The 115900-nt window shown below is 48.9% G+C and overlaps 2 protein-coding genes across 2 annotated transcripts; one reads left to right on the plus strand and one right to left on the minus strand.

Moving 5' to 3' along the window:
* The first annotated feature begins 20750 nt into the window (after window positions 1-20750).
* Window positions 20751-26881, plus strand: TMEM37 (transmembrane protein 37). The gene is made up of 2 exons (XM_028101302.2): window positions 20751-20863; window positions 26019-26881. Exons 1-2 carry the CDS (start codon window positions 20843-20845, stop codon window positions 26589-26591), a joined length of 594 nt encoding a protein of 197 aa, XP_027957103.1. The 5' UTR covers window positions 20751-20842; the 3' UTR covers window positions 26592-26881.
* Window positions 26882-29098: 2217 nt separating this feature from the next.
* SCTR (secretin receptor) lies at window positions 29099-98208 on the minus strand. Its single transcript, XM_028101278.2, has 13 exons — window positions 98188-98208; window positions 82746-82866; window positions 62916-63023; window positions 56572-56675; window positions 49734-49831; window positions 48653-48785; window positions 46475-46628; window positions 39785-39845; window positions 38442-38511; window positions 35298-35389; window positions 33728-33854; window positions 29450-29491; window positions 29099-29269 (listed from the first exon to the last, which is right to left on the minus strand). The coding sequence occupies exons 1-13, from the start codon at window positions 98206-98208 to the stop codon at window positions 29099-29101; spliced, it is 1302 nt and encodes a 433-aa protein (XP_027957079.1).
* Between the last annotated feature and the right edge of the window lie 17692 nt (window positions 98209-115900).

The raw sequence follows: 115900 nt of genomic DNA on the forward strand, positions 1-115900 counted from the left end.
ACCACCTACCTCTGTGCACCAACACAGTAGCTTTTTGATCGGTCCTTTGGGGTTTTTATGGAGGCTTCATTACATAGGCATGATTGATTAAATCATTGGCTATTGGCAACTGGTTCAATCTCCAGCCCCTCTCCCCTCCCCCAAGGCGGGGGCTGGGAGGTGGAACTGAATGTTCCAACCCTCCAATCACATAGCTGGTTCTCTGGACAACCAGCCCCCAACCTTAGGTGCATCCAAAATTCACTTACTAATCTAACAAAGGACACCTTTATTACTCTCATCACTTAGGAAATTCCAAGAGTGTTAGGAGGAGCCTGTGTTAGAGTGTTAGGAGTGTTAGAATTTGCCTGGCACATTCTGTGCCAGAATGGACCAAAGATCAAATATATATTTCTTACACATTTTATATCATATTTAAATCCATCATAACAGACTTCTTGAGATTCTGAGAGGGCTCTGATTTGCAAAAGAGATCAAGATTGGACGTTCTTGAGTTACTCAAATCTTGCCAGCTCCTTAAAACCTGCCAAACTCCTGCAGTTTTCTCCTAGGCTGGAGGTTCTTTTAACATATTTCTGGGGTTTGAAGGAATGTTCAGGAAGCTATTTCAAGCCAGGGGCTGCAGCCACCAGAGCCTCAGAGAAGATTCCTTGAAGATGGTTGTAGAGAGCAAGATGGAATCACTCACGTCAAAGAGTGAGTCATGTCAAGCAGTGATGTAAGCAGCTAAGGGCGTTGTAGTTAAGACCAGTTATCAGCAAAATCAGCACAGGTTGGCAGCACCCTCAACTGATAAGTAGGAAAACTTAGAAAGCCTGGAAGAACCAAGAGCTGGTAATCACCACAACCAGGAGAAGTCTGCAAAGGCCCAAGACTGATTGAATTCCTTTAAAAAGAGAGCATTTTGGCAGCCACCTGTTGGACTCTCCAGACGCTGACCTGTGTCCTATGATGCATTTGAAAGGCAGCTGTCCCAGAGGCTGTGCCCCATGACCTCTGAGCAGAACAGAGCTCCTCCACCCCGCCACGAGCGCTGAGCCAGACTGTACCAGATTCGAGCCTCACCTCCCCTGCACCGCACTCATGGACTCCCTGCACGTTTGGGTCGTTAACTTCTTACCCCTTATCATGTCTTGCTTGTCATGTGACTTTATCTTGTGCTTGCTTTGTGTGACCTGTATGAAGCCAACTTAAAATGGGTAGTGAAATGTCATTGACTTTGGAATCCTGGATCTGCTTTACAATTACGTTAACCTTGCTTTATGACTGGATAAAGCTGACCTTGTGGAAAGACACAGCCCTTGTGTGCGCCTTTGCAGCATGCTGGTGACAGTGGACAGTGGTACAGATGCCATGGTGTGGGTGACTGGGGGTGGAATACACCTGGAAAGACAGACAGACTCTTCCAAGAATCCTAAAGCAGATTCATTCACCCCAGAAGGGCTCATGGAGCACACTGCCAAGTAACTGGTCCCAAAATGTTCCTTCGACAGAACAGAACCCTGGCTTTGACAAACATTTGGTACAATGTGTTTTATTTATTTATTTATTTTTAAGATTTTATTTATTTATTTGAAAGAGACAGAGATAGAGAAAGAGAGCAGGAGCGGGGAGGAGGGAGAAGCAGGCTCCCCACGGAGCAGGGAACCCGATGTGGGGCTCTATCGCAGGTCCCTGGGGTCATGACCTGAGCTGAAGGCAGACGCCTACCTGACTGAGCCACCCAGGTGCCCCCGGTACAATGTTTTGACGGGAAAGTTCTTACCCAGGAACAGTGGGTGATTAGTTTCTGTCCCAAATCAGAGCACTGACATGGTGTCTGAGCATAGTACGCAAAGGAACTGATCTTTTTCCCCTGGAGTTCCACCCCATTTGGGCAATCCCATGGTGGCTGGAGTGCCAGGGACAAACATTCAGGAATAACCAGTGGCTGAGGCACGCCTGAACACTACCGAGATTTCCTCAAATCGGATCAATTGTAGTAAGATATACATGACATGAAATTTACCATCTTAGCCATGTTTAAGTATACAGTTCAGTGTAAGTATTTTCCCAGCACTGTGCAACCGTTACCACCATGCATCTCTGGCACTTTTTCATCTTGCAAAACTATACACATTAAACTCTGACTCCCCATTTTGTCTCCCCCACCAGCCCCTGGCAACCATAATTCCACTCTTTGATTCTAGGAATTTTACTATTTTAGATACCTCATATAAGTGGAATCACACAGTATTTGTCTTTCTATGACAAACTTATTTCATGTAGCATAATGTCCTTGAGTTTCATCCATGTTGCAATGTGTGTCAGAATGTCCTTCCTTTTAAAGGCTGAATAATATTCCATTGTATGTATACACCACATTGTGTTTAGCCATTCCTCTACTGATGGACACTTGGGCTGCTTCCACCTTTTCATGATTGTCAATAATGCTCCCGTGAACATGGGTGTGCAGATATCTCTTTGAGGCCCTGCTTTCAATTGTTTGGGGTGCATACCCAGAAGCGGGATCTCTGGATCATATGGTAATTCTATTTTTAAGTGTTTGAAGAGCCACCATACTGATTTCTATAATGGCTGCACCATTTTACATTCTCAGTAACAACGCACGAGGATTGCAATTTCTCCACATCCTCACCAACACTTGTTACTTTCTGCATTTTTGATAGCAGCCATCCTAATGGGTGTGAGATCCAGAGGAACAGCTTGTACTTGTGTCTCCCTTGCGTAAGTTACTCAGATCAGTAATGCCATCCAGCCGCCTGCATAAAATCTATCTGTATTTGGGACCTGAACCGAGTATGGAAATAAAGGCTAATGCTGAGAGGAGCCATTAAGTGGAGACTCCAGGAGCCACACATATCTCAGAACATTCCAGCACGGACCAAGTGTGATCCCGTGGTGGACACTGCCTATTACCCACCTGATACCCATGCCCCCTTTCCTTCTTACCATAGGACAACACTTTTGTATGGAAAAGCGATGTTGAAAACTACAAATTCCAGTCTCATTCACACCTAGAAATAGCCAGTTCTGGCTAAGGAAAAGCCAAGGTTGTTAGATGAGGCATCTGGGAAAATCCTTTGAGAGGGGGCTGGCACATGCCTTTTGCTCTTAGCTTGGCCCCTTCTTTCTGCCTAGAATGGAAACTCCATGTTGAAGGTGGAGCAGTTACTATGGGCCCACAAAGAGATAAGCTTGAGACCAAAACACACTTGATAAAGATGGCCAAGCAGGAAGATGGAGTTTGGGCCCCCAGTGGCAAATGGAGCTGCTGTATCAAACTTGGATATCCCAACACCAGGTTTTTGATGTGTGAGAAAAAATTAGTTTTCTGATTATTGAAGAAGAAGAAGAAGAAGAAAAGAAGAAGAAGAAGAAGAAGAAGAAGAAGAAGAAGAAGAAGAAGAAGAAGAAGAAGAAGGAGAAGAAAAGAAAAGAAAAGAAAAGAAAAGAAAAGAAAAGAAAAGAAAAGAAAGAAGAAAGAAAGAAAGAAAGAAAGAAAGGAAGGAAGGAAGGAAGGAAGGAAGGAAGGAAGGAAGGAAGGAAGGAAGGAAGGAAGGAAGAAAGAAAAGAAGGAAGGAAGAAAGGAAGAAAAAAAGAGAAAGGAAAGGAAAAAAAAAACACCACACCATATTTCTATTTTCCATTGTAGAAATTGCTGTTGGGCCCACCAATGGGAGGTTCCATTTTGGTCTTGCCCTGATGTGTCTTGCCCTAACAATCCTTGTTCCAAACCTTCTGGAGAATAGTAGGAGAAAAAAAAAAGAAGGTTAACAATAGATGGCTTTGCAGAAATTCAGCAGCTTATCATTGACTCAACCTCTGCAGTAAAAGAAAATTTTTAAAATTTTTTTATTATGTTATGTTAATCACCACACATTACATCATTAGTTTTTGATGTAGTGTTCCATGATTCATTATTTGCGTATAACACCCAGTGTTCCATGCAGGACGTGCCCTCCTTAATAGCCATCACCAGGCTAACCCATCCTTCCACCCCCCTCCCCTCTAGAACCCTCAGTTTGTTTTTCAGAGTCCATCATCTCTTATGGTTCATCTCCCACTCCAATTTCCCCCCCTTCATTCTTCCCCTCCTGCTATCTTCTTCTTCTTTTTTTTTTAACACATAATGTATTATTTGTTTCAGAGGTACAGGTCTGTGATTCAACAGTCTTGCACAATTCACAGCGCTCACCATAGCACATACCCTCCCCAATGTCTATCACCCAGCCACCCCTTCCCTCCCACCCCCCACCACTCCAGCAACCCTCAGTTTGTTTCCTGAGATTAAGAATTCCTCCTATCAGTGAGGTCCTATGATACATGTCTTTCTCTGATTGACTTACTTCGCTCAACATAACACCCTCCAGTTCTATCCATGTCGTTGCAAATGGCAAGATTTCATTCCTTTTGATGGCTGCATGATATTCCATTGTGTATATATACTACATTTTCTTTATCCATTCATCTGTCGATGGACAAAAGATAATTTATTTTTAAGGAGAAAGAAAGAATGAAAGAAAGAGAAAGAGAGAGAAAAAAATAGAGAGAGAAAGAGAAAGAAAGAAAGAAAGAAAGAAAGAAAGAAAGAAAGAAAGAAAGAAAAAGAAAGAAAGAGAGAAAGAGAGAAAGAAAGAGAGAAAGAAAGAAAGAAAGAGAGAAAGAAAGAAAGAAAGAAAGAAAGAAAGAAAGACCTTTTCCTGTAGAAGAGCTTTGCCACTATCCCTAGAATGCAGACATGAAGTGGACCTTAATTAAAATCTGCACTCTTGCTTGGCCTTTCTGCATCTGGAACGCCAGCTCTGAGGGCAAGGAAAGCCAAATCTTTGCCTTTGTGGGACACCCTGCCTCTGTGGGTTCCCGTGTCACTGCAGCCAGCAGCTGTATGGACATGAAGAGGGGAGAGGTGCTCCTGCCGTAGGGCCCTCAGCCCCATCACTGTGTAAACTGAGGCTTCCTTTGAGGCCCTCCCAATTTAAACACACAGGACCAGAACCACTGGAAGCAAGGAAAGTATCTTCCCCAGCTCAGGAGAGCGTGAGAGAAATTGGCATCTTCATTGAGGGGTGCACAAAAGGACACACATAAGAAATGTTTGAAAAACACAAATTCAGTGAATGCTAACAAGTAGTGTGCTCACTGACCGAGGGTACTCCCAGGAACACGTGGCCAGTTGGTTCAGCCATACCCCAGGGAAGTGTGAAGATGGGAAACCCTCCAAGCAACGCCCAACTTCCTCCTTCAGGGCCTTTACCTCCACTGGTTTTAATTCCCACAGCAAAGGCTGCATTCCATTAAGGAACCAGCCCTGTCTGAGTCTAGGAACTCCTATGAGGCTCCTATTCCATCCCCAGTGGGTTTCTCTGTGCATTGGCCTTACAGCGGTGGGCAGGCTTCCTTATGTGGGAGGAGGGTCAAGCCCACAGGGAGCCCAGGGTCTCAGCTCCTCCCAGGGAGACTGCAGGACTGTCCTGTTTGGGTTATGTGCCCACCCATCAGGCACATTGCTGTCACTACCTTGGGTGACAGGCCCACTGCCCTTGGCAAGAGGCATGGGATTCTGTGATTGTGGCTTTATTGGAATGCAGAGACATGGACAGTGGGAGAGAGCCAATCTCCCCCCAGAGAACTGTAACCAGGAGGGTGTGTGTGTGTGTGTGTGTGTGTGTGTGTGTGTGTGTGTGTGTGTGTATGGGAGGCAGTTGGGTGCCCGACTTTGGTAGGGGAATGAAACACTGATCCTTTGACTGTAATCTCAGGCAGAGGCCAGCAGAGGGAGGTGTTGTGATTTTCTGGAATTTGTGGGGTCCTCTGCCCAGAGACAAGGCTTGGGAAGCCCAATCTACGCCTAGCTGGGACGATTCTGTTGGTGGTATTAGGGAGGAAACATTTTCATCTACCCTTCAAGGTTCTAGTGATCCAAGAATTAAACTGACAGATTAACAAGAGAAAATCAGATATAATTATGGACATGTGGGGAGTCCGCATAAACACAAGATTCCAAAGACAGGCAGAATGAGGAATACATGTCGTCCTGAACTAAGGAGAAGTGGGGAGGGGTCTGGGACTTCAAAGAAAAGGAGGACGATTCACAGGAAGATGAAAAAGAGCAAAAGTTTGGTAAACCGATGTTTGCTGGGCCCCCTCAGGAACAATGAGACATAGAGAGGAATTGTAACAAACAGACTGCTGAATTCCTCCCGGTCCACCATCCACAGTGCATACCATACTGTGGTTCTCTATGGTGATAGCCCCCTTCCTGGAACAGGTCCTCTACCTACGTACTTCTAGGCAGTTAAGGGGAGGGCCAAATTTCTTCCTAAGTCTTTTGTGCCTTGATCATTTTCAGCTCGAAATAATTTTCTTTTTTAAGATTTTTATTTACTTCTTTGAGAGAGAGAGAGCACAGAGGGAGGGTGAGAGGGAGAAGCAGACTCCCCGCTGAGCAGAGAGCCCGATGCGGGGCTCCATCGCATGACCCTGAGATCATGACCTGAGCCAAAGGCAGATGCTTAACCCACTGAGCCACCCAGGCGCCCCAGCTCAAAATAATTTGTAAGCAAAGTGGTACATCTTGGGGTGACTTGTTCTGAACCCCTACAGTGGTGACCTGGAGTAAGTGGCAGAACAGCCCAGCCTGGGCCCCCCCACACACCCCCACCCCACCCAGGGGGCTGTAGGGTGGGCAGACCGAGAGCCACAGACCCACAGGCCTCCCGCCTGGTCCACTTCCCAGTGACATTTTGCCCAGAGAGAGACATTTCCTTGTTCTCTGCTCGCCATCTTGGCAGCCAGGCATTCTGGAAAAGCTCCAGAAAATACCATGGTAGGCTTAGGAGACTCTTTAAATAAGCGCTCTTTTTGAGCACCCAGGATGTGAGCAGTGAGTCCGGGTTGTGAGTGTCATGCTGAGGTTCAGAGTAATGACCTTGCAGAGAGGCCTGGATTTAAACCCCTAAAATGCCATTACCGTCTCTGTGTGCCTGGGTCTGTTGCTTTACCTCTCTGAGTGAGAGGTAAGAATAAATACCTTTTTTTTTCTCGTGAGAGGAGGAATAAATCAAACAACACATTCTAGCATGCTTGGCATGGTACCTAGGACATAAGCGCTCAGCAAATATTACTATATTATCAGGCCTCTAATACAAACCACACATTAATACCTTATTTATTTGACTGCACATAAATCAGTCTTCCAAATATTTGCAGCTGGCTCCATCAGGCACCAGTGCTTTTTTTTTTTTAAAGATTTTATTTCTTTATTTGACAGAGAGAGAGACCACAAGCAGGGGGAGTGGCAGGCAGAGGGAGAGAGAGAAGCAAGCTCCCCACAGAGCAAGGGAAGCCCAAATGTGGGCCTCGATCCCAGAATTCTAGGATCATGACCTGAGCCAAAAGCAGTCGCTTAACCAACTGAGCCACCCAGGGGCCCAGGCACCAATGCCTTTAGGTCCCTTGTGGGCTCCCTGTCCTCTTAAGCAATGTTTCACATTGACCTTAGAACATAGGAACGCCAAGCAGTGTAAGAAGTGAATTCAGGGGGCGCCTGGGTGGCTCAGTCGTTAAGCGTCTGCCTTCGGCTCAGGTCATGATCCCAGGGTCCTGGGATCGAGCCCCGCATCGGGCTCCATCCCAGGGTCCTGGGATCGAGCCCCGCATCGGGCTCCCTGCTCGGCGGGAAGCCTGCTTCTCCCTCTCCCACTCCCCCTGCTTGTGTTCCCTCTCTCGCTGTGTCTCTCTCTGTCAAATAAATAAATAAAATCTTTAAAAAAAAAAAAAGAGAAGTGAATTCAGTAATGAACTTAGCAGGGACTCTGACTGTTGGGGAACTTTTGGAGGGCTGATTTCCCAGTTCTCACTTGTGTTTGAGATATGGGACTCTGCCAAGGAAATGGATAAGCAAGGACTCTTGTCTCTCTCGAGAGATGTGCAAACAGATGTAGCTATATGGATCCACACCGTACATATGTACACACACGTGGTCTCCGACTTACAACATTTACCGAAATGAAGAACCAACACCCACCCTGCCCTTCTGAACCCACATTGTTCTGTAAGCAGTGGTAAGCAGACACACAAGCAAAACTCTAAGGTCAGAATGTTATAGGATTTTTTTCTCCGTGGCTGCCTGTGGTTCTTGGTCACGCCACTTCAAGGAATGAAGAGGTAGACCAGACAGAGTGGTGGTGGGCAGCAAAACAAGGTTTATCGAGCGATAGCAAAGTGATAGTGCAAAGCTCCCAAGGAGGGAGGGCCCCCGAGAGGGTTGTGCCCGAGTTTCTAAGTCTAGGGGTTTTTAGGGGCTTGTTGGCAGGCTGTTTTAGTCTGATTAACCCTCCCTGTGCCCATCATCCAATCAGGTTTTTGTCACATGGAAAGGGTGGAGGGCTTCTTCCAGGGTGATGTAAAATCCTTTTTTAAGGGTGGTTTCCTGTTGTGGGTGCCTGGGTGGCTCAGATGGTTAAGTGTCTGCCTTCAGCTCAGGTCCTGATCTCTAGTTCCTGGGATCGAGCCCCATGTTGGGCTCCCCACGCAGTGGGGAGTCTGCTTCTCCCTCTGCCTCTCTCCCCTGCTCATGCTATCTCTCTTTCTCTCTCTCTCAAATGAATTAAAAAAAAAAAAATCTTGGAAATAAAAGGGTGGTTTCCTCTTAGGGCGGGGGAGAGGGCGGTCCTTGTTCCTGCCTGCCTGCCTTCCAGTTATCCTTCATCAAAAACATCTTCTATGAACCCAGAAGAGAAGAAAGTAGGCGAGAAACTACGGAAAGCAGAAAGCCCTTAGGACAGAGATTTTCGATCTCAACTGCATTTTAAGATCATGTGGGGAGCCTTAAGAAAGAATGTCCATGCCTGGCCCCACAGAGACACCGAGTTGATTGGTCTGGGGTGGGGACTGACCTTGGTGTCTTTTTAAAACTTCCCCAGGTGATCCTAATATGCAGGTAGGGTTGACAATCCTGCTTTAAGGTCTAGCGTCAGCCTAAAAACGCTCTGTAGTTCCACTTTTCTACAGGGCCTGGTAGTGTCCATATTAGGGGTCTGTCTCCATAAACCAGTATCTGCATGTTAGAAGTTTACTTCCTTGAGGGGCGCCTGGGTGGCTCAGACGGTTAAGCGTCTGCCTTCAGCTCAGGTCATGATCCCAGGGTCCTGGGATCGAGTCCCGCATCGGGATCCCTGCTCCTTGGGAGCCTGCTTCTCCCTCAGCCTCTCTCTCTCTCGCTCGCTCGCTCTCTGTCTGTCTCTCATGAATAAATAAATAAAATCTTTAAAAAAAAAAGAAGTTTACTTCCTCGAGGGAAGTAAATTGGCCATTTACCACTTAATGCTAATTAGTTCCTGACACCCAGTTGAGTTCCAGGTCAATGAAGGAAGGAAGCTGGGGAAAGGGGAAGTAGAGAATGTTGGGGAGGGAACCTTGGCAGGGTGTGCCCCAGCCACAACTCTAGAGTCTAGGACAATATTTTTAACTGGCCAGCCCAGACCATTACATCTAAATTTCCATCTGTTGAGCAGCCATAGTTGGGGACCACTGATTTAGGGGGAGAAAGTCACCAGGAAGCAGACTGGTAATGAAAGAAGATATTGTTGGAAAATAAAAAGTTTTCCCCTACCCTCTTAAGTCGAGTGATGGGGCCTGTGAATTACAGAGATAAATGACCGCTTAGCAAGAGCAAAGACAAGAGTTTAATCAGGTACAAACAGGAGTACGCGCACACAAAACATGACTGAAAGAGGTAGTTGGAATTTGGTGCTTCTGTGCCACTAAGTAGAGAAGGGAGGGGGGAAGAAGGTACTCTTGGAAAAAACAAATGACTTCTTAAGAGGGGAAGTAGGAGAGAAAGGGCACTTATGGGAAAACAAAGGACTTTTGGGAAAGATAAACAGGCTCTTAGGAGAGCAGATGGGAGATGTGATATTGTGACAATGTCTGTTTAGGTGGGATGCTGATCTTTCTCTAGTGATAAGAGTCCAATCCTCCCTTGTTGCTCCCGGGGAGGGGATTTATGACGATTAGGTTAGAAGGGTAGCAGAAGATGCCACCCCATAATAGGCCACTTTGTCATAAGGATTATTTTGAGCTGAAGGCAACGAAGAAAAAGCAGAGACAAGACAAGTTCACCGCCGTCCCCTGTTCCCCTAAAAGCAGAACATACATTTACAAAGGTGTCTGTCCTCCCCTCTCTACTGGGAGGGGTAAAACTGCATCACGGGGGTCAACCGTAGACCCTTATCAGCCCAGACATGGCCCCAGAGGAAGCTACCTTACAAGCTTACTGACTAGCCTTTACCTTCCCCTAATCTCCCCCATGGGTTTGCCTCTCCACAATTCACTGCTCTGGAAACTCAGCCTTTTTCCTTTGTCTCGTCATTTTTGATTTCACTTGTATGTGGAATCTAAAAAGAAAAAAAAAAATGAACAAACAAAAATAGACTCAAATACAGAGAACAAACTGGCGGCTGAGGGAGGGGAAATGAATGGACTAGGTAAAGGGGATTAAGAGGTACCGGGGCGCCTGGGTGGCTCAGTTGGTTAAGCGACTGCCTTCGGCTCAGGTCATGATCCTGGAGTCCCGGGATCGAGTCCCACATCGGTCTCCCTGCTCGGCAGGGAGTCTGCTTCTCCCTCTGACCCTCTTCCCTCTCATGCTCTCTATCTCTCATTCTCTCTCTCTCTCAAATAAATAAATAAAATCTTAAAAAAAAAAAAAAGAGGTACCAACTTCCAGTTGTGAGACCAATAAATCGTGAAGATGAAAAGCACAGCTTAGGGGATAGATGAAGTCAATGCTATTGTTTGTATGGTGACAGATGGTGGCTACACTTATCGTGGTGAGCACTGAGCAGGGCCCGGAACTGTTGAATCTCTAGGTTGTACATCCGAAACTAATCTAACATTATCTGCCAGTTATACTTCAATAATAAATAAAAATCACAAAATAAAATAAAAATGTATTGTTCTTTCATTAAAATGCTGCATAGCCAAGTTCTAACCTACCCCTTTGAGTTACTAATCACTGAGTGCCCCCCCCCAGTGTATGTGGGTGATGCTCATGCTAACAAACCTCTATTTGTTTTTCCTTTGTTTATCTGTCTTTTGTCAGTCCAATTGACAGGGCCCCAGACAATGAACCAAAGGTGGGTAGAGGGAAAACACTTTTTCCTTCCCTTCAAATTCTTTCGAGGCTGGGCTAAAAGCCCAGCAGATCAGAAAAACACCCAAACAAACAGAACAACCTATTCTCAAACAACTTCAGCTCCAAAGGGTTTTGATGTCCGAGTGGTGAATTCTGGATCACTTCAATATGAAACCCTTAACCTCTCTGAGACCTGGGCCTGTGTTCTGGGAAAATGATAGAAAATTTCTTCTTCTCGTCCTGTACCCCAGTTCTCCAAGATGGCAGCCCTGGGGCCATAAAAGAGCTCTAGTGGGCCAGGCCTGTTCACCGTGCCACCACGGATTAACCAGCTTCTAGGAGAGACACACCCAAGTCAAAGCAGGAAACTGTCCTGCCCCCCCCCACCCCCCAAAAGCTTGGAAAACACAAGGGGAGAGAGTTTGGAACATACTACCTCCATGGTTAGGAAAACCTTTTTATACCTATAAGTAAATACGTAAATGTGTAATATACACCTTAGGAAGTTGGAGTTTGGGGGCCTTCTCAGTCCCTACCATGTACTTGTCACCCCGCCACCCCCACAGAGCACATCAGCAGGTCTTCAGACTGATAAAAGTTGAGAACAGCGGTTCTTTGATGGGGTCAGTAGTTTAGCCCAGGGGTCACCAATCATCAGGGGAGGCAGAACTGGAAGAGCCTTTTGCAATGAATGTCTAGGAGTCCCCACGCAAACGTGTACTTTTCTCAATCAAGAAACTATCATGTAGGACTCTGAAAATTTTTTGGAGTAATAAAAATGCCCTGGTTTATACCCATCGAAATAGCAAATTTTAACAAAGGGGATAAAATCAGATGTCAACGAGGATGTGGGGAGATCGGGCTGACACAGCTGCTGGCGCTGGTATGCACCCAGGACTCATTCTGGGGAGCGACAGGCACATTGAGCAAATTCAAGTACATACCTGGGCTTCGTGCCCCGGCATCTTGAGAACAGGTCACGCGCATTTGCTAAGTTATTTGAGAACATTCAGTTCTGCCAGAAAAATGGGAAGGATGAAACTCAGAAGGTGTTGAGTATAGAGCAATAGGACATAACAAACAAACCAAAAGATGGTACTATGAATATAGACGGAGAGGGGTTGAAGCTGCGGAGGATGCTAGCTATTCCCGGTATGTTACATTTCCCCAGGGGCACAGACTGTTTATAAACCTAGATATACACAAAGCACACAAGGCACCTGATTCTCACGATCTTGATGGGGCTTCCCACCGGTGACCCATTCTGCCCCAGGGGTCCTCTCCCAGAGAAAGCCCAGGGCTGTTTGTCAGACTCTTGGTGAGTTACAGCTGGGTCAGGCCCACGATTCTTTTGACTCCAATAGAGCAAGGGTATGTGTTAGTTAGCCCCAGGGCACCTTCCGTCCACTGGGCCCCTTGCTCAAACCTCTAAACTCTAGCCAGTATAATTCACCTTCAGTAGAAAAGGCTAATGTCAGGGAGAGAGAGAGAGAGAGAGGGAGAGATAAGACAAATGAGCATTGCCTACTCAGGATCCAGATAGTACATGCCTTCCAGCCTTCTCACACCCTGTCCTAGGTAGGTTAACGCACTCCATCTCTTCCTGTCTTCTCTCTGTGTGCTTTCAGTTGATTTAATACTCCCTGTGATGCGGGCATCCTAATTTGGTCTGTGAACCTTTCTATTTGGTGATCTTTGGCTCAACATGCTTGGTAGTGTACTTGGAGGTTTACATGGCATAAAGGTAATTCCCCACACAACAGAACATGAATCAGGATATTCATCAGTGTGGCCGGCAGGGGGCGGGGCTCTGAAGTGACCTGCTCATCGAGGAGATCAATGCAATGCCGTGGAGGGGCAGGATTCTGCGCTCCGTATTCTCCTCAGCCAGGAGCGTTAGGAGCTTTTTTTACTGAGACCCACAGTAAGAAATACTCTTCCCATTGTAATTCATAACTGTCTGTCTGCCTATTTTGAAAAAAAAAATTCACGAAGCAAAATTTCTCCTAATTTTGTCTGAGGCACTCTGACATCCTCGGTTAGGTTCTATTCGTTTCTTATAAATGCTGGTTATGCCTCCACCAAATTGTTTCCAGTAGCCGCTATTGGAACCTAACCTACCATTTGGAAAACACTGAATTAGATCTATATTAACATGGATGGTCTTCAATCAAGCTGCTGGGTGAAAAAAAAAAAAAAGGAAACAGGGGCCCCTGGGTGGCTCAGTCAGTTAAGCGTCTGCCTTCGGCTCAGGTCATGATCTCAGGGTCCTGGGATTGAGTCCCGCATCGGGCTCCCTGCCCGGTGGGGAGTCTGCTTCTCTCTCTCCCTCTGCTGCTTGCCCTGCTTGTGCACTCTCTCTCTCTCTCTCTCTCTCTCTCTCTCAAATAAATAAATAAATAAAATCTTAAAAAGAAAAGAAATAGGAAACAGAACAAGATTTTTTTTTAAGATTTTATTTATTTATTTGACAGAGAGAGAGACAGCGAGAGAGGGAACACAAGCAGGCGAAGTGGGAGAGGGAGAAGCAGGCTTCCCGCTGAGCATGGAGCCCGATGCGGGGCTCGATCCCAGGACCCCGAGATCATGACCTGAGCCAAAGGCAGATGCTTAACAACTGAGCCACCCAGGCACCCAAAACAGAACAAGATTTATAGCCCAATGCCACTTAGGAAAGCCAAAAGCACGCATCTGTGCGCACGCACATGCACACAGATCCGCACGTAGTTAAGGATACATAGCAAACACATTAAAGGGGGTGGCAATAGGGAAATGAACAAAAAGAAGGTAAATGCCAAATGGATCTTGAGTGCAAGGATTATGCCACTGTACCATGCTTGGAGCAGAATGGTTGACTGTGCCCCTCAGCCGGGGTCTGACAAAACAGAACTGGGGTGGGAGTAGGTCTCTTGCCGGAAAAGTTGGAGAATCACATAAATCTCCAGAAATACATAAATTTAGAATTCTTTTTTTTAAAGATTTTATTTATTTATTTGAGAGAGAGAGAATGAGAGACAGAGAGCATGAGAGGTAAGAGGGTCAGAGGGAGAAGTAGACCCCCCGCTGAGCAGGGAGCCCGATGTGGGACTTGATCCCGAGACTCCAGGATCATGACCTGAGTCGAAGGCAGTCGCTCAACCAACTGAGCCACCCAGGCGCCCTAAATTTAGAATTCTTGAAATGCATTAATAAAATCAGTTTATAAGGGTCAGAGACAAAATATCATCCAGGGCACACTTGGAAGTGAGGAAGAAGGGCCCTTCACCATCGACAAGGAGATGCCCTCTGAAAAGGAGGCGATGGGCTTGGAAGCTTGCATAGAGGAGAATCAGAGGCATGATTGGTCAGTATATATACCCTGCCTTGCTCCCATCCCTTCCTTACCCACAGCCTCTGCTGCCCAGGAGGCCATATCTTATATCCTGTGACCCTGTCCCCAGCCCTTGGTCACAGCTTTTCTGGACTGGATTAACCCCTAGCCCCAGAGTAACCAGCACTAGGCTGTCAGGTTCCCTTTAAACTAAGCAGCTTGGCTCTCCTGGACTAAGGGGATTCTGTCTCCAGATCCTGGGCACAAACGAGAGAGATCACTGCCATAAGAGTGAGAACCGCTGCAGGACGGTCATGAATTTGGGCAGGAGAGACTGGGGTGGGTCTCAGGCAGGCCAGAGTTACAGGGAAACAAACCCAGGGCCACGCAAGAGAAGGCAGTGGTGGGGGGGGGTAGAAATATGTAAACACTGAAAACACGGCTGGGCTACTTTATGAGCACAACGCAGAGCTGGGCTTACACACTGAAATCTTACGAGGAGGGCCAGGCAGGCAACACACGGGAGTGGACAGAACCCGGGGTAAGATCGGTGGGGCCTGCAGAGCACCGTCTGTCCAAAGAACATCCTCCCAAAGTGGCCATCATTCCCACGTGAGAGAAGGACCCTCAGGGTTCCAAGGTAGTACATTTTCTAGAAAAGCCAGAAATCAAGGATTTAGTAGAAAGCCTCCCAATTTTTGAACTGACATTTTTTGCTTTTAATTAGGAAACACTGCGGATGAAACGTGTCCACAGGAGGATGGTGAGCAGCCAGTCCACAGAGGCTATTGCACCTCTCCTGGGGACACGATCTTCCCCTTGTGAATTCCCTAGAGATTGCTGTCTCCCTTATCACTCCTCCCAGATCCTTTGACCCAGCCAGTTTTTCTTGTAAACATCGAATCTAATAACCTGGGTGGAGGGGCATTTCCTGGGCTTCCCCAGAGCTTAGGCAAAGCCCTGTCTAAACCATTTAATTCCCCCTTGTCATCAGTCTGTGCTCACCAACCATTCCTGCGGCCTAATCTTGATTTCTGGGCACTTTGATCTCAGTGGGGTGCCCTGATTAGGGCAGAACCCCACACTTTTCTCAGGGCTGGGCTGGCAGGCTGCTCTATACAACCTCTGAGTGTACTTGGTTAGTAGGGGACCGTCCCCAAGACACCGGCTGTCTCAGAGTATGCCGACAAGTCCAGTGTCCGGGTCTGAAAAGAAGGTGCTAGAAGCGTCCCCAGCACAGGTATGAAGTCTGCCTGGAAATCTTTGAGTCCCGGTGCCCTGGAGGCCTCCCATCTCAAGGAAGGACTTGCTTTAGAAAGCAGAGAACCCATGGAAAGGTCGCCATCAGAAGTCCCATCGACATCACTCCCTACCACCTTCAAAACGCATGTGCATCTGTGTGTGTGTGTGTGTGTGTGTGTGTGTGTGTGTGTGTGTGTGTGTGTGGTTCCTGCTTGATTCACTCAGGGCTCCGACCGCAGCCAGGTCTCCCCACCAACCCCCAGCAGAAGATGGTGCCTCGGGACTTGCTAAAGCTGCAGAGTTAACGTTACACCTGCGGCCTGCCTGGAAGGAAGGAGAGACAGAGGCGAGCCCCTTGGCCCCCAGCCGCACTAGAATGCGGTAAACAAGGTCTGTGTGTCGCAACTGTGGCGCCTGCGATGGGGAGGTCAGAATGCGGGGCTGGAGTGCAGAGCCGAGGAGGCAAAGGGCAGGAGGTGGCCTGGTGTGGAGGGAGCTGGGAGAAGAGGAAGACCCAGTGGGTGAAGGCAGGACAGTGGGGAGGCGGCGCGGAGGGGAGAGGGGAGAGGCGGTGGGTGGTGCTGTTCTGTCTCCAAGGCCAGAAAGCAGGCAAGAGTTGGAGAGGTCCGAAGTACAAGCTGAGGTGCATGCAGGCAGGGTTAGTCATCAGCTTTCAAGCTGCCCTGTGAACCGTGGTGCTCCTGGAAGCCTCCCTTAGTGCCTTCGAGTCTCTGGAGTGTCTGCCTGTCTTGTGCCTTAGATCAGGAGCCCCTGCCCCCCAACCCCAACCCCTCAAGGGAGAAAACTCCAGGGCAGGGCTCTCCCTCCGCAGGCTGAAGCTCCCTAACAGCAGGGCTGGAGCCCCTTCTCCCATCTAAGCGTCCCTGGGGTTGGGGACACTGGATGGTCCAGACCACAGAATGTCAGGCACTTGTATGCCAAGCAGTCTGCAGGGCACTTCACGACAGTTGCCTCATGTGACACTCATGACACCAGGAGGGGTAGTTTCCCCATCTGACATCAAAGAGAGGCTTCCAGAAGGGAAGTAATGGGCCCAGAAGCATGTGAAGCCTGGTCCATCGCTCTGCACTCTGCGAGCTTTACTGAGGGTCCCTATTTTTAGGACTGGGCATGCAGCAGTGAGAGACAGTCCCAGCCCTCAGGGGGCTTCTGGTATTTTAGAGGGGAAGACAGAAAATCCAAGAAGCAAATAGAAGCTGAGCTAATGATGAAGAGCAGACAAAGGTCATAGAGAGGGGCAAGCGTGTTGGCGAGGCTGCTGCTCAGGCTGGGAAGTCAAGGGAGGCCCCAGCCCAGCCCAGCAGACACCCCTGCCCAGCAGACACCCTAGAAGTAGGGAAGTGGGAGGGCCTCCCGCACAGAGGGAACAGTGAGCACGGAAGCCCTGAGACCAGCTGGAGCTTCCTGCCCTGGGCCCGAGTGGCAAGCAGGCAAGGGGAGCTGGACCTGAGCACAGAGGGGTGGGCAGGGAATCAGATAACTCCAGCCTCATGGGCTTTGGGGAAAGGGGATGGGAAGCTGCAAGAGGGAATAGAGGAGGCGGGAGTGGAAGGAGGGAGGCCAGGTAGGAGGCTAGTCCACAGGCATCAGGCTCAGAGATGACCGGGCCTATGGTAGGGAGGATGGATTGGACCCAAGGTGTGAGGGATTAGAGAGATGGAGAATGTGGCCCGAACTGGGGAGGCCAGGGAGGGAGCAGAAAAAAAAAAAGGGGGGGGGAAGCAGAATTTGACCCTAAAACCCAAGCATTTTACCACTGACAGAGACTTTGTCTTTTTGTTCCCTGGGTGGGTACATGGTAGGTATTCAATCAACATATTGGTGTATTCAGTGAATATTTACTGAGCACCCACTATATGCCTGGCTCTGTCCTAGGCACCAGGGATATACCAGTGAGCACGGCACAGTCCTTGGCCCCTTGGAGCTTACACTATAGAGAGAGAGGGGACAGGCGCGTGCGTGCATGCGTGCTTGTGGGTGCATGTGTGTGACTGGTGACTAGAGGGGGCTAGTTTTAGATGTGGTGGTCATGGTAAGCTTCCCTGAGCAGGTGATCTCTAAGCCCAGACCTCAAAAGAGTGAGGTGGGGGGGCACCTGGGTGGCTCAGTCGGTTAAGAATCTGCCTTCAGCTCAGGTCATGATCCCAGGGTCCTGGTATCCAGCCCCAGGTCAAGCTCTCTGCTCAGCGGGAGTCTGCTTCTCCCTCTGCCTGCCACTCTCCCTGCTTGTAATCTCTCTCTATGTCAAATAAATAAATAAATAAAATCTTAAAAAAAAAAAAAAAGAAAAGAATGAGGTGGGGAGCCTTACATGTGAGTATCTTGAGGAAGTACATTTCAGACAGAAAGCAACAAGTACAAAGGCCCAGAGGTTTGGGGGAGTGCTTGTTGACCAATCAGTAGATCTTTACTTGTTGATTCATTAATCAGTACCTGTGTCTCTGCCTTGGAAGACTCTGAGAACAATGCCTGCGTCTTTTCCACCAAAAGAGTGGTCAGAAGGGCAGAATGGAAGCCAATTCCTTCCTTTCTTTATGCCATCCCTCTTTTCCCAGCACGGGCCAGGCCTAAAAGCAGGGAAGTGGGATGGACGGGTATCGAAGCTGTCACATGGTCTGGAGGAAAGGCAGAGAAAGTTAAGGACTAGGGCGGGTTCTGTGCTGTCCCAGAGGCGATCACTCACCCCCATGCTATTTCTGCTTTTAATTCCTGGGGGTCCCACCCCATCACCTCACCCCTCGCCTCTGGCCCTGCCATGGCCCCCATGGCATGGGGAACCCCTGGCCCCTCCAGATGGTCATCCTGGAGAGTTATTTGCCTCTCTCACCATCTCCAGGGATTAAGGGTACACCAAGGGGATGCTGTGCGCCCACTCGGCTCCAAGCCCTGGGCACCAAGGAGTTACCTAAGAAACTCTGGGATTCTAGAATGCAAAGGACCAGACCAGGTGACCAGCTCCCAGACTTTGACGCCTGGTTCTCAGCACAAACTCCACGCAGACTCCTGGGTGTGCCTGGGCCTTCCTATGACGGTAAAATGACCGTCACTTCCTCCTTATGATTTCTAAGCCATTTCTGCTTCTTCAGCAGTCTGGCTGACAAGACATGTTCTAAATTCCACTGATTCAAGACTTTCTATTCTTACCAGGGAAGCATAACAGGCAATGGATCCCCAAACATGCCTGACCACACATGGAATCTTAGAAGGCATGTGAAAGCACACGGTGGGGACGGATCAGCCAACCTGACAGTTCTTCCGGATTTCGAGTCCAGGCACTCCCCTCTGGGTCATGTGAAATTCTTCAGGCCCCAGAAACCCCAGAAAGGCGCTCCCACAGAGCATCCTAGGGCTCTGGAAAGGGAACCCCAACAGGGCCAGGTCCTCTTTTCCTGTGTGAAACCCCCCCTCTAGAGCCCTGGCTTCTGGGAGCCGTAAGTGGGGGAGAAGGCAAGTGAGAGCTATGAAGGGAAGGCCTCCAGCAGAGAGGGGCCGACCTGGCTGGGCCTGGCCAGCTGCCCTTCGCCTTAGCTCAGTGGTTCTCCAAGCGGGGCTCCCAGACCAGGAGCGGCCACAGTCCCCTGCTGGAAACGCACGCACACACACACACACACAGTGGGGCCTTGCCCTCCACCTACTCCATCAGAAATTCAGGGGTGGGGCCCAGCAATCGCTGTTTTGATAAGTCCCCCTAGGTGATTTTGGTGCAGCACGGTGGAAAGGGGTGAAACCCAGACTGGCATGGGCAGTTAAGCCCAGGCCTGGCTTTCCACTGAACTTCAGTATGCGAGGCTGAGTGAGGCCCTCTTGTGCCTACGCCCAAGGACTGGGTGAAAGGATTTTAAAAAGTCTCTCTGCCAGTGATGGGAGTCAGATGAACATCTAACAGGGAGATGCAGACTACCTACTGTAACTCTCCCCCTATCGTGCACGGCTCTTGGAAAAGAGAGAAGTGCCCTGGTTTTGTTGTCGTTGTTGTTTTTGTGTTTGGTTTTGTTTCATTCTTAGCATCTGGAAATTCTCTGGTCCAGGAGAAGTGTGGTTATTTGGAATGTCCTTGGGTAAAGTCACAGGGAAGCTGCCTGCCTGCCTAATTGAGCCAAATAATTTAATTGATCCCACTTAGTTATGGAGAAAGAGGATCTTGCTTTATTTTAAGCAGACGTCCCCCTCCTAATCCACACGCACTTCCCTACAGCCCAGGAGGGAAAGGGGGGTCTTAGCTGGAATCTGTTGCCCTTGGACCCTCTCCCCACTCCCACTCCTTTTTGGTTGGGACTTTATGGGCTGCCTCCTCTGGAACTCAGGCCCCATCAAAAGTCAAGGGAGAGTTATCAAGAAAAAAAAAAGTCAAGGAAGAACAATGACTTTTGTTTTGTCCTGTTTGCCTTTTCAGTGGTCCCTGAGGCCAGGAAGGGAGCGGGTTTGTACATCCCCCTTTGGGGGAGAGAAAACGATGCAAGGATTGCCCCAGAAAGTTCCACTCCGTTCATACTTACTAGGGGCCTCGCAAGGCCCCGACCTTTCACAGATATTATTTATTGACCCTGGCTCAGAGACGTTAAACAAGCAACCCAAGGCCACACAGCGGGTGAGGAAGACAGCAGAGGCTGGGAGCGTGCCTCGTCTCTCTGGACTTTACTGCCTCCTCCGGACAAGCTGGGACTGGAACTGACTCCTCTGGCGCCGGCCTGGCCCTCCCTTGAGGAATAAGCCCCAGGAGAAGTCGTTCCCCCAGGTTCGGCAGCAAGGAAGTTAACTCCCGGCGCCGAAGTCAGCCGGATCAGCGCTCCCGCGAGTGCCGGATCCTCCTCCCTCAGACCGTGGGGGACCCTTGCCGGCTCAGGCCTGGTCCGCGCCCCCGCTGTCTCGAGCCCCCCCTCCCCGCCCCTGCCCGGGGGCTCCTCCAGGCCGCCAGCGCTGACTCAGCGTAAACCGAGCCGCGAAGGGCGGCGGGGCCAGACGCGCCCGCCCCGGGGCTCCAGTGCTGCGCTTTGATTGCCCCGTCCCTCTCCCCCGCCCTCCAGCCGCCCTGCTCCGCCCCCGGGGAGAGGGCCCGGCCGGGAGCAGGCGCCCGCAGCCGAGCTGCCGGAGGGCTAGAGGAGGAGCGCGCGGCCGAGTCCGGGCGCAGCATGACTGCCATCGCCGTGCAGGTAACCCCGGGGACCCGGCGGGGCGCTGAGCCCGCTGCCCCCGAGCGGCCCGGGGTTTCTGCCCCACCGGAGGGCGGGAGGGGACTTTGAGCGGAGCACCAGATCCAGCCGCGGGGGGACGGGGGTGCCGGGAGTGCCCCGTGTGCCCGCCCTCTGTTGCAAGCTTGCGGGGTTCGGAGGAAGGTGGGCCGGAAGCAACTTGGGGGCGCCCCCCCACCCCAGTGCTGCTTCTGCGCGCGGTCTCCTTGCGGCCCTGCAAGCACCCGTGGCTCCCAAGCTTCTTGGGTGGATTTGTCTGCTTTTCTCTGGGGGGTCACCAGTAACCGTGATTAGGCTCACCAGAGGGGCGCCTCCTTTTTAAAAAGGAGAGGCGCGTCTGGGGTGGAGGGATGGACACAGTCCGCTTGCAAAGTGAGGCATGTCTTATGTAACGTGAGGATGCGTCTCCGGGGAAAGCCAGAACTTTCTTGGGCAGGGGCTAGAAAGACCATCTCCTAGACGCGTCTCGGGTGCTGGGGCGGGGACGCCCTCGCTGGGGCGCGCGGATACTTACTAGAGAAGGCTGTAGCGAGAGGGGGGATCCGCATCCCCAAAGGTTTGATTTCTCAGACTGGAGAAAGATGTTTTTATTGGCTGAGAACCTACCCCGTTCCTGCCCCCTCCCTTCGGGCGCGCTGCTGTCCGAAGGCAACTGGGTGGCGGGACCGCTAGCTACCCTGCGAGCGAGCTTCTCCACGGAGGCATCTCAGCAGCTCGCCTCGTCCCGACTGGCCCGACCGTCCTAACGATTACAGAGGCTCGTTGACTTTGCATGCAAGTGCCCAAACCCCCGCACCCCAACACTGACTCTGGTAGATGCTGTTCCGCCCAGTTTATAGACAAAATAACTGAGGCTCAGAGGTGAAGTAGCCAGCCCACGGCAGCCGGCTAAGTGACATAATCGAGATTCAAAGCAGGACTTCTTGGCTCCGAATCCTACTTGCCCTTTCTGCTTTTTACTAACCTTACCCGCCGGGCACCCCCCAAACCCCATCTAGCCAGGACACAGCCGCTTGGGGGAGGAGGGGCGGGTTGCAGCGAGTCCCTCCTTTTTGTTCTGGATCAGCACCTTGAGTCTTGAGGAGGGAGCGTCCGGGACAGGTCCTGGGAACAGGGGGACCCACCGTGAGAAGGGTGGGACAGGGTGTGGTTTTCCCCTCCGGAAGCCCCGCGGTCCAGCTGCGGAGAGAGACTTGTAAACAAGGATTTAGAAGACGTGTGGGGAAGTGAGTGCTAAATTAAGAGGTGCAAAATCGGCAGGCTGGATTAACGGGGCGGGGGCGTTGTGTGCTGGCCCCGGGGCGGGGGTGCAGAAGACTGGTGGCAGGTGAGGGTCCTCGTTAGCGTCGGGGGAGGCGGGGGAGGGCCGTGGGGCGCGCGTGGGCGAGAGGAGCTCAACCCCAGGCTCTGCCGCGAGGGTGGGGCGCGGCTGCGGGGTGGGTGCTGTCCCTGTCCGACAATCGTCGCTGCTGTTCAGGAGCCCCTTAAAGCCGTGCCAGGGGCTGTTCTAAGATCTTGTGATAACTCCTTCCAGCTCCACCCACAACCACCGGGAGGAAGATGCTGTATTTTCCTTCGTAGGCGAGAAAACCCAGAGAAAAGGGATGCATGCGTGCCAGAGGACAGACAGCAAAAAGCAGGCTGGCTGGGGTCGTGCAGGCCAACTCTTCAGGAAGCTGGCCAAGAAATTTCTGGTTAATCATGATGGGGGCCTGACTTGGGCCTGCCCAGAGTGGGCAGAGTCTGTAGGCATGCATGGGGTGGGAGGTAATGTTGGGGATATGAGGACTGAATTGTGAGCAGACCCTCTGGGGTTGAGGGGAGCCGGGGGGCGGGGGTGGTCCTGGGGTATAGAGGAAAAGAAGACCTTGGCAGTGGACTCAGTGGCCCAGGAGTGTCGAGTGACCCCGTCCTGGAGATCATAGAAATCATTCAGGTTTAGAGGTGGGAAAGAGAAACACATTTTTTTGCGGAGGAAAAGAGATTACAGTGCCTTGGCCAAGGTCCCACTGCTGGAGGCGGCCAGGGCAGGGGCAGGACTAGACAGCCTTCATTCCTTCTTGTCCATTGGCCCTCCGCTGACCACCCTGCGGCGGGCTGCCCTCCAGGAGAAGCTTTCAGGCCCTGGGTCACTGGAAGTCAGCACAGGTGCAGGCAGCTTGAGTGTGGGGCAGGGTGGTTAGGAATGAAGACTCCAATATGCATTCATCTTGTTGCTCATATTGTCAGCAGCCCCCAAGCACCTTTATGGACGTGATCTCATTTAATCTTTGGGAGTTTTCTTGGTGATCAGAGAGTTTCCACGAAGCCCTGCGTTGAGGGGGGAGGGGAAAGAAATGAACTGATGTGAGCTGTCTTCTCTTTGATCCCAGTGTGGTGTCTGAAGGGCTGGAGACTAAAGTCCAGTCTGTGCCCAAGGCAGGTGGGGCCGAGCGGGGGACGGGACGTACCTGTTCTCTAGGTCCTGGGTCCTGGGTTTCGTGACTTGACTGGGGCCTTGCATCTGGGGCTCTCCCGGCCTAGGACCTTACCAACCAACTTCTGGGGGCCTCGTAACCTGGCCAGGTAACTTCATGGCACCTGCTGTCCTGCAGGGGTCGCCAACTCCATCTTGTAGATGAGAAACCCAGGGCCAAAGAGGTTCAGAAGCCACCCAAGGACAAACACCTTTAATGGTTTGTAGAAGCAGAGGTTTCAAGATTTCCTTAGTCTGTTTCTTAGCAGGAAAGCCTTTTTTTGATTTGTTTTTTGGTTTTTTTCTCTGGTGGAATCCAAGACAGACTCCTAGGCCACCAGTGTCTCTAGCAGGTAGGAAGGACCTGTTGTGGTTGAAGTGGGGAAGCGTCCTAGCTGGCCAGCTCAGGGTCCCCTACCCCCCCACCCCCCGCTTCAGCACCTGGAAGCCGCTGAGGAGGCAGGGGGTCACAGTTTGAGAAACCACAGCTGACTCCACTGGGGTGTTCTTTATAACGCCCCAGGCTACCTTTGGGGATGTGAGTTGGGGCCCTGACCCCGCCTCAGGCATCCCTCTGCACTCTACTCCTTTTCCTCGTCAGTCATACTGAGCCCCTAACACGAAGTCCCCGAACTTGGAAGGCCCCCGTAGGTATGTATTGGCTGGATGCATCCCATGCCCTGCACATTATACAATTGTCCCGGCAGCTGTAACAGGCTTTACTGTGATTTAGGTGAGTGACCTTGGGGAAGTCATCTGACCTCTGCGTGACATAGTTTCCCTCTTTATACACCCCTGCTGGAGCTCCCTACTCTTATGAACCTCACAGGTTTGAGGAAAATAGGGCCCTGCTTAGGCAGAAGCGCTGAAAGCAAACCGGGTCCTTATTCACGTAGCCCTCGGGCTGAAATTTATCAGTAGCCTCTGCTCAGGTGGGCAGGTTAGCAGCCAGCCTGATGTTCCTGCTGGGGCTCTGACCACAGGAGTCTCCCAGGAGCATGGCTTTGCTTTCTGTCCCTGAGAGGTGTTACCACCGACTTGCCTCTGGAAGGCTCCATTTGCACATGGTATAGGGTGCACCCCGTAGTAGTCCTTGTTCGGTTTCCCCTGTGGTGACAGACGCGCATGAGTTGCCTGCTTTGCTTGCCTCCCAAACTGGGGTGTAACCTGGGCTGCTTCCGTACACACTGTAAAGGGGGTAATTTATGACTGGGTAGGAGACTCATTGAGAGGGAGCTTCCGATAGCAGTGACAGTGGTGACACAATGACCATTCATTCATCCCACGGCTCTGCTCAAGCAGTCACTGAATGCCCAGGTCAAGCTCTGTACCATGCACCAGGGATGCAGCAGTGCCTAACTGGGAGGCCCTGCCCTCTTGGAGAGCACAGCATCTGCATGCAATAGGCAATATATAAGTTCAAGTCAAAAGGGAATGGATAACTGGTGGTCAGAACAGTGAAGAAAACAGGGCGCCTGACTGGAGGAGGCCTGGTTTGGATGGGGTTGGGGAGGCAAGAAAGATCTCTGAGGAAGGGACATTTCCACGGAGACATGAGGAATGGAAAAAAGGAGGTAGCCTGAAGAAGAACCTTTTAGGTGGAGGGGCCAGTAGGTCTGAGGAAGAAAGTTCTAAGCTTGTCCTTGGGTTTGGAAAGAGGGCTGCTGTGTTTGAGCAAGGGGGCCAGGAAGAGTGTGCTTGGGGGTGAAGTGGGAGAGGGAGGCAGGACAGAAGGTAAAGGGCTTGGCAGTGGTAAGGAGTTTGACTCTTTGAAGTATTTTTCTTTTGTTGCTTTCTGGTTGGGGATGGAACCCATGCCTGGGTGGTGTCCTGGCCCAGTTTGCGAGAAGAGAGGGGCGGGTGCACCCTTCAGGGCTGAAACCAGAGGCTGAAGGAGAGCCTCAGGGGCCTCTCCATGCGCAAAAGCTGCTAGACAGACATATTGATTGGCAAACTCTGGGTGGGGTTCAGGTTCAGACTGAACAAGACCGAAGGGCAAAGTGCAAACATCATTTGCAGTACCGAGGAAAACAAGGTAATAACATATGGAGTCTGGGACGTGCAGAACCAGCTGGGTGGAGATCAGGGTAAAACTGAAGTGTACTGGGAAGTCCTGGGAGAAGGGGAATGTAGCCTTGTATTAGCATGCTAATTGAAAAAAAAAAAAAAAAGAATACTCATAATCCGGTGCCCAGATTCTTGCTTTGTGTACAAAGAAACCCAGGGGGTACTGCAAGTTCAAGGTCACACTAGCCTGGCCTGACAAGTTTTCTGAATTCAGAACTGACAAGGATCTACCAACCTGCTGGTCAATAGAATTTGGATTTCTTATTCGTGAAGATCATTAAAGAAAGAAAGGTCAGGGAACTTTTCATTGCCTGGTGAATAGTTGGATAATCGGTGCTTCTAGGTCTTGAATGGAGGACAGGGAGCAGGTGGAATGGGGGAAAGGCTCCCCAAGGGGGTGGGTCTGTGCTGAAAGGTAAGGAGGGAGTTGGGAAGGAAGCTACTTGCAAAGGTGGGCATTCTGGGCCTCGAAGGAGACTACAGCAGAAAAAATAAGGCTTTGGGAAGCTGGGAGCATGGACAAGGGTTTTCCCTAAAAAGGTTGGAGGGGTGGAGCAGGGCCCTCCCTGACATGCCCTCCGTGGTGTCTTCCAGGCCCAGAGGCTGCTGGCCCAGAGGAGGCCCCAGCGGCCCTTCTTGGAATCCTTCATCCGGGCCCTCATCATTGTGTGTGCTGCCCTGGCCTTGGTCCTCTCCTCCATCTCCATCTGTGATGGCCACTGGCTGCTGGCTGAGGACCGCCTCTTCGGGCTCTGGCACTTCTGCACTTCGTCCAACCAGACAGGGACACACTGTCTCAGAGACCTGAGTCAGGCCCATGTGCCTGGGCTGGCCGTGGGCATGGTCCTGGCCCGCAGTGTGGGCGCCTTGGCCGTGGTGGCCGCCATTTTGGGCCTAGAGCTCCTCATGGTGTCCCAGGTGTGTGAGGACCTCCACTCACGGCGCAAGTGGGCCATGGGTTCTGTCGTCCTCCTCATTTCCTTCGTCCTCTCCTCCGGGGGGCTCCTGAGTTTCGTGATCCTCCTCTGGAACCACGTCACGTTCACTGGCTTCACCCTGATGTTCTGGTGCGAGTTCACGGCCTCCTTCCTCTTCTTTCTGAATGCCATCAGTGGCCTTCACATCAACAGCATCACCCATCCCTGGGGCCAACCAAGGAAATTGTAGGCCCCCCTCCCAAATCCGAGGACATCAGTTTCTACGAGAAAGTGTGGTCAAGATGGGACGTTTCCAACACGTGACCTCTGGTGGGGGGCGGGAAGGGTGGGGCAATGACCTTGAAACTGCTGCCTCTCAGCCAGTAACCTTTGGGTGGTTGGCCAGATTCAGCCCAGCGGCCTTTGCAGCTGGCCTGCGGGGCCAGAGGCGAGGAGGGTGCTTCAGTGCCACCAGCTTAGCCCAGTTATTAGGATGTTGATTTTAGGAGAAGTAACACGTTTTAAAACCCTTTTCTTGAATCCTTCTTTTAAAAATCCTTTCTTGAATCCTTCCAGGATGGGAATAGATTTGGAAGCAGAGTGTGTAACGGTGTCTGGGCTGGCTGCACAGCTAAGTGCAGCTCCCAGTTGTTTTATTGACTCTGTGCCAGGATAGGGGCTCTGGGGCCCCTGGGGTCTCCTGGGATTGCCCAGAGTGGATCATTCCTCCAGCAAAGCATATCCAGTCAGTGCCTCGGACTTTTCTTCCGCCAGCTCAAAGGGCCTTTATGGGCACATTTCCCTGCTATAGCTTCAGTCATGCTAGGGAGGCAGAATTCAGGATTCCCTCGATTTCTTCCACATGCTAGGTTTTCAAAACATTTGACTCGATTTGAACCCTGCCCTTTGGTGTGTGTTGGGGGGGTGGTACATAATTCTTGAATAACTGCAACTTCCTGCAGCCGGCTGTCCTGTCTGGGAATCCTGCCTGAACCCTTCCAGCAAGCTTCTCAGGACAGCCCTCCAGCCGAATACACAGTCCTCCCGAGGCGAGCGTGTGTGTGCGCGCGCACGTCTGGCTTTGATAAGGGTCAAGACGGCCTCGGGTACCACTTTTGATTCTAGAGCACATTTCCAAAGAGTGCATATCTGGACCTGCGGAACTCCAGGGGGGTCAAGGGGCCTTGCCAGGCCTTGAGTAATGATTAACAGCCATCCTGGGGATGAGTGCAGGTGAAGGGGACCAGGAACCAGTGGAGATTTCCATCCTTGCCAGCAGATGTGCATTTCTGGGGAACCAGTTGCCCCCTTCCCAGTGTCTTTTCTGCCCCAGAGCTGGGGGATTTGCCCTCAAGCCATTTCATTCCACACTAACCCCTTCCCTCTCCACCGGCTCCACTCTAGCTGCTTCTGGTGTGGGTTTTTGGTCTCTGCCCCGCCCTGGTCACCGCAGGCTCCCCTTTCTGGGCTGGGCTGGGTGCTTCTCTCTCTCTCTCGTGGGTTTTTAAAAAACTTGGACTCCAAAATGTATATGGAGTCCATGGAGATCACTGAAGAAAGTGTCATGGGCCAACCTGTTTTTCAGAGAACAGAGCTCATCAACCAGACGGGCTGGGTTCTCAGCCCTGGGAAATAGGCACCTGACCTTTCATTCCAGGAGCCATTCACCTGGCACAAAGGGGTGTGACCTTGTCTCTGCAGTGGGGAGGTGCAGAGGTGGGAAGCCAGGGCCCAGAGGGGGGCAGCACTTGTCCAGGGTCACCCACCAGCAAGATGCCTTCTCTATGTTGTGGCTTCTGTCCAGAATGCTTCCCCCCACCACCGAAAACACTGGTAGGCTTCGTTTTATAAAAGGGTTTAAATGTTCAGTTCACTTTAATCCTCACATGGCTGGTGGTGAGGGAGTGCTTACGGTCAAGGGAACTGAGATCCAGAGAATAAAGGGGAGACAGGCCCCTGTCCGGTGCCCAGGAGTGAAGAAACAGATGCAGCCTTAGAGCATGGGGATTTGAAACCAAAAGCTTTGGACTGAACTCATGCCCCTTCTTGCAGAGTATCTTGGGCAAGTCGCGGCACCTTGGTGAACCTGTTTCTCTTTTCTGTCCCACGGAATCTATGCCCCATTCCCAGCTGCTGTGCCCCCAGGGCTGTAGATAACTGCAAGCAGGAGGAACAGAGGGGTGCCTTGTGCCACGCTAGGGTTACTAAGGAAGCTGGGGGTCTTGGGGTTCTCTTGGCCTCACTGACTTGGTCAGATGAATGCAGTCGTCTTGAAGCTGTAGGGTCAGATCTGCCGGGCAGGTGAGTTGTAGTGAGGCATAGGGAGGGTCCACCCACGGCCAAGGGTCTCCATTTCTCCTGTTTCAGGGGCTTCAAACTTAACCCTGGAAACTCCAGGAAGGGGTAGGGAAGTGAGAGGGAGCGGTCCTCCTTCACCTTATGTCTCGAGGGCCAAAACGAGTGGGTAGTTATAGACCAAACCCATCCCAGCTGCCATTTACTTCCCTGTCCTCTTCTGGAGCCCCTGACCCAGGCCCTCTTCCTGCCCCATGGTCCCCCCATTATTTTCAGTTCTGAGGAACCTCTCACCAGAGCCCCCTCCCCATCCCAAGGCTCAGAGGAGGGGGGGTTGTTGGTCACAGGAGGAAGCAGATGATGTCTGCTGAGAAGACGGGTCCGGGGCTGTCCCGCAGCAGTGTCTGGCCTTCTCATGACCCGTCTCGGTGTCTGTCCCATGGGTGGCCCTGCTCCAGACTCTCAGATGACACTGGCCCTGCAGGTGGCCCCGCTCTGCTCCGAGGTGCTGGCCTTGGTGCTGTGGGCAAGACCGCTTGTGCCGTTGCTGAAGGAGGAGCTGAGGGCCACGGGGCGCAGTAGGGACTCACGGAGGTGCCACTGCCGCCACTTCTTCTGAACCTCCAGCTGCACCTGGCCCAGAGACCAGTCGTCAGCCGGGCAGACGGGCACCTGGTGCCCGCAGGCCCGTTCACTCGCCCGGGACCTCGGCATGCGCCCTGCTTCTGCTGCCCAGGGGTCCTGCCTCCCCCTCTCCCTCAGGCCACTCAGTGGCTAGGGAGCTCCTCCATCGGGGCAGCCAAGAACACTCACCTCCCCATTGAGGAAGCAGTAGAGGACCGCCACCACCAGGCCCTGCAGAGGGGCAGAGCAGTAAGGGGTCAGTGCAGGTGCTCCGGCACCCGGCCTCCTTCCTCCAACCTCCTCCCCATGTCCTTAATTGCCAGCCCCAGGCTCACTTCTCCCCAGGAAGTGCTCCAGAGCCTTCCCACACCTCTCACCCCTGGGGAGGGTGGTGGTGGGGGGGGACTGGGGCTACCTCTTCTGGGGTCCCCACAGTGCCCCCTGGCTGTGCCAGCATCATCTGGCACAGACTCAGCTCCTTGGGGCAGGGCTAGGGTCCAGCGTGGGGCATTACACACATGGGATTTCAGAGTAGAAGCTGCTAACTTGGGCCAGTGGGGATGGGGCAAGTCCCCTGAATTAGTAAGGTGGGCCATCTGGGAGAAGCAGGGAGTGGCAGCCCCTGATGTGCACCTGTCCCTCAGGTAGGGGGTGGGGCCAGCCCCTGGGAGACCCTGTGCCCTGTGTGGGTGGGCTCATTTTCAAGATAAGCTGGAAATGGCGATGTTCTAACATGGGCAACCATTCAAACTGAAACACGAACGTGTGAGCGTGAGGTCCGCACAAAGCCAGAGTGTAGGTCCTGGCCAGCAAGCAGTGGGGTGTGACTTCCTGCTTATATCACCTTGGCTAGGGGCTGTGAGGCTATATACACATTGTGTTCCCTGGTGGGGTGGGGGTTGGTGCCTGTGAGGACCCTCCTTCCCTAGTATCTGGAGCTCCTGTTTTCCCAGGGGTGCCTCCCCCTGCCCCCCAATCCTGGCATGGAGCTTTGCCAGGGCAGGGACTCCAGTCTCGAGATGTAGGATTTGAGGCCCAGAGGCCTGCTTGGGACCATAAGCTACGGGCAGAGTCTCTTCAGTGCTTATGTCCTGCTCACCTCCTCAGGGATCCGCCTTGGGCCAGCCTGCCTTTCCTTCTGCCGTGAGGCTTCCCAGGCTGGTGAGCACCCTCCCCCTCAGAGGCCTTGGTGTCCTAGCTCTGACCTCAGGGGGCCCTAACGCCCCTTCCGAGTCCCACCCAGGCCTGCCCTGACCTACTTACTTGGAAAAGACCCCAAAGAATGATGAACCAGCCCTGCTGTGGTGGGTTTAATACGTACAATTGCTCAGGGCTGCCGTCGTTTTAACAAGAGTTAGTGACAGACCTGGAAGAATTTGCTTTAGAGTATCGGGCACTGAGGACCGCTCCCCAGAATGGGGATCATTTGGAGGAGGTGAGGGGCTGGAATGGTTACTCAAGGCCGCAGTTTCCAGATTTTGTAGCACATTAGAATCACCTGGGACCGGTTGCCTATGTTACACTCCATACCCCAAGGCCAAATGTTTCAGGATGATGGAAGCGGCAGCAGCTTTAAAAAATCCCAGGTGGTTCTAATGGGCATTCCCAGGTGGGAACCACTGTTGGAGGGTGTGAAAGGCTTAGAGATGAAATGGAACAGGATGCAGCGTGCCGCCTGGCCTGCTTACTTGTGGGGTGCTGGGTCCCAGATGCTTCATTTAATCCTTGCGAAAGCCCTAGCAGGGAGGAGCCCTGTCTCCCCTGGGGAGGAACTGAGTCACAGGGGGTTTCGGCAGCACTGGCGCTGTGTGTGATTGGCCCAGAGCTGGTGGTCAGGCTGCTGGCTGTGGGGGCTGCCCATCTCACTGGGCCCAGCGGTGCCTGTGCCTCCAAGATCCTGGGACACATCTGCGAGTTCAGGTGAGGGCAGGAGCCCCAAGGGAGGGAAAGTTAATCATGCCCCAAATATCGATAGGGCAGGCCTCCCGCAGCCAGCAAGTTTAAGAAATTCCACAGTCTTTATACAATCATAAAGATGAAGTCTTGGAAGAATTTTAATGACGTGGAGAAAGGTTCACAACAGGTGAGACAGAGAATTCGAACAAGCAAGTTAGAAAACCACACACAGCATGACCTCAATTATATGGGCTGTGTGTACGTGTGTGTCTTCCCGGATAGAAGAGAGACTTAAAAAGAAAAAAAGGAGAGAGAGACTTAGAAGTAAACCCATCATCATTTTAACAGGTAATTTCTGGGGTCATGAGATTATGGATGATTTTTTTTTCTTTTTTAACTTTTCCTTATTTTCCAGATTTTCTACAATAAGTGTTATTTCTACAATCAGAAAAAGCAAATCAACTTTCGTTTCTATAAGTCTATGACTGATAATGTATTTGTGGTTCTGTGTGTCTTTAAGCCCCTGTCCTCTAGAGATTCGGTACTGGAATATTTACATTTGAGTAAAACCATCCCTTTGATGTGCTTAAAATGATGGGGGATGGGGTGAAGGGAGAGGATGGTGACAGAGATGGAACCAGCCAGGACTTGAGTGGGCAGTGGTCACATGGGGGTTCACTATCTACTATTCTCTTCACTTTAATATATGGGAGACATGTTCTATAATACAGAATTTTTAAAAATATGTACATTATATAGAATATACATGTGTAATATACAATAAAATGATATATGTTTGTATGTGAACAAAGGTTTAAAAGCCTCAAAGATCCGTTTTCTGTGTAAACATTTCTATGGGAACATTAGGAAAGCGCTTTTGGTTTTCTCTTGACAAGCCATTTCCTTAGAAGCCGAATGGCCTTCACTGGCAGGCCTGGGCCCCAACCACAAGCCCCAACTCCAGGGGACAGGAAGTTCCCTTTCTATGCAGGGAGGCAGACCTGGGTCTCCGTGATCGAAGTGAGGTCACTACCCATTTCTGGAAGCCAGGTCGAGGTCTTCCGCCCCTGTGGACTTGGAATGCCCACCCTTGCTAAATGCGCCATTGTGTGAGCCCAGCCTCCCCACACGTTACAAGAGCAGGTGGGCATGAAAGCTCCCGGGTCCAGAAACAAAGAACATGGATTATGCAAGAGGCTATGTTCTCTGGAGGCCCGGGTGCTGGCAGGGAGCGCTGGGCAGAGGAGAGAGGCCCAGTGAGGAGAGAGGGGACAGCCCTGGGGTAGGGTCTGAAGGCAGGGTTAGGACAAGACCGGACACTGCTCAAGAATGTGTTCCCAGTGATGTGTCCTTCCTGGAACCTGAAAGTGACAGGAGGGTGACCCTGACCCCCCAACCCTGAACCGAACTCAGGGACTGAGGGAGACTCTGAGCCCCATCCTGAGACCGAAGTCTCCCCCGTGAGGAGGACTTTGCAGGATAATCAGTGTTGTTAAGGACAGGCTGGCTTCTTGAGGAAGATCCCCTGGGAGAAATTTCTCTCAGTCCCCAAAGCCTATAATGTCTAGGCTTTTCCCGAGAATTAGCTTGTCCCCATCTATAGATATTATAAATCTTGGAACAGATTGCGTTTCTGTCTTTGCTTTGGCTACTGGGGAGCTCCAAACCAAATGTCTGACCCATCTCTCCTACCTTCATAGCACTCTATTGAATTTGCTTCTCTGTATGAACTCAATTTTGACTTTTATTTTATTTTTTCACTGATCCTTCATCTACTTTTTTTTTTTTTTGTCCTCTGTATGGTCTTCCTGAAAGCTACGCCATATTATTTTTGGAAGGAGACAGTTATGAGAGTGTAAACAAGAGGGCTGTCCAAACATGTTTACTATTTGGTTTTTGTTGTTGTTGTTTTTACTATTTGTTTTTTAAGCCTCACAAGATCTCACTGAATTAGGAGGTAGGTGATTTCTCCCCTCACTCTCCTTTTTTTTAAAGTTGGTTTTTATTTTTGATACATTGTGTGTGCACATAGTTTCAAAGAGTCCAGTGATTCTCCTCACAAAACAAGAGCAACCTCGGAACACCCCTGCCCCCATTTCCTGTGCCTCAGAGGCAACTACTTGGAATTCTCTTTGCTGCTTCTGAATAATATGCTGATGCTGCACCTTCTGGATTTTTCAGTTTGGGGCACTTTCATGGACTTCCCAGAATGAAGAGGAGGACTTTATTCTCTTTCAGACACCCACCCTCCCCCATTCCCACAATGCTCATCTTCCTGCCCCGCTTTTTGATGGCTCAGCCACAGCCCTCAGCTAGCGTCATTTTGACTATGTATGTATCCTTTTGTCTTCCCTGGAGTCAGTCTCTCTCCTTAGTTTTACCTCCCACCCCTATCTGACCGGTGGGGGGACTTGGGCCCCACTCGGGGTCCCACAGCACAGTGAGGTCCTGCCTACCTCCTCTTGGGCGTGTGCCTAATGAGGCATCCCACACTGCGCGGCTGGACCCTTCCAGGGAGACCCGGCTTGCTGTCCCTATGAACTCCCGAGGGTCATAATCCCTGAAGCTTACCTGGAACGAGCCAAGGGCCAATTCAAAGAACCACTGGACCTCAATGGCGTCCTCTGGGGAGAAGGCGAAGATGATGTAGTGGACTCCAAAGAGGGGGATCAGCAGGAGGGTGGACTTGGCCAGGCGCCTGCAGACACAGATCCACTGGTGTCCTGCCCCCTCCCCACAGGCACGACTCTGCAAGCCCCAACCTGTCAGATTGCAGAGGCCTGCAGCAGTGCCCCCAAACCTTTGTGGTTTTACTTTTTATTTTGGAGAATTTCCAACTCCCACGTACCCATCACCCAGGGCCAGTCCTCTAAACTTTCTGATCATGCACCCCATCAGGAAAAAAAAAAATGTGAACACGTATCCACCCAAATAACTTTATTATTTATAAATTACGTGCGTGTGTCATTGAACCTATTATTTACGAAACCAGCGTTCTTACTTTTTTGATAATAATAAATATCTATAAGGAGAAGTTCTTTCATTTTCTTCCCAGATCCCAGATTAGGGTTGCTAAATTTAGCAAATAAAAATACAGGATGCCCAGTTCAATTTGAATTTCAGATAAACAAGGAATAATATTTTTGGGGAGTAAGCGCTAAAACACTATTCGTCGTTTATCCCAAATTCAGACTGAACTGGGCATCCTCTATTTTATCTGGCAACTTTATCCTGGATTCCCCAGCTCCACCCTACTGTGGTGCCCACTACCCTAAGATGTCCTGGAGAATCTGTCACCAGGCAATCTAGGTCACTGCCAGATTCCCAAAGCCCAGAACATCACAGAGGAAGTCTTCGTCGGACACTGATTTGCCTTTAACGATTCTGTTGTGAATTGTGTCTCCCCCGCCCAGATTCACCCACTGAAGCCCTCACCGCAGGACCTCAGAAATACCTATCTGTATTTGCAGGTAGGGCCTGTAAAAAGATGACTAACGTAAAATGAGGTCATTAGGGTGGGACCTTAGTCCAATCACCTGGTGTCCTTATAAGAAGAGGAGGAGGCACCCAGAACAAAAGGCCAGGTAAGGGCAGCCATCTACAAGGCCAGGAGCGAGGTCTCAGAAGAAATCAAACCTGTGGGCACCTGGATCTTGGGTTTCCAGCCTCCGGAACTCCGAGTAAATAAATTTCTCTTCTTTATACCGTCCCATGTGTGGTTATTTTGCTATGGGGGCCCTATCAAGCTAATACAGCATCTCCCTTTAACATCTTAAAGGTTTTAAAGTATTTTTGGATTGCACATCTTGAAAATCAGATGAAAGCTAGAGCCTTTCTCCCCTGAAAAACACACAGACCTATACACATTTCTCTGAATTTGGGTCGCTGAAGCTCATTGGCAGACTCCCTAACGCTGCCCCAAACACAGATTTCTGCTTCCTGGGATCCTGAGAGATTTCTTTATCTTTCCACTGCTGGAGCTGCGTCTAAGGCTTCCCAGTGGACCCACTTCTCCCCACCCCCATTCCCAATTGCATCAAAACCTCCTTGGAACCAGGGCCAGTTGGGTAAACGATAGGCACTCTGTAAATACCTGTTGACTGACTGACTGACCGTGCCTGGGTCTTTGCCCTCCACTTACTTATAATGGCTCACTTCATTTCCTCTTGTTTCTTGGGTTCTAAGTTTTCTCATCAGGATTCTTAGAATGTTTATAAAAAGGATGAAATTAATCTGTAAAACACAAGAGGGGGGTGTGGGCTGAAGGTGATTGCCACCTCTCCTGGCCTTGACCCCTTGGCCCTGAGGGCAGAGAAAGCATTGCAGACCACATCCAGGATTGCAGGTCTCTGAGCCACCCCGCCCGGCCTGCCGCCCCAGAGTCCCGGTGGAACAGGCTGTCTGGAGGTGATGGCTGACGCAGCACCCGTGCCTGTCCCTGGCTGCAGGAGCTCTAAGGTCTGCTCAGTTGTGGCAGGGATTCCTCACACTGGAATGCATTGGCATTCCCCAGCGACCTTGTTAAAAGGCAGGTAACCGGTGACCTGAGATGCTGCATTTTTTTCTTAAGATTTTATTTATTTATTTGCCAGAGAGAGAGAGAGAGAGAGAAAGCACAAGCAGGGGGAGCGGCAGGCAGAGGGAGAAGCAGGCTCCCCGCTGAGCAAGGACCCTGATGCGGGGCTCGATCCCAGGACCCCGGGATCACGACCTGAGCCAAAGGCAGACGCTTAACCAACTGAGTCACCCAGGCATCCCAAGAGTCTGCACTTCTGTCCTTGGCTACACTTTGAGTGGCAAGGCTTTCTTCTCTGAGAGGTTCTTAAAAGTTTTGGGTGCGGATTGGGGGGCTGCCTCCCCCAGAAGTTCCGGGTCAGTAAATCTGGGGTGGGGCCGCCAAATTTGCATTTTTTAATAAGCTTCCAGGTGATGCTGAAGCTGCTAGTCTGGGGACCACACTTTGAGAACCACTGTTTCAAAGCCTTATAGAGTCGCTTTGCAGTTTAATCACCAACTCCAGGAAGCCACCCTTGATTACCTATCTTTCCTGCTACATTGCAGTTAGGGATCATGTTACTGTGTAAGCACTTGAAATATTTGAAAGAGGCCGAACACATGCACCTGTCAAAGTTGTGTGTGTCTACTTACCTGTCAATTCAATAACTTCCTAAAGGACAGGAATGCAGTCTTATTATTTCGTTTGGTGTCCCCTCCCCCCAGCCCAGTGCCAGAATGTTATAAAGGTGCCCACGTGGCGCGCAGTACCTCTCCTCCTCTCTCACCCACCTACCAGCTCCAGCAGCATTTAGAGAAGCAGGGATCAGTGGAATCGCCCAGCCGGCACCCTCATTGTTCACACAGCCAGCCTGGGGCCTGGGAATGCTGGCCAAAAGGCAAGGATTAGTGGCCTGTCCAGGACTTCTAGCCCAGCTGCCTCTTTGAGAACTTTGCTTCTCAGCTTGTTGTTTGTTTATGTATCTTGCTCGGAGCTGGCTATGCATGGTGTAAATGAATAAAGGCTATTTTACTTTTATTTATTTTCTTATCTTAGAGTTGCATTTAATTTCACAGGGAGCACTTGAAGGCAAAAACAAAAACAAAAACAAAAACCCCCCAAAACAAAAAACAAACTTTAAGCTCTCAAGAATGAGTTCTGAATAGTGGAATTCTAGGCCCCATGACCTACTGGTTGGGAGATGTTTTTAAGTTCTTCTTTATTTATCTAAGTCATCTCTACCCCCAGTGTGGGGCTTGAACTCACAACTCCAAGATCAAGAGTCACATGCTCTACAGACTGAGCCAGCCAGGGGCCCCTATTGGGAGATATTTTGCATCAGGAATGCCCACCAAACATCACTAGATAGACCAGAGTCTGGTGAAATCCGCCAGGACCCCGGGGCCCATCGTCCCTCAGCTGGGGCTCTCCTGGGCAGCGCGGTCAGAGCCCCAGAATGACGGCAAGGAAACTGGCCTAACTAAATGAGGAAAGACCCTCCTGTGGGAATACTATGCAGCCAGAGCACATCAGTGGATCAAATAATTTCAAAGGCCACGGGACAGCTCACATCTGCTGCTAAGTGAGAAACACAAACTAGTATACAAAACTATATTAAGCATTTTGAAAAAAGTGTGTGCTCAAAGAAAAAGATAGGAAGGAAAAGCACATGTGTATTCACAGTGTGTGTCTCGGTGCTAGAAGTATGTGTGGTTTTATTTCCTTTTGGAAAGTACATTTTGTATCTTCCAACTTTTTTTGACATGAATTCTATTATTTTTGGGGAAAAAAAAGAAGAAGAAGAAAAGAAAAAAGAAGGAGGTCCTGGAATGGCCCCCTCCTCCCAGCTGCCCCCTGGAAAGTCACGAGCCAGCCAGTGAAAGAGGTGGGCGGGGGCTGCTGCCCTGGGCTGCACCCCCCTGCCCCCCCCCCCCCCGCCCCACGCAGCAGATCCACAAAGGGAGCTTCCTGTCAAAGGGTCCTGCAGCCGTGGTGTCCCTCGGAACCCTGCACACAGCTGAGGGGCTGATTCCTTCCAGGAGACAACCACGGTGGGTCCCCCGCTCTCTGTCCCCCTATTTCCTGTCCCTACCCACAGGCTCAGCTCCAGGCCTCCCAACCCTACTGCAGAGCAGAAGCAACTGAGAACTTAAACCCCCGCTGAGCACTCAGGCCCCTCCCCAGAACAAAGAGAGCCCGAATCTCTGGCTATCCAGAGATAAACAGCTCCCAGATGATTCTGAAGGGCAGCCCAGTTGAGACGCTCTGAGCTCCCTCTCCATGAGAGTCACTCCTGTATCTTCTCCCTGGGGGCCACCCCTCCAGGCCTGGCCCCCCCCCCCAACAGCACCCCAAAGGCCCAAGACCAAGCCTCACTGAGCTTTCCCCAGCCCCAGCCTATGATCCCAGCTCAGTGATTCTCAGTTTAACAAGAGGAACGCCTAGAAAGAAGATCACGACCCAGAGACCTGAAGGAGGCGGATTTCGAGCCAGCACAGAGCCAGCCAGTGTAGGGCAAGGAGCTCTGCTCACCACATTTTAGTGGCCACTCATGAACTAAAGAGAGTTATGTAAACTTTTGCCCCTCATCCCACTCGCACCCCCCAGCCCCCATTCTCCCATCCCCCATCTAGACCCTCATGCTGCTGACCAGCCTCTGGAAGCTCTGTGGTTCATCCCTCCCCGCTCCTGGAGGGAACAAAGCTAGCGTTGTCTCTTGGCCTTCTGTCCAGGCCAGTCACTCTTTCCGTCTCTCCCACTGGAGCCCAGCTCGGGAAGACGGCCACTCACCAGGATGGAGAGGATCACGGGCCCCCGAATGACCCACCAGATGGATGCGTTGGCGTTGATGTCCCAGCACCTGTGGAGGGACAGCCAGGCATCGTTAGGGGTGGAGAGCTGAGGGGGCCAGGAAAGACTAGTTCCCTCAAGTGCTCTTCGGAGGAAGGGCCCATGCTGGTGGCCCCAAGCACTGTGGCTGGGGGCCCAGCCGTGTTAGAACTGACCCTCTCCGGCCGCCTGGGAGCACTTCGGAGACCGCTGGAGGAGTGCCACACACACACCCCCGCCCCGGTCTCCGTGCTCTCCCAGTGAACGTCCAGGGCAGTGGACCTGTGTGGCACCTGACAGTCAGAAGATCCCAGAATCCCAAAGCAAGCGCAGTGACAAACTCAACTGCCAACAAGGGCCAGGCAGGTGACATCAGTGAGTGAAGTGGCTGAGTGACTGACGTGTGGCCTCAGGACCCTGGGACATCAGGCGTGGGGGGTACCTGGCAAGCTGGAGAGCATGTGCGGGGCCTAAGGCAGCCACATCGGCTCCGGCTGATTTTTGCCACATGGGAAAATGAGAGATGTTGGTAGAACTTCCCATGTTCTTGAGAGAAGCTAAAAATCCAGATTTTACAAAAAATCGAATTCACCCAATTAAAATAATTCTTTTGAAACGATTATTTGGGGCCAGAGTTGGACCGCAAGACACTGGCAAGCCTCATCGGACCAAATCCACATCCTGGGCTGGTTGCGTCAGTGTGTCTGTGAGAAACTGCCTCTGCTCTGTCAGGCCGCCTCACTTCCTCCTCGGCTTCTCTCCGTGTGCCTACTTCTCAGCAGGGCCCCCTGGGCTTACCTCCATCCTCAGTGCCTGGCAGCTTTAGAGAAAAGACTAGATCTCTCTGTCCCCATCGGGAGTCACTGGGAATGCGGCTCTCCTACACCCACCTCTGCTGGACTCTCACACAGGCCCCCTCCCCCGCCCCCCCCCCCAGGGGGTAGGGAGGAGCAGAGGAGAGGATCCCAGGAAGAAGGAAAAGCTGGGTTGGCCCAGAGCTGCCTCACTGAGCAGCACCTGCCTGGACTTTCACGGCTCCTGCCTGGCACCTGCTCTTCCCACAGAGCTGATGGTGTGGGCAGGCCCAGGAGGGTGCGGGCGTGCTGGAGGCCACCACCCATCTGCAAGCTCACACCAGCCCAGCACTCCAGAGTACTCGCCTGTGGGACCCCTGCACCGCGCCCCCCACCCCCCGCCGTTTAAAAAGCAGCCCTCTCCAAATAGCTCCAAAGAAGTGCCCATCCCGCTTGAAGAACTGGACAATATAAAATACACTCTTGTTACCTCTCCTTCAAAGAGCTTACCCGACATCTTCCAGAAAGTGCCTACTGATAGCCCACGAAGCAACAAAAATGGCCGGGGAACCTGAAGATTAAAAACAAAGGAGGGAGCGGGGAGAGGGGACTCATTTTCAACACCCCCATAAGGGAACAGGGCAGTTCACCCAGCCCGGGAGTGAGCAGGTGTCACAGAAACCCCCTTGTAAATCCTGTGCAAACAAATCCTTGTAGTCTCCTGCTTCTAGGGTAAGAGGCATGCCCTGCAAACTGAGGCAGAATCAGAGGTTCTTGAACGCCAGGAGGGGCTCAGAGTGTCCTGGGAGCCTGGGGCAGACTCGCGAGGCCCTCTGCAGGGAAGAGAAGGGAGAAGTGATGGTCTACACCTGGGCTGTCCTGGGCAGAGGCCGCTCTTCCCACGTAGCTATGGAGTGCTTGACATGTGGCTGGTCCCACAGCACATGTGCTGTAAGTGCAAGCCACCCGATTTTGAAGACTTAGTAGAATGTGAAATATGCTAATTTTTATATTAGTTATATGTTGACATGAAAATATTTTTATACTGGGTTAAATAAAGTAGATCATTGAGGTTAATTTTACCTGCTTCTTTTTACTGTGTTTACTGTGGCTACTAGAAAATTTTAGGATATATACGTGGCTCATTCTATTTCTAATGGACATGCTTGTCCGTACCTGAAAATGGTAACAGCCCCATCCCTGGGCTGCTCAGGTTTCAGACCTCCAGCAGCCAGGTTTACACCCAGACAGGAGATGAAAGAATTTTTCTCTGGAGGAATCCAACAGCCCCAGACAAAGGGCCTATAGATGGCGATGCTGGGGACCCCTTCCAACACAGTGGCCACTTCCAGCTCAGTCTCCCTTGAGAGACATGCCCCGCCACTCCACACATGGGGCCTTCAGTCCGCTCTGAAGTGACTCATTCTTAAACATGAACAGACAGTCAAGGTCACGGACATCTGAGGAAAGCTGATTACATAAAAGACAAGGACCAAAACAATCAGAGAGAAGGAACTCAAAGGAAACAGACCGTGCAGGCTGCAGGAGGAACTTGAACAAAACAACTCTAAGGAATATCATCAGAGAGATAAGAGGAAAGATTACATCTGCAAGACCCAAACAGGATGCCGAAAAAAGGGAGCAGTCCGAGAACAAGGAAGAGGGCTTAGAAATTGAATATATGATAACCAAGATAAAAGACTCCATAGATGGGTTGGAAGATAAAGACCAGGAATCGCCCGGAAAGCAGAACACAAAGAGTGGAATGAAAAATAGGAGGAAAGACATGAAAAAATCAGACGTCAATTCCAGGATGTGCGCCATCTGATTAAAAGTTTCAGAAAGAGAGGATAAAAACCCAAGGGAAAGAAATCAAATAGGTGATGTAAGATCATGGTCCAAGAAATGAAGGATGTGAATTTCCAGATGAAAGGACCACCGGATGTCAGCGAAAAGGATGAAATCACCTCGAGTTGGGGCACATCCCTAGGGCATTTCAAAACAGAGGGACAGAGAGAAGACCCTGCAGCTTATGTAGAAAGAGATGAGTAAAAATGCCCGGGGAAGAAGAATAACATGGCAGGGGCACCTGGGTGGCTCAGTCGGTTAAGTGTCTGCCTTCGGCTCAGGTCATGATCCCGGGGTCTTAGGATCGAGCCCCCAGTTGGCTCCCCGCTCCGCAGGGAGTCTGCTCCTCCCTCTGCCATTCTCCCTGCTTATGCTCTCTCTCTCTCAAATAAATAAATAAAATCTTAAAAAAAAAAAAAAAAAGAAAGGAATAGGATTTAGAGAGGGAAATGAAGGAAATTCTCAGCATGAAGGGTAAGGGAATTGAGCAAGTCTAGAGAACAACCAGCCCAAATAGGGCAGGAAATCAGAAGGCTCTAGAAAGAACATTGTTGGCTCTATCAGGTTGAAAAGCATCCTCCCTAAATTCCTATCTACCCAGAACCTTAGAATGTGACCTTATTTGGAAATAAGGTCTTAGCCGGTGTAATTAGTTAAGAAGAGGTCATACTTAGAAGGATGCCAGTCATATGGGGCACCTAATCCAATATGACCGGCATCCTTATGAGAAGACCATGAGAGACACAGGGCAGAAGAACACACAGCAGAAAGAAGGCCACGTCAACACAGAGGGAGAAATCACAAGGATGCAGCCACAAGCCAAAAACCGCCAAGGACTGCCAGCAACGACCAGAAGCTGGAAGAGAGAGAGGCATGGAGCTCTTCAGAAGGATTCAACCCTGCCAGAACCTTGATTTTGAACTTCTGGCCACCAGAACTGTGAGAGAATAAATTTCTGTTGTTTTAAGCCACCGAGTTTGTGGCAATTTGTTTACGGCAGCCCATAGGAAACAAATACAGCAGGAAGAAACCAACAAATAGGAACTAATAGATTTCCTGTTGGTATGGGATGATCTGGGAAACAGCGCTGGAGGGTTTTCCAGTGCTCTGGGTGAACTGGTGGGAATTAAGGACAGCAACATAAAACAAATAAGTCAATCAAAAGTGACTCCGTAAAAAACAAAAAGTTAACTATTGGAAGTAAAATCATTGTACACCACTCGGCTCAGCAGTAAGCATTTACATAGATATAACGATCCATACATAGAATAGGACTTTTTTTTTTTAAAGATTTTATTTATTCATTCGACAGAGAAAGAGTGAGCACTAGGAGGGAAAGTGGCAGGCAGAGGGAGAAGCAGACTCTGCTGAGCAGGGAGCCCGACGCGGGGCTCGATCCCAGGACCCTGGGATCATGACCTGAGCCGAAGGCAGACGCTTCACCGACTGAGCCACCCAGGCGCCCCACTATTTAATTATTTAAACCAAGTATGTACATGACTTTAATAAAAATAATATATATATATATTTTAAAGATTTTATTTATTTATTTGACAGAGAGAGACAGTGAGAGCAGGAACACAAGCAGGGGGAGTGGGAGAGGGAGAAGCTGGCCTCCCACCGAGCAGGGAGCCCGATGTGGGGCTCGATCCCAGGACCCCGGGATCATGACCTGAGCCGAAGGCAGACGCTGAACGACTGAGCCACCCAGGCACCCCAATATATATATTTTTAATTCCTTGCCTCAATTTTGGATGCTTTGGGCAAAGAACATGGGTTCTTTTTTTTTAAAATAATTTTTTATTGTTATGTTAATCACCATACATTACATCATTAGTTTTTTTTTTTTTTTTAAAGATTTTATTTATTTATTTGACAGAGAGAGAGAGACAGCGAGAGCAGGAACACAAGCAGGGGGAGTGGGAGAGGGAGAAGCAGGCTTCCTGCGGAGCAAGGAGCCCGATGTGGGACTTGATCCCAGGACCCTGAGATCATGACCTGAGCCGAAGGCAGACGCTCAACGACTGAGCCACCCAGGCGCCCTACATCATTAGTTTTTGATGTAGTGTTCCATGATTCATTGTTTGTGCATAACACCCAGTGCTCCACGCAGAATGTGCCCTCTTTAAAGAACATGGGTTCTGAAGGGCCACCTGTTCGTTGTCTCCCATCTTTACAGAGTTGGCAGAAAGTAGGAAAGCCAATAATGGCTCGAGTTAGGGTTTCTTAGTGTGGTCTCCAGACTATCAGGATCAGAGTCATTTGGGGCCTTGTTAGACAGGAAGAGTCTCTGGCTACACCCAAGGCCAACTGGCTCAGAGGCGCCGGGCGTGGGATCCAGCCAGCTGGGCTTGACACACCCTCCATGTGACTCTGATGCTGGCTCCAGTTGGAGAGCCACCAACTCAGCGAGGGGGAGCTTGGTTCATCCCCACAAAAGCCAGAGGTGTCACCCTTTCCTGGGTGCAGACACCCCAGCCACCTGGAAAAAGTAAAAGTGTTGGGTAAGTATTAAAAATCTTAAAAGTCTCCACTCCTTTTGATCCAGTGATCCGAATTCTAGGACCCCATATTACACATGGAAATAAGCTTTGTCCATAAATTATTTATCACTGTGTTATTTATAATAGTGGAAAATTAGAAACAACCTAAATGTCCATACAATAGGTATTTGGTTAAATCGGTCCAGAGACGAGTTAAAAATGTTTATGGCAGAGGTAGAAGAATACAGAACATGCCTGTGTGTCAACAGAAAGAAACAAGATTCAGAATTCTACATTTAGAATGACGACAACAGGGGCGCCTGGGTGGCTCAGTCAGGTTAGCGTCTGCCTTCGGCTCAGGTCATGATCCCAGGGTCCCAGAATCAAGTCCTGCATCAGGCTCCCTGCTCAGCGGGGAGCCTGCCGCTCCCCCTGCTTGTGCTCGTGTTCTCACTCTTTCTCTGACAAATAAACAAAATCTTAAAAAAAAAAAAAAAAAGAATGACCACACAATGCAGAGAAAAACTCAGTAGGAAAATCATCTGGAAGAAAACCCCCCAAACTGTTCATTAGATGAGACCAGGGTAATTTTTTTCTACTTAATTTTATTTTTTGCAGTTGTACAGTGAGCATGTACTCATTTAAGCAGCCCATCTCTGGGGAAACAAGTTGCATACAAATTGAGGAGGGGCCCCTGCTTTTGCAAGAGAAAGGCTTCTCCCAGACGGAAAACTTTAGACCTTCCTAAGTCCCTTCAAGGTCTCCTTGGGGCGGTGCAGGCGGAGAGACCAGGAGGGGAGGAACCTCTGCTTTATGTGCTGTTCTATCTCAGGGCCTGGCATATAGTAGATGAAATATTTGAGAAAGAAAGGAAGGGTCCCATAATCTCACTTAAACCCTCCTAAAAACCCATGGGGCGCTGGGTGGCTCAGTTGACTAGGCATCTGCCTTCGGCCCAGGTCATGATCTCAGAGTCCTGGAATCGAGTGGCATCAGGCTCCCTGCTCAGCAGGGAATCTGCTTCTCCCTCTGCTCCTCCCCATCAGCTTGTGCTCTCTCTATCTCTTCTCTCAAATTAATACAAACCTTTAAAATAAAATAAAATAAACCCTCCTAAAAATCCGTGATGGAGATGTTGCAATGCACCTTTGTCTCCTTGCTTGACTATGACCCCTTTGAATGATGGAACTGTTTTTGTTTCTGTAATCTCTAGAAGCCCCTCTGAGCACAAAGAAATGCTCGAAGAAAGTCGAAAAAATTATGATCCTGATATTACAGATAATGACACTGCCTATATTCATATGACGAGATCCTGGCAGATCTGGGAGTCAAGGTCAGTGAACGAGGTTCCAAACGGGGTCCTTTTTTGGGGTCAACTGCATAAGGCAGGTCCCTGGTCCCCCAGTACTCTGGGACTACTGTTCTCTGCAGAAATCCAAAGATCTGCAGAGTCCCACAGCTCCCACTGGCTAAGGGTTATGTGCTAATCAGGCTGCCAAAGTCTACAGGAAGGCTCGGCAAGCTCTGGCAGCTCACGTGACTTCCCTGATGTGAGGAGATAGGGCCCTTGCATGGAAGGATTTAGACAAGCAGAAAAGACGGGCTTTCCTGGCAGGGGCACTTCTTAATTAAAGGCACTAAGAAGAAAGCAAATGAAATTAATGGCTGGTACACATGACTATCCCTGTAAGCATATGAGTCACTCAGAGGAACCTGGCTATCTTTCTAGAACCCAATGGGTAACTTACATATGTTTATCAAATGAACAATGGATGGATGGATGGATGGATGGATGGATGGATGGATGGACAGACGGATGGATGGATGGATGGATATTTGTTAATGGCAGAATAAGAGTTAAGGGGCCTTTGGAAACAGACAAGCCTTGGTTTGAATCCTGGGTCTGCCCTTGTCTACAGTGTGAGCTGAGCATATTACATCCGCCCCCCCGTCTTTTAGCAGGCTTCTTTGAAGGGCCTCTGGAGGTTGTGGTGGCAATTAATTAATGCATGTAAACTGCTCTGCTCATAGTAATTGCTCAAGAAATGGAGTTATCATCTTCCTTGATCAGAAAGGAAAGGGGGAAGAGAAGGAATGGGGCCTGCAGTTGGCTCTCTGACTGCCATTTCCCCTCCTTCCTACAAAGAAACCCTGAAATTCCTTTGGGAAGCCATGTGGTTTGAATAGCTTAAGCCCATCCGTGTATTCCATTCACTCAGGCCTGTGATTGGCTCAGGATGTGTCTGAGACAAGCCGGTCCAATCAGAGTGAACCTCAGAGTATTTGTTGGGAATGCTGGGCCTTTTCCTCTTATTAGGTACAACAAGGAAGCTGGTAGCCCAGAAGCTGTTGGCAGTTACACTGGGAGCACCAGCCTAGAGATCAAGCTGATGTTACAGAAGGCGAAGTCGAAAGGCACAAAGAAACGTGGCTGAGCTGCTGGATCCAGCCTCACCTGAAGCTGGTGATCCCTGGACTTTTTCAGATACATGAGGCAATGCTTTCTTTTATGTTTAAAGCTGATCTAAGCCAGATTTTCTGACCTACAATCAAAAGCACACTAACTGATATAGAAAGGAAGCAAGAATGAAAATATGTGAATGGAACATCTAAGGAAGATGAAGCAACAAGCATTGGGTGGTATCAAATGGTAAGAGACTTTGGGTGGCCAATACTGGGGCTACATTTTAACTGTGAATTCCTACTTGACATACAAGGAAACCAAAGTCAAGGGGTTAAACAAGAAGGAAATTGCCTAAGATTCCACAAGTTAGCTAACTTGTGTGTGGAGCTGGAACTAGAAACCGAATCCTCTGGCTCAGAGCCTGTTCCCACATACCCCCACCGTTCCACCCATGGAGAAACATACCCCATCCGAGGGCAACAAATCCCCGGAGGCACTTCCTCTCTGAGAAGAAGGAGATGACCAGGAGCGTGTGAAGGTAGAGGCCTTCCACCAGCAGCCAGGCGTAGTTGGCCATGATGCAGTACTGGAAGAAAGCCATGACCAGCTTACAGCCCACCTGCACAGAGAGAGGCAGGTGAGCCCCAGGGCTGGGCAACAGCGGGCTCCCCTCTGGCAGCCACCCCTAAAGGACGTGACAGGGCGTAGTGGGGGTCAGGTCGCAGAGCGAGTCTCTGGGGGCTCCTGGCCATCCCCTGTGGCTGTCCACTCTCAGAAGGCCAGGCCCAAGAGTTCTCTAGAGGGTGGGAGTCCACATGCCAAGAGGCCCAGCCAAGAAGGCTAACGGGCCATCACAGAAGTAGGCAGTGCATTCAAAGGGATTTCTGAGCCAAGGAGTAACAAAATCCTTTCTAAGCTCTTTTCTCGGAAACAGAAGAAGAAGGGACGTACCAGTTATGTTAGGAGGGCAACACTGATTATAGTGAAAATGGCCCCCGATTGGCACACTGCATCTGTTCTGGAGACCTCTAATTACCAGATGGGGGGGCCAGTGCTGGCCTTGCCTGACGCAGTGCCTTGTTAGAGGCGTGTCTCTTGCGGGGATTGCCAGAAGCTGTCCCTGGGGACTTGTGGGTCCCGAGGCTTCCATCCCAGCAAGGCAACCATTCCCATGTGGCAAGGGTCCCCATTCCTTTCCCTGAGCTGTCCCCTGGGGAGAGGACAGCTTCTGGGATGGCCGAGGGCTGCTACAGGGGCTACGTGAAGGTCACATCCACAGAGGAGGAGAAGCCGGTGTTGCCCTGCTGGCCAGCTATGGTTCCTGCCCTACGGCCGCCTGCAGACTCGGATTCTGGGGCGCGCCCGTGGTTGGCTCAGGAGTCTGATGTTTGGTGGAACCCAAGAAGGTTCCCTGCGGGGCACTGCTGGACTTCTCCACTACTGGTCAGTGAGGTGGGGGGCCTGAATTTAAGTCTTCTGACTCTCACTCTGGTACTCTTACTTCATCCTGACAATATCCTGAAGGGAGATTCAGTCGGAGTCAGAAAACACACACACACACACACACACACACACACACACAACTATAAACAACACAAACTCAACAGATCTGTAAGGAATTAGAGATTTGAGTGGGAGGAAGTGACAGGGAGGTTGACTGAACCAATCTCAATCTCCAATCCCTTCTCCCTTGTTTGCCTCTGCTATGGAGACTATGATGGTAAATAGATTCGATCTCTCAGCTTCCTTTGCAGTTAGATGTGGTCCCATGACACGGTTCTAGCCAATGAGATGTAGATAGGGGTCTTGGGGCAGGCATTCTTTCCCACCCTAAAAAGGCAAAGCTGCCCAAAGACAAAAACGGTTTAACCCTGACTCTCTTTTTTGACTGGAACATGCATGTGAGGCCTGGGGCTGCAACAGCCATATTGTAAACAAGCAGTGTAAAGCATGGCATCAAGCACGCTGGAGCCTAAAGAGGGAAAGGGACTGTGTCCACCATGGCATCATGGAGCCACTGTACGGCCTGTGGATTGCCCATCTGTGGACGGCTTATGTGGGAAACAACCCCCATCCGTTTGAGCCACTGATGTATGGTTTTCTGGTACATGCTGCAAAAGGGATTCCCAACTGATACACAGAGCAATATTGCAAAGGATAAAGAGTTATCTGAGCATTCAGAAGGAGGAAGGGGGTTAGATTTAACAAAACAATTGTTTTGCCACACACCTGTGTTTGCAGAACCTAGGCATATGTTCCCACTTTTCTTTCTACACCCAACCTCAACCCTCTTTAGACCTGGCCATCTGTCCACAGCTGGGACTTGGCAGGTGGAGGGAAAAGACGAGCCTCACTATGTATCTAATTGCCAGAGTGGCTAAGCCACTCCTGGATGCTGGGAGTTGAAGGGTAGCCCCCAGAGGCCTCCTGACAAACTGCTCTCATACATGACCCAGACTGTGCGCGTGGAGACATGGGACTCTCCCCGGGCTCCCTGGCCCAGCACTGGCCCCTCTACTCTAGGCATTAAGTGCAACCTCAGCTGGGATTTGGGGGAAGGGCAAGGGGACCACCACCCTCTCCCGAGTTGGGCTGAGGAAGGTGGGCAGCCTGGCCACACTCGGGGGCATGCAGGCATGTTACCCTGTGGGCATCACAGTGAGCGACATCGTCCGAGGAGAAGAGCACGGCGTCCTTGATGAAGTTGGACAGGGCACGCAGGATGAAGGACACAAAAAGGTGCATGTGGATGTAGTTGCGGGTGCAGTGAAGCCTCCTGGAGAGAGAGAATGCAGGGCCATGGGGGCCAGAGCCACAGGCGCGTGGCCACTTCTTAGCTAGACGACCTTGACCTCGGGCAAGCCTTTTCACCTTCCAGAGCCTGAGTCTCCTCCTCTGCCGGAGGGGTCAGAGGTCTGTTACTCTTTCCCCGTCTTCTGGTACCAGAAGCAAGCTTTCTTATGGGGAACCCAGTCCAGCTCTGAGTGGGGGTGACTCCATCCTCCTGCCCTCTTGATAGGCCTGACCAATCAGAGTACTCCACCCCTGGTTGCTGTGACTGGCTCAGGTTGGGCATGTGACCCAAGCCTAGCCTATGAGATATCCTACCCCCATCCCTACCCCAGGACTTTGATTGCAACTAATGGGGAAGAGGCTCTCCTTGTCCTGGTGTGGCCGAGCCAGTGGAATGTACCCCTGAGGCTGTTGGTGGTTGTCTCTGCCACCCCTGCAGAAAGCCTACCTGAGGATGAGGCCAAGGCAGAGTTGAGAAAGGGAGGGAGACAGACCTAGTTCTGCAGATACCTTTGAGCACCTAGATACGGCCATTCCTAAAGCCAGCAGCCCTGAGCTTGTCAATTATGTGGGTCAGGTCACCTTTGTTTACTTAAACTGTCTTAAGGTGGATTTCTGTTTCTTGCAACCAAGAGTCTGGCTAACACACTTGTAAAACGGGGTAATGATACCCATCTTATAGCATTGTGTGAAAATTACAGATAGTACATGTGCAGTAAGTTCCTTCTTGTGCGCAGTAATTGTGGAATGAATAAAAAATATGAACAAGGTCACAGGAACATCAGTGTTTGGCCACAGGTAAGGTTTAGATCAAGAGGTCCCTAAGTGGCCCACCCAGACCTTCCTTTCTCTGGCCTGAGTAATTTAAAGAGACCCAAATTCTGCGCCTGTGGAAGGCTGGGGAGACAGAGAGTTGGCAATGTGTTCTCACCGGAAAGCACAGAGGATGCTGAGGGCGACCAGGAGCATCACCAGGGAGGAGCTATAACCCACGGTGTACATGACCTTCAGCTTCATCAGGTACTCATGCTGCAGAGAGAGGCATGTGTCAGTCCCATCCACCCGGTGGCTGGGCTTTTTTCTGCCTCAGAGTGTACCTGCCTAGGCAGCTTGAACCTTTCAATACTGACTGCTATGCTGATCAGATTCCGCGGACCTCAGTTCATAGACTCGGAACACCTTGGCTTTGGAAAAGATCTCAGGGATCATCTGATGCGAACTCAAACTTCTACCCCATGCGTAGCGCCCCTTACCATCACCCTGAATTCAAGCCTTCGCTTGAATACCTCCAGGGATATAGACTCACCTGCCTTTTGAGGAGGTCATCTGGTATACAAGGGTGCAAAATATTAGGTAATTTTTTCTCACGTGAAGCTAAAATCTATTACTTTTAAATTGCCCCTATTAGTCTTTTCTGGACCTACTTTGGAGCCACTTGAAATAAATTGAATTTGTCTGTACCTAAGGCCTAGCATTATTATTATTTTTTAAAGATTTTATTTATTCATTTGACAGAGAGACACAGTGAGAGAGGGAACACCAGCAGGGGGAGTGGGAGAGGGAGAAGCAGGCTTCCTGCTGAGCAGGGCGATGCGGGGCTAGCATTATTTTTTCTAAATAAACTTTTCATTTTGGAATCGTTTCAAACTTCTAGAAGAGTTGCAAATATTGTACAGAGAGATCTGTCATTTCTTAATACAGCTCTTCTACCCGCTCATCTCTCACATATTACATTTTTCCTGTGTCTTCAATCTCTTTCATGATCCTTCACCCTTCTGCTCAATTAATACGTTCTGTAGTCAACGTCCTTCCTAAATAAGACACCCAGAACCGAGAGCTGGAAAGCTCCAATGTATTCTCTGAGCAGGAAGGGGAAGAGTGGGACCATCACCTCCCCTGATCTCTACACTGCACTCATGTGGATGCAGAGCCCACAGCCACTTCACATTACTGACTCATCTTTGATTCAGAAAGACTCTCAATGGGATGGGAGAAGGTGACATATAAAGGTAAATGTAAAACCTGCATCTTTTAGGTTCAAAAAAACCAAATTGTGCGACAGCCTTAAAAAGAACCAAAGAAATGAAAATTAAACCAATAATGCTATACCATCTGTTACCAACCAAATGAACTAATATTTAAAGGCAATAATATTCTATGCAGCTGAGGGTAGAGTGGGACCAAAAATTGCTTCAATCTCTCCTGAAAGTAGCATGTATCAAGAACCTTTGCAATATGCATTCCTTTTGACCTCCCTTCTACCTCTAGGAATTAATTCTTTTTTTTTTTTAAGATTTTATTTATTTATTTGACAGAGAGAGACACAGCGAGAGAGGGAGCACAAGCAGGGGGAGTGGGAGAGGGAGAAGCAGGCTTCCCACGGAGCAGGGAGCCCGATGTGGGGCTCGATCTCAAGACCCTGGGATCATGATCTGAGCCGAAGGCAAAGGCTTAACGACTGAGCCACCCAGGCGCCCCTCTAGGAATTAATTCTAAGAAATTAGCACGCGCGCGCACACACACACACACGCACAAAGAAATAAGCACAAAAGGAAAAGCATATTTATACATCAAGATGTTCCTCACAGAACGATTAGTGGTGAAAAACACTCAAATGTCCAACAATAGAACAATTAACTAAATTATTTTAAATCATTGTTTTAATGTATGCCGCCATTAAAATGCTGCTTCCCAAGAGTTTTAAAAGATGTCAGCACGTGCTAAGAATGTAACATTAAGTGAAAAAGCAGAATACAATTTTTTTAAAGATTTTATTCATATTTGAAAGAGAGAGACACAGCGACAGAGGGAACACAAGCAGGGGGAGTGGGAGAGGGAGAAGCAGGCTTCCCGCCGAGCAGGGAGCCCGATGCGGGGCTCGATCCCAGGACCCTGGGATCATGACCCAAGTGGAAGGCAGACACTTAACCGACTGAGCCACCCAGGCACCCCCAGAATACAAATTTTATATGTCCAGTGTGATTCCTGCTATCTGTTGGAAAAAAGTTTTAAGTTGAATTACATGAAATTGCCCTCTTTGGTAGGTCAAATGATTGAGTACCGGCCATTTCATGTGGTTCAATCTCATACATGCATAGACCATAAGACTGTAAAAAGATGTGTTAGAGGTTAATAATGGTTAACTTTGGATGATAAGTTTGTGGACAGAGTTGTTATTTTTATTTTATTTTTTTCTACACTTCTCATTTCTCTCCAGGGGGTGAGTACTATTTTATAACCAGAAGAAAAAGGTAATTAATTAAAAAAAAAAAACAGGCACAAGAATAGTATTGGGGAAACCTTGCTGACAGCTCTTCGTATGAAAATGACCTTGAGGTTCAAATGTCCCAAGCTCCATGGCGTTAAGAATTGTACTGCAGGGAAAGAATGCAGGCTTCAGAGCCGAGAGACGAGGTTTCCAAACCCAGGACTGTTACTCACCAGCTATGTGACCTTGGGCAAATTACTTAACTTCTCTGAGCCTCAGATTCCTCATCTGCAAAATGGGGGATAATATCTAACTTGCAGGCTTGTCAGAAGAACAAATGAAGTATCAGTTAGAGTATCTAGACAGTGCCTGACACTCACAAGACACTCAGAGCATGTTAATTTTTCCCCACTTCTACCCCTCACCCCCAGCATCCACCCTTCAACAGGAGTCATGGGTCCAAGATCACGGTAGGAAGTATGAGTTATAAAGAAGCTATATTGCATTCTCAGTTACAGTAACGGAGTGCTGTGGGACACCAGGCAACACTGGAACGTTTGAAGTGTTTCGTCCAGTTCTGGGCATGCTATTTTAAGAGACACATTAATAAACTGGAACATTTCCAGAGAAGGGAAGAGTGCATGAAAAAACTGGGTACATTGCACCCCGAGGAAACAAATAAACTTAGGAAAGAACAGTATTAGAACGATTGACAGGTAGAAGCATTAGCTCCAGGGGGAGGAAGCTACCAAAAAGATATCTGACTCAGAGTGACCAAAACTTTTCTGAGAGCAAGAGGCAACATTTGATGGGATGGCTGCCATGTGACATTGAGCGTCACCACTGGTGTGACTGTGATCCCAGAAGCCAGGAGCCACCTCTCAGGAACGTAGATGAGAGCCTAGGAGCCTCACTCCTAGGACCACCTGGCTAGCAGCCCTCAGTTCAGAAGCAGATTTGGGCCAGTCTGTTGACAGCATGAGGAGGCACGGGGTGACAGTAGGGGGCGTTCAGGCTGAATGTTCTGCATTGTCCTGAGGCTGGGCGGATTGTCTGCCAGGGAACCCTCAGGACACCAGCTAACTCCACTTGTCCCTGCGTTATGTGTGTAAGTTCTGATCCAGAAAGAGCCCTGCTCCCAGGAGGCCTGATGTGACCTCAGTGCACCCGCCCTCCACATCTGCAACGGGCACCACCTCCCAGGGGGCTTGCGGTCCAGAAGCCTCACTGCTGTCTGTCCTGGATCAAGTTGCCTGTCTCTCTGCCATGTTTCCTGACTGGGCCACCTTCCTTCTGCATCCTCTAGATCAGGGGTCAGCAGGACTTTTTCTGTAAAGGGACAGATAATAAGTGTTTTAGACTTTGGGTGCCCATTGGGGCTCTTGTAATCACTCAGCTCTGCTCATAGTGCACATTGCCATAGCTATGTCTCAATAAAACTTTATTTGCAAAAGCAGGTGGTGGGCTGGGTTTGGCTCAAGGGCCATAGTGTGCCAACCTCAGCTCTAGGTAAGCAAACCCCATTTTTTTTTTTTTAAAGATTTTATTTATTCATTTGAGACACAGAGAGAGAGAGAGCATGAGCAGGGAGAGAGGCAGAGGGAGAAAGAGAAGCAGGCTTCCCACTGAGCCAGGAGCCCGATGTGGGGCTCGATCCCAGGACCCTAGGATCATGACCCGAGCTGAAGGCAGACGCTTAACCATCTGAGCCACCCAGGCGCCCCAGCAAACCCCATTTTATTTACCCAAGCATCAGCCTGGTCCTTTCTGCTAATCTGAGTCCACTGTGGGCTTTTGTCAGTGACTACAATGGCACGTGCCAAGGAAGGAAATTGAAAAAAAAGACAGCCAACAAATGCTGATTTCCATCATCATTTGATTAGAAGAAAAAAGACATTTCAACAATAAGAGACAGGATGATTCAAATCTCTGAGTACAAGACAAAGCTTGTGGACCAGCATCTAGGCACCAGTAAATCACATGGCCTGAAAACCTTTCTGATCTTAGGGATTTTAATTTTTTTTTTTTTAATGTGAGTTGAAGCCAAGGTAGGTCTCCTTTCCACTACTTTTGGCCAATTAATATTCTGAGTTAAGTCCAAACTTTGCATTTACCTTTGTCAAACTTCATCTCCTTGTTTTGGGATTTTAAGTTTCAACCCTGGATGAATATCATGGTTAAGGCCCTGGGCTCTGTTCTTCCCCAGCTGATGAGTCTAAGCCAACAGTGTCTCCGATGTGGTTTCAGTAGACATAACTCACAAAACCAAAAGCTCCGTGGGGTCCTCAATAATTCTTAAGGGTGTCAAAGGGTCCCAAGGCCAAAAGGTTTGAGAACCACTGGCCTAGGACAATCCTGTATCCCAGCCCTCTGCCAGGGATGGTCCAGGGGTGGGCAGGCTCCAGTCACTTTGGGCCAGTGAGATGTGAGGAAAAGCTTGCTGGGGTTTGGGTGAAGAAGCTTTCTCGCTCTTGGGAAGGAGCCATAGGAAGTCTGGCTGTCCCTCCTCCTGGACAAGCAGGCATGGGGAAGCATGTAGCTGTCATCACCAAGGCCGTCATCCAAATCGAGAAGTGGCAGCCTCGAGAAGAAGCCACCAGGATAGCAGGAGGAGAAATGGAAAGAACCTGGTCCTTTGGCAGCTTCTCAGTGCTGCTTTATCAAAGAGTTCTGAAACCTGTTCTCTGCATCCCCAGTTACATGAGCCACATCTGTTTATTAGGCAAGTTGGAAATTTCTGTTTCTTGCAGCCCAGAGCATCCTTTCGAACCTCTGTGCTGCCTGCCATCCATCATAAGAATGTTCTCTCTTAATTTTATGGATTTTGCCAATGTCATCACATAAACTTCCTGTCCTCATAGAAGTCAATGAGAGAAATGGTCACCTGCGGGGGTCAGAGCCCATCCACTCTTCCAAAACCATCTGTACACACTGATCAATGCTTGCCGGGTCTCGTTATTAAGGTACCCTGCTCTGGCCAGACCCGAAGACCCCCTGTGTGTCCTCCAACTGGATGACAAGCCCCGGGAGGGAAGAAACCCGAGTCTCCAGCTTGGTCCCCGGATCAGTCTCCCTCATACAGAGCAGGACTGACTGGCTAGAGAGAGGAGTCCTAGAAAAAATTCAGAAGTGGGTATGGTCTGTCTCCCAACCTCATCTTCTCCCTTCACTCTGCTGCTTCCCCCCCATGCTACTCTCACATGCCCCCACCCCATCCTCCAAGGGACCAGCAAGCCTGTCCATCCAGATTCCCACTGGGGAGTTTAGCCCATGGGGCTGCAAAAGAGCATCTCCCAGGGGGACGCACACCATAACCAGGGAGGCAGCAAAAGCTAGAGGAAGGACTCAGGCTCTTTTTGGAACTAACTTGGTTTGACTCCTGCCTCCACTAGTTTCTGAGCGTGTCCCTTCACCCCTCTGAGCCTCACTTTCCTCATCTGCACAATGAAGAAAATAACGACCTTACAACGGATCCTTCTGAGGGTTTAGCGTCATTATGTATCCCGCAACCGGCACATGGTAGGTGTTCAGTACAACAACAAACATTCACTGGGCACCTGGTAAGTGCCAGGCATTGTGCTGGGGCCTGGGGGCCTGAAAATGAATACGATTCTGATTTGTCCCTGCAATATCCCTACACCTCGACCCATGCCTGGCTCACAGTAGGTGCTTGATAAATGTTTGTTAAGTGAATTCATGCCTTTGAAGAGCTTGCATTTTAGTGAGAGAGATGGATGCCCATGGCACATGATGATGATTTTGTTTAACGTAGTGGGTAATATTTTGGAGGCCAACACAGCATATTAAGGGAGTCCTTCCTGGGAGCGGGGAGGCGGGTAGAAAGGGCTTTCTGGAGTTGCTGGGCTGGAATGGAGTCTTGAAGGATGTGTTTGAATCAGGCAGGAAGAGTAAGGATGGAAGGGCTCTCTGAAACTAATGGCCCCTCAGGGGAGGCCTCTGGAGGCACCCGGAGAAGCTCAGCCCACCGCTCAGCGTCCTCTCTCAAATCAGGCCTGCCCTGCAGCCACCAGCCCTCTCCTTCCCCTCAGAGTCCGAGATGCCCTGAGAGCAAACATTTATTGAGCACTTCCTATGGCCGCTCACCCTTCTCAGCACTTCCCTGGATTACCTCGTTTGGTTCTCTTGGCAAGTCTGTGAGGTCAGAACCATGATCAGCCCCATTTCCTTGATGGAGAAACCGAGGCACAGAGAAGTTAAGTCCTCCCAACCCCCGCCAAGGTCACAGTCAGGGTTCAGACTCACCAGCCTGGCTCCGGGCATTTAGCCAGCACGTTGCTTCTCCTTTGCTCTCATGACTAAATCACCCCCAGTGTCGTGGCGGCCCAGGGAGGTTCTCACTGTGCCCGGATCTTCGTGAACACCATCTCCAGGCTGACAGACCAGGGCAGTGAGGCAGGCCCAGCGAACCCCGGATGATGAGCAGGGTGGGGTGGGTGACAGGAGCAGCTCCTGGTCCCCTGATCTTGCCCCGGGGCTGGCTCCACTCTGTCTTCTCACCCTGTAGGCCCCCAGCCAGGGAAAGAAGGGCAGACAGGCTTACCCGCTTCTCATTGGACGAGTCGTTCACGTTAAGCCCGCAGGCCAGGTCAGGCCTGGGGAAGGTTTCCGACCAGCCGTCCTGTGTGCAGTTTCGAAACATGGAACCTGTGGGGGCCAAGCATCTTGCAGGTGAGCAGTGGGGACTGGGGACAGATGGCCTGGGGTCCCGGGTACCCTCAGCCACACCTTAGGGGCGGCGTGGCGCTTCCCCATCGCTGGGCCCCAGCTGCCTTTCTTTGAACCACAAGGTCAGCTCCCAATTGGCCCAGCCGATCCTTGAAGAATATGTAAGGGTCAGTGAGAAGGAGCGGGAAAGGGGCGCCTGAGTGGCTCAGTCGGTTAAGCATCTGCCTTTGGCTCAGGTCGTGGGAACGAGTCCCACATAGTGCTCCCTGCTCATCGGGGAGTGGGCTTCTCCCTCTCCCTCTGTGATCTCTCTCACTTTCGCTCTCTCTCAAATAAATAAAAATCTTAAAAAAAAAAAAAAAGGGCAAAGATGCAGATGTGTGTGCACAGGTGAGAGAGAGACCTGTGGACCCCCGAGGCCTCGATCTACAAACAGGCCAGCTCTGAACAAATGCCCTGTTCAGCCTCCAAGCACTACTTGTCCTCTCCCCGGGGTCCCACGGCCTCGCCCACCCCCATATCCCTCTGTGCCAGGCACAGGGCTCCACAGACAGGGTTGACACACACCGCAGTCCCCTATGGTCACAGCAGCTCTCCCCCACTGCACTCCCAACCCGGCAGAGCTTCCGGTCACCGCTCCCCAGCCCGGCTGGCTGCCCCCAGGCCCAGCCCCACTCCAGGGGTCTCTCAGGCCCCAGGGCACCAGGGCTTCACCCCAGGCCTGTCCACTCCCACCCTACCCCTCACCTTCCCTTCCGGGGCTCCAATCTCAGCATCAAGCTCCCTCAGTGCTCCAGGGGGGACCCCCCTGCCCATCCTCCACACCCACTGGCTGAGGTGCCACTTCTGGTTTTTTGTGGGTTTTCCCAAAACAGGGGGTGCTCCTTGACCCCTTGGGTGTTCGCAGGAGATAAATATAAACCTTCGCAATGGCAGCACCCCAGTGCTCTTGCAAGGGATTACAGTGTCCCATATGATACAAGGGGCCAAGTGTCGTGCTCAAGGACAGTGGTCCCAAGCGATTCTGATTATATACCCCCAACCAAAAAAACCCCATTGATCTCACTCTTTAAGGGTTGTGTATTTGCTCAATTATAAAATCCCGTGCTCTACTATAATAATACCTGGTGATTACTATGTGCCAGACACTGTCCTCAGCCTGTGACAGGTAGCGACTCCTTTAACCCTAACAAGACTATGAACTAAGCAGTTACCTTTATAGTAAAACATATTATAACATGTAAATACTGCATCCATTTTACAGTTGGGGAAACTGAGGCACACCATGGTTAAATAATCTGCATAAGATCACAGCACAGGAAATGGGAGTTGAACCCCGGGGTCTCAGACCCTCACTCTCAGCCACACACTATGTACCAATCCCCTTTCTTTCTCCTGCTTTCTCCTACTATGTACTGATCCCAGGACCCACTGCCATTTAATGGGTGGGTTCCCCGAGAACCTGGCATGGTTGGCAAGGACCCAGCCATTCCCATAGTGAAATGTCCCATACCGAGGAAGTTCTATTTCAAATCTCACTTCCCGCCCTGCTCCCCAGCACCTGAAAACCCCCAGCAGAGCAGGGGCACTGAGGTAGACCGTCCAGGGGGCCGCCCCTCCCAGAAAGGAAGGAGTTTTCAGTCTTCCCAGCAACACCTCCGCATTTCTCTGCATTGTAAATCACAGGAGAGCTGCGATCCTCCCGCAGAGCTCACCACCGGCCCGTTCTCCTCCCCGCACAAGGCCAAGGCCAAGTCCCGTGCCCTTCACACAGTGGTGGCTGGCTTCCCTGCCTCCCCTAGCAGCTGATGAGCTCCCGAGGGCTCCGGGGCCCAACCCAGAGCCCTTGCTCATCCATTTGCTGGCTGGTGGGCCAGAACAGCAACTGAGTGGAGAAGAGCCTGCTCTAAATTCTTCTATAAGAGAACAGGGAAGTTTGCCCACACAGAGCTTTTGGAGCAGAAATCCGAAGACTGGGGAAGGGGAGCTGCCAGCTGTGAAGGAAGTCTTGGGAAGCGACCAGGAGGAGTCGCCCTCCATGGACTGACGGCCCAGCTGCATCCTCTACTCCAGAGGAGGGCCAAGCGCTTGTCCCAGGATCTGGCTGCTGCCCGTGTGGCAGAGGTGCCGGGGGACTGGTCGCAGCCCTGGAGATAGAAGCTCTGACACCCACTCTGCTCTAATTTGTACCTTCCCCAGGGACCTTAGCCACCCCGGTTGCCTTACATGCTCCTCTCTGACAGGCCTCGGGTCTGGACCACTGGTTCACAGGGTTCAGGGTCAGATGGGTTCCGCTGAACTCGAGAACTGTGGCTGGCATTTCTGGAACCAGCCACTATGCTCATTTCCAGATTTTGATCTAATCCTCCCAGCTCTCAGTGACTGGCTTATTTTCCAGACAAGAAAACCAAGGCCCAGGATTGGGTAACAGGGCGCAGCCAGGATGTGACTCTTCACTGTGCCTCCCTCCCTGCAGTCCCGGGGCAGCTTCTACCATCAGGAGACCTCGGCCTTCCACATCCAGGAATGCCCGGCCCCTGAAGGCTTCTGAGACCAGGAGCACAGGTTTCCAGCTAGCCAGATCTGAGTGTGAACCCCAGCCCTGCCTCTTGGTCGTCTGGGTGTGAGCTTAGGTACCTCACTTTTCTGTGCCCAGTGACAATAACCACCCACTTGCAGGACCGAGCAGGGAACATGATAGCACCAGGAAGGGCCCAGACTGGTGCTTGCCGGGCCGGGAGTGTGACTCGCTCCTCCTTTCAGCCTTTCCAAAATGGAGCAGCGGTGGTGGGGCTTGGAAGCATGGAATTTAGGAGGGGGTGCAAGATTTCTATAGTTAAATCAAGGGAGCTAGGTTGTCAGACGGGAAAACATGGTGGTCCAATTTCGGCTTGGTTGGATGGGAAGTTGGATTAAGAGAACACAAACTCCCTGGAGCCCAGAACCGGTTATCAGCCAGTGTGTCCCTAGAGGCTGGGCTGGGCTGCCTGTTTTGGGGCCTTCTCCTCACTGACCCAGTGGGATTCTCCAGACAGATGCTGCATGTGATCCAGGACAGGCGCCCGGTGTGACTAAAAAGACGGTGCCCTTTGCTGCCCGGGCTTTTGGCAGAACTGCTGAGAAGACAAGGGTTGGGCTCTCTCTGGAGTCCCTTCAACCCCACCCACTTCCCCTGGGGTTAATCCCTAATAGGACGGGGCCCCGTCCTTACCCAGGTTCAGGTCAATGTATACCTCAAGGGCCCCTGAAGGTACAGACAGTAATTTTGAGCATATACATATGTGCAGTTTGGGGAAGAGCCAGTCCAAAGCTTTTATCCAATTCTCAAAAGGCTCCGGGAACTTACCAGGTTATAAGGAACCTCTCTACTGAGTTAAGGCTCAGGGAAAGGCCAAAGTCTGACCCTGCCGCAGAAGTGTGTTTTCTAACAAGGAACTCTGGAAGACCAGTGCCCCATTAAGAATCAAAGGAATGCATCCTGGAGGGAACATTCTAGACCTTGGCACACACAGAAAAATATCTGGGGACAGATTCTGACCTGCAGTTTCTCTAGTCACATGGACAACCATCCTGTCTGGGCTCCTGTAGTGGGGGCCCTGGGAAATAATTTATTATTATTATTTTCTTCTCTCAAAAGGAAGGGTCGGTCCAAAACACCAGACTGTCCTCACCGGGCGCTCCTCCCTGGGTTGGGTTGGGGAGCCTTGGAATCCTGTGGGAAACCACTGAGGGGAGCCTTCCTTCCTGAGAGGAGTCCAGGGGGCTGGGATCTATGGGGAGGGAAGATGGTGGTAGGAAGATGGTTCTTGGTGGCTAACTGAGGCGGACTGGTCCTGACCCGTGCTCCTGGACTGGCTGGTGCCCTGGGCTTGGGGATGGGTATGAACAGAGTGGCCCTGGGGTCCCTGGGTGGGGGGGTTAGTGACACTGCCCCCCAGCAAGGGCAGAGCACTGGGGTGGGGGGGTGGGCAGGGTCTCCCTGTGGACTGGTAGAGGGGTGGCTCCTGCAGCCCCACAGCGACACCATGTGGCATCAAGAAGAAACTGCAGCAGAGGTATGCCTTTCACCCCAACTTCCTCCCCCACAACGGCAGACCTAGAAATGAGCTCCTGGGTGAACTCCGGGGGTCTTGAGCAATTAAAGGGTTGGGGATCCTCAAAAAGGAGTCAGTGGGCTACTAGTTAATGAGGCAGGCAGGCGTTCTAGCAATTGATTGGGAAGGATTTGGCCAGGAACACGGCCCTGCCTGGCCCCTCTGCAGACAGGTAGGAGGGACGTTGATAGGAGAGGCAGAGGCACTGCGGCTCTGGGAGGGTTGTGAAGGGAAGGCTGGGAAAGGAGGAGAGCTTCAAGTCCCTCCAACTGGAGAGCTTGGTCAGCGAGGGAGGAGCACTGGATGGGGAGTCCAGGATCTGTCCTGGCCTTGCACCTGACCAGCATGTTGTCGTAGGTCAACCATGTGTGGATTAATCTCATGTGTCGGGAGCTCCATGGACCCCAGACATAGACGTGGAAGGGTCACGCTGGGAGAAAAAGACTGTTGGTAAGTTTGCTGGCATGTGTTTGCAGGTGTGGAGGAGGGGAGGCAAGAAGGGAGAAGAGAGGAGGAGAAAGGACAAAGGAAGATATTTGAAATTCATTTCCAAGCACAACCTTAAAGACTGGTCCTGTTTATTCTCCCCATTTTCCAGATAAGAAAATCAAGGCTGAGAATGAGTAACTTGGGCTCTCAGGCCTGGGAGACTGACCCCTGGCTGGACCACACGTTCCCTCGTCCCTTGCAGGTCAGTGTCGCCACATGACTGAATTCTGGCAGAGGCAATGTGGACAGAAGTGGGATCATATTCAGGCCTGGTGCTCATCAGGAGCGCCCTGTTTGCACGTTAGGCGGGCAGGCATTATACACATGTACGAAGGCTTTGAGATTTGGGACATCTGTCTGTTTCGGCAGCGGACGTTATCCAAGCAGTAAGTGGAGAAGGGGGACTCAGACCTATCTCCCCGGCCCCCTGCAGTTCCTGTCTGCAGGGCATCCAGGAGGCTGAGCGGGACTGTGAGCTACCACAATGTGCTCCCCAGATCTGTGTGTGTTTGTGTGTGTGTGTGTGCGTGCGTGCGCGCATGTGTACTAGGAATTTACACTCCTCTCCCACCCTGCATGGTCTTGTGTTCCTCGCTGGTCAACCTTTCCTTACCTGGCTTTGGGATGCTGGTGGGTTTTAGTGTAAAGTCATCTTTTCTGGTTTGTTCTTGTGAAGGGCCTCATTGGCCAGTGTTTCCTGCCCCGCATAGATGAGGGGAGGGGTTAGCAGGGCCAGGTGAGGCTTTCGACTTTAAATGACCTCACGGAGGACAGGGGCCAAAAGCCATGAAACCACCTTGCCTCCACCCAGCATCACCCCCCCCCACCACAAGGCTGTAGTCCCACCTTGACCATGGCATCGAAGGACAGGGCACTGGTTTTGAAGTCGGAGAAATGTGAGTTTGAATCTTAGATTCTCCATCTTCTAGCCGTGAACCTTAGGCAAAGTGCTAAACCCCTCTTAACTCCCTGTTATTTTTGCTTTTTCCTGGGTCAAGTGGAGGAGACAAGTTCTGTGATTGGCAGGGGAGTTGTGATGGTTCAATGAGCCTGTGTATATAAAAATGCCTGGCAGGTGGGGCTTTAGCCAATGTTAGTCCCTGAATATCCCCTGTCTGACACAGTCTCCCTCCCTCCCTGCCTCAAATTAAGAAAATCCTTGTAAACTGCAGTTTTCCTTAGGCAAGAGATCACCCAGGAGGCGAGGGGCTTTCGGGGAGGGCACAGTTTATCAGCAGGGCCTGGCAGAATGGACACATAGAAAGTAAGTGTTCTGGAAAGCTAGGTTGTGCCACGTGGGACCCAGACCCGGCGGCTGGAACAAGGGGTCTGGTTGCTAAGGGGGCAGAAACATGGAAGGAAGTAGGGGAGCCCAGCTGGGGATGTGGGACAGAGAGAAGCAAGCCCAGTCTCCTTTATCACTTCCTAGTACACTGCCTCCTGGCCCCCTTCCTTGGGACCCTGCGAATCGAGCCCACCTCACGCCCCCAAGCAAGGCTTCCAGGCCCCAACAAGGACCACCTCCCACTAGTCCGTTCACCACTTGTCCCCAGAGGTTCTTTGGTCTCCAGGCCAGGGCCCCACCCAGAGGGCCACCCACTGCCTCACAGCCGGGACCCGTGGGCTGAGTGGTTACCATTTCTGCCAGTGAGCATTCGGAGGAATGGGGGGCACCCCACTTCCACAGTCCGTCCCAGCGCGGAGGAGGGCCAGCAGCTCATGTTGTCCCACAGCCCCTCGCAACCTGCCAAGACGAACACAACATTAGACAGGGAGAGAGCGTGGGCCAAGGGCCTCCCCCCATACAGCCTGTCACCATCCCCAACACTCGGCCTGCTAGGAGTTCCCGTGCGGTATTGACTCTTCGAGATCAGGAACCAGTGGGGTCTGATGTGGCTTTTTATCTTTGGGGCCTTCGACTCTGCCATCTACACAGTAAGCGCTCACGTTGAAGGTGTGAAGGAAGGAGGGAACACACATTATCTCATGTAAGTGTCACCAGGGCAAGTCTGGATTTCTCTAGAGCAGAAGACAGAACACCTCTTGGCCTCAGCTTGCATTAGACTCGACAGCAGGGGGCCTCCAGCCTGGCTGCACAGTGTAACCATCTAGGGAGCTTTATTATTTTTTTAAATTTTTAAAAAGATTTTATTTATTTATTTATTTATTTCTTTATTTATTTGTCAGAGAGAGAGAGCACAAGCAGGGGGAGCGGCAGAGGGAGAGGGAGAAGCAGGCTCCCCGCGGAGCAGGGAGCCCGATGCGGGGCTCGATCCCAGGACCCTGGGATCCTGACCTGAGCCAAAGGCAGACACTCAATGGACTGAGCCACCCAGGCATCAGCAGAACATACAGAACTGGGCCCTCCACCCAGGGATCCTGATTTAATTGGTGTTGGGAGGGGCCCAGGAGTGATACTGTGTTAAAACAGGAGCCTGTTTCCCCACATGCATTCCTCGGAAACAGGCTTTGGTCTGAGCACTGACTTCTGGATTCCACGTTAAGGTGCCGGCCTTCCAGTCCTCGGCCTGTCAGCTCTGGTTTGTGCTAGTGAGAGTCCATCACCCTGTGCTTTTCACACACATGAGCTCATCTAACCCACAGCAGTGCTCCAAGGCAACTGGCCCTGTCCTTGTTTTATAAATGAAGTGATGAAGCAGAGAAGAGAAGCAGGTTCCTGTAGTCCCACAGCCCAGGAAATGCAGGGGCTGGAAAGGGTTTGTCCAACTACACTGCTCCATGCCACCTCCCAGGCTTCACCCACCTGCCCTGTCTCCTCAGGGGCACCAATCCCAGCTTCCAAGAGCCTTCCTCATGGAGCCAGGCTAGGGGAGCTGGAGAGGGGCCAGGAGGTGGCGGGGAGGCAGGGTGTGAAGCTGGGCCAGGAAGGAAAGAGGGAGGATGCAGAGAGCTGGGCTGAAGGCAGTTGGGGCTCTCCTCTTGCAGGGGGGTCGGCCCCCAGAGGGATGGGGGGAGAGCGGAAGTGGGAAGTCAGGATGCCCGGCTGGGGGCTCTGGAGGTAGAGCCACCCCTGAGTGACAGACAGACCGTGGGCCCAGGGCAAGGTCGCTGGTACAGAATGAGAGAGAGCTTGGACACAGAGGCAGGGCTTGGACGGGGCTTGCCCAGGACGGTGGAAGCATCTTGGGACTGAGGACCAGGGTCTGTGTCACTCGAGGAATGTGGGAGATGAGCAACCCCTTGGATGTCCCTGAACCTTCACCCCAACTCTCACAGTGAGGCCTGAAAGAGGAGGGGCTGGAGCTGTCCATCTGAGCTCCTCCCAGAGCACCCAGGCAGGGTTTACCACCGTCCAGGCAACTGGTCGTCCACATTCCAGCCGTGGATGCTGCCTGCCAGGCCTGAGCAGGGTCTCTCAGAGCTTGCAGGCTCCCAGTGACTCTGGCCTCCCCAGATGGCCCTGGGATGGCGACACCAGTCTGGGAAGACCTGTAACAGATGACGCACTGTGTCTGTCTACTTGAGTTATTCCAGCATCTGGAGCCTGGAGGATGACGCTGACCCAGGTCCTTTCTCCTTCTGCAGAAGTCTCCGTATGACAGCAGGGTGCCTCATTTACAAGGAGCCGCATGTCTTGTATTAGAAGCGGTTGGGGCACTTCCCAGCTGTGTAAGAATTCAGGGGCCTCTTTCCTCCCTTTGGGAGAAATGAATTCAGGGCTGGGCCCAGCCAGGTCAGCCAGGGCCTGGGCCCAGGGCTCCCGCCCATGAGGCCAGACAAGCCCTGTCCAGTGGTCAGACAGATGGGGAAGGTACCAGGGCATCTGGCAGGCTTCCTGACCTGGGTCATGTCAGGCTGGACCCACGGGGACACTGCCCCGGTGCTGTCAGAAGGCGGTGGAGGAGGGGGCTGGTGGTAAGGGGGGAGCAGGCTCCCCTCAAGGTGAGTGGGGTCCCCTAGCGGCCGGTTCACTGACACGCCCTTCATATCAGCCCTGCAGAGAGAAAAGCCTGGACACGCATCAGACACCGTGGAGCTTGCAAGGGTTGGGTAAGGTCACTGCCCCACAGCAGAGGTGATGGAGATGCGGAACCCAAGCTCCGAGAGGCAAAGTGACACGTGCAGGGGGACAGAGCTGATACTGGTGGAGCTGGTATCCCACCCTCCAGGCTGACCCTTGGTAGCAGCCGACCTGATGCTTCTGCCTCCACGTGGCATTGCTCGTGTCTTGAGCACGGTATCATGCTGTGACAGGGCCACAATCTCTTCCAGCCTCAGCACTGGGAACAGACCTAGTGCTCCCATCCCCAGTGGCATGTTCTTCTAGCCCTACTGGTTGACTGCTTTCAAGTTTAATAGTTACACGTTTTTAAAAAAAGATAATTTAATATATATTAAGCAATTATAGGACGAGCATATCACATCGGTGATTTTATAGCTATTATTGTTTAGAAGGAAGCTAAGTTAAAAATTAAAAGTCAGTTGAAGAAAAGGGAACCCTGGGTGGCTCAATCGGTGGAGCATCTGACTCTGGTTTCCGGCTCAGGTCCTGATCTCAAGGCCCAGAGATCTAGCTCCGTGTTGGGCTCTGCGCTCAGCGCGGAGTCTACTTGAGATTCTCCCTCTCCCTCTGCCCCTCCCCCTGCTCATATTCTCTCTCTCTCTCTCCGAAAAAAATAAATTTAAAAAAGTGGCGGGAGAACCCTCATACACTATCGGGGGAATGCAAACTGGCCATCATAGAAAACAGTACGGAGGCTCCTCAATAAATAAAAATAGAACTACGATATGATCCAGCAATCCCACTTCTGGGTCTATACCCAAAGGAAATGAAATCAGGACCTCAGAGAGGGAGATCTCTGCACTCCCATGTCCACTGCAGCATGGTTCGCAATAGCCAAGGTGTGGAAACAGCCTACGTGTCCATCGAACAATGAATGGACGAGGAGGATTACAATGCAGTATTACTCAGCCTTAACGAAGAAAGAAATCCTGCCTCTTGGGACAACATGGATAAACCCGGAGGACAGTATGCTAAATGAGCTAAGCCAGACACAGAAAGCTAAATGCCGTGTGATCTCACTCCCATGTGGAATGTGAAAGATTCAAACTTACCAAAGCAGAAAGTAGAATGGTCACTGGGGGCTGGGGTCGGGGGGAAGTGGGGAGAGGTTGGCCAAAGGGCACTGAGTTGCAGTTCTGAAGGGTGAATGAGTCTAAGATCTAATGTACAGCATGATGGGAAAAAAAAAGTCAATTGATTGAAAGAGAAAACATTCAGGCAATCAGCACAGGTGTGCGCTGGGCTGCAGGGCCAGGGCAGCCAGGTGGTTCTGTGCGGCTCCTGGCTGCTTCCAGGGACCCCCTTTGCACCGTCCAGGGTGTGAGTGGAGGGCCTCAGACCCCACTTCCCTCCAGGCTCCTGCTCTGAGTAGGGGGAAGGCCTGCACAGGTAAGGCAGGGATGGGAAGAAGGGAGGGCGTCCTGGCACCAGACTCCTTCTGGGGCTCTGGTGGGAAAGGGACAAAGCTCAGAACTCAGGTCACTGTGCGTTCCTGGTAGGTTTAGATCTTGACCCCAGAGCTCACTGCCTCAGCTGGGGGTGAGGAGGTGTCCAGTGAAATAAGCGATGGGGGAGCTTTGTAAATGGGGCTCCTGTTCACTGAGCCGGTAGGGAGGGCTCCCTGCCTCTGGAAAGTCAGGGCTGAAATGCATACAGATTAGCTGCTTCGTGGACAAGCAGGGCCCAGGGCAGCGTGAGGGGCAGCTCTCCACCAGCCCTGATGGGCACTGTCACCACTGACTGCCTAGCTGGAGGGTGGGGCTGGAAAGCTGGGGATGATTAAGTGGGGAGACAGGAGAAGACAGCGTTGCCCACAAATGCCATCTGGGGAGCAGGGGGTGCCTGCCGAGTGACCGTGGCCACAGAGGACAGCACGGGATCCTGAGTTGAAGCAGGATTGTGGGGGAAATAGAGCGAACTTTGGACCCAAATCTAGCTTGGGCGTGCCCCTTACCTCTATGGGCCTCAGTGTTCTCATCTATAAAATGGGCATAGTAACATCCCCCAGGATTTGGGTGAGGATTAAATGATTTGTGTGTTCAGGAGAATATTTTCTGATCTATTAATCTGCCCCCCACTTCTTTTGTCCTTGCTCCTCAGCCTACTGGTTCACATTCTCAGAGGTGGGCAGAAAAATTTTAGAATCTTCCTGGCTTGGGTTTCCAAAGGCTGTGCGGGGGGGGGGGGGGGGAGGGATGGGGACAAGAATTCCAGTGTAAACAAAATGCTTGGGAGAAAACAGAAAAGGAAGTAAGACTTCCCTCAGTCTGGGGAGACAAGGAGGGCAAGCGATGAGCAGGATATACAAGGTTCCAGCGAGAGGCATGAGTGCCCTGCTGCCCATCCAGTCCTGGATGGTGGGGTAGCCCAGAGGAGAAATGGCTATAGGGATCTTTCTAGACGAGCAGGACCACAGACAGCCTTGCAGAGCTCACACCTCCAGCGAAGCACAGAAGTCCGTTGGCCACCACTCTGTGGAGCAAAGCTGAAGACCACATGGGCTCCCCCAGATATCACAGTGCCATGTGAATCTCTAATAGCCCGGGCAAGTTGTGGGGAAGATCCAGAAGAAAACAAGGCTTAGGTTTCTCCATCCCAAGAGAGCGGAGTCAGAATTAAAGGTACAGAAAACTGAGAAAGTTCTATTTTTGCCCACTGGAGTTGATGGACAAAGATTGGTCTCCTTTACACTTGTGAAACCCCCGGCAGTGAGCCAGGCTCAATGACATCTGCTCCTTCGGTCCTATAGTCCTGCTGTCCTGCCCCACCCCTTGTCCCCATAGAGAGGTGGCTCCAGAGGCAGGTCTGCTGATGGGGACGGGGTTGGTATACAGGTAGAGGTGATCTGAGAGGGCAGGACCGGGCCTGGGGCATCTCTCCATCCCCACCCAGCCCGGTGCCTGGCATACAGCCAGCCCTCTGCTAATTGCATGTCTGCTCTGCATCCACCCAGAGAAGAGCATCCATCTTCCAGTCCTTGATTTATTTATAAATAAGCTCAGATGGCCTGACGATAACCTGGGAGTATTTCTGGAGCCATGTGTCAGGCTGCAATGCCACAGGGCCATGACCAAGCCAGGCCCCCAGGGCCATGCTGGGTTGACCAGTGGGTCCTCCGTCACTCCAAGGCCCCTGCACAACCCCCACTGCTCACTGGTCACCAGGGAACCCAAGTTCCCCCTCGCCCTGCCCTTCTGGTCCTCCCCTAGCTTCTGCTTCTGTCAGTGTTAACCCTCTCCTCCTACCTAGAGCTTCCATACCCATCTCCCAGGTGTCTCCTACCCCTGCTCACCGCCATTCACCTGTCTCCTCCCTGAGACCCCTCGGTGGTTCAGGGGCTCCTGCAGCCGCCTGTTCCCTGGCTTCATCCTATCTCCCTTTGCCTTTCTCGGCTACCCTGGCCCCATCCCTAGGCCATCAAAGGGGCAACCCAGTGAGGGCTTTGCTGACGAGCTGATCTACAGCATTGAGGTCAAGAAAGGTGTTGCCCTCCTGGTGCTGGCTGGACCACACACGGAAGTGGTCAGGATGGAGTCAATGGAACTGAAGTCCCAGGTGGCAAAGACATTTCAAAGCACAGCACGGGGAGGAACAACTAAACAGTTGGGGGGAGGGTGGCGGTGCCGAATTCTCTTTAAACCACGAAGCCCAAGCCATTCCACGGGATAAACTGTGTTGGGAGTAGTGAGCTCCCCACCACGAAAAGTATTCAAGCAGAGAGGGGCACAGAATTAGCAGACTGGAAAACACTTCAGATGTTGCATGGAGGCTGCAGGGGATAAGATGAAGGAGGCTTCGAGCCTGAAGCTGAAGTCTGCTTTCCTTGAGGCGGGCTCCTGAGCACTCTATGCCGAGCCCTTCCCCTCCCAGGGACTGGGCAAACTTGTACCCTGCCCCACAGAATCCCCCTCGTGCACCCCAATAGCTCTTCCTCACCTGGCCTAAAGCTCTTCATTTCATGCCACCTCTCCCATTAATTAAAGATTAACTGGCATCAATAATTTGTCTTTTTTTTTTCTAATTTCTAATTTTTAAATCCCTTCTTGGGAGAGTGAGGATATCAGTCACTTACAGCTCAGTCTGGATTGCAAACTACAAAATCCTTAGGATTTAGAGTCAAAAGATGTGGGCTGAGAGTTCTGTTTCAGCTCTGGGAAATCCTGAGTCTCTCAGAGGCTCTATTCTCCTCATCTGTGAAATGGGGTTAATAATGGTACTTACTATACAGGTTAAAAACTAAAAAAAAAAAAAAAAGTCTGAAATGTTATACAAACATAAGTTACTTGTTTCTGAAAAATGAGCCAAGATCCGTTGTGCCCAGGAAAAAAGAGGGGAGGTGAGCTGTGGGCAGGGTGGGCGTGTCGGGCACTGGGGGAGGAGCCAGAGCGGAATCCAGACACGGAGCTGGGAAGGTTTGCTCTAAAAAATTGCATGAAAAGCCAGCATGTCTGAAATACTGGTATAGGCTACAATGTGAATGAACCTCGAAAACATGCTCAGTGGAAGAGGGCAGATACAGAAAGTCCCCTACTGTAGGATTCCGTTTAGAAATCCAGGGTCAGAGTAGAGACAGAGAGCAGATTCATGGTTGCCAGGGGCAGGGGAGGGGGACAATGAGGAGTGATTACTTACTGGGTACGGGGTTTTCTTTTGGGGCGATGAAAATGTTTTGGAACTGGAGGGGTGCTGGCTGCACAGCGTTGTGAATGTCCTGAATGCCATTGAATTGTTCACTCTACAATGGTTATTATGTGAATTTCATCTCATTTGCCCCTTTCCCCTTCCCCCTTCCCCCGCCCCACCCCTCCCACCAAAAGAAGTCAGCCTGTTCCCTCCTGCCCATGTTCTTCAGGACCGGGCAACCAGCTAGCAGAGACAAGAAGGAAAAGGGCATGGCATGTCCCCGCTTTGAAGGCAAGGATACTAAGGCCCAGAGAGGATTAGTGTCTTGCTCAAGGTCACACAGCCCCTAAGAGACAGAGGAATGCACATGTCTTTGTGATTGCCGAACCCACACCTTTCCTGCCACCACACCGATTCTCTGGAACATTCCTCCCTATGGAGAGCCAAAGCCCTTCCACCAGCCAGCTCTGAGGGGGTATCAGCTTCTGTAAACAGAGCAATAAATAGCCTGGTAGAGCAGTCCACATAGCTATTAGGGTGACCCTGAAATGTTCCCACAAAACGCTGGGAAGGCCTTGGCCACCTAACCCGGAATAGCTGAAGAGTTAATTTTTTATTTGTGATAAGTGTGCTGGGCTTGGTGACAGCTCCGTGAGTGGCATTTCCTGTGACTCGTCTGGCGATCAAACATTAACCTCCTCCCCCAGGGAGGACTGAGCAGCTTAACCATTAACCCCGTGCCCCGAGCCGAGAGCCCCTCCTGCTTCAGGCGCCAGGACAGATCCTTGCTGGGGCCGGAGGTCCTGTGGGCGCATGGGCCTCGGTGGCCCGGGGACCTGGGCAGTCTCGGGAGCAGGGCCCAGGGCCAGCCTGCAGGCGGCCTAGCCCCAGCCCTCCCCCGGCCTGGTTCTGATCTGGACGACCACGCCAACGGTTGGCCCCCTTTGCTGTTTCTCCTCTCCCTCCGTCTCTGAGGGAGTTGTCTCCGCCTCGGCCAAACATGCATTCCAAACTCAGATGGATATTCTGCTCTGCGTTCTCAACCTCTCAGCAGAGTGAGCCTAAAGACTTTTCTAGCAGGCCTGATACTCGGACATCCTCTGCTTCGAGGGCTTTTAAAGTAGGCTTTTAAACAAAGCAACAGATTCCCTTTCCTAAATGAAAATTGCTGAAGGCCAACGTGCCAAACAGATCCAAGAGGCTGAGCCCTGTGTGGTGGGGGAAGGGGAAGGTGGGGAGAGGAGCCTGGCCACCTTCACACTCACCTTCCCCGGGGCCTTGCCAAACATTTTTAAATACTGTAAATACAGCACAGTCTTTTTCCCAGATGAGGAGAGTGAGGTCCGGAAGACAGGGTGTGCTCAGGGCCTTCCCCACATCTCCCCAAGGGAGTGAGAGGCACAACCAGGGCAGGAGTCCCTCATGAGCTTTCTCAGACCTGGATGCACAATTAGGACTATGTGGGAGCCTTAAGGAAAAAGGATGACAAGACCTGCTCCAGATCAGTCAACCCAGAACCTGGTGTGGGCATGTTCACAGCCACCCCGAGCCCTGTGATGGGGAGGTCGGCACCCGTATGGTGCCTGGATAGTGGTTCATGGATAGAGGAGCCTCCCAGGGCAGGGCTGAGCGTACAGGTGGACAGAGGACCCAAGCAGAGCCTACCCATCCATGGCAGAGGCCAGCTAAACTAGAGCTGCGGGCGTTCAGGAAATTGTTCCTGGAAGAGCCTAAAAATCAGAGTAGTTGGCAGAGTGAGGAAGAGGGACTGGGGTCGAAGCAGAGGGATCAGCATGTGCAAAGGCCTGGAGGCACCGAGAAATTGATATTGTCATGATACTGTAAGCAACGTGGTTGAGCCAAAGGGAAATGTTTGGGATGGAGGCATGGACAAGATCCAAGAAGGCACTGGACCTCATCCGGGAATCACTGAAGAACAGTGGGACATTTCAAACACATCAGATGCTTATTCTTAAAATAAGCCACCCTTACTTCTCAGGAGGAGCTGAAGTTCCCCATATCTCTCCCAGAGGCCTGGCATTCTAGGCCTTCTTTCTCAGGGCTGAATGAAAGGCCCATGCCCTGTCACTGGAATTTTAGGCATTCACGTGGGCGACATGCAGGCAGAGGCCAGCTGCCAACTCTGCAGCACCCAGGGCTGCCTTGTCGGTACCTCATTCTCTGCTGTTCCAAACACAGCATCTGGGGTAGCAGGAGGGCTCAGGAAATCAGCAGGCTCAGGCTCAACGGTGCCCCCCGCCCCGCAGTGAGTACTGCAAGACCACAGCCTGCCTCCCCACAAGCAGCTTTCGTAGCCAGCAAAGAGGAAGGAAAGGCTCAGGCTATGGGAAAAAGTCATCCTGCCCTGTCTGTTGTGCAGAGGATGGGCGAATCGGTTAAAGCACATTGCAACATCCTGCTGCCCAGCACTCCCCGATTTCCCCCCTGCGTCTGGCTGCTCCTGACAATGCATTCTGGGGACCTCGAGGCTGGCGCCTGGGCACCTCTTCTTCCCTCTCACCCCCTCAACTTGTGCGGCCTCAACCCCTTTGTCACCTGTACAGACGGCTTCCCCAGCCCTGACTCCTCCTCTGAAGTCTCAGCTCTGCATGGCTGGCACTCACCTCCTGATCTTTGTCTCTCCTCCCCCAGAATACCTGGCCTTCCTTGGCCCCATCTTCCTGCTGCTTGGGTGGAACACTTGAGGCGTCATCCTGGACATGCCCACTCATACCTTGCTCCTGAGTCAAGTCATCACCATGTCTTGTCTGGGTTACCATCTAGACCTGTCTCCCATGTGTCCACTCCTCTCCACCTCCACCTCCCCTTGGGAGAAGACCTTGCTCGTATCTCCTTGGTCTTTACCTTTTCTGCACACACCAACCTCATTTTCAAATTGCTAGCCCGCGAATCCCATTGTCTGAAGGCTTTCTCCAGCCACTGGAGCCCACTTTTCCCCCAAGTACAGCAGGCTGGGAGTGCAGGAGAATCAACGCTCCCTCCCCAGAAAGCAGCCCAGGTTCTGACTTGATGGGGAATTGGTGGGTAAATATCCCAGCTCCTCTGCCCCTCTGAGGCATGTGTCCTCTGCTGGCTCCTAATGTGGCCCCAGAGGGCTACAAGCAATAAAACTGCCAGGCTGCCCCAGCATGAATGGCCGGTTAGCACCATGCGACAGGGGTCTGATTTCCTGCCCTGTGTGGAAGGCATTACACCCCTTCCTTAACCCTGTTCTCCCCTGTCCCTCAGTATCCAGCAGGGTGGCAAAAGCTTGAGCCCCTTGGAAAAAGATGGAAAATCGTCTTCAGTTGAGCAGTGGCTACTAAGTATCTGTTAAAGTTCTAGCTATCCTGAACGCAAAAAAATAGAGAACTAAACGAAAAGAACGTCAATGCTCACAGTGATAATGCCAAGTTTAAGGGCCTCGTTCCCTTCTTTGTCTCAGCTCCCCACACTCCTACTGGTGGTTACTGGGATAGCTGCCAAATTAGCTACTTGCTTTGTTTTTTTTTTAAAGATTTTATTTATTTATTTATTTGAGAGAGAGAATGAGAGAGAGAGAGAGAAAGCATGAGAGGGGGGAGAGTCAGAGGGAGAAGCAGACTCCCCGCTGAGCAGGGAGCCCGATGCGGGACTCCATCCCAAGACTCCAGGATCATGACCTGAGCCGAAGGCAGTCGCTTAACCAACTGAGCCACCCAGGCGCCCTAGCTACTTGCTTTGAATCCTCTTCCCAACACCTGCTTCCAGGAGCCCTGCTAGTCCAGATGCCCATTATCCATTGCCTGGACCACTAGCTTTTTTTTTTTTTTTTTTTTTACATTATGACACCACTTATGTAGTTTTCTTTCTTTCTTTCTTTCTTTCTTTCTCTCTTTCTTTCTTTCTTTCTTTCTTTCTTTCTTTCTTTCTTTCTTCTTTCTTTCTTTCTTTCTTTTTTAGGTATCTACCATGTTTTTTTTCTTTTTTAATTTAAATTCAATTAGCCAACATACAGTACATCATTGGTTTCAGATGTAGTGTTCAAGAATCCATCAGTTGTGTATAACTTCCAGTGCTCATCTCAGCACGTGCCCTCCTTAATGCCCATCACCCAGTTACCCCATCCTCCCACCCACCTCCCCTCCAACAACCCTCAGTTTGCTTCCTATAGTTGAGAGCCTCTCATGGTTTTTCTCCTTCTCTGATGACTTCCCATTCAGTTTTCCCTCCCTTCCCCTCTGATCCTCTGTGCTTTCTTATGTTCCACATGTGAGTGAAACCATATGATAATTGTCCTTCTCAGATTGACTTATGTCATTCAGCATAATCCCCTCCAGTTCCATCCATGTTGATGCAAATGGTAGGTATTCATCCTTTCTGATGGCTGAGTAATATTCCATTGTATATATGGACCACCTCTTCTTTATCCATTCATCTGTCGATGGACATCTTGGCTCTTTCCACAGTTCAGCTATTGTGGACTCATTCAATGCAATCCCTATCAAAATACCATCAACATTCTTCACAGAGGTGGAACAAATAATCCTAAAATTTATATAGAACCAGAAAAGACCCCGAATAGCCAAAGGAACATTGAAAAAGAAAACCAAAGCTGGTGGTATCACAATTCCAGATTTCAAGCTGTATTACAAAGCTGTAATCATCAAGACAGTATGGTACTGGCGCAAAAACCGACACATGGATCAATGGAACAGAATAGAGAACCCAGAAATTGGCCCTCAACTCTATGGTCAACTAATCTTTGACAAAGCAGGAAAGAATATCTAATGGAAAAAGGACAGTCTCTTCAATAAATGGTGCTGAGAAAATGGGACAGCCATATGCAGAAGAATGAAACTGGACCATTTTCTTACACAATACACAAAGATAAACTCAAAATGGATGAAAGACCTAAATGTGAGATAGGAATCCATCAAAATCCTAGAGGACAACAGAGGCAGCAACCTCTTTGACCTTGTCCACAGCAAATTCTCTCTAGACACGTCTCCAAAGACAAGGGAAACAAAAGCAAAAATGAACTATTGGGACTTCATCAAGATAAAATCTTTTGCACAGTAAAGGAAACAGTCAACAAAACCAAAAGACAACTGACAAAATGGGAGAAGATATTTGCAAATGACATATCAGATAAAGGGCTAGTATCCAAGATCTATAAAGAACTTATCAAACTCAACACCCAAAAAACAAATAATCCAGTCTAGAAATGGGCAAAAGACATGAACAGACGTTTCTCCATAGAAGACATCCAAATGGCCAACAGACACATGAAAAATGCTCAACATCACTTGGCATCAGGGAAATACAAATCAAAACCACAATGAGATATCACCGTACCAGTCAGAATGGCTAAAATTAACAAGTCAGGAAACAACAGATGTTGGTGAGGATGTGGAGAAAGGGGAACCCTCCTACACTGTTGATGGGAATGCAAGCTGGTACAGCCACTCTGGAAAACAGTGTGGAGATTCCTCAAAAAGTTGAAAATAGGACTACCCTAAAACCCCAATGCAGCAATTACACTACTAGGTATTTACCCCAAAGATACAAATGTAGTGATCCGAAGGGGCACCTGCACCCTAATGTTTATAGCAGATCACTACCTTTTCAGTGGGTGCCTCAGAACATCCTCCTGTCTTTCTTCAACCCACCTTCCATGCTGCAGCAAAGGTGATCTTTGCATAATGCAGAGGATGTTGTTGCTCCCCTCTTAAGACCTCTATGGCTTTCAATTGCTCTTAAGATCAGGACGAAAATCCTCTACGTGGCCAATGCGTTCGTGTGTGCCATGGCCCTGCTGCCTCTCAAGCTCATTTTGTAATAAGCTCGCTCTCATCCCTAGGCTGTGTTCTGGCCACCTCGGCTTTCCTCCCATCACAGGTGTACTCCACTGTTATCCCCAACCCCCCGACTCCTCTTTCTCCTTCTTTTTGCTTAAGAAAGATTACTCATCCTTAGGTCTGGGCTCAAACATAGCTTCCCAGGGTCCCAGGAAAGCCCTCCCAGGGTTGCAGACCAGGTCGGGGTTCCTCGCTACATACTTACACAGAGCCGCACACCACACTCAACTCATCTCATTCCCATTTTACAGTAATTTGTGATTACTTGATTAACCTCTCCCTCATCAACCAGTCATAATGGCTGCAGCAGAGACTGTCCATCTTGTTCACTGACAGAGCGTGATTTTGTTCAAGGCACCACATGCACAGCTAAAAAATCTCAATCTCCAGCCTCAGCTGCAGCCAGAGGTGGCCATGCAGTCCAGTTTTGGCCAGGGAAGTATGAGCAGAAGTCACCTGGAGAGCTTCAGGACTTCCCAGTGTATCTCACCCTTTCTTCTGGTGACTCTCTTCTTCCTGCCAGAAACAGGTACTCTCGCCTCCTGCCTGGAGGTGTGGCAGCCTTTTTATGACCATGAGGCAAACAGCACACACTAAGCAGAAAGACAGAAGGAATCTGGGATCTGGTGACACCCTGGAGCTTTGCACCAGTTCTGGACTTTCTGTAATGTGCAAAAAAAAGTCAACTCCTATTTGGTGAAGCTAGCCTACCACACTTCTGCTACATGTGGAAAAATACATCCCTCAGTGATTAGAGAGGAGTCTGTGGTCCTTTTTTCTCACCATTGTATTCTCTGCTCTCACCATTCCCACCTCATAACAGTAAGTGCTATATTTTGTGAACGAACGTTTGTAATTTCACACCAACTCCATAAAAAACATTTGGCAGCTGAGGCCCAGAGTCATTAAGTAACTTGTTCAAGGTCACACAGTCTGTCTAATTTATTTATTTATTTTTATTTTATTTTTGAGACAGAGAGAGTGAGGTGGGGGAGGGGAGGTGCAGAGGGAGAGGGAGAGAGAGACAGATTCCCTGCTGAGCATGGAGCCGATACAGGGCTTGATGTGGGGCTCGATCTCACAACCCTGAGATCATGACCTGAGCCAAAATCAAGAGTTGGACGTTTAACCGACTGAGCCACCAGGCACCCCCCGTCTGTCTAATCTAAAAGCCTGGGCTCCTCTCCTCCACACCCCTCCTCTTCCTCTTTCGTTGTAAACAATAAGGTAAAATTCACGTAACAGAGATGGAGGCTGCCTTCCCTTTCAGTTCACAGCACAGTCCACCGTCATTGCCCCCAGTAGTCAGGCGCCATGTGAAGGTGAAGTGGGAAAGACAGAGAGAGGAGGAGGCTGAGGCGGAGGAGATGAGAGGAGGGCAAAAGCATTGTACAGCAGGCAGAGCACACTGGGGCACAGCTGAGTTCTAGGGAATGTCTGTGCCACCTGGTGCTGGACAGGGGGAGGAGTCCCCGACCTGGCCATGGTGCACAGTGAGAAACTGGATAACCAACAGATCAAAAATTTCAAGAACAAAGGCCATGACTTGGAGGGAAGACTTTCGCAAAAGGGTATATGTGGCCTGTACGCCAGCAAACTGCATAACCTAGATGAAATGGGTAAGTTCCTAGAAACACACAACCTACTGAGACAAGCATGAACAGATAGAAAATCTGAGCAGACCTCTAACTAGTAAAGAGATTGAGTCAATAATAAGAAATTTCCATTTCCCAATAAAGAAAAGTCCAGATGGCTTTGCTGATGAATTCTGCCAAACATTTAGAGAAAAATTAACACCGATCCGCCTCAAACACTTCCAAAAGAGGGATAAAGGGGAACAACTTCAAAATCATTCTATGAGGCCCTTGTTATCTTGCTACCAAAGCCAGACAAAGACGTTACAAGAAAACTACAGACCAATATCCCTGATGAACATTAATGCAAAAATCTTAAACAAAATACCAGGAAACTGAATTGAATAGCATAATCCATTAAAAGGACTATATACTATGACCAAGTAGGATCTATCCCTGCAGTGCAAGGGTGGCTCAACCTATGAAAATCAGTCAGTGTAATATACTACATTCACAGGATAGAGAACAAAAACCACATGATCATTTCAATTCATGTAGAAAAAGCATGTGACAAGGTTCAGCACCCTTTCATGATAAAAACACTTAACAAACTAGGAATAGAAGGAAACTGTCTCAACATAATAAAAGCCATATGTGACAAGCCCACAGTGAATATAATACTCATTGGTGAAAGACAAAAAGCTTTTCCTATAAGATCAAGAACAAGACAAGGATGCCTGCTATCACCACATGTATTCGGAGTAGTACTGGAAGTCTTAATCATAGCAATTAGGCAAGAAAAGGAAATAAAAGGCATCCAAATTGGAAAGGAAGAAGTAAAATGATCTCTGTTCACAGACAACATAATCTTGTATGTAGAAAATCCTAAATATTCCACAAAAAAACCTGTTGAACTAATAAATGGACTCAGCAAAGTTGCGAGATAGATACAAAGTCAACACACAAAAATCAGTTGTATTCCTATACACTAATGAGGAGCAATCCGAAAAGGAAAGTAAGAAATGAATCAATTTACAATAGCATAAAAAAATAAAACACTTAGGAATAGATCCAACCAATGAGGTTAAAGACTCGTATCCTGAAAATGACAAAATGTTGCTGAAAGAAATTAAAGACACAAATAAATGGAAAGACATCCTGTGTTCATGGATCAGATGATTTAATATTGTTCAGATGTTGATACTACCCAAAGCAATCTCTAGATTCAATGCAATCCCTTCAAAATCCCAATGGCATATTTGCAGAAATAGAAAAACCTATCCTAAAATTCATATGGGATCTCAAGGGACCTGGAAACAGCCAAATCAATCTTGAAAGAACAAAGTTGGAAGTATCACACTTTCTGATTTCAAAGCTTACTACAAAGCTACAATGATCAAAACAGTGTGGCACTGGCAGAAAGACAGACATATAGACCAATGGAAAAGAATAGAGAACCCAGAAATAAACCCTCACATATATGGTCAAATGATTTTTGACAAGGGTGCCAAAACCATTCAGTGGAAAAAAATTTTTCAACCAATGGTGTTGGAAAAACTGGATATCCACATGTGAAAAAAATGAAGCTGGACCACATAAAAAATTTCCTCAAAATGGACCAAGGACATGGGCGCCTGGGTGGCTCAGATGGTTGAGCGTCTGCCTTCGGCTCAGGTCATGATCCCAGGGTCCTGGGATCGAGTCCCGCATCGGGCTCCCTGCTTCTTGGGAGCCTGCTTCTCCCTCTGCTTCTCTCTCTCTCTCTCCCTCTCTCTCTCTCTCCTCCTCTGTCTCTCATGAATAAATAAATAAAAATCTTTAAAAAAAAAAATGGACCAAGGACATAAATGTAAGAACTAAAACTATAAAAATCTTTGGATAAAACATATGGGAAGAGCTTCATGATATTCAACTTAGCAATGACTTATTGGACATGACATCAAAAGCACAGAAAACAAAAGTAAAAAATAGATGCATTGAACTATATCAAACTTAAAAACTTCTGTTCATCAAAGTACACAATCAACAGAATGAAAAGGCAACCTACAAAATGGGAGAAATTATTTACCAACTGTAGAGCTAATCAGGGGTTAAGACTGAGAATATATAAAGAACTCCTATAATTCAACAGCAAAACAGCCAAACAACCCGATTTTTAAATAGGCAAAGGACTTGAATAGACACTTCTTCAAAGAAGACGTACAAATGACCAACAAGGACATGAAAAGATGTTCAACATCCATCACTCATTTTCAGGGAAATGCAGATCAAAACCACAATGAGATATTACCTCACACCCATTAGGATGGCAACTATCAAAAAAAAAAAAAACCCAATAAAGTAGCAAGTGTTGGTGAAGATGTGGAGAAATTAGAACTCATATGCACTGCTGGTGAGAATGTGAAATAGGACAGCCACTGTGGAAAAAAAACAGTATGTCAGACCCTGAAAAAATTAAAAATAGAATTATCATATAATCCTGCAATTTCACTCCCAGGTATATACCCAAAAGAATTGAAAGCAGAGACTTGAAGAGATATTTGCCCACCCATGTTCACAGCAGCATTATTCACAGTAGATAAAAGGTGGAAACAAGTCAAGTGTTCTTTCATGAACGAATGGATAAACAAAATGTGGAAGTTCTGCTATATGCTGCAAGATTGGTGAATCTTGAGGACATTATGCTAAGTGAAATAAGCCAATCACAAGAAGAGAAACACTGTATGATTTCAGTTATATGTGGTATCTAGAATAGTCAAATTCATAGATAGTGGAATGGTGGTTGCCAGAGGATAGGGGAAGGGAGAAAAAGGGGCTGGTTTGGTCTTTTGTTTGCTTTTTAATAGGCTCCGCACTGGGCTTGAACTCAACGACCCTGAGATTAAGACCTGAGCTAAGATCAAGATTGGAACACTTAACCAACTGAGCCACCCAGGCGCCCGAAGAGAGTTGTTGTTTTAACGAATATAGAGTTTCAGTTTTTCAAGATGAAAAGAATTTTAGAGACTAGATGCCCAACAAGGTGAATGTCCTTAACACTACTGCATTGTATCTCGAGAATGCTTAAGATGGTAAATTTTATTTTATGCGATTTTTACTAAAATTTAAATTTTTTAAATTAAAAAATGATTATGATAGCACATTTTACGTTATATATATTTTACCACAATTAAAAAGAAAAAAAAAACCACTGACAACATCAAATGGTGGCAAGGATGTGGACCAACAAGAACTCCCATTCATTGTCATGGAGTGCAAAATTGCATGGCTACTTTGGAAGACAGTTTGGCAGTTTCTCACAAAACTTATGAACATACTCTTACCGTATGATCCAGCAATCAAGCTCTTTGGTGTTTTATCCAAATGAGTTGAAAACTTCTGCCCACACATAGCAGCTTTATTTATAATTATCAAAATCTGAAAGTGACCAAGATGTCCTTCAGCAGTAAGCGAATGGGTAAACTGTGGTACATCCAGACAATGGAATATTATTCTGCTCTAAGAAGAAATGTGCTATCAAGCCATGAAAAGAAATGGAGAAAACCTTAAATGCATATTAGTAAGTGATGGGAGCCAATCTGAAAAGGGTACGTTTGTATGATTCCACCTATATGAGGTTCTAGAAAAGGCAAAACTATGCAGACAGTAAAAAGGTCAGTGGTTGCCAAGGGTTAGGGGAGAGAGAGAGATGAATAGCTAGAGCACAGAGGATTTTTAGGGCACAGAAATTACTCTGTCCAATACTATGGTGGTGGACACATGTCATTATACATTTGTCAAAACCCACAGAATGTACACCAAGAGTGAACCCTAATGTAAACTATGGACGTTGGATGGTAACATTATATCAATGCAGGTTCATCAATTACAACAAGTGTATCACTCTGTTATAGATTGTTCATGAGGGAGGAGGCTGTGTTTGGGTGGGGAGCAGAGAGTGTATGGGAACTCTGCACTTTCTGCTCCATTTTGCAGTAAATTGCTCTAAAAAATAAAGTCTATTTAAAAATTCATATAACATACAATTAGCCATTATCCATTCTAAAGTGTACCATTCAGTGGAATTTGGTACAGTCACTGTTAACACACAACCATCACCTCTGTCTGGATCTAAGATATTTTCACCACCACCAAAAGGGAACCACTAAAAATTACTCCCCATTCTCCCTCCCCTTGGCCCCTGGCAGCTACCAATCTAATTTCTGTCTGTATGGATTTGCCTGATCTGGACATTTCATATAAACGGAATCATACCATACATGGCCTTTTGTAACTGGCTTCCTTCACTTAACATGTTTTCAAGATTCATCCATGTTGTAGCATGTTTCAGTACTTCATTTCCTTTTAAGACTGAATAATGTTCCATTGTGTGTATAGACCACATTCCCTCATCCATACATCAGTTGATGGACACTTGGACTGTTTCTGCCTCTTGGCTATTGAGACTAGCGGCGCTATGAATATATGTGTACAAGTCTTTGTTTGAATACCTGTAATTGATTCTTTTCTTAATGCTACACACCTCCTTACCTTTAGATGGGGGGAATTTAAAAAGCAGAATAGAAATAAAATTAACATTTCAATATCAAATGTTTAAAATTTTTTTTAAAGATTTTATTTATTTATTTGACAGAGAGAGAGAGGGAGATCACAAGTAGGCAGACAGGCAGGCAGGTAGAGAGAGAGGGAGAAGCAGGTTCCCTGCTGAGCATGGAGCCTGACGCGGGGCTCGATCCCAGGACCCTGGGATCATGACCTGAGCCGAAGGCAGACGCTTAACTGACTGAGCCACCCAGGCGCCCCTTCAATATCAAATTAATGGTATTTTTCAATGATTAATAATAATGTTTAAATGGATAATATTTAAGAATCACCAGTATTTAACACACTTAATCTCATTCATCATGATAAACCTGAAGTAGACATTATCACCTCCATCGTGTAGATCAAGAAACCGAGGCTCAGCAGGTTAAATAACTTGTCCATGGTTACACAGCCAGTGAATGGGAGCCAACGTTGGCCCCCAGGTTTTTCTGACCCCTCGCTGCCTCTCTGACTACCTCACTCATCAAACTGGCAGAGGAGGTGAGAGAATGGATAGGAGGTACACTGCCTTGACTAGTAATTGTCACCAAACTCTTACCCTGGTGAAGTCATTATGCAGAAGTTGGTGGTATGAAAACACAGGCTGTATTCACGAGCCCAGAGAAACAGTGAGTGGTGATGATCTGGCCTTTTGGGTGTGTGTCAACTGCTCATTGGGATCATTCCAGACTCCCCCCCATTCATCTGAATGAATACAGCTAGTCCAGCCCCCTCCATCCCCAACCCCGGTCGAGCCTCCCTTACCCCAGTGGGACTGGACACTACCCACGTCCAAGCGTGGACTGAAGTGAGCCACATACCTGGGGCTGGCTGCTCCGTGCCCAGGTCTCCTGGCTTCTCTTTGGAGAGTTCCTGTAGGCATTGGTCCCGTTCCTCCCGCAGCACCCGCAGCACATCACACAGTCCGGGGAGAGTGCCCACCTGCAAGTCCAAAACCCAGAATGCTCATCACGGCCTCTAACTCCAGTGTACCACAAAAAGACTTTCTGTGAGCAAGAGTGGGGCCAGACAGTGGGGATTCAACATGAGGAAGGCAAAATCCACGCCAGCAAGGATTGGATGCAGCCACTCCTGGGAGAGAATTCAGACACCACAGCTGGGACAGCCAAGATGCTGGAACAATCTGTAGCTCGTCCACTGCAAATCTTGCTCTGAAGTTTACCAAGACTCCCGAGCCCAGTGAGTTACTTGCTTTCTGGGCACCTTATTATTATTAGTCTGTAGGACTTCATTTATTCCAACAGTGTTTTTTCCTCAGGTTTGGCAAGCTTGATTTTGGTTGGAAGGTCTTTGAAAGCTCTGCTTCACCATCTCCAAGCTCCCCAGAAGAGCGTCTATGTCCACCCCAGACAAACAGCAATGGACGGAAGAGTTGGAGAGGAAGGATTAGCACACAGTCCTGGCTTCCTAGCTCTTCCTAGAGTAGACTTCCAGAGCATGGCTCACTTCTTTTATTTGTGCCTGACACATGATAAATATGTGAGTGATTGGTGAATGAATGAATGAATGAGTGAGTGAGTGAATGAATGAATGAATGAGTGAATTAACGACTGAAGAGATCAATGAATTGGACTCCTACTTTACTTCCTAGAGTATGGAATTTTAATATTAGAGTTTTTTCACATACATTATTACTTTATTTAATCCTCAAAATAACCCCATAAAGAGACCAAGGAAAGGAAACTGAAGCCCATAGGGGTTAGGGCATGTGACCAAGGTCCAACACCCAGGGTTCCCAGTTTCAGAGATCAGCCTTCCAAGAGGTCAAGGGCCAGGTTTTATAACCTCTTGTTGACCCTGCACTAATGCTTTGTAGATGGAAATGTCAACATAATGGAGCAGGAGGAGAAGTCTCTGGGGACAAGGCCATGCTCCAAAATGGTGCAAGTCAACAAAACTCTGGGCCAGAGAAGGGCAGCTAAGGTTCCAAAGGCAAACACAAATTATCTGATTATCTCTTAAGTTTGGATCTTCCACACCCTTCACTAATGCTGTCAGAAAGTATCTATCCGCAGGCTGCCTGGATGGCTCAGTCGGTTAAGCATCCAACACTTGATTTTGGCTCAGGTCATGATCTCAGAGCCCTGTGTTAGGTTCCATGCTGAGCATGGAGTCTGCATGAGATTCTATCTCTCTTCCTCTGCCCATACCCCCCACCCCCACTCGCACTCTCTCTCTCTCTCTCTCTCAAAAAAAAAAAAGTATCAGCTGTTAGCAACTGCCTCCTCTCCAGCGACTCCCTGATACCATGCGACTGGGTCTGTGATCCCCAGGAAACACACACATCACATCCCCTGGCCCAGAGCCTGTGATCAGCTGCAACAGAGCTGCTGCAGGAACGCCTGTACCCACCCAGCATTAAGATCATACTATGCTCGTTCCTTCCTCCATTCATCACCCCTAGTTTCCATCTCGCACCTGACAATATAGCAAATGACGTCATCACATCGGTTGTGATGACTCTTATATTTAGACTCTTATATTGAAACAAGCAGCCTCCCTAAGAATATAGTCATTGTTAGGAGAACCGGCATGCAGCCCCACATACTCGAGCCCTTGTCCCCTTACAGGGCCCTGCCTGGTCCTTGCTGAAGCCCATCATCACCAGCACCCTTTGGCTTTTCAGCAGAGGCAGTAGAAGAGCTTCAGGGGAAAAATCCACCTACAGGTTGGCAAGCTGTCTGCAGTTTACCAAGGACCTCAAGTAGGCACACTTTTTCTATATAGTGCCACTTTGAAACTAACATTATCCTTAAAAAGGCGAGAAACTGCCAGAGGTAGTGTGAACAGGTAGAGTCTTTTAAGTGATGTCATCATGTCTTAAGTGTCACAAAAGTGTTCATACCCTTTGACCGACTGACTTTCCTTCTAGAAATCCATCCCATATGGGCAAAAAGATTTATACAGAAGGATTCTGTATACATTTAATAGAAACAAAGAGGGCGCCTGGGTGGCTCAGTTGGTTAAGTGACTGCGTTTGGCTCGGGTCATGATCCTGGAGTCCCTGGATCGAGTCCCGCATCGGGCTCCCTGCTTGCTGGGAGCTTGCTTCTCCCTCTGACCCTCCCTCCTCTCATGCTCTCTCTCTCTCTCCTCTCTCTCAAATGGATAGATAAAATCTAAAAAAAAGAAAAAAAAGGAAACAAAGAGATAGACTTCTGCTTTCAGGAAGATGTAACACATGTATGTTTTCCCTCTTACTCCTGTTAAGTACAACAAGAAACCCTGGACATTATATACAAAACAAGAATCAGAAGATTCTGGAAGGTGGAGAGAAGGCAAAGTGGCTAAAGACCTTATGACTCAAGGAAGTGGTGAGTTCCCTGAAGTTTCTTTTCTCCTTGTATATCCCATTACTGGAGCTGCAGAAGTTAGCAATAAGGAAACGCAGCCAGACGCAGACCAAAACAAAGCCCCAATAAAAGCCTGCTCTCTCGAGCCAAGGACCAGGAAAGAGGGAATGTAGCAAGACAGAAAACGTACAGGCAACAACTGCCCTACAATGGCCAAACACCACAGAAAAAACTGTGGTCAGCTGGGGAGGCAGGACTTCTGCCTTCCCTGGACTGTGACATGGGTCCCCAACCTCCAGGCCAGGGCGGTGTCAGATGGCCAAGTAGGAAGTTGGCACTTTCATCCCTGCTGTGTGCTAACAAAGATCCCCCCAGCCCATGATGGCAGTGGAGACTGGACTTCCACTCCAATCCAGAAGTAACAAGGTGCTCCTCTATCTCCCCGCTGGGGTGGTGTCACAGGTGCTGAAGGCAAAGAATCCTATACTCAGTAAAAGATTATCTCCAGAAATGAAAGGGAAATCAAAGACATTCTCAAGTGATAAAAAAAGCTAAAAGAATTCGTTGCTAGCACCCTACCCTAAAAGAATGGCTAAAGAGGGGGCCTAGTGGGCACTCAGGACTTTCACCATCACCAGTGGTGATGAAACCCTACCCACTGCCGTGTTATAAGACCATATGGGGAGCTGATATTCCCACCACTCACACAGCAGTAAGGGGAGATCATCTCTTCTTTGCCAGCATCAGGTAAGGCAGAGTGGGGAAGCTGGACATCTACTTACACCTGGCAGAAATGAGGCAGCCCCCACCCCTTTCCCCTATCAGGAAAAGCCAACTGAGAGAGGCTTAAATAAGACGCAGTCTTACAGCAATACAAAATGTCCTGCTTTCAATCCAAGATCACTCATCATATTAAGAACCAGGAAGCCATCACACTGAAAGAAAAGAGGTGATTCATTGATGCCAACACTGAGGTGACAGGGATCTGGAACAATCTGACAAAGACTGTAAAGCAGCCATCATAAAAATGCTTCAGTGAGCAATTATAAGTATACTTGAAACAAATGTAGAGATATAAACCTCAGCAAAAAGAGAAAGTCTCAGCAAAGAAATAGAAGATGTAAAAAAATCAAATGTAAATGTTACAACTGAAAAAGACAATAACTGAAGTAAAAAGCTCAGTGGAAGGGCTCATGAGAATGACAGTGGCTTGAGGAAGGAGGGGGACAGAGGAAAGAGTCACTGAGCTAGAAGACAGGACAGTAGAAATTACTCAATATGAACAACACAGAGAAAAAATAAACCGAAAATAAAAATGAACAGACTTTGGGGTGCCTGGCTGGCTTAGTCAGTAAAGCATATAACTCTTTATCTTGGGGTTGTGAGTTCAAGCCCCGTGTTGGAGCTTAAAATATTTTTTTATTTAAAAAAAAAATAAGAAGTGGGGTGCCTGGGTGGCTCAGTTGTTAAGCGTCTGCCTTCAGCTCAGGTCATGATCCCAGGGTCCTGGGATTGAGCCCCACATCAGGCTCCCTGCTCGGCGGGAAGCCTGCTTCTCCCTCTCCCACTCCCCCTGCTTGTGTTCCTGCTCTCGCTGTGTCTCTCTCTGTCAAATAAATAAGTAAAATCTTTAAAATAAAAAAAATTAGAAGTAAAATTAAAAAATTAAATAATCCATAGATAAATAAATAAAAACAAAAAATGAACAGACTTGGGGCACCTGGGTGGCTCAGTTGGTTAAGTGACTGCCTTCAGGTCACATCATGATCCCAGAGTCCTGGGTTCGAGTCCCACATCGGGCTCCCGGCTCAGTGGAGCCTGCTTCTCCCTCTGACCCCTTCCCCTCTCATGCTGTTTCTCTCTCTCTCTCTCTCACAAATAAATAAGTAAATAAAATCTTAAAAAAAACAAAAACAGACTTTCAGGGTTATACGTGACAACAGAAGTACAATCCATAAAAGGAAAGCTGGATAAATTGGACTTCATAAAAATTAAAAACACTTTTGCTTCATGAAAAACCATATTAAGAGGATGAAAAGACAAGTTACAGACTAGGAGAAAATATTTGCAGTTACGTATTCAAGAAAGGACTAGCATCTAGAATTTATAAAGGACATTCAAAACTCAACAGTAAACGAACAAAAAATCTAGTTAGAACATAGGTAAAAGACATGAAGAGACATTTCACAGATGATACACGGATGGCAAATAAGCACATGAAACTATTAGCTATTAAGTGAATGCAAACTGAAACCACAATGTGTTATCACTATACTCCTATCATAATAGCTAAAATTAAAAAAAAAAATAACAATAGATGTTGGTGAGGTTGTGGAGACACTAGATCACTCACACATTGCTGGTGGGAATGTAAAACGCGGGGCTCAATCCCAGGACCCTGGGATCATGACCTGAGCTGAAGGCATATGCTTAATGACTGAGCCACCCAGGTGTCCCACTTCTTATTTTTTTTTTAATAAAAAAGTATTTTAAGCTCCAACGTGGGGCTTGAACTCACAACCCCAAGATAAAGAGTCATATGCTCTACCAACTAAGCCAGCCAGGCACCCCAAAGTCTGTTCATTTTTATTTTCGGTTTATTTTTTCCAGCCACTCTGGAAAACAGGTTCACAGTGCTTTTACAAAAGCTAAACATGCAACTATTATATGACCCAGCAATTGTACTCCTAGGCCTTTATCCCAGAGAAATGGGAATTTATACTCATGCAAAAACCTGTACATGAATATTTATAGCAGCTTTATTCATAACAGCCCCAGACTGAAACAATCCAGATGTCTTCCAATGGGTGAATGATTAAACAAACGATGGTGCATCCATACTGTGAAACTCCACTCAGCAATAAAAACGAACAAACTTTTGATACATGTGCCAACCTAGATGAATCTCCAGAGAAGTACGCCGAATGAAAAATGCCAGTCTCAAAGGTTACATACCATACCGTATGATTCTATCTATGTAACTCTTGAAATGACAAAGGTATAGAAATAGAGAACAGATTAGTGGTTGCAGGAATTAAGGAAGGGGTGGGAGTGGGAGGGAAGTGGCCGTGACGGCAACAGGGCACCTTGAAAGACCCTGGGGGTCATAAAAATGTTCTGTATCTTGACTGTATCAATGTCGATGCTGTTGTTGTAATACTCTAATACTACCTATAGTTTTGCAAGATTTTATCCCTGGGAGAAACTGACAAAAGGCTATGGAGGGGGGGATCTTTCTGTATTATTTCTTACGGTCTATGATTATCTCAAAATTAAAAGTATAAATCTTAAAAAGGGACAATTTAAGTATCCGAGGGAACACTCAGCTAACATTCAACATAACATATAATACTATAATCTTGAAATTACATTCAGTGTGATAGTTTCAGCCATTACCCATGACAATTCAGAAGACTATTCAGCAATACAGACTATTAGTGGTGACACCATGATATTCAACGAGAAGAGCATGACACAAAGTTGTATACACAGTATGACTGTAAGGATGTACCATGTGCCATATTTTCAGAGGAAAATCTGGAAAAGAATACATGAAAGTATTATGAAAATTATATGAAACTTTATTTATTTATTTATTTTTAAAGATTTTATTTATCCGACAGTGAGAGACACAGTGAGAGAGGGAACACAAGCAGGGGGAGTGGGAGAGGGAGAAGCAGGCTTCCCGCGGAGCGGGGAGCCCGATGCGGGGCTCGATCCCAGGACCCTGGGATCATGACCTGAGCCGAAGGCAGACGCTTAACGACTGAGCCACCCAGGCGCCCCAAATTATATGAAACTTTAAAAATAATATGTAAATATATAGAGGAAGGTAGATACTTCATTCTGTGTCTCTGTTCCCATTCCTACCTCCAGTTATAACCTCTCTGGAAGACACTGCTCTTTGTCTCAATAATTATTCTTCTCTTCCTCTACTACAATCAGAATTTAACTGGGCACATGGTTGCCCATCTGGGGACTGGAGTCTCCAATTTCCCTGCAACTAATACATGCCCACGTGACTAGGTTCTAGCAATGGGTTAGAACAAAAGACACATGTGCAAATGCTATCTTATGCCCTTAAAAGGAAAGAAACCCACCTCCCTCTTTCATGTGTGGATATGGTGATCAGCCATATTCAATCATGGGGATGAGGGCAACACTTCAGGCTTGACTCTCCTCCCAGATTCAGAGGACAAAATCCATCCTGGACTGCACTTGGGAATGTCCACATTCCACTGCATCCTCTTGGTATTAATAGAGACAACGTAACTCATTAACAGACTTAGGAGGTTTGCTGCCAAGGACAGGGAAAGAGGCATTATCATAATTGGAAATGTTGGTCTCAATCCCTATAGGAGTTTATACATATAACTTCATGGTGGGTGGAGTATACTTCTTTGCTTGGGCTTGGCCATGTGACTGGTCCCTGGGACATTAGGTAGATCTGATATGAAGAGAAGCTTGAGATATGTTTGCACAGCTGTGCTTGCTCTCTTGCATTTCTGCCATCTGGGGTATCCTGCTGGTCTTGGAAGAATGAATAACACACAAACAGCAGACTTGAACCTGACCCGGGGGCTGGAGCCAAGCCAGCTGAACCTGGCCTGGATCAATCAAACCCTAGCCCACTTGCAAACGAAGAGGGAAATAAACACTTACTGCTGTATACCACTGAGCTGTTTGTGATTGTTATGCAGCATAGCTGACCGACACAGGGTAGGAAAGAGATTCTAGGGCAGTACCAATGTATATCTTTAGGCAGTGAAGTTTCCCCCAAAAGGTGGTGATTTGCACTGTGGGATTCAAGAAAAGAGTACTCCCAAAGAGGGGACTCTTGAGAAAAATGGAGCAAGGTCAGAAATGAGAGGACACCTGCGCTGGGAACATCGCTCCAAGTTCAACTTTCTTGATGTTTTTCCCTTAGACTACAGAAAAAAATAATAATCAGAGGGCAGTTTAGCTTTTTCTTCTTATCCTACATTTCTTTTTTTAAAAAATTGTAGTAAAATATACATAAGATAAAATTTAGCTCTTTAACCATGTTTAAACGTACAATTCAGTGGCATTAAGTACATTGGCAATGTTGTGCAACCATCATCACTATTTCCAGAACTTTTTCAACATCGCACCAGAAACTCTGTACCCATTAAGCAATAACTACCCATTTCCCTCCTTCTGCAGCCTCTCATGACTTCTGGTCTACTTTCTGACTCTCCAAATTTGCCTATTCTCGGTATTTCATGTAAGTGGAATTATACGGTATTTGTTCTATGTCTGGCTTACTTCACTTAGTATGTTTTGAAGATTCATCCATGTTGTAGCATCTATCAGAATTTCCTTCCTTTGTCAGGCTGAATAATATTCCATTCTGTGTATACACCATGTTTTGTTCTTCCATTCATCTGTTGATGGACACTTGTGTTGCTTCCCCCTCTAGGCTATTGTAAATAATGCTGCTATGAGCGTGGGGGTGCAGATATCTGAGTCCCTGCTTTTGATTCTTTTGGGTGTATACCCAGAGACAGAACTGCCGAACCACATGGTAATTCTATGTTTACTTTTTTAGGAACCACCAAATGGTTTTCCACAGCAGCTGCACCATTTTACATTCCCACTAGCAATGCACAAGGGTTCCGTTATCTCCACATCCTCATCAACACTTGTTATTTTTTATTTTACTTTATATATTTTTAAAGCTTTTATTTATTTATTTGAGAGAGAAATGAGGAGGAGCAGAGGGGTAGGAAGAGAGAAGGGAAAGAATATGAAGCAGACTCCACACAGATTGCGGAGCCCAACATGGGGCTCGATCTCACTACGCTAAGATCATGACCTGAACCGAAATCAAGAGTCAGAGGTTTAACCAACCGAGCCACCCAGGTGCCCCTATTTTACTTTGTATGTTTTTAAAGTAGGCTCTACACCCAATGTGGAGCTCGAACTCAGGACCCTGAGATCAAGAGTCGCACATTCTACCGACTGAGCCAGCCAGGAGCCCCTGTTTTTGTATTTTGTTTTAATAACAGCCATCTTGATGGGTGTGAAGTGGCTCACTCCACATTTCTATTTCCCTTGATCCTTCCATTAGAATGTAATAAACCAAAATAATTTTGTGTTGTGGTGGCTTGCCGGCAGCAGCATTCTGCTGAAAGGACAGAGCCCATGGCTCCAGATGGTGACCAGCAATTAAGAAAAGGGGCCCTTCCAGGGGTGCCTGGGTGGCTCAGTCATTAAGCGTCTGCCTTCAGCTCAGGTCATGATCCCAGGGTCCTGGGATCGAGCCTGGCGTCGGACTCCCTGTTCAGCGGGAAGTCTTCTTCTCCCTCTCCCATTCCCCCTGCTTGTGTGTTCCCTCTCTCGCTGTGTCTCTCTCTGTCAAATAAATAAATAAAATCTTAAAAAGAAAATGGGGTCCCTTCGGGGTGCTGGGAGAGGCTGGGAGGAGTGTGTTCAATGGAGCAACCACCCGGTAGAGGCATTGGAGAGAGAATAAATGGGAAACAAGTCCTCTTGTGATCTAAATTAACCTAGAGAAGGGAAGGAGAAGCTGCATGTATATTTATATGTATATTTCTATATAATTATTAAACACAATTTTACTTAAAATTCACAGGTGAGGGGCGCCTGGGTGGCTCAGTTGGTTAAGCGACTGCCTTCGGCTCAGGTCATTATCCTGGAGTCTTGGGATGGAGTCCCACATTGGGCTCCCTGCTTGGCGGGGAGTCTGCTTCTCCCTCTGACCCTCCCTGCTCTCATGCTCTCTCTCATTCTCTCTAATAAATAAAATCTTTAAAAAAATTAAAATAAAATAAAATTCACAGGTGAGGGGTGCCTGGGTGGTTCAGTCAGTTAAGTGTCCAACTCTTGGTTTTGGCTCAGTTCATGATCTCAGGGTCATGAGATGGAGCCCAAAGTCTGGCTCTGCACTCTTCACTGGGTCTGCCTGGGATTCTCTCTCCCTCTTCCTCTGCCCTTCCCCACCGTGCTCTCTCTGACCCTCTCAAAAATAAATAAATAAAATCTTTATAAATAAATAAATGAATGAATAAATACATACATACACACATACATACATAAAATTCACAGGAGAAACAGACAAATGAAGATGAAAGAACTGCTAACATTGTTCTCAGAACAAGAGCTATTAGTCCTTAAAAGTTACCTTTAAACAGTTAAAAAATTTGTATTTGTGTATATGTGTTTTTTTTCTCTTTTACTTGTACGAATGCCAAGGAGTTTGTCATGAGAAATAGCAGTTTCCTTCCCTAACCTTTATCTACTTTCCAGAGGGAACCATTTCAACTCTTTGTAGCTGTTCATTTTTGTTTTTAATCTCCATATTGTTTTTAAGTTGTTTTTAGTAATCTCTACACCCAACGTGGGGCTCAAACTCACAAACCCAAGATCAAGAGTCGCATGTTTCTCTGACTGAGCCAGCCAGGCACCCCTCCACATTTAAAAATTATATTCCTATACTGCTATTTCTTGGTTTATTAATCTGAGACTCTATTTAAAACTCTCTGTTATGGAAGAAAAAGATTTAGATGTTTTTAAATCTCCCTACATATACTTCTGTCCCCCATATAAACATATACTTCTCTTGATTTAATTTTTAGTTAAATGAATGGTCTATATTTATAATGTCTTGTTTTGACTATGAAATATCGTTCACCGCTAAGTCTAGCCATGTAAAATGATTATGTCTCTTCTCATACATCTTGTTTTTCCTGAGGTCAATAATTACTTTGTTTTTTTCATTTGATTAGTGTTCTATGTACATACGGCTAATTTTTCCAAGTGCTCCAGCAGCTCCGAGAGACATATATCAACAGTTGTATTTGTTTTACTTCTGGAGACCTCCCTGCCGGTCTTCCTTCCTCTTGCTCCAATCTGGGCCCGATGCCTGGCTGTGGTTTGGGGTACCTCTCCCCAGCTCTTCTGACTAGACTTCACTCTCATAGATTCCATGTCTTTTTCCCTGCTTCACTTTCTTGTTTTGCAGAAGCACATTCTCTAGTCACTTCCTATGAAAGCGTATGTAGGAGATAAACTTTGAAATCTCTGCAGGAGTGAAAAAGCTTCTATTAATCTGATAATTAATCAAATTTGGGCAGAGAATTCTGGGTTGAAAAGAAATTTCCTTCCAGATTTTGAAGGCATTTCTCCTTCTCTCTTCCAATATCGATAAGAAATCCAATTGTGCTTCCAAACCTTTTGTGACTTTTGTTTTCTCTGTAGAAATACTCAGGATTTCTCTTGTTTTTAGTTGCTTTTAAATTCCTTGTGGCAATGCTTCTTTTTTTATTCATTCGTTAGATACTCAGGGGACATTTCTATCTGAAGATTTGTGTTCTTCATGTCTGGGAATTTTTTGAATGTTATGTGATTTATTTTACTACTTCCTCCCTTCATCTTCTCTATTCTGTCTTCCTAGAATTCATATTATCTGAATAATGGACAACCCAGATGGATCCGCTAGTCTTTTCACCTTCCTCTACTCTTCTACCATTGTGTCACTTGACATCACCTGTTGAGTTTCCTAATAAAAGTTTTGTCATCATACACTTAATTTCCAGGCAGCCTTTCTTATTCTCTAGTGATTCCTTTTGTCCAGCACCCTCTTTCCCACACTCTTTCTTCTTAGATCTGGCATCTTTTTTTTTTTTAAGATTTATTTATTTATTTGAAGAGAGAGCATGAAGAGGGGGAGGGAGAGAGGGAGAGGGGGAGGGAGAGAGGGAGAGGGAGAGGGAGAGAGAGAATCCTTAGGCAGACTCCCTGTTGAGCGTGGAAACTGACGCAGGGCTGAGTCCCAGGACCCTGAGATCATGACCTGAGCTGAAATCAAGAGTCAGACGCTTAACCGCCTGAGCCACCCGGGTGCCCCCAGATCTTTTTAAAGAACTGTATTTCAGGACATTAACTGTAATCATGTGACCTTTTTCTCCTCTCCGCATGGTGGATATTTCCTCTTTCCCTTCTGTTTGTTTGCTTTCTCATTGGAGGCCTTCCTTGATGCCATATGTGTATAGATACATACATATATATACACACACATACACACACACATATATGTTATTGTATATAACATATGTATGTATGTATATTATGGAAGTATGGTTGACACACACTGTTACATTAGTTTCAGGTGCACAATGTAATGATTCCACAAATCTGTACATTAATGCTGTGCTCACCTCCAGTGTAGCTGCCATCGGTCTCCATACAACCGTATCACAATCCCATTGGCTAAGGTCCCTGTGCTGTGCTCAATGCCATATTTAAGCTTGAAGCACTAATGGGGTCCTTAGAACCACCGTGGGCCTGAACAGTTCGTGGCCTTTGCTATACAGTAAATAATCAGGCTGAGCAGGACCCCACAGTCAGGATCTATGTTTGTCCTCCATGCTCGGAGCCTTTCCAGTGCACTGCACGCCACCCAGACCATTGGTCATCTACACCCCTCCACCCGGCACATGCACGTAGGTTGGTATTTTTCCCACAATGCTACCCCTACTTCATTCGCTTTCCATTCCCAAAGATTTCTTGAAATCTCTGCTTCATTGTTGTCTCATCTTGTTCCCTTTGACTTTATGGGTTTATACCCTTGGGATTCCTTTACTATCATGTTAAGGATGTTCCCAGGGACAGAGTAGATAAACGCCTGTGGTTAATCTGCCATTTGAAACTGGATGTCCTAATGTAACATTCAAATATAATAGAAGTATATATTTGGTGTTCATCTCTGGTTCCTGGCACAGTGATCCTAAAACCCTTGTAATTTCCTGAGCATTAGGGGTGAGAAAATCATATTTTGTTATAATATTGGGTCTCACTCCTCAGTTCCTAATACAAGAGCTTCTAAGACCCTTGGGATCTCCAAAGTGATGAGTGACTTTGTATATGCTGATAAGATGACTGGTGGCTGGGGCCCCTAGATATCTGCAGGATGGGGGCTGGTCACCAGAAAGACCAACCATGGGGTGAGAGATTGGAACTTCCAGCTGCCCTTCTGACCACAGGAGATGGGAGGGAGGGCAGAGACTGAGTTAGTCACCACTGGTCAGTGATTTCGTCAATCATGCCTATGTAATGAAACCTACATAAATACCCTACACAAGAGGGTTTGGACAGCATCCATGTTCCCCCTTCCTCACCCTCTGCATCTCTTCCACTTGGCTGTCCCTGAGTGGTATCCTTTATGATAAACCAGTAATGGCAAGTAAAGTACTTTCCTGAGTTCTGTGAGCTCTTCTAGCAAATTACCAAATCAAAGGAGGAGGTCATGGGAATCCCCGATGTACAGTAGATCAGCCAGAAATACGGGTGACCCAGGTTCATGATTGGCACCTAAAGTAGAAGTGGTCTTGTGGACTGTGTCCTTAACCCACAGGGTCTGTGCTGATTCCAGGTGGTTAGAGTCAGAACTGAATTGAATTTGATTTTTTTAAAGATTTTATTTATTTATTTGAGAGAGAGAGCATGAGCCAGGGGAGGGGCAAAGAGAGAAGGAGAAGCAGACTCCCCGCTGAGCAGGGAGCATGTGACTTTTGTGACTCAATCCTGGGACTTCCGGAATCATGACCTGACCCAAAGGTAGATGCTTAACCAGCTGAGCCACCCAGGTGTCCCAGAACTGAATTGAATTTTAGAACACCCAGCTGGTGTCTGGTGAGTTGAATTGGTTGTCATTGTGAGGAAAAACCACATATATTTAGCACCATAAGTGAAATATTTTGAGCAGAAAATCCCAAAATAGTTGGTACCAAGAATGGGTTGCTGCTTCATAGTAAAAATGGCACCTCGGACCAAAGCACACTTAAAAATATGTATTCCTCATAAGTTCACTAAGAGAGTATAAGAAAAAAGGATTTTACTAAATGGTACTTTTCTTTATTATTTTAGTTAACCAAACAAAGACACATTACATGACTTTCCTCTTCAGTTTCGGATTTTGAGTCCAGGCCATCTTTACATCTGGAGTTTTAAAAATATTGCTGCAATCATGTCAAACTTTAAAAAGAATACTTGCACTGTGAAATTTTTCATATAACTTTTGTCTTTCGCTAGAATTTTAAATTAACTTTCTTTTTTCTTGTTAATCACAAAATTCATAGGTCTTCACCTTATCACTTGCATAGCATAGTTGCACTCCATGGTCCTGAATAGAGCAGCTCTGCCAAGGAGCCTCTCTGGAACTGACTTCAAGGACTTCTTTGACTTTCTGGACTAAATCCTCTGTTTCAGAACTGTGGAACTGATCTGCCCATTGCCATCCTGGGTAAATTACACTTTTTTGTATCCCATATTTTATTTTATTTTATTTTATTTTTATTTTTTTAAGTAGGCTCCATACCCAACGTGGGTCTTGAATTCATAACCCTGAGGTCAAGAGTCACATGCTCTACTGACTGAGCCAGCCAGCACCCCTGTATCCCATATTTTAGATTCAGTTTTGACTTTGCTGGGCATAACCTCTAGTAATTTTTTTTTTAACAAAGGCACCTAAGTTGTAATCTTTCTCAGATTGTGTATCTAGTAGTGTCTCTGTACAAGTATCACTCTTTGATACGTCAGCACAGACCAGTCATGGCTGGCCCACTACAGGGTACAAGTTCATACCTGTTGCTTCATGATTGTGTGATTAGCTTTCACTGTCCCATTCTTTAGGGTATTTTCTCAGATGGTAGACATATTTTGAGGTGTCTGCTCAACCTATTAGGCAACAACTCTTCTCTGAGAAGACCCCTTCACGCTTAGGTGTGTGGTGAGGTCCCATCTCAATGATCAGACCTTTGGAGAAAACCGATTCGAGGTTGGGACAATGTGCTTTCCTCTCTTGGATATTTGGTATTGTAAGGGGGAGTAAGGTCAATCTCTCCCATTCCTAAAGCATGTACTCTTGGGCAACAATATTCTGTCTTTCAGAAAGCAACAGAAAACTTCAGTCTGCAGAGAGAGAGAATAAGCAAAACAAGAGAAGAAAGATGTCAAGAGAGAGTTCTGCTAGTTTAACTTTGGACTCTTGAATCTGAAAAGGTAAAATCTGCGAGGAGATAAAGTGAAAATCTACTGGATTCCGAAGAAGGTGAAGAGACTCATCATCACTCTGCCAATCACACTTGCCTGCCACACTCAACATCACTTGCCTGCCAACTTAGACTGGAAAGGAATTTTTTCAAGGGGGAAATAAAAGGAGACGTGGTACTAGCTAGTTTATACAATGAGAACTAAGAAGAGGAAACTCATTACCAAATAACCAGTTCAAAATGCAAAATTTCATCAAATACTTATTGGGCACCTACTCTAGGCCAAGCAATTGGTTCATCACTGGGGACATGAAGGTGAATGGGACATTGTTCCTGCTCTTGAAGCTCATGGCTTGAGGGGTCCAGAGAGGCGAACAGCTGAAGTACACAGCGAAGGCAGCGGCCAGATCATAAGCGAACAAGAGTGGAGGCAGGGGACCCACCCTCCTGGAGGTGGCTCACGGCTTCGGGAAGAAGTGAGAGTCACTGGACCCAGAACAGCAACACCAGAACATCCCATAAAGAATAGGGCCCTCATGTGACAGTGAACAGGCAGATTATGCAGCAGCAGGCCTTGGACTGAATGTCGGGGTGAGGGCAGGGGACAGTGTGACTCCCATGAGGCCGGTTTGGGTGCCCCCATAGTTTCAAGAACAGGAAAAACAAGGAAAAGAGAAGAGAAGAAGGCTTGGGAGCTGGTGTAAGATGAGTTTGGAAGGCTGGATTTATGACGGGGTAGGACTGCTGAGGAAGATCACACAGTAAGAGTGAGCAGAGTGAGGAGAGCAAGGGCAAGCCTGGACAAGAGATCCTTACAGGACTGAGAAGATGGAGTGCAAATGGTGATCAGAAGCCCATAAAGAGCAGAAGCCAACGGAGTGGGGAGTGGAAAGGAGGGAGGGTCCTGCACGGGATACCTCGAGAGGCGGGGGTCCCATGCCCGCTTTGCCCAAGACAGGTGTATGCCTGCCATCTCGACATCATTACTGACAACCTCCCGTCTCTCTCATAAATCATGTGGTCCCTCTAGGTCAGACCAGGGCCAAAAAGGGTGTAATGAAGACAACGAAATTAAGGCCACACAAGAGACTGATTTCAGCGGGTGGTGGAGTGGGAGCGGGCGGTGGCAGGCTAAGAAATCAGTGTTAAGTGGAGGCAAGCATCATGGATGCTTCTTCCCAGAAGCTGGTCGTCAGGGGGCAGAGATGGAACAGCGGCTAGAAGACCCAGAGTGCAGAGGGAGGGCTCTTTACCACCTGGTTGGACAGACTTGGGCAAGTTGACCAGCTGATGGGGAAAGACGGTTAGAGGAAAATGGTAAAGACTGGGTACAATGGCTTGGCTGTGTCCTCTCAGGATGGGAGTCCCCATGGATTGGGAGCACAGGTGCAGGGACTGGCCACACTAGCTGGAGAAGTGCCTCTCTTCCACTCAGATGATGCTAGGGACTGAATCTGTGACACCCCCAAATTCCTATGTTGAAACCCTATCCCCCAGTGTGGCTGTATTTGGAGACAAGGCCTGGAGGGAGGTAACGAAGGTTAAACATGGTCATAAGGGTGGGCCCCTGATCTGATAGGATTAGTGTCCTTACAAGAAGAGACACCAGAGAGCTCGGGTAGTGATCTCAGGGTCCTGGGATTGAGCACCGCGTTGGGCTCCCTGCTCAGTGGGAAACCTGCTTCTCCCTCTCCCACTCACCCTGCTTGTGTTCCTGGCTCTTGCTGTCTCTCTCTCTCTGTGTCAAATAAATAAATAAAATCTTAAAAAAAAAAAAAAGCCAGATGTTGGTCGGAGGAAGTTCATTCTCTGACTCTCAGGGAATAGGAGGCAAGCTTGTCTATTGAAAATGAAAGAGGGGTTGGTAAGATCAGGAACATAGACATCAGGGAGAGCCCACTGGCGAGGGATCGATGTCAGACATACGGGGATTCTGGAGAAGACAGGAAAACTTAGGAATGCTGGCAGCATGGTGGGCTGGGACTTCAGGACAACACCAAGCAGAGATGTCCCTTCCCTGAATGCTCCTTGGAATCTGCCGGACATGGAATGTTGAGGCTGGTTGAGCCCCAGGATATTATTATTTTCTGGAGTCCACAGGAACGCTGAGCAGCCCTGTTTGTAATGTAAGCAGGTAGATAGGATCTGAGTGTTGTGGGTTTTGCCTTGGGCTGCAGGTTGTCCCAATGCCCTAGTGAAGGTCAGTGGAGAGAAACGTCAGCTTGCTAAGGGCAGGGAAGCAGGGAGTAAGTCGGGGGACATGGGAGGGCGCCACTGTGGGGGTGGAACTCTAACCCTGGTTATGAAGTCTGGGCTTTCAAAGACAGGTGCCAGGAAGAGAGCTATGCGCTCCCTCCTCCCTGGGCATGGAGGAAGCCATAAGGCAAGGATAATGGGGACAGAGTGGAGAGAGGTGGGCTCCGTGGAAGCGCAGAAAGGCGATGCCAAAGCTAAGAGAAGGAGCTCCCTAAAGAGTCTGGGAAGTGTACTGCCTGGTTGATTGATTTTGTGACCCCAAGCTCATCTCTGGCCCCTTTAATAAAAAGCTGTGTGTAGTTCAGTATTTGTTTTATGTTTTATAAAGTGATTAGATTAAACTGAAATTAATGTCACTTTGAGGCTTGGGAGAGCATTTTGCGACAGCCCCTTGGGTACCGGAAACCAGCGCAGGTCTCTTTCTGGGAGCAGATGCGGGTGCTGGTTAGGAATCCCGGGGTTGGGTCCTCACACCATGTCTGGGTGGGTTGCCCTGACAAATGGCTTCACCTCTCTCTGAGCCTCTGCTCCTTCTTCTGCACAATGAGGGTTATGAGAATAAAGTCAGATGGTGCTGGCAAGGACTTGGCAGAGTATCTGGTGTGAAGTGAGTGCTCAATAAAGGATACTTTATCCTCATCATCATCATTCACATTCATTTTAGAGATAGTAGCAATTCCAAAAGAAATCGACAAATATTTCCCTAGAAGATGAGAAGGTGACCTTTCAGGGATATAAAAAATCCCAGGGGCACCTGCGTGGCTCAGTCGTTAAGCGTCTGCCTTCGGCTCAGCTCATGATCTCAGGGTCCTGGGATCGAGACCCACAACAGGCTCCTTGCTCAGCAGGAAGCCTGCTTCTCCCTCTTCCTCTGCCTTCCATTCCCCCTGCTTGTGCGCGCACGCTCTCTCTCTCTCCCTCTGTCAGATAAATAAATAAAATCTTAAAAAAAAAAATCCCAGAGAGCCTCCTCTGAAGAGTTGTTAATAGCCAGCTCCTCAGGTGACCCCTGAAGGTCTTCCTAAAATTCTGCTCGCCCGGTTGCCACCGAGCTTGTCAGCCCCTGGAGGTAGTAGCACCATGAGCCAGACCCCCAAGCCAGGACCTTTTCTGTTTCTGAGCCATCCACTGAGATGGGAGGGAGAGAGGTGGAAGAGCAGGGAGGGAGGCTGGAGAAGATCAAGCCCCTTCTTGGCACAAGTCATTTTGTCTGCAAGTGGGTGTTCATCGGAGACCTTGGCTCTGATTCCCTGTCACCAAGCCCACTCTCCTGAATCCAACATGCAACTGGGCCCTATTGTTAGTTCTGCTCATGCGTTTCCCCTGAAACAGGACAACCTTTAAGGCAGTGGTTCTCGACCAGGGGGAGTTCTGCCCTCTCTGCCTCCCAGAGGACATCGGGTAATGTCTGGAGACATTTTTCTGTGGGCACAACATGGACAGGTGCTCCTGGCTTCTACTGGGTAAAGGCCAGGGATGGTGCTAGACGGCACACAATGCGCAGGACAGCCCCCCATGACAAAGAATTCTGTGACTCCCCCTCTGTCCTCCGTATCCTCATTACTACTTCCCTCTGGCTTCCTCCAGGCCGGGGAAAGACCTAGCTCCCGTCCTGGCACCCCTTGCTGAAAGCCCAGATTTAATATCCGGGGTTACAGTGTCAAAGTTAAGAAACCCCACTTGAAGGAAAAGGCAACCCTCCCCACCCCACTTAACTCACTAAGGTTATCGAGTTGGAAGTTTGCCAGATGCCGCGGGTTCAAAAGTCCTACCTTGAGTGACTGTTTTTCATTGGCTTGACACGGTTATGTACAATTTTATAAGCAAGGGTTGCCTTCAAGATGTCATTGTTTATTACTTGGCGCTATATGAAAGTGCCACAGCTTACGACACTCCCTTTGGATGTCATTGCTTCATTCATTCACTCACTCACTCACTCATTCACTCAACCAACACACACTCATTGAACTCCTTCTTACACTGAGACAGGCTCTAGGGATACAGGATGAGGATCCTTCCAGGTGAAAGTCCTCATGAGATTCATGGGCGTGGGAGAGCAAAGGGAGCTGTGGTCCACGTTTCCAATGGCGGTCTCAGAAAGCTGGCCCCTTCAGCCATCATCACTTTCTGGTTTCCATTTGCAAGGGACCCTCCTGACACTTCCCTGTATGGAAAGGCAAGGGGGGGAAGGTGGGGAGCAGTAATCAGCAGTTTGGCCTAATGATGCCCCATTAGGAAGATGCTTATGATCTCACACAATACGGGGGCCCCATATAAATAAAAAATTGTTTGAATGCCCTTAAATTTCCAAATCAAATGCCCGGCCACTCAGAGTCAAAGAAACAGAAGGTAAGCAGGGTTTCAAAGCCTGGGAAATACTCCAAACAAAGTAGGTCAGTTCCATTCTTGTTTATTACAGGAGTTCTTGCCAAGAAGTATGAGACCTCAGGTCTGGATAAGCCCATAAAACACACAGAAGACCAAGACTTATACACAGGAAACCACCTTGTGATAATACAAGGCAGGACATGAGTGTATGAAAGCGACATGTAAAGGCAAAGGACATAAGGGAGAGCACCCTGCGTGACGGGGATCAAGCGATCTGGTCGCTAGTCCCAGCTCTACAGCTAACTTGTTGATTTGGGGCAACTCTCTTTTCTCTGTGGGTCTCAGTTCACTCATCTGTAAAATAAGGGAATTCGACCAGAGCATCATGAAGCAGCCTTCCAAGGCACACTGAAGACTCAAACCAAGTGAAAGCTCTTATTTCCCCCTCTGCTTATTCCTGACATAACCTGGGGGCCCCTTGAGACTAAAAATGTAGGTTGAACCTCAGTCCTGAAGCCCAGCCACCTGTTGATTTCTTTTGACAACCTCAGGGTTACTGCAAATACTTAAGAAGGAGGTGGGGAAGGTAATAAGGAAGAAGCTATTACCTCTCCCATCCCTGGGCACTGAATAACAGCACACCCAGAGGCTTTGAATTGTCCCCAGGGTCCTGGGTGGCATTTCCCCAAATTGGGGCTTCCGATTAGTGAGTGGGTACTATTGCTCTAGCACCTTCCAACCACCAGGCCCTGCCACTGGTGAGAAGAGGCTCCAGGGTTACAAGGGAGCTGGGAACAAGAGTCCCAAATTCTACTTTTCCAAACTACTGCTGCTAGAATGTCACAGAGCTGCTGGACCGGCAGCTCCTGAGAATCAACACTCCCATCAGCTCTGGGAGTGAAGGGTTTTCTTATAATCAAACAGGAGAGGACTATAGGAAGGCAAGGTCATTGGACACCCGGAAGGACTCACCCAGGACAGAGACTGGAGACTCCAAACTGGGTTCCCAAGTACTTCGCCTGGGGAGTTTCTTGGGACAGAGGCCTTAAGGGCCAGTTTGCAATGCTGGTGGGAAGACGTGGTTCTGGAATCTGCACCCCCCCCTCCACTCCCCGCCCCACCACCCCCTCCCCATTCCTTCCACCCTGGCTGCCTGGGTGCAGCCACTCATTCACAAATCCCAGGGGGGAGAAGCCCTGAATTCCAAGGCATTCCCGTGGGAAAGGAAAACAAGCCATCCACTCTGCCGTTCTCTTTTCCCCTGGACCGGGTTTTCGGAGATCAGCTCCTCCCAGGACCCCCCAGACATGCAGACTTTAGGGAGCTAAATCCCAAAGGGGAGGGAGGGAGCTGCTAACGGTCCCACCATAGACAGAGCCGGCAGCTCCAGCCAGAGCTTTCTGAGGTTTCCCTTTCTGCAGCCCTGGGGGCGTGTGTGTGTACGTGTGTGTGTGTGTGTGAGAGAGAGAGAGAGAGAGAGAGACAGAGAGAGAGAGAATGTCAAGGCTTTGGGGCCGACGGACATGGGTTCCAATCAACTTTTCCTAGGGCAAGATTTTTGGCCTCTTAGAGTCTCTGTTTCCTCGTCCGTAAAGAGAGGGGGACACTACCAACCTGGAAAGCCCATCAAGAGGTAGCGATGAAATAATGGAGGCAGAATGCCCAGCGCACACTAGGCACTGCTAGGGGCGCCTCCGGAGTTTCTGTCGGGGCACAGCCTGGAGGGAGGGGATGGCGTTGAGGGGAGAGGGGGTTTATCTTAGGGCTGCCTTCGCCGGGCGCACTTGCTTTTACTCCGGGGGAGGAGGCTATCTGGAGAGGAGCCGATAGAGATGATCCTTGGGGGGAGGGAACGAGGTGTCAGGGTTCCCCCTCCTCCACGGAAGATCTGGGGACCCACGGAGGGGCGCGGTACTCACCGTGTGCGCAGCGCAGGCGAGCAGCAGCAGCAGGAGCGGCCGCGGCCACAGCAGCAAGCGGGGACTCATGGTGCCCGGCGCGCTCCCCTGCGGGGCGGCGCGGTGGGGAGAGCGCCTCGACGGCCGCCCGCCCTGTGCGCACACCTGGCCCGGGAGCTCAGCGCCCTCCGCGGGGGCCCCGGCCGGCCGCCGCGTCCGGAGGAGCCATGGCTGTGGGCCACTCAGCCCGCGGCGAGCCCCAGGACTGCTCGTCCTCGGAAGAGGTGGCGGCGCGCTAAGCAGCCCAGCCCATTGATAAGGACGCGCGGCTCGGCCGGCGCTCCTCCACCCAGCCGCTACTGGCGGGCAGGGGAGGAGGCGGAGGGAGCACGCGGGGGGCAGCAGGCGGCTCCAGCGGGCTCAGCCCGGGGGCGGAGGAGACCGGCAGAGGGCACGCGCTGTCTCAGCCTCGGACGCTGCAACACCCCCGAGTCCGGAAAGAGCGCCAAGTTCTGGGGCACCCCTGCTGGCCGCCCGCCGATGGGCAACGTATGACACGGTTTTGAGTCTCGCATCTACTGATGCCCACGTTCGGGTTAAAAGAAGCTTGTGCCGGTGCCCTGCGGACATAGCGGGGGCTCCGTAAATGCCTATTGCATCGATCGGGTGGGACAGCTACGTGGCACTTCATTTCCAATTTTCATTTTGTGTTTCCTCCTTATTCAAGTCATACCCGCTCCTTCTAGGGAATTTCATTCCCATGGGCGCCATCACACGAGGAGGTTTAGATGATCAGGTGAGGAGCCTGTAGTCCACCCAGGCGTTTCGGGGGCTGCGCTGAAGATGAACCCCTGGAGGCTTTGGGCTCCTGGTGTCTCTGAGAAGCTATTTAAGCACCAGGCAGGTCCCTCCAGTAGCCTGCTCAACCTGTCTGAGTGCCCAGGTGACCTGGAGGCTGGCTTTTAGCCTCTCAGTACAAGATACCCTCAAACGGCTCTTACATACCCAATTTTTTTCTTTCTCTGTTTTTGTGCCCACTCCTTTCCTCTTGGCTCTCCTATGTTGGCCTTTCTCCCGGCACTTTAAGTACACATCAGCTCCTTGAATTCCCCCCAAGCCCCTTAGTGATATTATGCCCGTTTGACAGAGAAGGGCATTGAGGGTGCAGGAGGATCAATGACGTTGCTGGGTACCCGAGACTCAGAAGGTCAGATGGGAAAGCCTGGCTAACCCTGATACCCCGATTTTCTGTGACTGACCTCTGGTCAGATGGCTGATCTGCCTTTTTTTTTTTTTTTTTAAGCTAACCTGCTCTTAAAGCAACATATTCTAGCCCATAGCAGCCTTCCTTACCTGAGGAGGCTATTGATAAGGTAAGGTTGGCAGATCACAGCAAAAATTAGAGGGAAAACAGTGCTTTGAGCTCTCAGGTCCACAATCAATGCCCAGGATATATTTGCCTAAAGTATATATGAACATGAATTCATTTGTAAGAACTTTTGCTACGGAAATACTCGCCCAAAGACTCAATGAAATATGTGCAAGGATGTTTGTGGAAGCACGAGTACCATAGCGGAGAACAGGAGATAATGTGCATGGAAGGGGGACACTCAGCCCCACCCTTGATGTTTCCTTCCTCCCCTAGTGCAGCCGTTAGTATAATCCTCCTGACCTGTCTCTAGCCCCTCATTAAGGCCCTCCCCCACGCGCGCGCGCGCGCGCGCGCGCGCGCACACACACACAAATGCAGAGACAGGAAGAGCTCTACGGGTTTCATGCATTTGGAATAAGGACTGACATGAGGTTCTGCAAACCCCCTTTCTTTGACAACTCCCCCACCTGCAGAGAGCCTGTAAGTGGATCGCTGGTGCCAGGCTGTCATTGCTGGTCAAGACTCTGTGTTGATCCAGTATCACCAGTGACGGGGCGTGGGGGGGGGGGGGTGCTTCTAAGTAATTCTGCAGTTCAATGTTAGAAAACCCGCTTGCCCACAGGTATAAACGCATTCTCCAAGATCAACTTTATCGTTCATGAAAGTGATATTTGACCTCATCTGTCTTAATCTTATTTCTTAAATGGTTCAAGATTAGGGCTGGAAAGAATGTTGTTACACCCTAAATGTACATCAGAAAGTGCACGCTGTAAGGACTTGGCATTTTTACTATATAGACTTCCGTGTTGCTCGAATATTTTCTTTTTTTTATAGATTTGATTTATTTATTTGACAGAGTGAGAGTGAGAGCACAAGCAGGGGGAGGGGCAGAGGGAGAGGGGGAAGCAGGCTCCCCTCTGAGCAGGGAGCCCAATGCAGGGCTTGATCCCAGGACCCTGGGATCATGACCTGAGCCGAAGGCAGACACTTAACCGACTGAGTCACCCAGGTGTCCCTCGAATATTTTCTGTAACCACTGTGTGTATTGCTTGTTTGATGGGAAGAAATTTCAAGAAAACAATACAAAAATGGAATCTGTGCTCTATACAAGAGCCTCATGATCGCCAGTAAAATAGCAGAACCACATCTGTTCTGGACAATTTAATAAATTTCTGGCCTGTGGCAAGCCATTCTCCCTTAAATGGTAGGCTCTGTCTCTCTGAGCATTGAGAAAAGGGTCTGAAGGGCTCCACAAGAAACCCATTTACAAGCCATGCATGCTGCTAGTGGCTTTATAAAACCTGCCTGAGAAAACAATTTTCGTAATAGGGGTGGAAGGGAAAAGGTAGGGAATTAACAAGGTGTTTGATACCTGCCATGCGCTAGAGAGCCCTTTAGGCAATTGGAGTGTGTTACCGTAGCCAGTCCTCCAGGACTATATGAGAGACGTTTACTTTCCTTGATCAATGAGATGGGACCTTGAGGCTTAGGAAGGTAAGCACTCACCTCCAATAACACAGCTAATGAGGGGCAGGGGCAGGATTTGAACCCTGGACTGAGCACAAAGCCTTTGCCTTTACCTTTTGCACTGTACTAGGGTTCCTTTCAGTCATGAAGATGACTTTATTACCCTCGGGCTTCCAGAGTGCTTTTGTAGGCATCATCTCAGTTGACCCTGGAAATAGCCCCCTGGGGGTGAAAGGACCAGCAGCCATGGCCAGGCAGGACAGGGAGAACCCTTTGCACAGGTGGTTTCACTGAAGAGTGTTTAATGAAAGGACCATTGAGGTGCGGGGGTATGGGCAAGGTTAAGGGAACCAACAAGGGACAGCGAGGTGCCAGGGACTAGCAACGGTGGGCCTAAAAAGGATGGCAAAGACTCTCTCCTTGATGAAACTTGAGCTCAACTCCTCAGAGCCCTCTTCTTGTCGAGGCCCGGACCTTGACCCCTCTGTCTGGCCTGCCCAGCCCAGTCTCAGCAAGAGTCCCACTGTCCTCAGCTTAGTGAGAATCCCTCCGACTCTTCCCCCCCCTTCCAACTCTTCTAAAAATAATTTTTTATTAACATAGAATGTATTATTTGTCCCCCCCAACTCTTGATAGCAGACCAACCTTGATATCTGATCAAATTCCTCATCCCCCACCTCTGATGTCTCAATCCTGGCCTGCCTTCAGCAAGAATCCTGCTAAGTCCTGCTAGCAAGAATCCCCCACCCTTGATGTCTCCTCTTAGTGATCAGTCCACTGCCCCCCTCACCCTGCTCCTTGGCCATACATCCCCACTCATCCTTATTGTGTTCCAAGATGAGCTGGGTCTCTCTCCCCTATGGCAATACTCCTATAGTAACAGTCTTTTTTTTTTTTTTAATTTTTTTTTTAAAGATTTTATTTATTTATTCATGAGAGACGGGGAGAGAGAGAGAGAGAAGCAGAGGGAGAAGCAGGCTCCCAAGGAGCAGGGAGCCCGATGTGGGGCTCGATCCCAGGACTCTGGGATCATGACCTGAGCCGAAGGCAGACGCCCAACCGTCTGAGCCACCCAGGCGCCCCCTATAGTAACAGTCTTGAATAAAGTCTTCCTTACCATTTTAACAAGTGTCAGAATAATGTTTTCTTTAACAAGGGTCCAGGAGAGAAAACAGTGTCCCAGAGGTTGGTAAGAGCTGTCCTGGAGTCACCCTCAGAACTTAACCATAGAGGGAGGCAGCCACTATCAAAGTTATGGCCCTGGCAAGGGGTCAAGTGGTCAGATAAATACCCTGACTTCCCTTCTCCTGTCCACTGATCTGGTGATGTCTTCCATTGGCTGAACACAACCCAGTGCCAGAGATAAGGCAGACAGATGAGAGAGAGAAACTATCCATACAGTTTACTTGCGGGATGGAGAAGGGAGAAAATGGGTTTGGGAGGGAGGAGGCAAAAGGAGAATAACCCCACTTGGAATATTATACCCATTGAGCAGATGAAGAAACTGAGATGTGATGAGGCTGTAGCTCAAAATCCCACATTTGGGAGGTAGGCTTGCTGGTACAGAACTCTGGACTTTGGGTCCTCAGCCCTGAATTGTTTCTGTCCCACACCCATCTCCCCTAGCTCTAGTGATGGAAAACCACAGCAATTATTTATTATCATTTCACAGTTCTGGGGGTTGACTCTTTTCAGAGCCTCTCCCAGGGGCACCTGGGGGGCTCAGCTGGTAAAGCAGCAAGCAGCCAAGTCTTGATTTCAGGTCAGGTCATGGGATTGAGCCCCAGGGTCATGGGAAGGAGCCCCAGTGGGGCTCCATGCTCAGCGGGGAGTCTTCTTAGGACTCTCTCTCTCCCTCTCCCCCTTCCTCCACCCCCTCTCAAATAAATAAATAAATCTAAAAAAAAAAAGTCTCTCCCAGGGTTGCAGTCAGACTGTGGCTAGGACCAGAGTTACCCTAAGATGCACTCGGTCAAATGGCCGGGGCCAGAGTAGCTGGGGCTCCTCAGGTGTCCCCCGCTGTCTCTGTATGCTTTCTCCACATGGTTGCAGTGGCTCATGATCCCAAAGGTGTGCATCCCAAGAAAGAGCAGGTGGAAACTATTGTGATTGATGACCCAGCCTGAAAATCACACATTACTGCTTCTGTTGCTTCGTATTGTCCATATTACCAATCTATCTATCATAGTCACTAACTCAGAAAAGGAACTGGTGAGCCCTGGCACGCTCGGCAGCCAAGTGGTTGGGGGCGGGGGGAATCCCAAGACAGGCGGACAAATTGAAAGGAGAGCTCCTGGCTGGGTTTGCACACACTGTTGCTCAACAAACTCAGATAAACTCGTGGCAAGCGAAGCCAGTAACTCACGAGACGAGGGTTTGGGAAAGAGAAAGGGAGAAATTTCTTTCGGGTGCCTGCAGCGGTGGGGAGGTGGCAGGCTCAAGCCCTAACAATCGATCTTCCCGGCCCGAAAGATGTGATTGTGATTTGATGTTTGAGTCCAGGAGCCAACGGTCAAGAAAGAATTCTTGAGACGTTTTTAGTGCAAAAAAAGGTGGTTTTATTAAAGCACAGGGACAAGGCCTGTGGGCAGAAAGAGCTGCTCTGGGATTGTGAGGAGCAGCTGATTATATACTTTTAAGTTGGGAGACAAAGGAAGTTTCCAAAAGGACTTTCATATGTTAAAGAAGACTTTACAGGATCCTGGAGACCTGGCTATTGTCAAGCTGAGGTTGTTTTCCTCTAGCAAGGCATTAACATTAAAGACAGTTGGGAGTCCTGGAGGAACGTCTTTCTCTGCCTGTCTCAAGTGTTTGTCGACGGGCGGCCAGTTATAAGGACATTTAATTTTATCTACAATTCTTTTGCCTTTGTTCTCCACATCAAGATGGACATCTAGAGTCTTCTAGAGAGAGGTTGGGGGCGGGGGCGGTGTGCAAGAGAGCTGTCGGAGAACAGGTGACGGTCATGGGTGGGGATCGATATGTGTTCAGCACAAGATCATCGTGGGGAAGGGGATGTGTGGGATGTGATCTTCTAGGCATTCCAAATCCTATGAAGGCTTTCCTGGTCTGGTGGTTGGAATGTTCAGGTTATTGCAAAATGTCTTGTCAATGCCTCAAAAACGCGCGATAAGAAATAAGCACAGTGGTTTTAAGTTAGAGCTGAGTTAAGGGGGTCTTCACTATTTCTGGTTAAAACTGTTGGGGTCTACAGTTGAGCAAGAGGGCTCATTGACATCCAGACAATCACAGAAGCCTGCCCAGGTTCAAGGGAAGCAGCAAAGACTCAATCTCTTGATGAGAGAATGAGAAGATTCTGGAAGAGTGTGTGAAACCATAAATACCATTATGGCCATTGTGGGGAAATACCAAACTATACACCTTCTAAACTTCATTATAACCCCCATGAGTGATGGAGAGGGGCCATCTCTCTCTCTCTCTTTTTTTTTTTTTAAGATTTATTTACCAGTTTGAGAGAGAGAGAGTGGAGGAGTGGGGGAGAGGGAGAGGGAGAGAGAGAATCTCCAGCAGACGCCCTGCTGATTTTGTGGAGCCCAGTGCTTTCCATTTGTTAAAAAAAAGTCTGTACCAGGAAGAGAGCTATGGCCCAAGACAACTCCTATCACCTGAGAGACACTTATCCATATAACAAGACAAACCTTATTTATCATACATTTTCTCCCCTCCCTTTCCCATAACTTGCCTCCCCAGCCCAGAAGTGCCCAAACCCCCTTTTCCTTTGTTTAGCCTAAAATGGTATATACACTTCAATCATCTGACCACCTCCCTGAATCTCATTTCCTTGTGAAACTCCAGCGCATCTGCAGGTCATTACTACTGCTTTTGCTCTTGTTAATCTGTCTTCTATCAGATTGATTTGCAAGCTTCAGCCATTGAACCTGGGAGGGTAAGGGTAAAAGATTTTTTCCTCCCCTACAATACAATCCCCCAAAAGCTAAATTTTAAAAATCCCTGGTGCCCAAAGGGAAAGAGATCTTTTCTCCTCTTCCTTCTCTTTTAGCATTTCCTTTAGAAAACTTGTAATTAGAAATCTCCTCCATGTCTTTGAGATGTATGTAAATCTTTTTAAAAAGGAAATAAGCCTATTGCCAGTTTTTCTTGAAGGCGGTGGATCCATCTCCATGAAATGTGGATATCAAGGCGCCCCAGCTCTCTGTCACTGTGGGAGGTTAGTGCAGACATTTGGCTCCAAGTTGTAATTTCCTGCTTGTCAAAAAGATACGAGAAGTTTTATTTTCCCTTGGGATAAAGACAATTAACTGCCTGGCTCTATAAAAGGGTGAGATTTCTATTTGTCTTTGCCATCTCTTTTGTGGCTTGTCAATGATGTGCATTTCAGGCTGGTTTAATGCTTAATAATAAAACTGATTCATTCTTTTCTTCATTCGGTGGAGAGAGTTCACCTGGTTGACCAGAGATTTTATTTTAAATTACTTCTCCAACATGAAATTAGTTTTTTGCATTTTTCCAGGAACAATAAACACTTGTTAGAGAACTAATTAAGCCCATTCATTCAATGAATATTCATTGAGTACCTACTCTGTTCCAGGTGGCTATGAGACAATGATAGAGGCCTGGGGGAAATTGCCCGTGGAGATCTCAGCCCAGTGTACAAAGCCTGGGGTACTTTAATTGCATCCCCTCCCAGGAGGCCCAGCAAGATGATGGAGGCTGGTGGTCAAGACTTCAGAGGTTTAACGCAAACACATAGTTAACAAACCAACTGATGGGCTGAAGTGAACAACTACAGGATATATGGTGGATACTGTAAACCACGATTCATTATATGGGAGCCTGTACCAAACCTTGTGGGTTAATGTATGAGGTCACCATTCTCATAGGTAAAATATATTTGAATATCGATAATTAAAAAGGTTCAATCTAACAGACATCTGTTGGTGTGTCTGGCTGGCCTCCATTCTCCCCCTTCTGGTACAAGGATCTCCCTTCCCCTCCTCCACTCTCGGACCTTGTGGCTTGGCGGGGGGGCCTTTCACCAACAGCAGCCCAGGGGTGAGCACATGACCCAGACCTAGGGTGAGGAGAGGCAGCACCACCAACTAAGGACAGTAATTGGTTCAGGGATGCGCATGTAACAGATGCTGGGCTAATAAGAGTGGCACTACCAAAACCCATGCATTAGCATTATACCAAAGCTAGTACCAAGATGGCAGCCCTCCCACATCATGAAGAGTCCTGGTTTAGAATGAAGCCCACACGGAGCGGAGAACCAAGAGACTAAGAAAGACAAGATCCCAACACTATCCTCTGGTACCTAGATGCAGCTGTGACTGAAGCCTCTCTTGATAGAAGATAGGTAGATAGATAAATTTTTAACTCTTTTTACTTCTGAATTCATTCTGTCACTTGTAATCTCTTTCTGTCACTTAAATCCGCTTCTGTCACCTGTAAAAATTTCCCCTGGCATACACGTAAGAAAGGCTTCCTGGGAAAGTGAGGTTTGAGCAGAAGGGACTGGTTTGGGGGTAGGGAATGAGGAGAGCATTGGGAAGGAGTGAGGAGTTGGCTGTCCCTGGGTGTCTGTGTTTAAGGCCTTCACCAAATGACCACACCAATGAAACGAACTTGCTCTGCCCCTTCAGCTGCTCAATAAACCAAACAAAAAGGTCTGTCCTCTCTTGAATGTGAGCTTTTCTGGAGCCCAGGTAATGTATTATTGATGAGCCATAAATAATGGGGCAAGCATGATTTCCTATTCAGTGCTGAAGTACAAAGGTATAACACTGACATTTTAATGAGGTTTTTATGGTCCAGGCTCACTGTTTACACTCTGGAAATGTGGGCTGGCTTTCTCAGGAAAGCAGTTTTTCCTTTACTTTTCTTATTTTCCTCCTCCATTTGTCAGCATCCTTTTAAATATTTATATTAAATATTATCATTAAAACAGATCAAATAAAAGAGAGCAAATAAAACCATATCTGAAAGACAATGTTGCCAGTGTTCCCAAGGCCTTATCTTCACTGGAGGGAACAAAGAAAGATCAGGTGCACCCCGACCTCCCAGAGGCTCCCCACATTTCTGCCTGATTAGGCAGTTTGGCTTGGTGTACAGAAAAGAATGCCGGCAACAAAACAACCTGGATTCAAATCCTGACTTAGGCATCAATTCACCATGTGACCTCGGGCAGTTACTTTATTTATCTTTTTTTAAAAGATTTTATTTCTTTGACACAGAGAGAGAGGGAACACAAACAGGGGGAGGGGGAGAGGGAGAAGCAGGCTCCTCGCTGAGCAGGGAGCCTGATGCGGGGCTTGATCCCAGGACTCTGGGATCATGACCTGAGCCAAAGGCAGACGCCCGAGCCACCCAGGCATCGGGCAGTTACTTTAGCCCTTCAGTGCTAATATCCTCATCTGTGTAATGGACAAATAATACCGATCTTTCAGCATTATCACAAGGTTGAAAAAAAATCAGTGGGATTAAATGGCCTGCATATACAATTTGAGATGCATTTGGCTCCAGATAACAGACAAATCAACTTAAGTTGGCTGAAGTAGTGATAGGGATGGATACTGGCTCACGTGACTGAGAGTCCAGAGACAGAGCATACTTCGGGGTGGACTTACGCATGGTTCAGGTTCTGTTTGTGCCTGGTTCTCTTGGCTTGGCCCAACCCTGAGTTGCATAAGCTCAGGCTGGTAGCAAGATGGCTACAGCAGTTCTGTACCCTCCCATCCACAGTCAGTGCCAGAGAAAAGAGAATGTGGTACTCTCTTAAGATGCTGATGCTTCTCCATTGAGAGGTGGAGTCTGTTGGGGAGGAAGAATTTACTCTGCCTGTCGAGGTCCTTCTAGCTGGACTAAAAAATCTAGTGGACATGAGACAGATGAACGGGAAAAAGTCAAATTTAATATCATATATTTGGGGAATCCACACAGACAAGAAATTCCTAAGACAGGTGATATAAGTTATATATGCCATTCTGAACTAAGGAGGAGGGGCTAGGGGCCTGGGACTTCAAAGGGAAGAAAAGCAATTCACAGGAAGCTGAAAAAGAGTAAATGCTTGGTAAACAAATGTTTGCTGGACCCCTCAAAAACAAGGGGACATGGAGGACTTTGATCAAACAGGCCTTGCTGCATCCCTCCCTGCATGCCATACCTAGTCCATAGTATAATGTAGTTGTCTATGGTAATAGCTCCCTTCTTGGATGAATTCCTCTATCTACATTCTTTTCGGGGGGGGGAACTAAAGAGCTTTTCCTAGATCTGCTGGGTATTGATTGATTGCTTTTTAAATGAAAATAATCTTCATGGGTGCCTGGGTGGCTCAGTTGGTTAAGCGACTGCCTTCGGCTCAGGTCATGATCCCGGAGTCCCGGGATCGAGTCCCACATCGGGCTCCCTGCTCAGCAGGGAGTCTGCTCCTCCCTCTGACCCTCTTCCCTCTCGTGCTCTCTATCTCTCATTCTCTCTCTCTCTCAAATAAATAAATAAAATCTTTAAAAAAAAAAAAAAAAGAAAATAATCTTCATGCCAAAGTGGCCCATCTTGGAGTGGTCTGCCCCTATAAGTTTATGTAGGGGCCAAGGGCAGACCACTCCAACCTTGAGATCAAGACCTGAGCTGAGATCAAGAGTTGGATGCTTAACCAACTGAGCCACCCAGGCCCTCCTACCTGAATGGATCTGTGAAGGGCCTCAACCAATGGAATGAGGTTGGAAGTGGTCCTGCACAACTTTCAAGGCTAGGTCATAAGGCTAGCTTGTGCCTGGCTCTCTTCCAGAATACTTGTCTTCAGAATCTAGTGACCGTTTTGGGAGGAAGTCCAGGCCATATGTGGGTATTTTGGCCTAGAACCTCATCTAGGTTTCCACCTGGCAGCTTTAGCATCAACCACCAAATGATGCCTTCAGACAAGTCCACCTCCCCGCTTTTGAGTCTACAGGCCATCTCTGCTGTGCCCTGTCTGAATTCCCTTCCCAGAAAAATCATGAAAGAGTAAAGGATTATAGTTCTAAGCCACTAAGTTTTAGGTAATTTGTTATGGAGCAATACATAATGAAGACAACATAAAATTTCTTAAAAATCCTACAAGACAAAAACCATTAACAGCAAAGTCAAATGACAAGCTAGTGAAACTTTTTGCAACAAAAGACTGTACTATAGAATGGCTGTAATATAGAATGACTGTACTATAGAAAGACTGTAATATAGAAAGGCTGTACTATAGAAAGACTGTAGTATAGAAAGACTGTAATATAGAAAGGCTATAATATAGAAAGAGCTCCCGTGATTCAATAAGAAAAAAATCAAGAACCAAATGGAAAAGAGTAAGGGACATGAACTTACAGAAAAGGCAACATAAATGTCTTGTAAACATATGAAAGCATACTCACTTTTACTCATCATTAGAGAAATACAAAATAAAACCATACTGAAATCCTACTTTTCACCCACTGGATTGGCAAAAACATAAAGGTTTTATAATATATTCTGTTAGGGTGGTCATAAGGAAACCAGCACTTTGATACATTATAAGTAGGAGTAAGAATTAAGAGAAAGGCCATTGAGGGCAACATGACAATAGTTATCAATATTACAAATGCACAGACGCTCTGACCTAACACTTCCACTTTGGGGACTTTTCCTATAGATATACTCACATGCATATGAGTGAATGTATGTACAAGTTTGTAGAAATGGCATGTGTACTTATATAAATCATCACAACGTCGTTTATATGGCAGAAGATCAGGAACAACCTAAATATTCAATAATAGCAAACTGATTACAGAAGTTATGGAATTTCTGCAGCCAGAAAAAACAATGAGGAGGGGGTTGCCTGGCAGGCTCAGATGTCCCTATTTGGGCTTTTAAACAGGGGGTGAACTTCTTATAAATGCAAGCATACATATAATTGCTTGTGAATGAATAATGTATTCCTAAAAGATAAATAGGAATCTGGTGGGTGCCTGAGGGGCTCAGTTGGTTAAGCGTCCAACTCTTGGTTTTGGCTCAGGTCATGATCTCAGGGTCGTGAGATCGAGCCCCATGTTGGGCTCCATGCTCACTGGGGAGTCTGCTTGAGATTCTCTCTCTCTCCTTCTGCCCCTCCCCCTGCTCACATCTGTGTGCACACTCTCTCTCTAAAAGTAAATAAATAAATCTTTAAAAAAGAATCTGGTAACATGGGTTACCTCTGGGAAAGGAAACCTGGTGATTAAGGACAGGGGTAGGAGGGAGATTTTTTACTTCTCAGATTTTGAACCAATATGAATATATTGTCCATATGCCAATTCTATACACACACACACACACATAAGT

This window comes from Eumetopias jubatus, unplaced genomic scaffold (assembly GCF_037043125.1).
Source record: "Eumetopias jubatus isolate StellerSeaLion01/CBP00866 unplaced genomic scaffold, mEumJub1_p1.0 scaffold_3, whole genome shotgun sequence".
NCBI classification, from domain to species: domain Eukaryota; kingdom Metazoa; phylum Chordata; class Mammalia; order Carnivora; family Otariidae; genus Eumetopias; species Eumetopias jubatus.

What these genes read in the sequence shown, in the direction of transcription:
- SCTR (XM_028101278.2), bottom strand. Translation starts at nt 98,208, where the DNA reads ATGGGACCCCCGCCTCTCGAG. An exon ending in CACTTTCTGGAAGATGTCGG is followed by an intron (nt 38,512 to 39,784) that starts GTAAGCTCTTTG and finishes GTCCCTCCACAG; the next exon opens with GTGCTGGGACATCAACGCCA. An exon ending in ACTGCTTCCTCAATGGGGAG is followed by an intron (nt 29,270 to 29,449) that starts GTGAGTGTTCTT and finishes TCTCTGGGCCAG; the next exon opens with GTGCAGCTGGAGGTTCAGAA.
- TMEM37 (XM_028101302.2), top strand. Translation starts at nt 20,843, where the DNA reads ATGACTGCCATCGCCGTGCAG. An exon ending in TGACTGCCATCGCCGTGCAG is followed by an intron (nt 20,864 to 26,018) that starts GTAACCCCGGGG and finishes GGTGTCTTCCAG; the next exon opens with GCCCAGAGGCTGCTGGCCCA.